This window comes from Oreochromis aureus, linkage group 9, assembly GCF_013358895.1.
Source record: "Oreochromis aureus strain Israel breed Guangdong linkage group 9, ZZ_aureus, whole genome shotgun sequence".
Classification (NCBI taxonomy): Eukaryota; Metazoa; Chordata; class Actinopteri; order Cichliformes; family Cichlidae; genus Oreochromis; species Oreochromis aureus.
In genome coordinates, this window is record NC_052950.1 from 5,525,081 (window position 1) to 5,643,243 (window position 118,163).

The window sequence follows — 118,163 nt, forward strand, 5'->3', positions numbered from 1 at the left end:
CACAAACGAAGGATAATCTTTCTCAAATATGAGTCCAAACGTAGGAGAAACGGTCTCTGAGTTGACCCTCTGGGCAGTACAACAGTTCATAAGAAGTTCAGGTTCGGATTCAATATTTACAGATTGTGAGCCTTTAGAGCCTGAGGCAAGAATCACAGAGTTTGCATCACTGCCTTCAGAGTAATGAGAACTAGCCTCAGAGTGAACAGAAAGAGTGTCTTTGTCACTCACCCCAGCCGGCTGCTCAGAAATCCCGGAATCCGGCTGAGGAGATGACCGGCGACGACGTGGACGGCGTCTCCTCCTTGATGAGGGAACGGAGGTGACGGGGAAAACCGGTGATGATGCGGGGGTGACAGTCTCCTCTTCATCCTCCGACCACATCGCTGCTAGGAAAGCAGCGGGAGAGTGACGGTCAGAGCTGAGAGGGGAAGGAGAAGGGCTCCGCGGCAGCGGCGTCGAAAAACCCTCTCGTTGTAGCAGCCGCTGTTGCGATACCGAGAGCCCCGTCTGCTGCTGCGATACCGTCACGGCGTGCTTTGTTCGCTGCTGCTGCGGCGGCTGCCTGGCGGAGATCTCCGTCTGCTGTCTCTGTGGTGTGGAATCCCGGAAACAGACGCTGTCTGCCAGCTCACGAGCTTGTAACGCCTCCTTGGCTTGGCTCAGTTCATCAATAAAGCCCTCATAGCAGGTGAGCTGGCGAAGAAAAGGGTTTCCCTCGATTATTGCCCTTATGGCATTAAGTCCGACGGAAATTGTCCGTGAGTCCGAGGCGAGGGTTATTCGTTTCACCAGACTCTGTACACGGAGAATGTCTTCCTCACGGGCGGAGCCTGCTGGGTCCATTTCGTGGTTGCGTCGTTCTGTCATGAGGTGGCTGTGTGCAGGCAGGAGAAGGACCCAAACGCAAAACTCACCACGCAAGAATTAAACTCAAAAGCTGCTTTATTGCAGAGTGGCACAAAAGGTCATACACAACTATACTGGGAGAAACTAAAGCTGAGGCACTGGGAAGACACGAGGGAATGCACACAACCTAGAGGGACGACGCAACACGGAACAAAGTGATACTCTGACATAAATACACAGAAGGTAATGAGGGAAGTGGGAACACACGGGAACACAGCTGAGGACAATCACTCATGACAGAGCGGGAGGACACGAAACTGAAAATACTGACACCAAGATGTGGACCTTAAACACAACACAGAGTACACAGAGATGAGCACAGAGAGAGGCGGAGAGAGAGGCAGAGAACAAGAATGAATACACGAGGGGATGAGGAGAACACAGAACACAAAGGATGGAAACACAGTACCAGAACAAACACCACAATATAAGCATGGACACAGGGGGAATCCAAGTACCAAACCATCCTAAGAACATAAAGAACAAAATATAAAACCACAGGAAAACTAAGAACACTGGGTCAAAATGACCCAGGACCATGACAAAACCGTGAAAAAAGCCACACAAAAAATGAATGATTGCTGGTGAGGGTTTCTATACATTAGTATGTATGAAGGGTATGTTGTGACTTACCTTCAAAATTACAGTGGTCCCTCATTATAACGTGGTTCACCTTTCACCTCGCTGTTTTGCGGATTTTTTAGTGCAAGTTTTCATGCTAATTTTTACGTCACATTGTGTCCTGCGTCCTGATCGCTGCAGACGATCTCCTCCGTGACGTCTCTCCTGTACAGTACAGAATCGCTGCATCTATTGCTAGCAGTGTGACTCTGAAGTGCAGTACTGGATGTCCACGATGTCAACGCATCAAAAAATAAGATTGGCTACTTGATTTCACCTATCGCTGGTTATTTTTAGAACATAACACCCGCAATAAACGAGGGACAGCTGAGAAATATAACATTTGAATCCCTTTTCTCTTTTGCTCTGAGGCGTGGGGGAAAAATATCGACAAGTCCATGAACATCATTTACAGATATATTGCGTAAATGCCCAAGACATCTATAGAAATGTAAATCGCTGCTTGATTCATTCATTTGCTTAACTTGTTTTGGACCGTAAACAAGGCGCGAATAGGACACCGGAAACAAAGCTCCACACAGGAGTTTTTGCACCGGAAGTAGCATATGCTAACGTGCACATAGTCAATACGCTGGAATTAAGAAAGCCTTAAAAGAGAGAGGAATTCGCTTCCAGACGCCTCTGACCAGAATCAGGATCCAGTGGGAGAGCGGCGTCAGGACATACGACAGCGGCCGGGCGGCGGCGGAGGAGCTAAGGAGGAGAGGAATACAGGTGGAGGTGCCGCAGCGGAGCGGGGAAAGCGCGATGCTGGAGGAGCGACTGCAAAAAGCATTAGGATGGCAGCGATCTAACACCGAGAACTTATAAGTGAGGATACAAACATTTGAATCCGGTGGAAATGATTGAACAGTAGAATTCAGAAACTAAAGGTTCATTACTTTGTTGCTTTTCAAGGCAAGGTAGACCAGAAAGTGGTAGGTTTTCTTTTTTGTCTATTTTTTTTTTTTTTTAGAAACCTAGGTTGGATCTCACAGGGGCCCCTAATCTGAAAGGGATATACCCCCCGAACCACAGGGACGCTGTGGGTAAGAAATACATATTTTCAGTTTCTCTTAAGTTTCTTGTTATCTTGTTCCAAGTTCTTAGAGTTAGTGTGGGATGCTATGATAGTGATAAGCCAAAAATAAAACAAAACTTAACAGTGAAAAGATGAGGAATATAACGCTGGTGTCAATGAATGTCAATGGGATGAATAACCCAATTAAAAGAAGTAAAGTGATACTTAAAATGAGAAAGCTTAATGCCAATGTAATATATCTACAGGAAACACATCTGTCACAGGAAGAGCATGATAAATTAAAGAAATTTGGGTACAGAAATTCTTACTATAGGGGGGCCAAGATGGCGGCGCTGTGAACGGTCTGTTACAGAACTCGCTCTGTCTTAAAATTCCTTTAAAAGCAGCAAAGCGAACTTTAAGGTGCACACTTCTAGCTGTATGTGATGGCAAAAAACCTGGGCTCAAATAAGAGAGCTCTTATCACTCCTACTTCCTCCCCGTCAAAACCTTCTGGTAAGAAAAGAGTGATGGAAACTGACACGGCAGAAAGCATGATTACGACGCTCAAGATGGCTATCGAAGAGCAAGGAGCTAACATCGAGAAAAGTATTAGCGACCTGAAGGTTACTATTAACTTTATCTCAGAAGATATCAGGGAGCTAAAAGGAAAAGTGTCTCGTACTGAAGTAAGGGTGGATAAAGCAGAAGAGAAAATTCAAACACTGGAAAACAAAGTGCTGGAGTTGTCTCGGTATAAACGAAGATGGAACCTGCGACTTCACTGGCTACCTGAAGAAGAAGGTGAAAACGTACATAGTAAGGTTATTGAAATCTGTCAAAACATGGATCCTGACCACCGTGATAAGTTCCCGGAGGTACTTGATTCAGTCCACAGGATCGGTCAACGACGTGAGTCCTCTTCTGTGCCACTGCATCGCGCCATAATCCTGCAATTTACCATGAGACACTTTCGAGACATCATCTGGAAGGCGGCGAAGCGATCTGACTACCTGAAGACAAGGAAGCTCCATTTCAAAGAAGATCTCTCTCCCGAGGACCGAGAGAGACGCAACCAGCTATGGCCACAGGTGGAGAAAGCACGTAAGGAAGGGAAAATTGCCTACTTCGTGGGAGCCCGTGCTTTCGTGAACAGAAAAGAAATTCACTGAAATCTCTTCCAGTCCTGTTGTGGATATACCTCAAGGTCTCGTTTCCCTATTGTTCTGAAGACTTATAGTATGCTGTTGCTGCTAAAATGTTTTGTGAAGCATTTTTTTAGACAGAGTAGTTCTGCTCTCTCTGAAGCTTACACACTCTTCTCAGGGTAAAAAGTTAATTTACTTTTCAAAATTTCATCTTTATCTTTTATTTCTTTTAATGCTCGAGGACTAAGAGACAATACCAAAAGGAAAGCTATGTTTTTATATGCTAAAAGTTTGAATACTGATTTTTGTTTCTTACAAGAATCCCATTCTGAACCTAAGGACGCTAACTTCTGGAAATCCCAATGGGGCGAAGATTTATGGATGTCTCATGGCACAAACCATTCAGCGGGAACTCTGATTTTAAAGCATAAATTTAATGGAAAAATTATATCTTCAGAAACCGATCCAAAAGGACATTTTATTTTGCTGGTTGTTTTTTTTAATGATCAGACCCTCTTACTGGGTAACATTTACGGCTATAATAACAAACAGGAGAATATTGACCTAATACTTGTTGTGAATGAAAAAATTGAGTCTTTAATAAGTAAATTTGCTAATCTTAAGATTTTATTAGGAGGAGACTGGAACTATTCACTCAATAACATGATAGATAGATGGCCAAGTAAAAGTCAGGAAAGTAGTAATTATATGTTGGATTTTATGAATGAAAGAGACCTAATCGATATCTGGAGACTCAAAAATCCAACAATTAAGGAATTTTCGTGGAAAAATAGATCTGGCTCATCACAGTCTCGTATTGATTATTGGCTAATTTCTGATCCTTTATCCGAATATGTTTCTACATCAAAAATGTTGCCAACACCCTTGACAGATCATAAAACTATTTTTTTGGAGATATGTTTGTATGCCAGTAAACCGTCTAAAAGAGTGAATTCATATTGGAAATTAAATAATTCTCTTCTACTAAATGTTTCTTTGGTAAAGGAAATTAAAACAAAAATAGATGAGTATTGGAACAAGGCATGTGTTGAAAATGCTTTTTGTAAAAATTGGGAGCTTATGAAATTTGAATTGAGGTCCCTTTTAATGAAAAGGGGAGCTGAAATAGTTAAAAATAGAAAAAAAGAAGAGTCAGAAATAATTTCTGAAATTATCACTTTGTCTAGATCACCTGATAATTTATCTGAAGATAGACTAAACAGACTTCAAATTTTACAATTAAAATTAGATAATATATATATTTACAAGGCAAAAGGTGCCTTTGTGCGGTCAAGAAGGAAATGGCTTGAAGAGGGAGAACAAAACTCTAGCTATTTTTTCAAATTAGAAAAACATCATAATGCTCTTGCCAGCATGACTAAACTTTGTTCAGGTGGGGTCATCACACAAGACCCTCAAGTGATTTCCAAGACTTGTGAACTTTTCTATAAAAATTTATATAAATCTAATTTTTCTACAGAAGCCATGGAAAAATTCTATAATTCCTTAGGTAATATTAAGACAATTAGTGACAATAATAAAACTATGTGTGATGCCCCCATCACAATACTAGACATTGAAGGTGCTATTAATAAAATGAAACTTAATAAAAGTCCAGGGAATGACGGTTTGACATCTGAATTTTACAAATTATTTTCAAAGGACTTATCACGCTTTTTACATAAAGTATATATTGAAAGCATTGATAATGAAAAGTTCCCTCCTTCTTTGACTCAGGGGCTAATTACTTTGATTCCGAAACCTCAAAAAGACACCCTTTTGATAGAAAATTGGAGACCTATTTCACTGCTGAATAACGATTATAAAATAATTGCTATGTGTTTGGCTAAAAAGTTAAAATGTGCACTTAATGATATCATTGATGAAACACAGTCTGGTTTTATGACTGGCAGACACATAACTAACAACATAAGACTGGTAATTGATATTTTGGATCATTCAGATCTAATCACAGATAATAGTTTCATTCTTTTTTTGGATTTTTATAAAGCTTTCGACTCCATTGAACATGAATTCATGTTCAGAGCTCTTGGTACAACAAAAAGATTTGATATCAATCCAATTTCTGCGTATCTTTTCCTTCTTCCTATGCAGTTACTCTCTATTCATTTTAAAAACAGCAGTGTAGTGGGTCTCTCTGTTGCTGGCAGAACATTATCTATTACTCAACTAGCGGATGACACAACACTTTTTTTAAAGGATAAATATCAAGTTGATGAAGCTCTCAAAGTTGTCAATAATTTCTCAATAGCCTCTGGTCTTAAACTCAACATTCCAAAATGTGAACTTCTCCCTGTTAAATTCTGCACAGATACTATTATATCAGGTGTTCCTGTTAAAGATAAGGTTAAATATCTTGGTATTATCATTCAAAAAGACCAAGATGCCAGATTATCTGAAAATTTTGACCCTCTTATAACTGCAATACAACATAGATTTAATCTTTGGCTTCAAAGAGATTTATCCATTACTGGGAGATCCTTGGTAGCCAAAGTTGAAGGCCTCTCCAGACTTATTTATGCAGCTATGGCACTTGATGTTTCGAAAGAATTATGCACAAAAATTGATAAAATATTATTTAACTTTATTTGGAAAAAGAGAATACATTATATTAAAAAAAATGTAATGATAAACAAGTTGTGTTCTGGTGGCCTAAATTCTTTAGATTTCACTTCCTTAAATGCGTCTTTTAAAATCAAATCCCAATTCAATTTGGAATTTTATTACCAACCATATCTTTAACTCACTTGGAGGAATGCACTTTCTGCTAAGATGTAATTACAATATCTCTAAATTACCGATTAAACTCTCCAACTTTCATAGTCAACTTTTATCATCTTGGTTAATGATATACTCTCACAACTTTTCTCCCCATAAATATCTTATTTGGAACAATCAGGATATTAAATTTAAGAACAAATCATTATATTTTCAAAAATGGGTTGATAGAAATATTTTACTTGTGAGTCAATTACTGAATGATAATGGTCAATTATTTTCTTATAAGGAATTTTTGTCTGTTTATGATTTTCCTGTCACTCCAAGAGAATATGTTGTAGTTTTTGATGCAATACCAGATGGGGTGAGAAGGTTATTGGTGTCTGCTCCTAAAGGTAAAAATTGTATTATTCCAGAACTAAATCCTGCTAGCATATACATCGGTAACATCTGTCCTTTATTGAGTGATAAAGCCACAAATCAATGTATTAGACAAATTATTCAAAGAGATATTGTTTCCAAACCTGCAGCTGTATTTTACTGGAACAATATTTACAATGATATAGACTGGAAAAACACTTGGATTCTATCAAGGAAATTTATTATTACTAATAAGATAAGAGAAGTTGATCCACAGATGTTATCCGGTAAAGACATATCTGGTTAAATTTAAAAAAAATATTGATACTCTTTGTACTTTTTGCAGCAATGCAGAGGAAACAATATGTCATTTATTTTGGGAATGCACTTATACACATGTATTTTGGATTGATCTAAATAATTTTATACACACCAAAATTGATCCCTCATGTAGACTGAAGTTTCAACATATTCTATTTGGCCTCTCACATACCGATAAAATAATTCCAGGGAAAAAATATATTATTAATCTTTTGATTATTTTTGCCAAATTTCACATACACTGTACAAAATTTTCTCAACAGCGTCCAAACATATTTGCTTTTAAAGCCCTGTTTTCCAATTATCTGGAGAATCTTAAGAACAGTACTAACTCCAAAGCGTGTAAAACACAAGAGCTGTGTCGAATGTATAGTTTCACTTGACTTACATGTTGTTTATTTATACCTTGAGCACAAATTATTTTATTTTATTTTTATTTATTTATTTATTTTCTTTCAGTTACTTTGTTTATCTGTTTTCTCTTAAAGTATACCTTTTTGTTTACGTACTTGTATTTGTATACATAACTTGTTCAAGATACTGCAAGCTGTGGAATTTTTTTATACCCTTTCTATATCCTACATCACTATGTATACTTGTTCTTCATTTGTCCAAAAAAAAAAAAAAAAAAAAAAAAAAAAATTCTTACTATAGTAGTTGCAAGAAAAGTCGTAAAAGGGGGGTAGCAATACTTATTAAAAATTCAGTTAATTTTGAATGTTCTAAAGAAATTCGGGACAGTGAGGGGAGATACATTATTGTAAGAGGTAAACTAGAAGGGGAGGCGGTGACACTAATCAATCTCTATATTCCCCCTGAGAGCAACCAACAAAATGTGAAGACTCTACTTACTACAGTCATGTCAGAATCTGAAGGGACAGTGCTGTGTGCAGGAGACTTTAATGTGGTATTCGATCATAGAATTGATACAGCAAGCACAAATAGAAGCAAAAACAGCCTGGCGAGAATGGTTAATACCTTTATGAAAGAGCAGGGAATGGTAGATGTATGGAGGGAACATCACCCGCTGGATAAGGAGTATACACACTACTCAAAGACTCACAACACTTACTCAAGAATTCACTATGTTTAATGAACAGATGGGATCTACACAGAGTGACTGAATGCACAATTGGAGTAGCAGATATTTCTGATCATTGTGCCATTCATTTAAAGCTAAATCTAAATAGTAGGTGTAGAAACACCTGTTGGAGGTTAAATCTGAGCTGTCTGAATAAAAAAGAAACAAAAGACCAAATCAAGAAAGATATAAAGCAATACATAGAGGAAAATTCCACAGAAGAAATTAGCCCAACTGTGTTTTGGGATGCATTCAAAGCTGTACTCAGAGGGAAGCTTATTGCCATAAATTCAAAACAACACCAAATGAGGAAGGCCCTGTACCTAAGCCAGGTGGAGGAATTGAAAAACACAGAAATATTATACCGAACAACTCGGAATGTTCAGCTCCAAGACAGAATCAAAACACTAAAAAAGGAAATTGACAATATATTGACTGAAGAAGTGGAAAAAAAACTTAGATTTTTGAAACAGGATTATTATGAGAACGGCCCAAAGGCAGCTAGACTGTTAGCACGGGATCTTAGACAGCAGCAAGCTGCTAATACAGTTCACAAGATTAGGGACCCATCTACAAATAACTTGCAGTATAGCCAGGAAGCAATAGAAGAAACATTTAGGAAATATTACGAAAACTTGTATAAACAACCATGTTCCTCAAATAAACACGAAAAAACTGCTTTTCTTAACTCCCTAGACTTACCACGTATTGGTACGCAGCAAAACAGCAAACTAACTGCCCCCATCAGTCATGAAGAAATATCTAGAGGAATTTCAAGACTTAAACCTAATAAATCACCGGGGGGCGATGGGTTTCACTCAGAGTGGTACAAGAACTTTAAGGAGGAGTTGATACCAATGCTTCAATCATCATTCAATCATACCCTTGCGGAGGGTGTAACCCTTCCCTCATGGAGAGAGGCGATTATCTCAGCAATCCCTAAATAGGGAAAAGACACCGAATATTGTAACAATTACAGACCCATATCGGTACTTAATGTGGACTACAAAATATACACATCTATAATTGCTAAGCGATATGGAGCAATTATGACAGATTTAATTAATGAAGACCAAACTGGCTTTATCTCAGGACGTAGAACTCAAGATAGTATAAGAAGGACCCTCCAGATAGTTAATTCGATACAAACAAAAAAGGGCAGTGCGGCCCTAGTAAGCCTGGATGCAGAGAAGGCTTTCGACAGTGTAGATTGGAACTTCCCATATGCCGTGCTTGAAAGGTTTGGCTTTAATGACGGTGCTGTGATGTGCATCAAATCTATTTACCAATCTCCTACGGCTCAAATTAGAATCAATGGTAGCCTAACGGAACAAATCTCTCTCGAGAGGGGTACCCGCCAGGGTTGTTGCCTCTCACCTCTTCTCTTCGCTCTATATATTGAACCCCTGGCACAGGCCATCCGACAAAGTGAGGAAGTGAGAGGAATAAATATTAAAGGGGAAGACCGCATCATCAGCTTATTTGCAGATGATATCATACTCTACCTAGAAAATCCAAACCAAACTTTAATTCCGATGTTTAATGTAATTAATATCTTTGCTGAACATTCGGGGTACAAAATTAATGTGACCAAAACTCAGATACTGGCTTTCAACTATTTGCCATCCGAAGAGGTTAAAAATAAGTTTAAACTGAACTGGACTGCAAAAAAAATGAAATACCTCGGTGTAACTGTGACTAAACAATTGAGTGACCTTTTTAAAACAAATTATGATGGACTGACCACTCAGATTAAACACGATCTAAACCGATGGTCATCTCTTACACTAGACTTTAGTGCAAGAATCACAACAATAAAAATGAGTATCCTCCCACGGCTATTGTACCTTTTCCAATCTTTGCCAGTTAAGATCCCAGTGGAAAAATTCAAGGACTGGGATAGGCTCATTTCTAGATTTGTAAAAAGGCCTAGAATAAATTACACAACATTACAACTATCTAGGAAGCAAGGTGGTGTGGGACTCCCTAATCTAAAAGATTATTACCATGCGGCCCAAACCAGACCAGCGATAAAGTGGTGTGATCAGAACTTTAATGCTAAATGGAAAGATATTGAAATAAAAGTACAGGATGTCCCAGTTCAGACTTTTCTTGGAAATGAGCAACTTAAGAAAACTTCACAGCATTTCCTTGATCCTATAACATCCCACACTCTAGAGATATGGTTTGGCCTAGTTAAACAAAGTAAGTTGGAAAGGGAGGTTAAGATGTTAAACTGGGCTGCCTATGATGTTAGTGTTATACCAAGTGCTCATGACTCAGGATTCAGGAAGTGGGAACAAAAAGCAATAACAGCGATTTGTACAATAATGAAAGATGGCCATTCGATGAGTTTCCAAGATTTAAAAGATCGGTATAGTCTAGAGAAAACCGATTTTTACCAGTACCTGCAACTCAGAGATTACTTTTCAAAGGAAGTACGAAGTTCGCGTACGTCTTATGGCATGCTGGATTGCGTAATTAAATCATACAGGGGCCTCCAATTCAAGGAAATTTCTGTACTATATAAAAACCTAAGAGAGAACACGGCAACATCAACTGAATACATAAAAAAGAAATGGGAGCAGGAAATAAAAACTGATATCTCAACTGAGGAATGGTTAGATATGTGTGAAACCCAGAACACAACGACTAACTCAAGATGCTGGAGAGAATTTGGATGGAAACATCTTACTCGATTCTTTATTACACCAAAAATCAAAAGTAAGCAGACTCAAGACAGTTTGCCATGCTGGAGAAGATGTGGTAACATGGAAGCACATCATACGCACGTGTTTTGGGAGTGCCTGAAACTGCATAATTTTTGGAAGAACGTGACTCTTGTAATAGGCAATATCTTGGGCTATCAATTACCACACAATTTTAAAACTGTATATATTGGGAATATTAGAGAGTATGTTATGTACGACGACTTGTATTTGACAAAAATCCTATTGATAGCTGCAAAGAAAGCTATAACAAGAAACCGGTACAAACTGGATCCACCTTCAAAAGACTGGTTAAATGTTGTTGGAGAAATCTATGCAATGGAAAAAATGACTTACATTCTCAGATTAAAGGAAGATATTTTCGTTACTAAGTGGGAGAAGTGGACATTATATGGCACCAAGGAAAATTAATGAACTAACAAAACATTTAAGGTCTATAACTTTGTATATCCATATATGCATGCATGTATAAAAGTATGTATATAAGATGGAGTATGTATGCTGCGGAGTAAAGGCAGGTATGCATATGGTAGTTGATTAGAATTGGCACCCACACCTTTTGTTTGCTTTAGTTCTGTTTGTTTTGACTGTGTGCTTGTATGGTTATTTCTCCTGTAATGTAATACATGTCTGTTGTTTAAACTGTGACAAAACTATCACTAAAAACTACAGTGTCAAAAAAAAATACATGTAATCCTGATTCATGTTTATATAGAAATGTGTCAGAGCACATAGTTAGATCCTCAGAGCAGGATTCCAGCAGACGTATTACACAAAGTGACCTTAAGTAACTAAAAGTAACTTTAGAATTCAATTACATTTGAAATGAGGTAGCCAGATATTTGACATGGTTTTGGGACTGCATTGTGAACAATACAAAATGTCAATAAGCAGTAACCATTGTTTCAATAGGAGATTATAAATGAGGTGATGTCAATCAGCACTGTTCTGTCCTTAAGCTTCTACATGATCTGGAATAGAACAGGCATAACTATGCTGGAAGTGACCCTGTGATTTGTGCACAAGCTCCACTGATCGCAGTACATGTCTCAGGATGTCCTGTGGCACAGTCTCTATCTTTATTATGTCCCTCAGGAGACTCATGCAGTGATTTAATGTGGTGTCCCAGTTGACAGCATCCACTCAGCTCTAAGTCACTTTCCTTTTTCCAAACTGATCCCATTTTGAGCAAGCTGCTCAGCTTGCTTGGCAGTGATGTACTGTGTCAACTCTAATGGAACATGCTGGCTCATCCAGCAGACTTTCCATACTGCAGTCCAGCACTGCGCTGTATGAGACACAATTTTGAATCAAAACTGAATGTTTAATATGGCTTCCTGTCTGTAGAAGCAGACTCTGTTGTTTATATAAAGGTGTGCAATTCTCTGGTAACAGATAATTGTGTTTTAAAATGAAGCCTGATTAAACTAGAGCAGAAGCAGAGTAAGAAACCATTAGTAACAATTAAAGGTTGAACTAACGGCTAAAAAGTCAGGCGAACAGAGGTTGACCTGAATGTGACAGTTTTAACGTCCAAGTCAATCAACAAAACAGGCTACAGAACATATACAATGGCAAGTAATAAACTAGGGATGTAAACAAAACAGCAAACAATAGAAGAAGGATAGAAGCAAATGACATGAGGGAACACATGTAACTAACAGTAACTTCCAGACCATGGCTAGCTGCTCACAAAAATCCACAGCTTCCATGAATAATGCTTTTAAACAGATCCAACTAACTGTGGAGGAACTGAAGAAGTAGTAAACAGGGATGGAAGTCAAGATGAAAAACAGGTGGAGGACCCAAGAGCAAAGAGCATGTAATACACAGTTAAAAACACTTAAAAGAACTGAGGGCTATAACAAACACTGGCAAGTTAGCACAATGACACTGGAACATCTGCCACTGTGATTATCTACCACTAGACGGACATTGCTACAGAATAACCAATCTGCTTGATGAACTGTTCTTGTTCATCAAGATGAGGGTCAGGAATGTTAGCTAATGGCACCAGCACAAGAGCGAATGTTGTAAGTACTGTGTGAGGAAGTAGAAACATACCCCTACATTCACTTGAATTTCACACCTAACCTGGTGTCTAATGTTCTGTTGCCTAGCGCTTTAACAGTGACACTGTTCATGTCTATAAAACTGATGTAAAATTATTTCCTGGCAACAGAAAAAGAAAAAAAAAATGGAATTAAGGTGTTTGTAAGAATCTACTTATTGCAGATGTTCATCAGGGGAAACACAAAGACTTTAGATACTACTGGAAAACTTTGGACCCTTCTACTCTCCCCGCAGAGGTTCAAGAAATTGTCCAGGAATGGTGGCACTAGTTTTTGGACAATTGATTTGTCAGTAGGCAGTGATTTCATACCTATAGATCTGTAGATCTATCACATGGCAGTTTACACCTGTGATAAATAAACCAACTTTGTAGTACAGAAACCAAAGTTACCTGGATAAGACAGTACAGGCCTCAGGACAGGAGCTCAGTTCATCAGTCACATTAAAGTGGGACGATTAGCCTGCCTGACCAGGCAAGATTGCTAACTTTGGTTAGATTCTAATCATCCATCCATCCATCCATCCATTCGCTTCCGCTTATCCTTTAGATTCTAATCAATTAACAAAAAGCTGAGACTAAGGCGATTAATCTGGCTGCTGTCTATTTGCCAGCTCCTTAACATTTACTGTTTTATAAGCACTTACTTTAAATACAGTGGATAGCCCAGTGAAACTTCTCTGTATGACCTTGTAGGGATCAATGGCCTCATGTCGAGACGCATGTAATTTGATCCTTTGTGTCATTTGGTGCTTCAGCTCCTCCTGTTGTGTGGATTTGTGGTGCTGAAATGAAAAGAGCATTTTTTTTGGCTTGAGTTGAATGTTCGCTTCGGTGGCCTCAGAATCTCATCTCTGCTTTTTGCGGATGATGTGGTTCTGTTGGCTTCATCAGGTGAAGGCCTCCAGCTCGCACTGGAACGGTTCGCAGCTGAGTGTGAAGCAGCGGGAATGAGGATCAGCACCTCCAAATCTGAGGCCATGGTTCTCAGCCGGAAAAGGGTGGAGTGCCCACTCCGGGTGGGGGATGAGTTCCTGCCCCAAGTGGAGGAGTTCAAGTATCTCGGGGTCTTGTTCACGAGTGATGGGAGAAGGGAGCCGGAGATCGACAGACGGATTGGTGCTGCGGCTGCAGTGATGCGGACGCTGCACCGGTCCGTCGTGGTGAAGAGGGAGCTGAGTGTAAAAGCGAAGCTCTCAATTTACCGGTCAATCTACGTCCCTACCCTCACCTATGGCCACGAGCTGTGGGTAGTGACCGAAAGAACGAGATCGCGGATACAAGCGGCAGAAATGAGCTTCCTCCGAAGGGTGGCTGGCCTCTCCCTTAGAGATAGGGTGAGAAGTTCGGCCATCCGGGAGGGGCTCAGAGTAGAGCCGCTGCTCCTCCACATCGAAAGGAGCCAGTTGAGGTGGTTCGGGCATCTGACAAGGATGCCTCCTGGGCGCCTCCTGGGTGAGGTGTTCCGGGCATGTCCCACCGGGAGGAGGCTCGGGGCAGACCCAGGACACGCTGGAGAGATTATATCTCTCGGCTGGCCTGGGAACGCATTTGGTGTTCCCCGGATAAGCTGGAGGAGGTGGCTGGGGAGAGGGAGGTCTGGGCTTCTCTGCTTAGGCTGCTGCCCCCGCGACCCGGCCTCGGATAAAGCGGATGAAGATGGATGGATGGATGGATGGATGGAGTTGAATGTTGTTGTGATTTGGAGCTGTATAAGTAAAATAGAATAGAATTGCCTTTTGCGAGACTTAACCTTTCTTTCTGTACACTGTCCATCAGAGATGAACCCAACCATGGTGGTGTTATTGGTAGACTTGACGATGACGTTGGTTGGGTGGGTTGGTTTACAGTCATAAGTGTACAGGGTGTACAGTAGGGGGCTGAGAACGCCTCCCTGCGGGGATCTGGTGCTGAGTGAGAGTGGGGGAGTAAGATGGGGGCTGACTGAGTGAGGCCGGTTGGTTAGGAAGTCTTTGATCCAGGAGCAGGTGGCAGGGGGATCTGAAGGTGGTCCAGTTTGGTGGTGAGGATGTCTGGGTTTACAGTGTTTAACACTGAGCTGTAGTCCACGAAGAGCATCCACATTTAGCTCTTCCTGTTCTCCAGATGGCTCAGCGCTCTATGAAGGGTGATGGTGATGGCATCTTCCGTGGACCGATTTGCTCTGTGAGCAAACTGAGGTCCATGGGGTCAAGGGAGGGGGGTGGACAGTCTGTGAGAGTTGGGGGGACTCTGGCCTAGGTAGTTGATGAAATGTAGAAGGCAGCTGTGAGCTCAGCCTAAATCTTTAACATATAACTCTAAAAGATGTTGACAGACAAGGAGGGCTGAATTATGTGAAATTTAGAGTCAAGGATTTGTGGGATTCTTATTTAAAAATACATGAACCGCAGCCCCCGTGGCGCTGATAAGTATAAGCCTATGAGAATGGATGGATGAATGACCCAGAGCAACTTTACTCTCTACCCTAAAATACAGTACATTCAATATATACAGTACTCTATATATACCTCGAGGGCGTTGTTTCCCTTTGAATCTGGTTTCTATGAGCTATTGCTGCTGTGATAAAACATGTAATTATTTACATGATACCCACATTACCCCACATCCACCTCCCGTCCATCCTGTGCAATCCCACTGGCACCTTTCCTCTGCCTGTGCCTGCTGTTGTAAATGATTCACTTGTTCTCCATTTAATCCTCCTCATTTATCTCTCTGCACACAGATTTCCACAGCCAACTCTTTTTTTTCCTGGTTTTCATTTTCCTGCATTTGCCACTTCATTTTATCCCATGCAATCAGATCCTCTTTTTACATTGTTCTGCTCTCATTTCTTCAGTGAATATGTTTTTCCTTCTGTCCTTCCCACAAAAGAGCTATCAGGGACACACAAGAACACAGTCAGTGAAACAGATCGGAAAAACAGCAGCCAACATGATCAGAACTTTAGTCATTGTCTGAGACACTGGCAAGGGTAGCAGAGTAAAGCAGATAGAATGTAATGTAGCAGCCACAACACACACACACAAACACACACACACACACACTAATCCAATCAAACTTTAGTGTCACCCCTTCAGGTTTCATTTCATCATGTCCAACTGTACTTGCAGGAAAAAGGAAGTTCAAGCCTGGAGCTTCCAATCACATAAACAGACATGGATATACAGAGACTTGGCTAAGATATTAAGAGAAGGAAAACCCAAATGTAAAATCTGCTGCTGAGAGAGAAGAGGAAGAATAAGTGTATATGGATGGTACTTTACAAGAACACAGCACCAAGCAAAAACTACTGTTCCTACATCGTATCCTGTAGTCTCAGAACGCAAATGACCTTGTAAATAAATGTTAAACAGTAAATTAAAAAGTAAAATGTTTATTTGTGCTATTTAAACAGTGAAATTAACTTTTTTTGTAGTTAATAGTTTTATTATTTCTCATTTTAATTTAACTCAAAAGTAATTGGATGAACTTACATAAGGACTGGTTTTAATACTTGTATGAAAATCTTTTGGCGTCGAGGACTGGCTAACGTGTAGATTCCAAGGACATCAGCAAGTGTTATTTCCTTTCTTGAGATATTCTGCCAGGCCTTAACTGCCGCATGCTCCAAAGAAACAAACCCTTGTTAGTGTTTTTCTTTGCTGCTAGTTTTGACTTCAGTGACGTAAAAGCATGCTGTGGTTGTTAAGATCATGTGAATGGCTTAAAGGCCATTAAAGAGAGCATTTCTTTGCTAATATATACCTAAAAAAGCCTGCCCTTTTCTGGATGCTCCAAAACTGATCAGAAATGCAAAGTTTGCAAATGAAATCCAGCAAACCAAAGCAAAGTCTAATTTACCCTTCCTCCTCTTGAGCATAAATAGTGGTTTCTCATATGTTGTAAAGCCTCTGTGTTTCATGAAAGCATCACTTGATTATACAGGGTGGGCCATTTATATGGATACACCGTAATAAAATGGGAATGGTTGGTGATATTAAAGTCCTGTTTGTGGCACATTAGTATATGTGAGGGGGCAAACTCCTCAAGATGGGTGGTGACCATGGTGGCCATTTAGAAGTCGGCCATCTTGGATACACCTTTTGTTTTTTCAATAGGAAGAGGGCCATGTGACACATCAAACTTATTGGTAATGTCACAAGAAAAACAATGGTGTGCTTGGTTTCAACGTAACTTTATTCTTTCATGAGTTATTTGCAAGTTTCTCTTTGTTCACAGCCATTGACATGTCGAAGAGGTTAACACGTGAGGAACAGATCGAAATTGTGTTGATATCTGCTGAACGCAGTAACCGGGTCATTGCAGCAGATTTCAATGCAAGACACCCTACGAGACCACCCATCTCCCATGCTACAGTTAGCAAACTGCTTGCTAAGTTTCGTGAAACTGGTTCAGTGTTGGATTTGCCAAAATATGGACGCAAGAAAAACTGTCACTAATGAAGAAACATCAGCGGCTGTCCTAGCGTCATTCAGCAAGAGCCCACAGCGTAGCACTCGCCACATGTCACTGGAGAGTGGCATTAGTCGAACATCCCTTCGGCGGATATTAGCTACTCACAAATAGCACCCTTACAAACTCCAGCTACTGCAGCATCTCAACGAGGATGACCCAGATCGGTGCACAGAATTTGCAGAATGGGCAAAACAAAAATTGGAACAGGACCCTCATTTCACGCAGAAGATTTTGTTCAGTGATGAGGCAAACTTTTATGTGAATGGTGAAGTTAACAAACAAAACCACCGCTGTTGGTCTGACACTAACCCACATTGGATGGATCCCTCCAAGACTGTTGGAACAACAAAAGTGATGGTTTGGTGTGGTATATGGGGTACAACGATAGTGGGTCCATTCTTCATCAATGGAAACCTCAAGGCCACTGGATATTTGAAATTGCTACATGATGATGTGTTTCCCTCTTTATGCACTGAAGCTGGCACGTTCCCTGAGTTTTTCCAGCAAGATGGTGCACCACCACATTATGGGTGCCAGGTCCGAGCATTCCTAGATGAACAGTTTCCTGGAAAGTGGATTGGTCATCATGGGCCAGTTGAATGGCCCCCAAGGTCTCCCGATCTGACCCTCTTAGACTTTTATCTTTGGGTTCATCTGAAGGCAATTGTCTATGGTGTGAAGACATGAGATGTGCAGCACCTGAAACTACAGATACCTGCAGTGTTGCTATCAGTGTGTGAAGAGTGGGAGAAGAGGGTTGCATTGACAATCCAACACAATGGGCAGCACATTGAACACATTTTTTTTTTCTGCCTGTCCCGTTTGGATCTTTAGCCATCAGAATTGTTGTCTGAAAGCCAAAAAAGATGCCTCGCAGATTTACTTCACCAAGTCATCATGGCCTTGTCGTATTGGTCCATTTGATTGGCCTTTATTATAATTATGTATTTATTTTATTTTCAGTTGTTACAGACGGGACAGACATGACTGAGGGATAGGACAGGGAGAAAGAAAGAATGAAAGAAAGAGAGGGAGAGAAAGACAAAATAGAGGGGAGAGAGAAAAAAAAGAAAAGCAAACACCTGTCGAGAGAAGAAAAAAAAAATTACATTTCGTCGAAATAGTACCTGTAGGGACAGTAGATGCTACTTTTAATGACAGGTTTAGTTGCTGTGTATATCACCAGAATCTTCTTTTGATGTTGTTACGACCCGACTCAAAAGCCGCAACATAAAAAAGGAGATGAATACCAGAGTGTAGGCGAGAAGAGGTTTTGCTACATGCATCATTTTAGTTCAGCTGGGTGTCTTTCCTTTTGTTATATTTCTTTAAGAGTTCAAAATGTGTTGATTACATAAATATAATTTAATTTTCTCTGTAGCACTTCATGGATTTCATAAGCAGCACACCTTAGTTGTTCACACAAAGCATAAAGATAAAAAACAATATATACAGTGTTATCTTCATTTTAGATGTCAAAAAGTATTTGCGGCTCCCAGTGTTTTCTTTTGCATGGAAACTGGGTCCAAATGGCTCTTTGGGTGTAAAAGGTTGCAGACCCCTGGTATAGGAAATTAGGCATTTAGCTTTACACAGTGGAGTCTTAGGAATTCAATTTTAAACAACATATTAATGAGTTTGTAGACTAATCTGACACTAAAGAAGAAACATTTCGACCACTTACAGATGAAGAAAACAATGTTGATTAGCTCATAACTGCAGTATAAAGACACTTGAGACCATCAGTGGAGAAGTACTTACTGGAACAAATGGGTTCCATGACGGCTGCACGTCTCAGCTTCCAGAACAGAAGTGCTGCTAATGCACTGATGCCTGAGTCCACGCTTCAAAGAGTCAGAGTTGTTATTCTGGCATGAGCAAGGCCAAAAGCATATAAAGACAAAATGTTTCTACTCACTAGTATATAAAGAGTTATCAGAGCTGCAGTTTCTTTATACTTCATCATGACCATCATGAAGTAAACATTAGAAATACTCTGAGAATAAACTATGGAAATAGGCTTCAAACTCTCCACCCCCATCTGCCTCTGGATCAAGGACTTCCTGACAAACAGACCTCAGTCTGTCAGACTCAGCCCCCACCTGTCCAGCACCATCACACTCAGCACCGGGTCTCCACAAGGATGTGTTCTGAGTCCCCTCCTGTTTACGCTCTACACATCCGACTGCTCCCCTACCCATCTCTCAAACACCATCATAAAGTTTGCGGATGACACCACTGTGGTTGGACTCATCTCAAGGGGGGATGAGTCGGACTACAGAGATGAGGTCAACAGACTGACTGAGTGGTGTTCAGTTAACAACCTCCAACTGAACACCACAAAAACTAAAGAACTCATCTTGGACTTTAGGAAGGGAAGAGCAGACCCGGCCCCACTTTACATTCACGGGAACTGTGTGGAGAGGTGCACTCCATGAGGTTTCTGGGCGTGCAGATCTCTGATGATCTCTCCTGGACTGCAAATACCACGGCGGTGGTAAAAAGGCCCAGCAGCGTCTCCACTTTCTGAGAGTGCTCAGGAGGAACAACCTGGAGGAGAGGCTGCTGGTGACATTCTACAGAGCCACCATAGAGAGCATCCTAACGTACGGCATAACAACATGGTATGCAGGGTGCTCAGCTGCAGACAGGAAAGCACTGCAGAGGGTCATCAACACAGCCCAGAAGATCACTGGCTGCTCTCTGCCCAGCCTGGAGGTCATTGCAAACTCTCGGTACCTCAGCAGAGCTGGCAATATCATCAAGGACCATTCTCACCCCAGCAATCAACTGTTTGAACTATTACCGTCAGGCCGACGATACAGGTCACATAAAACCAGAACAAACAGATTCAGGGATAGCTTCTTTCCCAGAGCTATCACCATTGCAAATAAGCACAAAAACAATTGAACCTGCTTAGCCATACCATACTGTCACTGTCATTATATTATGCTGCTATTCATACTGTCATACTGTCATTATATTAATGCTGCTATCCTGTAAATATCATACTTACTTTTGTTTGAGTACTTATGTTTGTTTTATTGTACCTTTTATATCTTACTATTTTTTATTTATTATATTTATTATTGCATTTTGCACCAAGGGAGTGGCACTCCAATTTCGTTGTACCCTGTACAATGACAATAAAGGCTATTCTATTCTATTCTATTCTAACAACCTTGTTTTTTGGGTGTTTTTGGAGCTCCTTGCATCAGAGCCTCAGCTGCAAATAATCCTATATTAAAGAATGAGGAGGCTGAAGTTAGTCCGAATACTGTCTGAAGCATCAAACAGTAAATGTAGAATAACGTACATCAGCTACAACATTAAGACCACTAACAGATGAGATGAAGAACACTGATTATCTCGTCATAATGCAGGTTTTTTGGGGGGAATCCTTGGTTCCTACCATTCATTTTAACATTTGCAACCCACCTTAGCATTAGACTGAGACCATTCTCATTGCAATGACAGGCCCTAGGTACACAATGCACTTTCCACACTGCAATAACTGCTTATCAATTGCTTGAGGGACTCAACAAAGAGCATCTGCCTCATCTTCAAAACACCCAGATCCCGATGAAGTATATCTTCAGAAGAAGGCTGATCCATGGATGCCCCATTCCACAGCATCCAAATGATAAAGCCCCAGTGCCAGACACCTCTGTGATCACCCAGAGGTCCTATGTCCATTACCCAATAAGGTAAAACCTCAGGACAATATTAAGCTGGTGGTTTTAATGTGCCTGTTGATGCCCATTACTTCCCCACCATAATAATTTCAAGGAGTGTTAACCTTAAATGAAGATGCGGACATAAGACAGGATTTACAACAACTCTGAAATGCAGGTGAATACAGAGACAAGGAAAAGAGGTCTTTGTATTGACATTTGAATAAAATGTATAAATCCAGAAGGGAAGTCCCATCATGGTTTTTTTTGTTGTTGTTGTTGTTTTGTTTTTTGAAACCAACTAACAGGTTTGTGCCAGTACTAATTTAAGCATTTCACGTTTTTGGTGCCAGAAATTCTGAAGCTCGTCTGAAAGAGCTTTAAACTGCACTCAGTACTGTTATTATCTTCGTAAGAGTGAATAAAAAGTTTTGGAGGATTTGGACAGTTCCAAGCTCTGAAGCACTGTATAAGAAGCTTGGACAGTCATCAGAACCCCAAAAGAGAAAGATGGGAGACAGGGAATTGGATTCTATCAAATAAATAAAGTACAAATAACACTGAGGAAGAAAAATAAACCCCAAATTAGGCACGCTAAGCTACCAGGAAATGTTTTAATTCATCATAAAACTTCAATAAAAAACAGACGATCCAACTGGCAGATGAGTAAAGGAAGAGTTACACGGTTGTGATTCATGAGCCTTACTGTATGTGCAGAGTTTCTTTTAATGATTATCTGCTGAAGAGGGAGCACTTTAACCCTCCCACATATTTGCAGAAATTTGAACTCTAACAATCACGTCTCCAGCATTTATTTGAGATAAGTTGTTTTTAGTAACCTGGGGAGAACTTAAAATAGCATACAAGTAGAAACACATTAATACCACCGTTAGTTCATTTCATTCATTAGTTTATTATAACAATATCAAAATGTAATCATAGTTTCTTAGTATAGTCGTTGTGGAACCATAAAGATGATTGTATTGCTTACTTCCAATAACTATAATATTTAATTACAAATGCAAAAGCTGAGAGTGATTCTTATTAATATCCTCAGACAGACGGGTCTGCATTAAGTGCAGAGTACTTGGCACTTTCAAAACTTGAGGATTTCTGCCAAGATACTAGTAATGGTGAGTTGCCATGACAATGGCTAACGTCATTTCAATAGGAAAAAGAGCTTTACATTATAGCTCAGAATCTGAAAAGCTAATGTGACATTCATCTGTAGTGTATTTTTACCTGATCTCTTTGTGTCTGTTGGTGTTCTGCTCATACCCTTCATTCTGCAGGCACTCCAGTTACTTTACTTTGCCTCATGCTATATTTGAATAGCAGATATAAAAAACCAACACGTTTTCACAGTTATCTTGAATCATGAGGATTGATGTGCTGGCACTGACTCTGGTCTGGTCTGTTCAAGGGTTGCCAGATACGTGTAAGTTTTAGGTGTATGGATTAGGGCAGTTTGAGTGCGAGCAAAGAATTGGCACATTTAAGCAAAAAAACGTTGCTGGTTTAGATTCAGCACTCAGGCAACGCCTGAGATTCAGCAAAAGGCAACACAATTCACATTGCCTGTTAGTGCTTTAAATGCTGATTGCTGTAAATGATTACCTGTGTTACATATCACACATCCAACAAAACACACTTACTAAAGAAATTGTTCTCTCCTCTGTTGTTTCTCCAGAGGTTTAACTTTGTGTCCCTACCCACTGATGTCCTGGAGATTGAGGTAAAGGATAAGTTTGCCAAGAGCAGGCCAATCATCAAGCGTTTCCTGGGGAAGCTCTCAGTCCCCGTCCAGAGACTGCTGGAAAAACATGCCATTGGGTAAAACACATTCATGAGGATTTTCCCTGTTTAAATAAATGCAGCAGGACTGTCATCAGCTCAGGGGTCTGCCTGGTTCAATGATTCAAACTGTAGAGCTGTAGAAGTTCTCCTACATAAACTGGCCCACACAGGCTGTCCGTAAGATGAATGATGTGGGTGGTTATAGCTGCTTTAAAAGCCATGTAACAGTCTGATTTTAGCTACTATGCTATTTTTACTTTTGATTTTTTTTATTGTATGTTTTTATCGAGTTTCTCCCTTCTCTCTCATTTACATACCCTTTCTAACTGTCATCTGTCTCTGTGCATGTGTTGTCCCCAGGGATCGAGTAGTAAGTTATTCCTTAGGCCGCAGGTTGCCTACAGATCATGTCTGTGGCCAGCTGCAGTTCCGCTTTGAGCTGACCTCCTCCATTCACCCAGGTACACCAGGCTTAATGCTATGTAGTAGTAGTATGGACAGTTTACCTTGAATTAGTAGCTGTAGATTATGTAAGAGACTGAAAAGGACTTGAATATGCTGCAAGTCCTTTTCAATACATTTTATAATATAAGATTTTCAACTGCTACTAATGTAATGGCAACCATTGTACCCAGTTGCTGCCTTCAAATGGAACTTATACAGACGGTTAATGTTAAAGTAACATCCATCAAATGTTCAGCTCAGGCGGTTGTTGGCTAACTAAATGATTGTTTAACCCTACTGTAGCAACCTTGGCAACTTTTGTACTATGTGTGGTGACTCTTTAGTTACTTTAAAAAACATTAAGCATAATAATCGATCAGGGAAGCTGGACACTTTGGGAAAGAAAAAAGCACAAGACACTCTATTGCTTCAAACTTTCTGTGCAAGCAATGATTTTACATGCAAGTATAGAACAGTAATTATCTTTAACGTATGTATGTGTTTAGTTTTTTGAACCCACTGAAAAAAATCAACTCTCCCTCCTTTCAAGGGAATGGCACTTATCGTGTCGTTGCCGTTACTGTAGAGTGAGCTGTGTTAGTTCCATAAACTGACTGTTAAAGAGAATAGCTCACATCATGTTACCCACTGCCTTTTTTAGTCTTTTGACCACTACATTTGGAGAAGGTTGAGTGCTAAATTAAAGTTAATGATAGCAAGCTTGGTTAACATACTGCATCCATGGACGTCCACACACCATATGGCTGAATCACACAGACACGCATCTGCTAATTAGTGCTAAATAACAAATATTAGATTTTCATTCACCTGAGCAGATGCACACAGGTCATGTAGGAGCTGTACCGGGCAGTCGGTCATGTTATTTGTGAGATGATTTAGTAAAAAATACTGCAAAAGGCACCAGCAGCTCAAAGTTCAGTCTCTAATTAGCAGGTAAATCTTTGCTCTGTATCAGAGGCCACACATCTAATATTTCTCTGAAAAATTAGTGATTTCACTTAAGTCACTGCACACCGGAACTGAAGACAAAGCCCAGTTTGAAGGCAGCAACTTGAAAACGAAACTTATGAAACAGTGATGAAAGCGTGCACCTTTCTTTCGTTCTTAGATGATGAGGAGGTTTCCTTAGTCATAGAGGCGGCCTGTCCTGAGGGTGGACACGCAGTAGATGTCAACCATGCTGCTGATGCTCCCGATGATGACACACTGAGTGTGGGCCCCGACATGCCTGATCTTCCCTTGGATGCTCCTCCTGACCCTGAGACCTTACCTGAAGCAGCCTCCGCACCCAAAGAGGTACAGCCTGCTGAGAAGGAGCAGGCTGAGGCAACATCACAGGAGGAGCAAGGAAGTGTGGAAGAGGAGACCACAGTGAGAGAAGAACCCTTGGCTCCTGAGCCTCAGGTGGAGCAGGCGGAGGGAGAATCTGCTGAGCAGCAGCAGGAGGGAGGAGTGGAGGGGCAGCAGGAGAAAGGAGAGGTGGAGCAGGGAGAGGGGACTGCAGCACAAGCTGAGGAGGAGGTTACAGCAGAAGGAAAAGAAGCTGTGGATGAAGCACAGTCAGAGCCACACTCTGACTGTGCCGTAGCAGAAATGACTCACGATGAGGCCACTGCTGTGGAGGCTCCCCCCGAGGAAAACACTGCATCCCAGGAGGCTCCTGTAGACCCAGCTGAAGAGGCCCCACAGGAGGCTGGCGAGGGAGGGGAAAGAAGCTGTGCCCCCTGTTCCTGCCAGTCTCTCTTGTCGAACTACAACTCCAATGCTCATTCACGCCGTAAAACCCGCCCCTGCTCCCTCCCGGTGTCAGAGCTGGAGACGGTGATTGCCTCGGCCTGTGGCGAGCCTGAGACGCCACGATCCCACTACATCCGGATTCACCACCTCCTTCACAGCCTACCCTCAGCCCAGCACAGACCACCAAGCCAGGAGGAAGAGCAAAGCGGGGAAGGAGAGAATACAGACAGCACTCTGGAGACAAATGCCACATCACCAACACTTAAAACCTCCAAAGAGCAGGAGGGGCAGGAGGATGATGAAGAAGAGGATACATCACAGTCACCCTCTCAGGTAGGGCCAGTAATGGGCTGGTTAGAATAGACACTAGCTAACAAACAGAAGATGTTGTGGAGTCATTCTTACTATGTGGTGTATGCAATAGAGCTTCTGATGCTGCAGTTCACCCAAGAAGTTTTGGCAATATACCTGTTTAGCATATATAGCATGTAAGCTAGCTTTTCTTGATCTTCTGTGCTCATACTGTCTGTTTAGTTTAGTTTTCGAGGTGTGTTAGCTATAAACCAAAATGATCCAAATTAAAATAAAAAAATTCTTGAATTATTTTACATTACGTGTAATCAACAAAGAATATAGGAAAGTTTAAAAAATTAAAAATAAAACTGTTTAACAATGTGATAATTATATTGTTTTTGATGTAGATGTCTAGAACTGCTTAATTAATAGTCAGATTGTTCATGTACTGTTTTTATCAACAGTTGTAATTTTCTTAAAACAATTACAATGACTCAAAAAATGTCTGTATAATTTTAGTTTTGTCAAAAGAAGATTAATATTTCCATCTGCGGTCATTTTGTTTTGATAGGACGTCTCTCTTCTGGTTCTGCCGGAGGTTTCTTCCTGTTAAAAGGGAGTTTTTCCTTTCCACTGTTGCCAAAGTGCTTGCTCATAGGGGGTCATGTGATTGTTAGGTTTTTCTCTGTATGTATTATTGTAGGGTCTACCTTAAAATATAAAGCGCCTTGAGGCGACTGTTGTTGTGATTTGGCGCTGTATAAATAAAATTGAATTGAATTGTTCAAACTGAATTTGAATAGTGTGCCGTTTATGAGACAGTGAATTGCCCGTTGGCATTGAGATCAGCTGATGTGCTGGGATTGCTCACACGATGCATGAGTAGATCTATTTTAGAAAGCTGTGGCAACATAAATCCTGTTCTCATTCTGCACTTTAACATACTGAAGGGCTAACCCACTCATTCACTCTGATTCACCTCTGCTGAACACTAATATGTAATGTGTCTTTAAACTCCTGCAGGTTCTGGGGTGTCCGGGCCCCTGCTGTCGGCGCTCCCTGCCCCGCAGCCTCTCCATTGAGCGCCTCTCTGAGCTGAATCAACTTCTGGAAGGTGAAGGGTTTGGAGGAGGCCACCCAGCAGTCAGGAGGATCTCTCCCTCCTGTCCAGAAAGTGAGGAGGGGGATTCCAGCAATGGAGGAGGAAGGAGGGCTGGCGGCAGCGCCCACAGAGCTCCAGGTGAAAGCGAGTGCGAGTTTTGTGACACCTCCTGCTATAGCACCTCGTGCTACAGCACCTCCTGTTACAGCACATCATGCTACAGCAACTCAGGCTATGAGGGGAGGGGGCGCTTTTGCAGCCACACCCGCCTGTCTTCAGTGGAGAGTAACCGGCTCTCCAGCAGCACCGTGTTCTCCTCCCAAGAAGAGGAAGATGAGGAGAGCGCCTTTGAGTCAGTACCTGAGGGCAATCATGGCCCTGACAGACAGGAGCAAGGCGGGGCAGAGAGGAGGACGGGGAGATGGAAGGAGACCAGGAGCGGAGAGCAGGGGGATCCAGCTGTGGCGGGGCCCAGTGATCAGAACAGCATCGGTGAGATTGTCTCAGAATAATTCTATCACTGCCAGCTTTCAAATTAGACTAGAACACTAAGCAAGCAACATATTCAGCTTTGCAGGAAGTTACCTTACCTACCATAAATAAAGTGAAGCTTTTCCCCCATAGCCTACTATGTTGGCCTGAGGGCATTAGGGGCAAATTAACTTTCTTTTTTGTTTTTTGGCCATTTCTAGAATGAAATTGAACCCACAATGATTAATTTCCGAGACACTCAACTAGATGTTTTTTTCTTCTCCTTCTTTAATCAGCACGATGACTTTTAGCTGTTCCAACACTGGTGTGTGAGTCCCTCCCAGGGCTCCAAAACAGCTCTGACATATGGGGAAGTGGAACTCCAGGGGATGTCCTGTTGAGTGTGTGGAATGATGGAGAGAATCATTTGAGATCTGTGAGTGTTGAGATGGGTCTCTGTGGATTGTGCTTGCTCAGGCTTGTGTGCAGAGGTTCAATCAGCTCAGCAGCTTAGAGTTAGCGGTGTCATGTCCATGAAGCATTGTTCTTCTGGGGGTCATGGCTCTCATTGGGGGGAGTTGTTTTATTGGAGGGGTGCCTCAGTGTTCAAGTGAAGCCCAAATGAATACACGTTCCTGTTCAATATTCGTTTTAGCCAATTTAATGTAACTTTTACCTACCAGGTTTTCACAGAATGTTCCTCTTTACCTTCTGGAAGATTCAGGTTCTGCTTGTTAATGGCCCTCACTTTACTTTCTCGGATGAAAAGAAAATTCTTTAAAAAAACAGCTGAATTGACAAATTATTTAAGTATAAGCTGGTAAACTTATATATTTAAGTATAAACTGACTGACCTTGTTTGACTGGATTTTTTTTACTATGTTTGTAATTTTTGTATAATTGTATTTTTTTCATGAAGTTGCCTATAGACAGTGAAAGGTGGATACACACACAGTTTTGCAGAACCCTGTAAGACTTCCTTTTACTAAAATGTAGAATGTTTTCAAACCCTCTGCAGGGTTTGGTAGCTGTATAGTTTTCTTCTTTCTGCTGTCACGATTATATTCTTGCACACAAAAATTGTTTTTTTTCTCCCCCATTTTGGATTTTAATGCTCTCGGCTTGAATCTGCTTTTATCACTTCTCTGATATTTAATTTGGTTGTGTGATTATGGGAAACCTTTAAGTGTGTTTGGGCCAGTAATTGGTTATTTATTCAATTTTGAGAGCTTGATGAAACCATGAGTTTCTCCATCCAGATCTGATACTGAACACAAATCCAAATAATTTCTTTGAACTGTGGGTGCTGTGTCGGGCGTGTGTGAGTGATCTACAAAAACATAAATGGAAAGATTTTGTGTGGGGGTGTTCAGCCTCTGCTAGCATGACGGAAACTTAGCAGAAGACCAAATAAACAAGAAAGTGAATGAGTAGTGCTGTGACGAGAGTGGAGTTTCCTCGGTTGCCTCTATTAGAGTGAGTGTAACTAGCTAATCATAAGGTTTGATCCCTAGCTCCTTCGGTCTGCATGCCAAAATGTCCTCGGGCAGGTTAGGATAGAGCATTCATTGGTATGAATGTGTGTGAGTGTGTGACTGGATGAATGAGGCATGTGGTATTTGTGATTTGAGTGCTTAATTTGAGCAGACAAGCAATATTTAAACATAAGTGCATTTGCCATTTATTCTTGGACCAAGTTGTGGAGTTTGCGTTGGCCTTGTGGATGTTGGACTGCTTACCTGTTATAACAGATGGTTTGTTACCCCGAACCATCTGGACAGTTGTCCTTGGTAACTCTTTGGAAAAGGACAGGCAGGTGAGTAAATGAACCATGTGTCATTCACAGGCTCTTACTTTCTATCACACTTTTAGAATAACCACATCCACAACAAACATGCCCCTGCGCATACACAGCAGCTATCTGTGGGTGAACTGTGGGGCTGTGTGGGCAAAGCAAACCCACGGGCATCCCGTTTTGGCCCCAGTTGGAGGCAGTGCAGCTTCAAAAAGCACGTGGACCCCTTGTAAGCTATCTCATGTGGCTCCCACAGCAGTTTTACCCTTTTGGATTCCTGCGAGGGAATCCTCTGTGGTTTAGCCCATGCAGGGCCAATGGTAGTTTTACCTGCAAGCTCCCCATCCTGGATTGTTGGGTCATTGAACCATAGGACCATATAAAAGATTGAAGTAGCCACTGTAGTATCCCCTGGTAGTTTGTGATGCCATGTTATTGTAAGGCCATGTTGATATTTTGAAACTGGATGTGATGGAGAGGAACACTGCAAGCCTATACAGGGGTTAAAATGGAATGTGGCAGGTGGGGGGAACACTAATATCCAGTGTAGCAGTACAGAATGGGGGAAAAACAACAACTTTGAAATAAGACAAAAAAAACCTGCATTGTAAGCTCCAGCAAATTTATTTTCCTTACATATGGGGATAAGCTGAACTGTGCTGCTGCTGCTCTTAGGTTTACTGGTCTTTGTGGATTTGTGGAGTGTTGTGGAAATGACACAGTCTTCACTAGTGGGGATAGTTACAAAGCCTTCTTCGTTCTGAATTAGCGATACATGGTTTTATTGAACATTTGAAGATAAAAAAACAGAAACTCTTGTAGAGGACATAAAGTCAGAGATAGAAACGACAAGGAGCAGGTGCATCTAGTACAGGTAGAGCTGCCGCAAAAAGCCACAGAGCTCAGCAGCCAGCGCAACAAATTCTGGATCCTTGGTTTTTAGTTAGCAGTTAGCATTAGCAGCACATGTTGCGTCCGATGTGAAAGTACCTTTATGCTGCGCACTGTGACTCACAGCAATGGTCCCGGGTCAGCCCTGACTTGGTGTTAAACTAATCCTAAAGTAATAATGGTATTTCTAACCACTGACATACCACAATTTTATCCGTTCAACAGCTACTTAAAGTTAGGGGACCTAGCTTCTATCTGATATTTATATAGAGATCCTCCAGCTTCAAACCCTATTACCCTTCAAGGACCTGCAGTTCAAAAAAAGCACCCCTCCGACAGCCAAACCCATCTGTTCTCTGATTGGATACTTAAATTTGTGATTGACATGACATTGACCAATCAGATGAAAGGAAGAAAAATAGGGTCAAAATTTGTACTTGTAACTTGAAGCTTGAGTGCAGAGTTTCACACATATTTTTTGGCTAAGTCCACACACAAATCTTTTTTACGCACACACAAATTCTTTTTACACATACAAATCCTGATTTACAAGTACAAAATATTTATGACCACAATTTGAGCCCCTATCCTTGGCACACTTTAACTTCTGGGATATACAGCCTCTGTACCTTTAACTCCCAAGCATATTGTGTTCCAAACTGCACAAAAAGTTTGTGTTTTGTGGTATTTGTTGAGATTTTTGAAGCAATTATAAACATTACTTCATATGAGCTCACTCACTTCTGTAATGCTACTCACCTCTGTGGTGAATTTCCATGATTAAAACTACCAGCATGAACATCAGCAGGAAGAAATGCCAGACCTCTGTCTTTATTGAACTGCTCGATTTGATTACTCATTAATTGAAGGTGCCAGAATGTTGTTTCGGATTGTTCTGGGTTACTTTAACTCGTGTGCTTTTGGAACTTTAGACTAGCTTCACTATTAAAATCTGCTTTTCCACTATAGAAACCTTATAGCCTATAACTGGAGCTTTCTATAATCTCAGCCTATGAGAACCTTTATGGCAAAGGTGATTGGTCCAGCTTTGCCTTCCAACTATATTTTACAAGAGGTAATGATAGACATTGGCCATCTCCACCCTAAAGCCCAAGGACTTAAGCCTTAAATCATCTCACCTCTCTTTTTTTATGTATATATATTAGTGCTGTCAGCGTTAATCTCGTTAAAGTGATGTTGACGCTATAACTGCATTAACGCAGCAAATCTCACTTAACGAGTTACCGCAGATCTCCCTCTGCGTGGGGCTGGACGAGCTAACCGCGCTAACGCGTTGACGCCTTGCAGTTATGGTGTTAGGGCTATGAAATGGTATGAACAGGATTGGGATGGTGGGTTGAGAATTATGGCTCGATGGTACCTAGTTTGTAGAGCTGGGCGATATGACCCAAAATTCATATCTCGATATTTTTTAGCTGGATGGCGATATAAGATATATATCTCGATATTTTTTTAAAGCCATAAAGTAAGAACAAAAAAAAAAAAAAAAAAAAAAGAACAAAAAGAGAGTTCTTAGTCAAAGCTGTGTCCCAGATGTCACACAGGCACTTTTATTAGCATACAGCATAGATGTACATGAAAAAAAACTACTCAAAAATAAATTATGAGCATTTATTAAATAATGATGCTCTATAAATAAAAGAAAACTATGTTGTTTTGTGCATAACAAAGAGCTCACAATTGTGCAGTCAAAATGTAAACTAAAAGACGCTGAGCATAATAACATAGACAGATTTCACAGCTGCTCTGTTCCCAACTTCTACTGCGTGACTGACGGCCTGGAGTTTGAAATCCGCTTCGTAACCATGTCTCTGAACAGGTGCCATTTATGATCCTTATACACACACAATACGGTAATATTACGTTGAAGCACAGTAGGTATTACTCCGCGAGGCTCCTCGGTAGCCGTAATGCTCCGACAATCCATCAAGCGGTGCAGCTCCGTAGCTTACCAAAGTCAAACTAAAACATTTTTTGACAGATTGCTGAGCGCTGTGTATCACATAAAATCGGTTCGCGGTCATCAAGCACAACCAGAATTCATACAAAAGGCGCACAGTCAACTTTTGAGAAAATGAAAGGATTTCAGGCCGTGCATGGCGTTAGCGTGGCTAACTCGTTAGCGTGGTTAGCTCGTTAACACGTTGACGCCGTCCAGCCCCACGCACGGGGCGATGCACAGCAACTCATTAACGGAGATTTGCCGTGTCCATCTTGTCGCTGCCTGCAGGTGAAGCGATGGGGGAGGAGGGGGAGTTGTGTTCAGTGAAGGAGAGGCGAGGTCGAGTAACGTTGCGTAAAGACAAAAGTGGACGAAAGAGAGGCAAACTTGCGGCTCCGCAACTATAATTATAACGTAACATAGACTATATCGATATAAAGGATATTGTCACATCTTGTATCTCGTATAAAAATATATCGATATTTTTAAAAAACTCGATATATCGCCCAGCTCTGCTAGTTTGGTATTCCATTTGTAACAAAAATGCTTCTAATTTCCAATAACATAATCAGTACTACATACTTATTATCATGCAATGTTGTTACTTTGGCTGGTGAGCATATATAAATATTAACAATATTTTCTTTTTTTTAACTTTACTAGTTCTTTTAAATGTTTTTTAATCACAGTGATGCAGTTCTACATATTATGGCCTTCGTCACAGTCCTACCACAACAGTGATGTTTCTGTCTTTTGCAATGTATGTACAGCCTGTGTGTACTCATGTTAAAGACATTTGATGCCTGCTGCATCAGTGCTTCTGCCTAGGTGATAAATGTTTCTTTTTTAGTGGAAGGAAAGCTTCCTCATTAATGTGATATCATTTTATGGATTACATTTCACTCAGGCTGACTCCAGCTAATCCTATCACAATCCCATCTCAAAGCATGCTATGTCTGTTTGCACTTTGCATTAACACACATTTTCCTTCATCCGGACCACATACTCAGTCACCATTTTACCATTTTACTAGCTGATGGAAAAGCTGTTAGAGACTATTTCAAAATAGTCTGCAAGTAACAGTAACTGTATATACATGCAAACGGAGACAGCGTTTATTGTTGTTGGGGCAATTAGCAGAAAGACTAACTTCTAGCTCTTGTTATTGGTGCTGGTGGTAGAGTAGTTCAAAAAGAGATTAAAGGAATGTGGTTGGCAGATGGGCATGATTTGTTTATGTGTCTGCAGGGCATGAAAAATGTTCCAAGAAATATTTTCATTTTTTAGATACTCTTGTCTACCAATTTCATTATAAATAAAAATTATTTAGATTATAATCTCAGAAGTTGGCATAAACGCAACATGAATGGTAATTTGGGACACTGATGTCTTGGAACTTTTTCTAGGGTGTAATGACTGTACGGCATACACCTTTAATGACTTTAAAAAAGAAAAATTGGGTATGAAAGTTTACATTTATTTAGGATTTTCTTCAGTCCACACAAGGCCAATGGTTAACACAAAGGCTCAAATATGTAGACACACTCAAATCTTTTAATAAGTGTGGCTGAAGGTTCTAAAATGTCTTTTAACTAGACCTCCTAGATCTCCTTAGTGACAGACTACAGTTGGTAGTCTCTCTTTGCCAGCAAACGGATTTATTTGACAGCATTTACTGACCAATACTCATAACATTTGAAAATTTGTGCTCAGTTCATGCCAGCCAAGAAACCAATTTAAATAAACAGTACCAATTCCGCCAAGACGAATGGTCAAATATCCAGTGAGAATTATGCCAGGAGCTTGTTTTGACATGCAACTTTTACAGATTTATTTACACCCAATTCTTGCGTTGCTAAAGACCTATGCTGTACAATCATTCCACCTTCCTATTATTAAAACCCAAAATTAGCATGACATTCATGCTCATCGGTATAAGCACCTTTATGACCCCAACTGTATATTAAGCTAATGTAAAACTTGCAAGATAAAGACAAGTATCAGGTTCTCAAATTTAACAACAGGAAATGTTCTGATTCGAAAACAAAATGAATTTGTTATTAAAATTGTTGAGAATAAATATTCTTTTTTAACCTTTCATTGGTAAATTGACACATTGGTATTTCAGCTCTCACTGATTTTTCTTTAACCTTATTGATTTGATAAACAGTTACAGTAACATTAGCCAAATATATGCTAACATTACGTGTCATTAACTCTATGACCTCTGCTTTATGAAACATTGGGCATGTCTGTCTACAGCCTCAGTGTTCACATATCTAACAACGCATGGGGATTCCACATCTATGTGTGCAAAGTCCAGTTTATTCCTAGTCTTATAGTTGGTACAGAATATCCTTGGCACTATGGTAATTCACCCCGTGCTGTTTCTCTAATGTCCTGTAGGCTCAGGCTTCTCCCCTCCTGTTGGCCATCTTCCAGTCCTGCGACCCAGCCATGACCTAAACCATTTTCCTGCTGCCACTGACCAAGCCTTACCTCCAAGTAAGAACCAACAGCTCCCAGTCTTACTCTGGAGTCTCATGCTAACACTCTGAGTGTTTGTGCTGTGTGTGCATGCCGCCACATTTATTTGCTTTCCAAATACATTCCTTCTCCTCTGTGTTTCTTATCATTGTCTAGTCTCTCCTTACGTACTCATCGAGCTTTGAACGTACAGCTTCATACTGCTCTCTGCTTCATGGTACATGGTTGGAGATTTACTCTGAGTATTATTGTTGGATGGCTCACTGGTCTTATACTGATAGGCTGTCAGAAAGCCTAAACTCAACCGAGCCATTACATCATCACTGAGAGTCCCCAATCACTGTTTCCCCTGCATGCACTTTGTTAACCCGTGGCTCAGGGGATTGGGAAGCTCATCTGTAACCGGAAGGTTGCTGGTTCGATCCCCCTGCTCTCTCTGTCCTGGTTGTTGTGTCCTTGGGCAAGACACTTTACCCTACCGCCTACTGGTGTTGGCCAGAGGGGCCGATGGCGCGATATGGCAGCCTCGTTTCTGTCAGTCTGCCCCAGGGCAGCTGTGGCTACAACTGTAGCTTGCCTCCACCACTGTGTGAATGAATAGTGGAATTGTAAAGCGCTTTGGGTCCCTAGAAAAGCACTATATAAATGCAATCCATTATTATTAACCCATTTTTCTCACACAGTACTGTAAAAGTACTGTATTTGTAAAAGAGAAACTGCTGCTGAGTTTTTTCCACTTGTAATGTTTTTCTGCTTGCAGCATCACAAAACTTTTTTGTTTCATTCATCCATCCATTCTGCTTGGTCTGATAAATATCCCTAAAACCAGAGAAAAGCAGTATGTAAATAAGGAGTGAACTGAAAGTCTACATAAAGATGTGAGGAGTAATTAGTAATAAGGATGTTTTGGTTTTCCTGAGGACTATAATAATGCCAAATTTGCAATTTGCGCCACTGGTTGTTGGTTTTTTTTTTGTTTTTTTCATTCAGTGTTATATCAGTAACACTGTTCTTCCCAGACACATAGAAACGTCCAGTGCTGTAGACTCTTTTCCTTTCATATCTTGGTTTTGGACCACAGTCGACTTCTAATCAGTTGTCATAAAGTCCTGCTCATCTGTGCACAGAGCTCACAGAATCTTTTATCTTTGAAAATCAGACATGACAGTGAGTTAAAAGTATTTTATTTTGTAATTCATAAGCCGCACTCTAGTCTCAAAAGTAATTCCTTCTTGATGTTTAGTATGTAGAGTCAAGAAGCTTTCTGCAGACAGGCTGGATGTAGTGGTCTTACAACACATATAGTCAAGTACTATGTTTATAATACATCTTTTCTTTTGAAGAGAACAGGTGAGTGACCTTATTAGATCACTAAAATCTGATCCAGACCACCTAGAGCCCAGAATAGAACAGGACTGTTAAACTAGATTAGAGATACTAACTCCCTAAACACAGTCAGGACAGCTAATAAAGGCTGCTCAAGAGTGTTTGTGCTCGTGGTCAGGCAGAGCAGTCATGAAAAACAACACGGGGGTTTTTTGTCCTTTGGGAGCAGTCTTCATCTTCCTCCTACTCCCAAAGCAGTTAGACAGAGCTGAGGAAAGCTGCAGTGGTACTAGTCCGACACGTTCACATTATCGCTATTAAAGGGCTAAACGAATCCCGGATGTGGCACTACAAGACTCTGATACTGCTGTCTATAGCTACATTTAACAACAAGCAGCAACCTCCAGGCCAGAAAAATGAAGCAAACCTAGAACTGCCCAAAGATGCAGTTCCTGTAATTGCCACTTAATGTTGGCTTCAAAGGCAAGTGAGTCCACATAAACCTCAATGTTAAAATGCCCACTTTTAAAGGAAAAATAAACATGGTTCTTACAAAATACGAAAATCTGCCATCTCATCATCTGTCATTCGTCATGTCAGAAAGGACCTCACACCATCACACCTTACTCATCTTGGGCATGACTGTCAAGGCAGTAACAGGGTTTGACTTATTTCTTTGAATGGTTCTTTTGTTTGATTATTTTATATTTATGGTACCAGCAGGTAGTTTTCTTGGGATTGAAAGCCTTACCTTTCCTCCTCCAAACAAACCTCTGGCAACTATGGATAAACAACTCAACATTTGCCTCATCCATCCATCCATCCATCCATCTTCTTCCGCTTATATGGGGCCGGGTTGCGGGGGCAGCAGCCTAAGGAGAGAAACCCGGACCTCCCTTTCCCTAGCCACCTCCTCCAGCGTGTCGGGTCAAACACCAAGGTGTTCCCAGGCCAGCCGAGAGATATAATCTCTCCAGCGTGTCCTGGGTCTGCCCAGGGGCCTCCTCCTGGTGAGACATGCCCGGAACACGCACCCAGGAGGCACCCAGGAGGCACCCAGGAGGCATCCTTGTCAGATGCCCGAACCACCTCAACTGGCTCCATTCGATGTAATGGAGAGGCGGCTCTACTCTGAGCCCCTCCTGTATGGCTGAACTTCTCACAAGGGAGCTGCGAGCCACCCTTTGGAGGAAGCTCATTTCTGCCGAATCTGCAATCTCGTTCTTTCACTCATTACTCACAGCTCGTGACCATAGGTGAGGGTAGGGATGTAGATTGACCAGTAAATTGAGAGCTTCGCTTTTACACTCAGCTGTCTCTTCACCACAACAGACCGGTGCAGCGTCCGCATCACTGCAGCCGCAGCATCAATCCGTCTGTTGATCTCCCGCTCCCTTCTCCAGTCACTCGGGAACAAGACCCTGAGATACTTTGAATCTCATCATAGATTAAAAATTTCTATGATTTTCCTTTGTCTATGTGGTCAGCTGGAGGTTTTATTCCAGTTGTCGGTGTGCTGTATTTGGATGTAAGGTTTCTTTGTTGGACGGCATTATCTTCGTCAATAATGATGTAAAACTTTGTTTACATGACACTGATTGTTCAGGCAGCTTTCGTTCCTGTGTCATGGCAGTTTCCTGGTTGTTTCTGACCGTTTGAACCAACCTCATCATATGTGAGACAATTTGGTTCTCCGAAGTTGCTGCACCTCCCAGTAACTTGTATACCTGTTAACTCGGATGATTTTGGAATATGCAGTTCTTAAAATTTCTTTGAGGGACACTGCTGGCTTGTTTAAATCTCCAGCACTCAATCTCAGAACTGCACAGAGCTTCTGGTGTGTTTTATTTTACTGTGTGCTTGTCAGTCCTACGAGGGCCCTCAAACACACCTTTTAGCTGTTATAGAGTAGAAGGTACCAGCTGCTGTCAATTATGGTCACAAACATGGTAATTGTTGCTAACTAATGATTACGTTTTATGACCTTGGCTTTGATAATGCCATTCTGGAACCTTCATTTTGACCCAGTGTTTATCTCAAAATATCAACAATAAATTTGTCTTTGTGTAACAAATTCTAAAGAATTTGCTTTGTACAATTATTGAGCTTTGAAACAAGAGCAGGTCACACTAACAATTAAAAGCCCAATTAGCAGCCAAAGTTTGGCATCCATGAATGAATGTAAATTTTAAACTGTGACTGTAGTTTATTAAACTAAACCTGCAAAGATAAGTAAACATGCCAGCTGGATTTCTGTTACTTCTTTGTTTTTTTTGTCTCTAGAAGACATTTCCAATCTGGTTGCCTAGGTAACACTCTGACATATTTATCACCATATCATATGTCAATCAACAGTATCCTTTGCTCTCTCTGGCAATCACTTCAATCGCTTGTGTTGAAATTCAGCCCGAGATCTGCCCTCTTTGTGTTGCCAGCAGTTATTTTGCCTGTCGTTGCTTGAAGTCACAGAATGTCATTGGCTTTCTATGGTGCCTGGTCGCCACGTCACTGTGAATTGCTTCATGTGTGGACACTCCGTTAGAACTGTACTGTCACCAATAACTTTATGTAATAATCTGCCCTCTGTCACCACAGACTGGGAAGCTCGGATTGACAGCCATGGCAGAGTTTTCTACGTGGACCATGTCAACCGGACCACAACCTGGCAGAGGCCGAGCCAAGCTACCAAATGTAACCACGGCATACCTCGCTCAGGGTCCACACATCAGATGGAGCAGCTCAACAGAAGGTCAGAATAGGAACACACAGAGAAAACTCCAAGTGTAAGACTGCAGCAGTCATCTCAAGACCAGTCAAAATAAGAGAAATTTCTTAACTGCAGTGATTTATATTTGGTGGTATTGCTCTAGTACCTCCACCTGCTTTGCAGTAAGCAGTAAGAATACCTCATGGAACTGAAATGGCATTAATGACAGTGTACATCTTATTTATTAAGTTAGCATGGATGGAGGATCTGGAGTCCAGGCAGCTTGCAAAGAGGCTTGCAGATGCACATTTAGTGTATGAAGAGAAAAGGGAGGGAAGTGGATAAGTTGAGTCATCAGCTGGTGTGGGCTAGCATAGAGATCAGTGAATCTGGGTTTCAGTTTATAATGGACCTTCGTCCTGCCAGTAACTATGTTTGCTTTTCTTCCATAAAACATGGAAGGATTATGATTGAAATATGGAAGAGAAAGGAGACTTTGTATCTTCTGAATGAAATGTACTATATAGTTTAGCAATTAGATTAATACATTCCTTAATCAATTGGATTTTTAGTCTTTATCCATGTCATCGTTCATAAACATAGTTTATAAAATTTTTGACAGAAGTAAATGTGTTTTTCTGTGTCAGATCTTTGTTTCGTAACTAAATTAGTCAGATGTGTCTAAACTATTTGTAATAAAGATATAGTAATGTACAAATTTGAAGTGGAAATATAGTGTAGCTGAAACTATCTATGTAAAGTACAAATTGCAACCAAACCACCAGTTTGAACAGAAAGGTGAGGTAGCAGTCAGTAGTCGAGTATAGGCTGAGACAGTAAGATAAACTAATGTGGAGTCAGGGTGACATCTGGTGTCTGGAAAAGGGATTGAAAACATGAAGTAGTAAATATGATGTGACATGAGACAGAAATATGTACTTTTGAAAGGTTCTCAGATTCCTGGCTGCCGTTTGTTATGCAGGTACCAGAACATACAGAGGACTATGGCCACAGAAGAGAGTGGAGGGAGTCAGAGGACTGAGCGGAGCAGCAGTACTGAAACTGATCCTGACTCCACTCAGACAGGTACAGCACTGAGCCCCCTCATACTTTACACTCACACGACCTGCGCCTTTTCATACAAGCTTCAGTACAGATCAAAGGAAAGTGTCCTGATGTGTGCTGGATTATGTTGTGTAATTTTGAAGGTCCTGCCAAAGTGTTATTTCAGGTTCTGTTTAAAGCAATGCTTTAAATGTTGTGGAGTGATGCTATCTGTATGCATTGGCACAGAGCACATGACATCACAGTCAAAAATCATGTTGTGTTAGCAACAGTTTGAAAATACTACCTATTCAGCTTGTCTTCCATCTCCATCTGACACACTAGCAATTTAACATTAAATATAATGTTAAATTGCTGTAAACCCACTAATATTTTACATGAACATTGACATGGTTTATAATTTGCTCCTGTATAGTTGGGATGCTGAAATTACCTGATTGTCTTAAATGATGAAAAGAAAATTCTGTAGCAGTTGCACTTAAATGTACATTAAACGGCATGGATTGAAACAATTATAAATAAACGGTTATAAATAGTAAAAATGTCTTATAATTTCATTATATAAGCTTTCTAATTGGCCTGTTGCCTGTTTGCAGGCCCCGCCTCCCCTGTCAATCAACAGAAGATCAGCCATCTCCTCCAGTCTCCTGCTGTCAAGTTCATCACACACCCAGAATTTTTTACTGTGTTGCACAGCAACTATGTGAGTATAAAACACACACACAAAGATACATACAAGCACATACTATATGTTTATTGAACCAGGAGCCCTTTGTTGGGCTGATACGGACATCTTGCTGTATCACACGTGTTCCTGCAGTTTATCATAATACTGTTATTTTTCAGGTTGAAATACTGTTGTATTTATTAAGTAATATAATGGGTTCATACTTTTTTGTGACCATCATTTGTGACCATAGGCAGCGTACCGGATGTTCACCAGCAGCAGCTGTGTAAAGCACATGATCCTGAAGGTGCGCCGTGATGCCAGAAACTTTGAGCGCTACCAACATAACAGGGACCTTGTGGTCTTCCTCAACAAGTTTGCAGATAGTCAGCTGGAGCTGCCAAGGGGTTGGGAAATCAAAACAGACCCCCAGGGCAAGGTAGGACAACTCGCACACATAAGTGCCCTTTCAGCAAATGTCAGTGCCTGATAGTCAGCAAGTCCTTGTGCACTGAAATGTTAGTGAAGCGATATGTCATGGAGCTGAGAAGGACCTTCATAAGTACTGTCTGTTTCCACCACATGGTATTTCTGTGAATTTTTTTACGATATAGCACAGAGGATGAAATTTAACAGCTGTTATACTTACATGGTTATATAATGAATCCCAACAGTTCTAGGGTGTTCTTTTCACTTTCAGTAAATATATTAAACACATTATGGCTGTTTTTATGATAATCAATGATTATTATTGATCCATTTATTATTGCCAAATAAGAAATGTACACTTTCTAAATATTTCAATAGTTGAAAATTCGATGTAGACACTTAATTTGAGAAAACTCTTGGTCCTGGTCAAAGTTGACCTGGACCGCAGGCATGAAGTCTGAACAGTATGTAAGGGCTAATGGGAATTTCTGTGTATTTGGACAGAAACTGGTTTGCAGTTTTCAGACTGCATATAACTGCCAGCATGATCCCATATAAATTCAATATAGTATATATAGCTTTGAAGACATCAGCTGACTGAGTGATCGCCGACCTGGTCCTCTTCTTTGATACAACTATTTGATAAGACAAGATCACATGTCCATTGCACACATTCCCTTATGTGATTACACTGAACCAGCTCAGTGCTCTCCAGATTACCTTTGTGAATTTAATGCAAATTATCAAGTTTTATTTATTTATTTTTTGCTACTGCTGCCATCCAGAGTTGGAACCTCTAATTTTGAATGATTAACAAAATGTTCTTTAGCAAGCAAGCGTCTGCTCTTCTATGAAAATGTTACTGTGAAATGTATTTGGAGGTTGTGACACTTTGCATCTAACGGTCTGTGATAAATTTGAGTGAGGCATGCTAGCAGCACGTTAGGCTGTAACTAAGCAGAGTTCAGGAAAAGAATATGAGTGTGTTTTCTGTTTTTGGGACTGTGACCTGCAAATCAATCAACATGTTTGCTTCAGTCCTTTTTTGTCTGTCTCTTAGTCTTTCTTTGTAGATCACAACAGCCGAGCCACGACCTTCATCGACCCTCGGATACCTCTGCAGAATGGCCGGCTGCCTGGCCACCTCGCCCACAAACAGCACCTGCAGAGACTACGCAGCTACAGCGCTGGGGAGGTACTCTAACCCATCTGCATCTGTCGGTTTAGAAATACTCAGAAAGTTACTTTTAAATCACATGCAGTTGCCTTCTTGAAAACAACTCTGCACACGTGGTGTGTGAGAAGTTTGTAAAGGTTACACCCTTCTAAAGTCACTAGAGCTAAGACAGTGTAGAGAGGACCTTCTGCACTTTCACTGTTTCATGTAATAAATGGTCGGAGAAAGTGAAGTAAGACTAGACTTTTTTTTTTTAATTAAAACTTTTATTAGGATCTAGAAATGTACATAATACGAAATGGTACAACTGTACGGGAATTAGAGTTAACAAAGTAATGCTAACAGAAACCTGAGCAGCTTATCATTTAAGGAGTGGAAATATCACTAATGTTTATTGGCTTACTTTAAATTTGCCCTCAGTGGTGATACAGTCAGTCCAAAATTCCCAACAGTTTCTAAACGTGTCCTTTTCCTGTTGTTAAAGTAAATGTCAGCTTCTCCATCTCATGAATATTATGAATGATGTTGATCCATTCCTCAACTGAAGAAAACTCTTAACCACCATTTTCTTGTGGGAGCTCACTTACTTGCCGTCATTGAATGAGTCTGGTATCAAACCAAAAGATAGAGTTGTGGCGGAGCATGGTCGTGAGACAGGGCTCACAGGCGGCCAGCTCATCCACCATTTGGGCCAGCTCCTCACCTGGCTAGCCTGGTCGCCTCCTGGGGTTCGGCACCATGTGGCGCAGATGACGGACCACACTTTTCGCTTTTTAGCATCTTTATTTAGTCATTCTGCACACGGTTGCAGTCCACAATCAGGTTTTCAGCTCAGCTGCCGAACACATCAACAACAACCAGATTGAACAGACACAGACTTTTAACCTGGCGAGGTGTGATTGCGGATGCCGCTCAGGTGCGTCCGCTTTCCCTGCAGCGTCACCGCAGACCTTGCCCCGCCACAAGCGTCTGAAAAGACAAAGGGATTATCTTAAATATTTTTCATGTCTGTTTTTAAATTAAAAAAGAATTGCTGGAGTAGTGGGCATGTACTGAAACATTTTATTCCACAAAAAGACGTCCAACGCTATGGTTATTTAAATAACTTGTGTTAATAACTGTGTTCTGAAGAATCCCCGTCAAGCTCCTCCATCCAAACTGCCTCCATGACAGAGTGGGTGGGCTTTTCCACCGTTTAGTGAATTTTCCTCATGTTTCCAGTCATAAGAAGAAATTCACCTCCTTTTCCAGTTTTTCCTTTATATATCTTTTTTCCCCATGTAAGTTTTGTCATTAACCCCTGGGACTGTTTTATCAGCTATGACCTTCAGAACACCTGACTTGACCTTATCTAATTTGTAAAAACCTATTAAAGTCTTCATTTTTTACGGCACGTTCTTTTAAGTCTTCAAAGCTTCTTAAAGTCAGTCTGTTAAGGACATCACGATATTTTACCATACCAATGTCCTTTAGTTTTTACTGAAGGACTAGCAATCTGTTTTGTTGGGAATAAAGTTTGAATAAGAAATCATTAAGTAGTGCACTGTATCAATGCTCTGCTTATAACTATTAGTGTTCCTTGTTTTGGTTTTCTCTGACCACATCAAACCAAATTTTAAGTGGGGTCTCCATCCATGGATTAGTGCTGAAGTGTTTGGCCAAGGCACTGTTTCTCAGGGAAATCAGGGCAGAACAGCAGCACGTCGCAGCAGAGTACTGAGACAAACTGAGACTTTAAATACAGCCAAAAACATGAAATACTAAGTCAAAGACTCAGGACCGTGACACATTCCTAAACAGGAATTTAATCTTTGAAGTCAAAGGTTCAGAATTCATTGATACAGTATTATTGAGATTTGGATGCACATTCACCTCAAAATACTTTAATACAGTTTATTTTCAATTTGTCTGTGACAAATTTAAATTTGGACTGTAATAAAATGGTAATTAACATATGTGCATATTTAACTTAAAAACCAGAAACTTTTTCACATATAAAACTGGGAAAAACATATTTTGGTACACTTAATATATCAGTATAACAACCGCGTGGGTACCCCTGTCAAGAGTGCAGGAGCAGAAACATGGATGACAAACCGCCAGTGTTGGGTAAGTTACTTTAAATTAGTAACTTAGTTACATTACTAGTTACTTCTCTAAAAAAGTAACTCAGTTACTTCAAGTTACTTGTTACTTTCAAAGTAACTAGTTACTAGGGAAAGTAACTTTGGTTTTACTCAGAATTCTCTTGTTAATGTGTTGCTTCCGTAACTGGATACCCAGCAAGATTGCTAGTCTTCTAGCTTGCTTACTTGCCACAAGTGCACTGTGCCACCTACCAATAGAAAGGAAAAATAATGTGCACATTTCCACGAGAGAAATCACGCCTGGACCGTCGTTGACCGCCGCCATGATTCTAGCCTGCTTTTTACATCCAACACAAAAACTGCAGTCGTGGTGCTTTTGATTGTACTCAGAACTTGGAAATTCTGCCTTCTGAATAGGAAGATGTAGGTAACACCAGACTGCAGATGAGCTGCATACAGAGCTGGACTGGGACAAAAAAAATCGTCCCGGGCATTTTGACTAGAGACCGCCCACCATTATAGGAAAAATCATAAAGCCTTTGAATGAAAATAAACACTGTTGTGACAGTGATGTACACTGTTCTGATGGTATATATGTATCAATCTATCAATTGTTTGTTGTAAGACTCAGATAATTATTTTTTTTTTAAAGCGAGACATTTTAAATGAGAATAATAAAGAAAAGTATTTCCTTGTCCCCCCCTTTCTCTGTTAATGCCCTACCTGCCCCCCTGGCAACACTTTGCTAGATCCACCCCTGCACAGTTACCAGCTGTCAGCTACCTAGAAAAGGATCCTGGTGTTATTTGTCTCTCAGAAACAGTTCATAACTTCCCTTCAACTCATTCATGTCACCTAAAAGGTAAACCTGTTTCTCCATCACCTGTTCAGCTCTGATGATTCAGTAAGGACATCTCCTGGTTTCATCTGCATGTTTCCCTCTCACCAGATAACCAAACCGATATCATGACCAGCAGCTTTACAGCTGTGGCTCCAGCAAACATCAGCTGATACTAGAAATTAATATTAAATAAATTCTAACAACAGCTGATCAAGCTTAAACGTGCTGCTGTTGTTTAACGCGACATCCGCTGGTTTCCTCTTTCTGGCGCAAAGTGGGCGATAAATAAACAAGAGAGAAAAGCCGATCAGCTGATCATTGATCAGTTTCATGATTGAAGTAGAAACAGGAGAGGAGAGAATGAGAGAAGAAGAGGCAGCTGTGCAGCTTCAGCTTCATGTCTTTTTCATTGTAGCTGAAGTCCGGGACAAACTGTGTTCCTTTTCACCTCAGTACGAAACGCGTAATATTTTCTCTGAATACGAGACGATTCTGTTTTTTAGGGGACGGTTGGCAACTCTAATAATTAACCGTATGAACAAAATAAAGTTCAACATCAGTAACATAGCACCCACCCAGCTGTATAGAAACTCCGTCATGCTAGCTAGCACGCAGTACGAAAATGTCAGCATACCGAAAATAAACTCCACCTAAACTTGGTTTATATCTGACCCAGATAGACTGCAGGTCATAACTTCTTACCTGAAGTTCAGTTCACCTGACACGCGGACCGGCGGCCGCTTCGGGTCTCTCCTCTTGCCTCCCTTTTCCTTCATCCACCTGCTGGCTTCCACCACTTGCTAATGTTATTGAATCTGTGGAAGCTCCGCGATATCCACCACACGGAGTAACGAGTAACGAGCCTATCTAAATCCTAGTAACGAGTAACGCGTTCCTGGTTTTGGCATAATAACTAGTTACCGTGCTCGTTACCACAATAATAACGTAGTTACTGTAACGCGTTACTTAATAACGCGTTAGTCCCAACACTGCAAACCACTGCAGCAAAAAAGGTCAATTAAGGTTTTTTTTCTCACGGTTAGCCACACTGCTTAAGTTCAGTGTAGGATATATATCCTCCCTTCTTCCCTTGTCTAGTCTAATCAGGAGATAAATAAAAAATGTCCATGACTAAAGTTTTCATTATTTTTGGACAGCAGTCTTGTGTTGTTTTTGTTTCAGGCCTCTGATGTGTCCAGGAGTCGAGGGGCTTCTCTGATGGGCAGACCAGGAAACAGCTTGGTAGCTGCTATACGAAGTCAGCATTATGCTGACTCACAGCAGCTGAGTGCTCCATGTAAGCCCTGTCACCTTAATTTCATGTTGTTTTAAGCCCATCACCGGTACGTTGTTTGTATTTTTACGGATGAGTCGTTTTATTGTCTGACTGCTTCTCTCACCAGCTTATAATGACAAGATAGTGGCATTTCTTCGACAGCCAAACATATTTGACTTGTTACAGGAGCGACAGCCCAGCCTGACTAGGAACCATGCACTGAGGTACGCTTTTTCCCACTTCTCATGTAAAACACCCACCTGATGCCAACGTCGTTCACAATCATGTTAGGGTTTGTTTTATACGATTAAAAGACAAGTAGAGGCAGTGATAACTTTGAACCAGAGAAAGCTTAAAATTAGTAGATAACCAGCACACTGTATTGGTCTCTCTGTCTTGGTGTTTCTAACGATGCTTCATAAGTCCCTCTGCCTGACTGATGACTGCTGCTGAGATGTTGGAGGTAGCAGGCCTCTGCAAAGTAAGGCGTAGGAAGCATCACGCTGTCTCTCAGCAGGAGGAGCAGAAAGACTGGTTGTACCTAAGGGAGGGATGAGATGTCTTTAAAGAGACAAATTACAAACCAATTAGTTTCCCTCTTGATTGTTCAGGGAGAAGATCCACTACGTCAGGACTGAAGGAAATCAGGGAGTGGAGAAGCTGTCGTGTGATGCTGACCTGGTCATCCTGTTAAGGTGAAGAACTTTGGTGGATTCAGCTTCAAACCCAGTGTCTACTTTCCCACCACTAATCAAAGTTTTGCTTCTGTGCTCTGTTTCTCGCAGTTTATTTGAAGAGGAAATCATGTCTTGTGTTCCACCTCACCCCATCCATCACAACCTCAGCTTCTCTCCTCGCTGTTCCCCCGCCTCGTCGCCACAGAACTCTCCCGGTAGGACTTGTTACCGTTCCTTTAACGATGCTCCATTCTTTATAATGAGTTCCTCTTTCAAATTCTCACTAATTAATTCCTAGCTGCAACTTTTACAGTGGTTCTGTCACAATTATGCTAGCATGCGCTATTGTCGTTGTTTTGTTTTGTTTTAATATATTTTTTTGAAATTTATTTCATTTCTAATTTATAACCCCCAAAAAAGTGAGAAAAAGAAGTACAGGTGATGGGCTTTTACTTACACAGAAGGTGAAATTTGAAAGAGGGTGGAGGGTGGAAGAAGAGGAAACAAGAATTAAGACAGCTGTTCTTTCCCTCTGTACTAACTAGAGAGGGATAAAGCTGATCAGCCATACCATGAAGCTGTGGGAAAGAGTTGTTGAAGCTAAGTTAAGAAGAGGGGTGATGATGAGTGAGCAGCAGTATGGCTTCATGCTGAGAAAGAGCTCCACAGATTTAAAGTTTGCTTTGACAGTGTTGATGATGAAATATAGTTACGGATGTCAAGAGAGCTCCTTAGGGCAACTGTTGTTGTGATTTGGCGCTGTATAAATAAAACTGAATTGAGATAAAGAGAGAAACTGAGGTGCTGCATGAAGAAGTAAGGAGTGACAGAGAAGTATGTAACATGAGGACAACAATGACATGTGAGGTAGGAGGGACAGATGGGTTCAAGGTGGGGGTAGTATTATATCAGGGAGCGACTCTGAGCTTCTTTTTGTTTGCAGTGGTGATAGAAAAGGTTAACAAATGAGGCTAGGTGTAAATCTCTATGGACTATGATGTTTGCAGATGAGACTGTGATCTGGAGTGAGAGTAGGGCACAGGTGGAGGTATGCACCGAAGACAAGTTGCAAGTCAGCAGAGGACTGAATATGTGTGTATATGAGAGGGACAGGTGAAAAGGTGAAGGTGCAAAGGGCAGAGGTGTCTGGGGTGATTTGTGACAGAAGGATAGCAGCAAAGTTGAAAAGCAAGATTTCCAAGATGATAGTGAGAGCTGCTGTGTTATATGGTGTGGTTTAGTGACACTAAGCTGGAGGTGACTGCACAAGTTGTGCGGTTTGGAGACACCATCAAAGAAGCAAGCCTGGGATGCTTTAGACATGTGCAGAGGAGGGATAGTAGATATATATAGTACAAAACATTGAATGTTGTTCAATGTGGAGCTGTGAGGCAGGAGGAAAAGAGGAAGAACACAGATAAGATTCATGAATGCAGTGGTTAGTGTAACAGAGAAGGGTGCTGGGGATATGGTGAGATGGCGCCCCCTAAAGGAAGCAGCTGAAAGAAAAAGAAGCACTTGACATTATAGTCACTGTGACATATAACATGTAACCATGAAACTACCTATTTATTTCCCTACATTGGTATGATCTGTGATATGCTACTGGTTAAGCATTCCAGCCTAGAAATGGAGAAACAGGATGAATGTGGCATTCACCAATAACAGGTGACCATAATACAGTAGACTGTATATAAAAGATGGACATAACCACTGTGACGTTATTGCTTTTAGACTCATTTGAAGCCTCGACATTAATCTTTGTTTATCAGAACTTTTTCTTTTTCTTTCTTTCACTTTTTTTGGGATAAGAAGTAGGAGTGCTAAGTTGTTAGCTAATGCTAGCAGACATGCATGCACGCTAAGTGGTGTTAAGTAAAAATTCTAATTAAAGAGTAGAATTTCATTCAACAAAACTGAATTCTTGGACTGTATCACACAGCAGGAGGTGTTTGCTGTTGGATATTTTAGTGGATGTGTGCTTGTGTGTACCTGCTGTTTGAAGCAACCATGTGTGCAAAAAACACAAAAAAGCTGGTCACATATGCAGGTGATGAAATCTGGAGCCCATCACAGTGCACACAATAGACACTCACACACAGTGACAACTCATAATAGACACGCTGTATGACAGAACCTGCTGTGCTATGCGATGCTGCTCTAATCTTATCTTAATGAGCTCCAGCAGACTTCTAACAGGCCTCAACAGTGTTTTTGTGAGTGTCTTTTGGGGTGTGCATGTTCTTGATGGGAGATTCTATAAAAGGAAACTAGGTCACAGCAGGGAAGCCTGGTCTGTAAATGTGTTTCATTCATTAGTTGTGCTATTGTCTTTGTTGAAACACGACCTGGAAAGCCAGTAATATAACGCTGAACCGTTTCATATCACTCATTCACTGTTAGAACTATCCGTCGCTGCCTACTCTTACTTCTTACTGACCCTTGAAACATGTTTGATCCTTTAATGGAGATCATTGCTACTGTAAAGTCATGACACTGTTGAAGAACTGTGTCTGCTCTGTTGATTAGGATCGTTTTGCATGCTGTAAAGGATTTTTTTGCTATCATTTGATAACTTTAGCACCAAGATTGGAGTAGGAGGGAAATTAATGTGGAGTGACATGAAGGAAAAGGCCTCGACTGTCACAGATGAGAGCAACTAATGTGCAGACAACAGGAGCCGGCAGATGGGTAGAAAAACAAGGAACTATAATTAGCCTCACAGTTAATTAAACACCACGTCACACTGTGACAGGAAGAGCCAATGAACTTACTTACACTAAATTATTTTTAAAAAATGTGAGTCAGCAGAAGAAAATGAGGGAGAGTCATATATGGACTAAATAATAAAGAACAAAGAGAACAGGTAAATTCAGTCAGATACTAATGCAGGCATGAAAAGAACAAAAGGAGGTGAGCACAGAAACGATCCTTCAGAACAAGACAGGAAGTAAAACGAGAACCGATTAGGAATAAACTCACACAGGCAAAGAGAAGAAGAGTGAAAAATCTGGGAAACCATAAATGCCAGGTGTTAGCCAGTGGCCACCAGGAGAGTAATACCCAAAACCTCAGCAAGAAAAACGTGTGCTTAATTTTTCTGTGTTACAAGTAAGACCAGGTGAATAGCATATGTTATCACACAGTGTGTACAAGATCAGGAACAAGTGTGGGTTGGTTTTTTTTTGCAAATCTCAGGCTGGATGATATCTAATAGAGCTGACTGTTTACTGGGCTGCAGTTATTACTGTAAAGTAGATTCTAGTGATTGACAGCTTGATAAGACTAGTGACTGCTTTTTCTTAGCAGTGAGATATGAAATAAAGTCAATAGGCCCGTGACAGCTTGGCCACCTGCCTAGGTTGTACCCTGCCTCCCACTTTGAACAAAACAAACTTGGTAGAATAACTTCCCAACTTATGCAAGAAGCACATATTTTCAGTGTGACAAATGCAGAAGAACTGGGTGGCAGAACAGTGGTGGCTGTAGCTCAGGAGGAAGAGCTGGTAATCTACTAATTGAATGGCTGATGGTTTAGATTTCGGTCTGCTCCAGTCTGTGTGCCAGATATCCTCGGGCAAGATATTAACCCCAAGTTGCTGTCCATCTGGGAGACCTACATCCACTGGAGTATGAATGTGAGTGAGTGTTAAATAGAAAACACTTACATAGAAAAAGTGTTTGTATGCAGAAACCAGTTCATTTCATTCAAGTCAATTTTATTTGGGATTCCTTTGAAAAAGGTTTTGCCTCAGAGGGTTTCATAATCTGTTGTTAGACTGGTGGACTAGATGGTGATTCCCTTCACATAACTGGCTGAGTGTACATGTAACTGCAGTTTTACTGACTGGCAGAGTATTGCAACTTGTGTTCTGTGTGCAGGCTTGCAGAGGGCCAGGGCTCCAGCTCCTTACCGCAGAGACTTTGAAGCCAAACTGCGAAACTTCTACAGGAAATTAGAGGCCAAAGGATACGCCCAGGGGCCAGGAAAGATCAAGTGAGTTTTTCCTTCTCACTGTTGCCAAGTGCTTGCTCATAGGGGGCCCTTTGATTGTTGGGGTTTTCCATCTATTATTGGGGTTCTTTACCTCGAGGTTTGAGACCCTTGAGGCAACTTTTGGCATTATATGAATAAAACTGAATCGAAGTAAGACCCAAATGGAGCAACTCATTTTATCATGGCAGAGTGTGATGCCCATTAGACATAATATGTATGAGACATGGTCTTAGCTATAAAGGAGAGTGGTGAAGTCCTCTTTTTTTAAATGTGTTTTTCAGTAATCAAACAGAGCGCCCCTTTAGAAATGATACTCATGTTGTATGAATGTGTCAGCATTGCTTAAACAGTGGTGAGGGTTTTTTATGTGTTCAGTAATCAAATAGTCAGTTTAAACATAATTACTTTTTCAAGACCACCTGAAGTCATATTTTTTATTGTTTTGTTGTGTAGATAGGGTGGATTGGGGTATATCGGTGCGTTTCAGTTGTTCTGCTTGTTGTAGGTTGCTCATCAGGAGAGAACATCTACTGGAAGGAACCTTCAACCAAGTGATGGCATATTCACGCAAAGAGCTGCAGAGGAATAAACTCTATGTCACGTTCCTTGGGGAGGAGGGGTAAGACAAATAACAGGTGACTGTGGATGTACCACACTGCAGTGCCTACAATACTGCTGTCACACGCTTTAGAAGCCTCAAACTGTGTGAGAAAGAAGCTGAGTGGTGTAAATACTAACTGAACAGCGGACGTATGCTCACCCATGCCAACTACACACATACAACTACAATGCACCACTAGATGAATCCACTGAACACTAGAATGCATAATGCGGCCATACTATATGTGCTGTCATCCAGAAACATGACCACAAAGTGTACCAAGCACATGCTCCACAAGCTCACACTGTGACTGCACGCACCACAGTTAGAATCTTCCTCAGTGCAGAAAATGAGTTTTCATGCATGAAGGTAGAGGCCCTGTGTGATGGCGGTATTAAGAGCCAGCGGTACATGCTCAGTGACCTCTCAGTTTCTGGCAGCTTAGCTCTGGCAGCACTGGGGTCTTCGGAAATGCTTACATTCACTCCTGTACTCAGGTGCAGCACAAATCCGATCAATACTCGTATTACCATTTAGTTCACAGTCGACTACTTAAACACCGTTTAGTAGTCCAGAATTAGCCTGTATTGTCAGTTGAAGTTGCATCTTCTCTCTTCAGGTTAGATTACAGCGGTCCTTCCAGAGAGTTCTTCTTCCTCTTGTCTCAGGAGCTATTCAATCCATACTACGGCCTGTTTGAATACTCAGCCAATGACACCTACACCGTGCAGATCAGCCCCATGTCAGCGTTTGTTGAGAACCATCTGGAATGGTAAGCTGTGTGATGCATACTCACGTGCTTCTCTCACCCTAACCGGTCGTGGCAGATGGCCCCGCCCCTCCCTGAGCCTGGTTCTGCCGGAGGTTTCTGCTTGTTAAAAGGGAGTTTTTCCTTCCCACTGTCACCAAAGTGCTTGCTCATAGGCAGTCATATGATTGGTTGGTTTTTCTCTGTATGTATTATTTTAGGGTCTACCTTATAATATAAAGCACCTTGAGGCGACTGTTGTTGTTATTTGGTGCTGTATAAATAAAACTGAATTGAATAGAAAAATAATAAAAAGCCTCCTTTATAAATATATTCAGACTACAGATGAGTGTTGTGACTTGGAACACACAATTAATTCCATAACCTTTCAGTTCCTTACACATTTTACAATGTGAATAAACAAGCATGAAATGAAATATGTGGAAAGCTGTCACTGACATGAGACAGAAAGTTCCTAAAGCATGCTTCAGAAACAGTTGTCTGTCCACAACAGAAGCATTTAAAAGTGCAGTGGCAAGTGGGCTGTCTTCTGTCATAATGAAGAGAATAAGAAAGTCTCAGTCCAAGACATGACTACCCTCGGCTCACTGCTATATGTTACCTAAGGACACTATTTTTCAGTATTTCCCTCACATGTGATGCAGGATTTCTCCTAACATAAACTTTAGGAGAAGCATTCATTCTTTTGTGTTCCTGTCGTTCCCTGTGGTCGTTCAATAGTGAACGCCTTCCATAGTTGTCTTGTTTAACGTGCACTTTTTTATGAAAACACAGGCATCATCAGCATCTTTCTATTTGCTTATCCTTGCTCTGAGCGTCGTGCATGATAATCAGGATGCTGAGACAAAAAATAAGCGTCATGCACATGGGAATAAAAGTAGGAGGAACCATACAAATATATTCAAGGCCTGGTGTTTTGGACATTACTCTAAATCTGGTGAGGGTTGCAGAAATCACTTTGTTCTCAAATACTTAGGTACTGTCCAATTAGCAAAGGTTGTCTTTGTGCCCCTAAGAGACTTCAGCTTCCTTGAAATTGTGATCAGTTAAGTACAACAGTGAAAGAAAGTTGGTGTCAGCCAACTTAAAATCACTAATTAAGCTAAGCTCTGCACTGTTGGTGAAAACCCATCAGGCAAAGGGAGAACCTGCAGACTCCATATAGAAAGGTCCCAGGTGATCATGAGATTACAATCTAGACCCTTCTTTCCATAATGTGACAGTACACCACTAAACCAGTGGGCCACCCAGGTTTGTTTGTGTGATTCTGAAGCAAATGTTGGGTTTGTGTGTCTCCAGGTTCCGTTTCAGTGGTCGCATTCTGGGCCTGGCTCTGATCCATCAGTATCTGCTGGATGCTTTCTTTACCAGACCCTTCTACAAGGCCCTGCTCAGACTGTCAGTACACACACGTACACACCTGCAGCATTGTTCATGTGTTTTCACAGGTTTATATTCAGTTGAAACAGTTACAGCTAATGTCTGTTAGTGAGGAACAAGTGAAGCGTGGCAGTCGTGTGTCAGGATATATCTGTACCTTTGACTTTTGCGTCTGTCTCAGGGCGACGGACCTGTCTGATCTGGAGTATCTGGATGAGGAGTTTCATCAGTCTCTACAGTGGATGAAAGACAATGACATCACCGACATCCTCGACCTAACCTTCACTGTCAACGAGGAGGTGTTTGGCCAGGTCAGTGTGTGTGTGTGTGTGTGTCCATCTGAGTGTGTCACTGACCCACCACCAGTCGTGGCAGATGGATGAACACTTTTTAATCAGAGCATCAAGTCAATTAAACTTTCCCATTGAAATGTGATTTGTTTTACATTTTTTTGAGCAGTGAAGTTTAACACCCGCTCACTTCCTTTTTGTTTTTCACCTGTCACTGACGTTCCACACTGCTGTTATTTACCTCTTTACTCTAATAACTGTGATGCCAGGTAACGGAGCGTGAGCTAAAGTCCGGTGGCGCCAACCTCCAAGTAACCGAGAAGAACAAGAAGGATTATATAGAGCGAATGGCCAAGTGGAGGGTGGAGAGAGGAGTGGTGCAACAGACGGAGGCGCTGGTCAGAGGCTTCTACGAGGTAAACAACACACAGTTTACTTCCTAGTGCCTGCAACCTCAAAGCATCATAATACACACATGGATATAAATGTTAGCACAAAGAACTGAACCTTTTGTTTCTTCCTTTCCAGGTGGTGGACTCCAGGCTCGTGTCGGTATTCGATGCGCGGGAGCTGGAGCTGGTCATTGCTGGGACGGTGGAGATTGACCTCGGTGACTGGAGAAACAACACCGAGTATAGAGGAGGTGTGTTAGACAAAGAAATTAGAAAGAAATATTGACTCTTTGATATTTGCATATTTGCAGCTCTTTATTTTTGTTTTTTAGCACTACTACCTTTACGCTGGTGCTCTTCCCAAAATAATCCCTTTTAAGGATTATTATGAGTTTGTCTTCTGTCTGAATCGAGATGGTTTAGCTCCAGTCTTCACATTAGATTAGCTCACATTAAGCCAACTTTCTGCAGAATGGATGCTCCTCGTAAACAAAATACTTGAATAGCAGGGGCCCGTTCTTCGTACCTCGCTAAGTAAGTTAGCCGGATTTGAATGTTGACGATTTCGCGTGATCTTGGATCGTTCGGTTCTCCAAGCTCATCTGGGACTTGCTGTCATAGCAACAGATCCGAAGCGTAAACCTGCTCGGGAGCAGGTTTACTTTATGTAAACAGGATTAGATCGCTGGCCTCTCAGGTATGTCCGCTGCAGTTATATGAAAGCAAGAGCGATATTTCGCCACTGTTTTACCATAAATAAATATTATCAATGTAACTAAAGATAATGCAGCATTTGATTCTTTTATTGATTTCATACAGATACATACAGGTCATTTCCGAAAAAAAGGAAATGTACTATTAATCATTCTATTACATGTAGTAGATCATGTCAGATGTAATTCATATTTTAGAGTAGTAATAGTAAATTACTACGTGCAATCAAGATGACAGACCACGGCTAAAAAGCGAAGGTGGATTTGGGAAGTCTGTCGCAGCCATGTCCTGTCCGTTTGTATGCTGCGAGCAAGGAAGGTGCAAGATTGATAAGGAGAGTTTACAGAATTTAGCGTATATTGCGGGATAGACGGGATCCTTTAGCTCGGCGTGACGGTGTGCTCATAGAGATATCGATTCTCCGTGAGGGTATTATTTACTTTCTCTCTCTCTCTCTCTCTCTCTCTCTCTCTCTCTACATATATATATATATATATTTATATATATATATATGTATATACTACTGTACTGTATATACTTACTCCCGACTTACTGTGCATGCTTCAGTCACCCCTTGCATGGGAACAGGTAAAAGTGATGGAGTGTTATGTCAAACTACACAAAAAAAAACCCACAATGTCAATAAATGTCACAGTACAAAAGGGGTGTGACGAGGGGTGCAGGACCACCACCTGTCTTTATTTGCTCTGCCCTTTTCTTGGTTGCTGTTATAAACAAACAAACAGATTTTTCAGGGTCTCTTGTCATAGACTAAAAGCAATATAAGTGATAAATATTACCATTCTGTGGAATATTTTTATATTTCACTTTACTTTTTCCCATGTTCTAGTGGGTCCTGTTGTGGCTCTAATGTGAAAGAGGATATGATGTAATATAATATAATGTGGAATAAAATAATATCACATGATATAATGTAATATCATGGATCACTTACGAGTTTAATTTGTCAGCAACTTTCTGCCAGCCCTCTCTCCTTGCTTTTGCAGCCTTTGCAGTGTTCCCCTGCGTTTTAATTAAACTCTGAAACTCCTGATATCCCTCAATCAAGAGTTCTTGGTCTGCTGCCGTGAAATACTGTGCGCACTCCTTCGACATCTTCGCCGACCAATCACAGGGTTGCCGATCAATGTTTCTACTATCGATGCGTAGCCCCTTTTAAGCCACTCAGTGATCTCAGATTACTTCATCCAGCTATACTAATCGTCAACAACAGGTGTGTTCGGAGAACCGGATTAGCGAGCTCAAAGTTAGCGCGATGATTTGATCTTGGATGTGTCATTTGATCTTGGATGTAGTAAGCGAGGTACGAAGAACAGGCCCCAGGTGTGTAGGATTTCTGTGCTTTCACAGTGAGCACACAAATGAGTATATTAGCTGTACAACTGTAGAAAATCCTGTGTGAAACCGAATTTTTAGAGCAGTTTGAAGCCTGACATTTTGTCATATACTCAGTTGAAACTTGGACTAAGTTAAATATGGGTTGCCACTAATTTAACTGCAAATGAATAAAAGAAAATGGCATAGTAAAATGCATTGTGTGTTTTGTGTTGGTCAATGTGTGTAACCTTAGTTACATGTGATGTCGCACACGCTAGGTTACCATGACGGCCACATAGTGATGCGCTGGTTTTGGGCTGCAGTGGAGCGCTTCAACAATGAGCAACGCCTCCGTCTGCTGCAGTTCGTCACAGGGACATCCAGCGTTCCCTACGAAGGCTTTGCTGCCTTGCGAGGTTCGAATGGCCTCCGGCGCTTCTGCATTGAGAAGTGGGGCAAAGTGACATCGCTACCCAGGTATCTAGTCCTCTTCTGCACTCCTAACTGTTCTTTGCAATCAGTAAGGAACATAATTCAAGTAGAGTGAGCTCATCCTGGCCACCAGGAACAACACAGCACAGTTTTCTACATAGCCTGCAGTATTTTGTGTGTATTTTTAAAACAAGCAATCAGGAGGATGGCACTTCAGCACCAGAATGTAGATTTATCAGCTGGTAGAAATAGTTCCCAAATGATGGAACTCGTAGCTCTGTAAGAAAATTACTAAAAACCTATTTAGCTTTAAATCTGAACCTTTATGACAATCCACCTGACTATACCTGTTCTACCATGAACAGAATCAGTGACAAAGGGGAATCCTGGCAGAGTCCAACACCCACCAGAAATCCACAAAAGTCCAAAAAACACACGTAGACAGATTGTACGAACCCCCACGTACTCTCAATTGTCCTCAAGAGGATTAAGAGCTGATCTGTTGTTCCACGACCAGGATAAGGAACTGCGTTGTTCCTCTTGAATCTGAGGTTCTACTAACAGACAGACACATTTCTCCAATACGCTGGCATAGACCCCGTGGGAGGCAGAGGACTGTGATTCCTCCTATAGTTAGAGCACAACCTCCAGTGTGCCAATCCAGAGGCAGCAGCCCCACCAGGCTCCCTCACCTTCAGTGTCCACCATGTGGTTGTGGGAAGAACACCGCCACAGGTAGCAACAACTTTGCAGCCACAGCTCCTTGCAGCCAGTCCCCTTCTAAATACAATCACAGCTCTTTCAGAGGTGAGAACTGCAGATCTCAGCACACCCTCACTATACATTTAGGTACACCAGGTCTGTCCAGCATCTTCCCCCGCCACCTGATCCAAGTCACCACCAGGCAGGGATCAGTTTACAGCTCAGCACCTCTTTAGAGACATGCGGCCACAGATCTCATAAGGCCTGTGATCTAAGCTGTCCTGGTGCCATGCGCACTTATGAACACATTTATGCATGAAAATAAAGTATGTTGTACTTCACTCCATAGGTTCTCTACAGTAAAATGATTTCATTACTACTGATCTTTTCAGTACAGAGCTGTAATCATACTTTCCTTGCGGACAGGGTTTGTTTGTTTTCTTTCATATCAACTGAGAGTTGTAATACTGAAGTTGAAGCTGGAATCAGCTCAGTCATAGGTTTTAGGAGAAAAGCTGAAATACCATCAGGCACGCAGGCCTTCTTGGTATTCAGCTTTTTAAAAACTATATTCAAAGCATCAGCGCAATCTCCAAAATCAAAACAATTTTTAAAACTGTTAAGAAAATCAGCTTTTTACAGTTCATGTATGACATGCAGTATTTCTGACTTCTTTTCTTGAGAAGTCTTCTCTGATTCGTCAGTGCTTTTTTGCTTTGCTCGTGCTTTTTTGTAATTTTCCTTTGACGTCTTTTTAAACTGCTCTCAGCTCCATTTCCCATTCTTTTGGAAAGCTTATTCTAATGTATTGTTTTAATTCGGGAGTTGTGCTGGTTGTTGTTTGGATATAGTTGGATAGTAATATTTTTGACACACAGTGTCAGCACACAAGTGAATATACCCTGTAAACGCCTCTACCATGTCATCATCTTGTTGAAAGACATCCCAGTCTGTAGATGGAAAACAGTCATTTAACTCCTTCATGTAATTATCATGCCAGAGCCTGACCATCTCTGACGTTTACTACGTTTCAATGCAGATCTGTGAGTGGGGGATGAGCTAGATGGTGCGAATTACAAAGAGGTGGTTACATCTCAACACAGTGTGCATCTTTTATATTACCGTAACATTTGTCCAGTGTCTTGTTTTTTTCATTATGAACATATTGCTGATCCAATATTGGCCGGGAACACATGTAAATGACATGTTTTTAATTGATGTCAGTATCTGTAAATACTGATTGCCTTTCATGATTTTGGGAGTAATAACGACACCTGAGATCATGAAGGTTGTTCCCTTGACATCAAAACTGCAACACTAAAACTGTCTGCCATCTCAAAGTACCTGGACTTTGATTGGCTGCAGCAGCGTATTATTTTATTGAAGCACTGTATACAGGATATACAGTTCAAATGTGTTGACATTGATCAGCAGAGAGGCTGTTTGGCTATCCCACTTCTGCAGTGCAGCTAGATGAGAAATTGTTCTCCGACCTTGGAGTCAGATGTTAATTTGATAAACAAGCAGTGCTCAGCAGAAAGTATGCAAGAGTCAGGTTTTACTCCAAAGGAGGGAAAAGGTGCCAGTGTTTGACACTTGCCTGGAGCGCTCTCACCATTTTGTTGTTCAGCTAATAATAGGAAGTGTGGAAATGGCGTGTATGGGACTGTGTCCAGCCTTTTTCAGACGTGGGATACTTCAAATTGACAGCCTCCTCATTTTTTCAAAATCACTTCCGACATAGGTCACCTTAGTAGTATTTGCACTGAAAGGACACAGGAACTTTCTTTCAAGGAACTAAAAGATTCCTCTGCACCATTAGTTGTCAGTCTTTCTACTACATCTAAGTAGCTTTAACTATTAGACAGTCAATCTTGTCATGTAAAAAAGTGTTTTTACGTGTTATTTTTGTGTGCAGCTACACATCTCACTTCTCCAGACGAGTTAATATATCAGTCAACAGGGCCGTCATTGGCTTATTGTTACATTAATCTGGGCATTCCAACTTTGAGTAATCCAGTAGGTGGCAGTAATGTAGAAGATATTCTTCAAAACAGTCCTGTTTTTAAATCAGCTGTGTAACTCTAAAAGACTCATATCTTGTATGTTGCTATCAATGTTCATGGTACTGCCTGCACTGCGCTGATAATTCAGTTCAGTTCTACTGAATTTATATGGCATCAAAACACAAGAAGAGTTGCCTCAAGGCACTTTATATATATAAGTATTACTAGGGCTGATCTTTTAGGACTGCCTCATCCATCTTTTATAGAAAACTGATCAGACATGAAGCTGACACATTCAGATTTCAGATTCAGACATTTAAATATTTTAACATTAACTGTTTGTTCTGTAATTGGCCAATCCCGGCTAGCCAGAGATTTTTACTATGCAGATAGCGCCACATCTCTGTGGGACTTTGATGTAGAAAAAATGTGTCAGCCATGTCAGGTGAACCTGACATGTAAGCTCTTGACTGCAGTAACCACATTCTGCATGGGTTTATGGATTTTAACCTGCAAGGAAAACGGGCTGCTGCTAGCATCGCTAACAAAGCTAGTCTGCTAGCTAACACCTGTATGTGAGTGCAGTGTTATGCACAATGCAAAGTGCCACACCAATATTTAATCTGAACAGTTTCAAATAACTCCTTTATTCACACATAATATTTGTTCATCATCTTGTCTAATAAAGTGAGTTTAATTTAGAGGCTGTTGGGACCAGCCCAGCTGAAAAGGAGGCTCATGAGCATGCTCGTCTACTTGTCTACCTCTTATATAGTCTGGCTCTCAGTTCTATTTATGGAATGTAATTTTTAAAGTGGATAAAAGACAAGCTCCATTCTGTTTAAAATGTCCGTCTCTTTCTCTCTCTCATTTCTCAGGGCTCACACCTGCTTTAACCGCCTCGACCTGCCTCCCTACCCTTCATACACCATGCTGTATGAGAAACTGCTCATCGCTGTGGAAGAAACCAGCACATTTGGTCTGGAGTGAGACGGACAAATCAAACACTGCACGCCTCTGTGTCCAACACTGGCTGCGCCAAAATGTGAAAGGAGCGCAGCCTAACCTTAAAGATCCCGGAATTGTACTGGAAATATTTCTGATCATTTTGGATATACAGTATGTTTGTCACTGTTATGGTTCTGTGCGTCAGAGTCTGTCACTTAGTTATGAGGATCTTTACGATTGCACGCAACACTCACGGCGTCACAGCACTTATTTTTCTATAAATCATTAGAAAATAAGAAACAATTACAAAGGCTTTTTTATAATTAATATTGATTAGTTTATGTGTACCTGAAGAATGAGTATGTCAAATCGAATCAAGACCTTTTGTTGCATGTACCACAATTCCTCCGACAATGAAAATGCTTTGGCTAATAGAAGCAAAAGCAAAGTATTTATACTCAGTACAGTAACAAGTGAAAAGTAATGTACACAAATAAGAACAATATTAGTAAGACAATAACACTGAAAACAGTAATTTTCCATATGACAACAACAGCAATGTGCTTGGGGACATGCTGGAATTTATCTTTAATAGACAGAAAATATTAAAATAATTTAATAACCATCAAAACCTAGTTTAGAAAGAAAATCGGAAAGAGAAATGAAAGTAATGGGTTAAAACCATTAATAGAATTAAATACTATTAGTTACTCTAAAAAATGTTACAGTCATTGCAAACTTTGATTCAGAAATCTTTTTTTTAAATCAAAAGATGTATGCAAAGATTGTTACACAAATCCTCAGGTGGTTTCCTGCTGTAGACTGTAGAATGTCTAATGCAAGTTTAAATTAAAAAGAAAAAAAAAACCTCAATCAGTTTAATACAAAGTTTAGTAGCCCTGAAGCCAAAGGAACAATTGTCTGGGTTTTTTGTTGTTGTTTTTTTTAAAGTGGAGATACTACAAATACCAATATGTATCTGTCTGGACTGCAGCAGCCCAAAAGGAACTTGCCTGAGGACTTAAGAACAGAACTGCAACACAATGGAAAATAAGAAATTAAGGCAAATATATGAAGAGCTGCAGACAATTAAGAGAGAAAGACTGACTATCACTGAACTCAAAAAAATCCCAACAGGTAAAGAAAACTGCACTGAAGACAAGGTGAATAACACATGCTCAGAAACTCAGAAACTACTGAACATCTGGAAATGAAATGATACATTAATGTCAATAATGGGCAAGCCACAAAGCAGTGAAGTTTCTGTTTCAAGCAATGTGACGTGTAGTCTGGTACACTGGAAATGAGGAAATATACATTAACAGCATCCAGGTAAAGGTTGTACTCACATAAAAAGACAGGGCCCTCTCTGCAATTAAAGACTCCGCAGTACTAACATGCTTCTGATACTCATCCTGGAAGGGTTGCATCTGGGCCCACAGCTTCCGGTACTGTGCCTCCCTTTAAAGTGATGACAACAACTGGACACAGAGATTCCTCAGTCCTGTCTGACTGGACACTGATGTTGCATACAGCTCAGTGATGAGGCAATGATGTCAAGTATTGCGAATGCAAAAGTAGCCATCAATTCCAGCACAAGGGCTTCTGGGATTCCTTTTGTGGAGACTAAGGGCGATTATGTCAAACCTAGCAAACGTGAGCGCCATGACTCGTGACACTTCATGACAGAATTTATACTTGGACGCTCTCCAGATGGGTAAGGAGGACTTAAAGTGGGATTCTGCTTTCAGCCTGTGGTCTGGCTGTTTGAATGAGAGGTTCTCACACTCTTGTTCGAGTCTTCCACAAACGAACTTGTCATTTCTGACCATGCACCATTGGTGTTGCTCTTTGTATGGAGCCGGTACTCCAGTATGTAACTCTTTACTGTCTCAAACACAGTGACCAGTGCAAGAGCAGCATGTGGAATCTCCAATGGCCTCAGACCAATGTAACAGATCCCTGAACTGATGTGGCCCTACTGGTACAAAGGTGCGATGTGTAAAGGGACAAACCAGTGTAACATATGCAATAGCTGAGACCTTTACTCCAATCTGTTCCACAGTCTGCCATATTGTTTTAGACACTGACTGACTGCAGTGCACCCTTGACATCTCCAGCCCCTTGCCTGCGTCTCTAGCTGAGTGATAAAGCTGTGCCTCAGTTACTTGCTGCCTCATACATGCCCTGTGGGGGTAGTACTGACAAAAGGAAAGTCATTTGCCTTGTTTTATTTTAAGTCAGGTTAATTGATAATAGTCACTGATTATTGTATTCACAATGGATGTAGCTTTGCGGGCAGATAACTAGCCTGATATAAGCAATGCCAAATATTAACGGAACCAGGAGGCATTAAAGCTGGCTGGAAATCTGACACATTTTAGCCGGATTTGACAGATACACTTGTAGCTACCCTCCCCAAGCTGTAGGCTTTTGTCAGCCTAACTGTTGAATAAGCTGTAAGGCTAACAGAGAACTAATGGCTTACACATCAAAGTGTGTTTCACCATTTCAAGTACAGCTGCAATGTTCATAAAACTTGACAAAAGTTGGCAAAAATGCTTTCTTGTGGAGTTGCGTATCTTTGTCGCAGGCTAGGCACAAGTCTCCAACCTTGCTGTCAGCGGTCAAGGCACCAGGTTTCTGAATGTTTCTGAAACTCATGACTGAAATCATGACATACACAATATTGTAGTCCATTTACATCTCACCCTAACTTTTTTAAAACTTTATTAATACCCAGTTAAAGCAGACTACTCCAATAACAGAAGAGTTCAGATAACGAATGAACTGGAAACACTTCTGAATAATGGAGTGTAGTTTTTGTTCATGATCCAGTTCTGATTAAGTGACTAGGCCTGTCAGGGCTCTAGACTAACTTTTTGCCACAGTTGCACCGGTGGCAATGCGGTTGAAAAATTTGAGTGCGCCTAACTTAGGTGCACCGGCACAAAAGTTAGGCGCACTCAAATTTTTCAACCGCGTCACTTAACACCTCAGTTTTACATGTGCACTTTCTTTGGGGGGGGAATTGCAGTCCATACAGACAATATTCATTTCTAAATTATTAACTAACAATCTTGTGCTTAAAGTGCTTTGTCAATATTGTAGAAAATGTTAAACTTAATCATCATCTTGGCTCCTCTGACGACCTGTTTGCTGCTGCCTGCTGCTGAAAGGCAGTGGGGAGAGGGGACACTTGGGCAGTGCATTTATTGCAGCATATAATGTGTTTTCTGGATACACTGTGCTTTTTTAGCATTCAAAGATTGATGGCACCGTGTCAGAGCTGGCTCTGAATTTCAGACGGATCAGGCCTTAACTTAACAAAAAAGTTATCAATAGTTCTTTTCATCTTTTCTTATTACCCACAGCTACATCCACTTCTGTCAGGCCTAGGCTGCTCACTAGGGCTGGGTATCATCACTGATTTCTATAATCCATTCGATTTCGGTTCTTAAAGTCCTGATTCGATTCAATTTTGACTCAGACAGTCAGAAATTTTATCATTCTGATCATTTATCAGCACTGATACATGTGAGACTTCATCAGAATTGTGAACATCACAGCAGATGCCTTTGTGTCAAAGTAACTGAGAATAAAACACAGAAAAACATGAAGGAGATTTTCCTGGTCTGGCGTTTTATAGCAGATAACCTTAAAAATATTCTGCAATTTTGCATAATTTTAAGAAGTTTAAATTTCTTCAATATTGAACAGCAGAAATTAGGCTTTCTTGTCCGAGGTCATTTAAGTGAAAAAAAGAAAAAGACAGCGGCTGACAGCGCTGTAAACAACGGTAGACTGGTGGGTAATAAGCGAATGAATAATGCAGAAAACAGAGATTTGAGACGGGAAACTGATCTTGAAGTACAGAGAGAGAGAGAGCTGTGCATGAAGTGTGATTTCTATTGTGGTGGAAGCAAAACAGCAAAAGTCAGAGGGAATTCATGACGACGTCGATCAAATGTGAAGCGCAGTTTGCTGCTTCTTTTGCTGCTGGCTCAGTGAATTTTGGTTGGAGAGACAAAACCTGCAGCTCAGAATCAGCGCAAAAAAGACGGAAACACAGCGCGGACCCGACGCATCAGAATCGCTGAGCTCCGACAGCGTGTCCGTGTTCGGGCCGTCAGATGAGAAAGACGAGAAAGACAAAGCTGATTCTGATGTGTCGGGTCTGTGTTTACGTCTTTGTGTGGAATCCGTGTGCCTGCTCTCATTTGCTGTTTGGTGGTTGTTGAAATAGTTTTGTGAGCTTTAATATGAGAATCTGGCGTTTCTGGCAAAACACATTTATATTTAAAAGTCGATTCAAGATTTAATGAATCGATGTCGCTTTATTCAAGCTACTCACCTCCCTCTTCCAACTGCACTTTCAACTGGACCACGGCCAATCAGAGAGGCCCTGCCCTGACTATCTCTGATTGGTTTAGTCCACGATAGGGGCGTAATGTGTGTCTGTTGTTGACCACACAGAGAGTTGCAGAGATTTCTTTTTTTCTGTTACCCGAACACGATTTTTTTTAGTCGCACCATTGAAAAATTGGTTGCACTCTAGAGCCCTGCCTGTGGTAAAAGGAATGTGTGTCACTGATTTTTATTATTGCTCCCCTCTAAAGACAATTCAAGTTTTGAACCAAACTGTGCTTTTAAAGAATTGTTATTTACATAATAAATGCTAGGTGTTTGCAGGGAAGACAACTGTGTGCAATGAGAAGGATGATATCTCTTGTTCTGCTTCTAAGTGTTGGGATTAATTGTTCAGGTTTTTGTGAATCTATAGTTGATAATCTACTGAAGCCAGTTGCACCAGCTGTTCACAAATTCAAACTTAGCCCCGTGTTTGCTAAGTGGCACTTTATGCAAGATGAAACTACAACTGGTTGCACCACAATGACAGTTTGTGCACAGAGATTAGTTGTTATTAAATATTTATACCACTAACCACCATGTGTAACTGGCATACAGCTATTTGAACAAAGCAACAAAACCAACAGCATTAAAAAAAAAAGCTAATATGAAAGTGTTTAAATTCACTTCCTACTACCTGGCAGGCATTTTGGGAATTCTCCTGGGAGTTATTTGGAATCATCCAAGGCTAGGCACCGTTTAAAATGATTGGGTAAAGAGCTGTGAATGCAAAAAAAGTTTAAAAAGTCAACCTGACAACCTTGCCCCAAAATAAGGTTTAAAAGCCATTATTTTTATTTTAAGCATAGAAGGTACGCAACAGTTTTCAAAGCACAAACATAATACTAATACTTGGCAGATTTAGGGCTGGCTATGGCTCAAGAAGTAGAGCGGGTCATCTAGCAGTTAGAAGTTCGATCCTGTGCTCCTCCGGTCTGCATGTGGAAGTGAAGATACTGAACCCCGAGTTGTCCCTGATGCATCCGTGTGAGCATGTCGATAAATGTTAGCTAAAAAGTAATGCCTGTTCCTATGTGAGCAGGTAGGTTTGGATAGCTTTCTTACCTTAACAAATCAAATCATCATTTAAAGAGTGCAACTTGTATTTACTCAGGCTATCTTTGTCTAACATTTGCTTGATGATCTGGAACCTGTTGTGTGACAAATATGCAAAAATAAATAAATGAGAAGGCAGCACATACTTAAATTGCATGGATACAGAGAAAATGGAGCAACAGACTGTTTAGGAATACAGTCCCTATTAGTCCACCTGAACGCCTTATATGAATTCCCCAAATAACTGGACAAACTAAAATAATTTCAAACATAAGGATTGTTTTTAACTCATGAACACAGGCATCCAATATTGATTTTGACCTTGTCCCTTGCAAACAGAGATTTCTCTAGGTGCTCAGAATCTTTTGATGATATTGTGTACTGTTGATGAGGAGATATTGAGTGTCTTCATAATTTTACGCTGAGGAACGCTGGTCTTAAACTGTTCCACAGTTTGTAAATGTGCTTTTTGTTTGCAGATTGGTGAACCTCTGCCTATCTTCACTTCTCAGAATATTTTTTTAAATTGTACACAGTGTCCGTGTAAAGACATTAAGTCATCACTTACTTGCGGCTTTTGACAATGGTACGGCTACCTCCGTGAGAGTGTTCTTGACTTGACTTTAAGTTTTTCTTAACCAAGAAAATATTTCTGTCATTATCCACTGGATTTTTTTTTACCTAAATCTGTCATTGTTCAAAACCAGTTTACCTAACTAAATGAAGAGTTGGTCCAACTCAGTCCAGCCGGTTTCCAAAAAGCTTTAGGTGGATAGCCACCAGAGGGTGGTGGTAAAGCATACATAAAAATATATTCAATCACATTGTCAGTTTAGTCAGATTTGCAGTGTAAGCAGCAGAAGTTGGTTTATGTCTAGACTGGGTTTATGGGTAGAGGTACAGAGCATCAAACTTTGACATAGGAAATAAGAATTTCTGTTTAATGTTTGTGTTTAGGGTTAATAAAATGCAATCTTTCGTTACTTAATTGCCTAATCCCTACCCTAACCCAATGACAATCTTTCCCTAACCTGGCCCGCACTGGTTCTGCCGTGTGCAGATGTAGGTATTTAAAGCAAGACTTTTTTTTTTTCTTTCATTGTTACCACTCTACATTGTCATGCTGTGCTTCTCTATCTTCCACCCAAAGCATGCTGGGATAAAATCCACCTTCTGGTCCAGAGTAGGATTGATGTGTGTGTCAATTGTCCACATCTTATAGTGTGAAAGATTTTCACCACAGCGGAACTTTTCACCGTCATGAACCATCAGCAACTCAAGTAGAGGTGTGTGAGATGAGTTGGCTGAAATCACTTGCCAGGCAGCACATTTGGGGCTAATTTGGGCTATTGGGTCACTGACAGCCTATCTAGGGTTAGAGTTAGGGTTTGGTTAACACGTGCCCCTTTTTGTACAGTTTGTGCTTGCTTAGAACACCCAGAATGATTGTAATGCCAAAAATATGTGACTTCATTGAAAACGTGTCATCTGCTAGTGTCTGACGTTTTGCCTATTTAGCATGCAGCTCAAACAAAACCCAAGCCTAACCCTAACCCCGGAAGTGTCACCAGTGACTTGGTGGAAGAGTTTAAGGCTCAGCTGTGGTGCCGGCAAATGTTGTGTGAACCAGATACGGCCCAGATATCACAGAATGCTGAACTTGTACCCAAACTCACCCTAGGGTCAACACTCTGTGGTTACTCACAAATCAACTACATGTCAAAGTTTGACACATAGCAAAGATCCCTTACGTCAGCAGCCTATCAAATTTTAGGCTTCTTTATTCCCAACATGGTGTGATGTTTGAAAAGCTGACTATATCTCCAGAATTTCACTTTTTTTTATTTTCATTTAAAATACAGCACTGTCATGAATTCGCTTGCCTATAGAGGGAAAAAAAGTGCAGTGATAGGTTCCACTAAAGAGGAATCCACAGAACTTTTGCTTGACACTTAGCCGGTAGAACAAATTTGAGATTTTTGGAGATTACCCACGCTTCTGTGAGTCAGATCGATTATTACTCCAGTTATTGTTTGGTGTTGCGACATCTTGTCCACACACCCCAACACACACAAGGACAAGGCTGTGATTTTGTTGCTCTCCTCATCCTTTTTCTACAATCGTTTGTACTCTTATTTATACCGTATTGTATTTATAAGCAAGGGGAAGTCCTGAAACTTTCCTTGAATGTTTTCTTTCTATTTTATTTTGTAATCATGTAATTAGGAGGATCAGTGGAAGATTTTGCCTTCGATTTTGAAGCCTTTGTGTTCTTATGTGTGTCTTTTCTATTCTACAATAAGCTGGCTGATTTTTTGGTTTTCTGCGGGGAAACTGTGATGTCTGTTCCCATTTGGCTCCTCCTTTTCTGTTCACCACTTTTGCTGGTGGCATTATTGAGGTTAATGTCAGAATCAGAAGACTTTATTTATCCCCAAGGGGCAAGCTGTGGCTCACTCTTTTAGAAATGTCAGAGCCACATGTATCCAGGAAGTACTCTATTCTTTGGGCAGTTAATGACAGTTAAGAGATTTTTGTATGTGCTTTGGTGAACATGTAAAGAGATCTTACCGATTTGTTGTTTTTGTTGGGTTGATATGATGAATGCATACATCATAACACTGATATTTATTGTGGGAAAGGAGTGATTACAAATGTTCCAGTAACACTTATCTGTAAATGTGCTGATAGAAGCTATACAAGTTTAAACAGAACAAGAAAAGTAAATGATGGACTGTCTACTGAAAGGGAAGGTGGTGGAAAATTGTTGCTGCTGTTTTGTTTGTTTGTGTGTGTGTGTGTGTGTGTGTGTGTGTGTGTGTGTGTGTGTGTGTGTGTGTGTGTGTGTGTGCGTGCTTGAATTAATCAAAAGTAGACAGGAGAAGACCAGGTGGTGACACTAAAACATAGATATTTTCTTTTGTTTCCAGTTTCATGTGTGTGTACTATACATGTATGTACATAATGTTAAAGGGTACAGTTCATATTTGACTGAGAACAGGTTTCTAAATACTCAGGCTGTTCTATTGCCCCACCTTACCATATGGATCTTAATAAAATGGTCACTTTGTTACTGCTGTGTATATTCATTGTACAGACAAAGGGGTGAAAAATGAAAAGGTTCATTGTTGATCTTCGATATAAGTTTTTTTCTTTTTTATAAGTCTTATATTAAATATTAAGTACAGCTAGTCCTCAAATTCATGTGTGCCCTGAATACAGGTAAGAAGGTATTGGATATGAGACAGGCCTAAAACCCACCTGGAAGTTCCCCACTCTACATAAAAACTGGACTGGTTGTTATAAAGTACTTTTCTACTTGAATACTCAAAGCATTTTATACAACATAAACAGTTTTCTATATCTAAGTGCTTTCTTTATAACCTTCACACACATTCACACTCTGATGAGTGTATCATTAAGTATCTTAGCCAAGGACACTCAGGGATCAGTCAAGGATCAAACCGCCAACCATCCGCTCTGCCTCCTGAGCCTGCCTCTGTAGAGGCCTTGTTTCTCTTTCTAATCTTCGTCTCTTTCTACTTGTTTTGTTTCTCTGTGTCGTTAATTGCATGCCTTTGCGGCCGCTTTATTTCTCTTTTGTTACGTTAGCTTTTCTGTTGCTTTTGTTCTTTGTAGTTTACATATCGTTGTGTTGCTATTTAAGAGACTTACAGTACTATCGATATTTATTATTAAAAGCAATAGAAATGTATACATTCGTATGCAATTTCTTTAATATTAAAAGGGACGTGAAAACTGGTCCCGCTACATATTTTACGTTTAATTTTTAATTCGCCGATGGCCACAGAAGTCTCTCTCTCTCTCCCTCGCGCTCTCTCGCTCTCTGTAACCCATTCCGATTGGCAGGCACACCTGTCAATCAACACGTGCTACCATGGTTGCAGAAAACGCAGCACCGGTTCAGCTTCTAAGTGAGGAGCAAGTTGAGGGACTGACAGGCAGGACGCTGAGTGTGGAGTGATCAAAATGAGCTCTCCAGCTGTGTTTTTAATACAATGTTAGACTAAGCTAATGATTTGAAGCTTGGCCTAGAAGAAGTGACATTATTCTGTCGCCCGAATGTTTGGGGTTTGGTTTGGTTTCTGTTGTCGTTCGGAGAATAGTAAGCGGCGTCATTTAATGTAATTGTGCTGACTGTTGTGTTTGCCAACTGACCGGTCCAATTAATCGACGCCATGATCCCCGAATGCCCGCGTGCCGGGGACTCGAGAAGCAGAAGCCGCCTTCATCACAACCACGTAGCTGGACCGAGCCAGAGCCGCAGTGTCAGGGGCTTGTTGTCCGAAATCAAAACCGCCATCCACAACGAACCTTTCACCGACCACTACACTGTGATTCCCGGGAGAGAGCTCGGAAGGTAAGAACATGGCATACTTAAATGTAAATTTAGCTGAGTTTATGTTTAATTTCGTAGTGTTTCTTGTCTGACTCAGCTTAGACTTATTAGCAGAAATAGTTCTGTTTTTATTTGGCACGACTGCTCGAGCTTTGGGACTGTTCCCATACGAGTGGTGGAAGAAGTAATGTAAAAGCACCAATGTCGTGAAATAGGCCTTTACACCTCTGATTTTTGTATTGAAAATGTCATGTAAGTGGAAAAAAAATGCAAGTAATCCCACGACAATGTGCTCAAAGCAGTCTGTCGGGTCTGAACCAGACTTTCTGAACTGGTCTGGTCGCCCAGCCAACTCGGGCTGGATGGGGGGCTATTGGCCCAAGTCAGAAAATAATGCTCACACTCACACACCCTGCACTATTACAGTGTCTGCCTCACACGTGCTGGTCACCGCGAAGCACTAAACCAGTGTCGAGTTGCATTAACTTACTTATTGTTTACGTTTTTAATTACTAGGCTGTATGAACTCATGTAACTCAAGGCTGAGGTAATATATCAGTAGAATTCAGTTGAGAGAGCAGTCTGTGTTATATATTACATGTTGATAACTCGTGCATTCTCCTAATATGAAAACGATGGAGGATCGACGCTACTGAGTACTTCTGTCACGAATTGATCTGCTGATTATAATTATAATCAATGTTGATTGGTTTTCTAAAATAAACATCTGAGCTCAAATGAACATCAAAAATTAACTAACAAATTAGTAAAATAATTGCAAGGAAAAGTAGCTTATTGGAACTGTAAGATCGTTTCTGTGTCTTAATTTTGTAAATTAATTAATTAAAATTGTCACATGAATGTAGTGGAGTCACACATGATTGGAATATTGGGTTAGGGTTATCCCGTTACAGGCCCTAGGGATGGTGCCACAATAATAGAAATTAAATCCCTGCAAATAACTGGTAATGTTCGGGAGCAGTGAATACACAGTATACTTAGTTCACCATAAAGCATGGTATTCTTTTGATTATAGTGGACAAATTCATCTCTTATGGATACTGAAATGAAGGAAGGTAAATGCACGTTATTATCATCACTTAAGTATACAACTTAAGCAACTTTCATATGTTCTCTTACATCCAATAACACTGAGGTAAGTGGCTTTGCACTCTTTGGTACTTAATTATGCTTAAAGTGGATGTGAAACAATTCATGTATAAAGACTGATTTAGATCATGGAGCCTTGCTCTCAAAAACAGCCATGGATGTAACTCTGTCTGTGAAGTTGGATTTAAGAAATAAGTGCTAAAAAAATGTGTAGCACCATCTTCTCTCAGTAGAGAACGTGACACCATTGGTTGGTTGTGGTTAATAGCCAGAATAAACTAATGTAAGTCTAGCTAGTAGCTGAACCGTCTAAGGAGTTTGGAAAGAAAAGCGTCTGCACCTCTTTAAATTTCCTTAAAGATGTTTCACCTCTCAGCCGAGAAGCTTCTTCTTCTTCTTTCTAGGAGCAATTGGTGGCGAGTCCCAGATTTTAAGCCCTATGGGAGTGTCCCCAAGAGGGTCATGGACCCCCTATTGATCCTCTACCTAATCACACGAGGTAGAGGATCAATAAGGGAACTTAAAGAAGTCCAGACGCTTTTCTTTCCAAGCTTCTTGACTGACTGAGAACCTTCACAGGTATAGTAACAGAACCAATAACTCAGGGGGGAAAACAGGGGGACTTGGAATAAAAATCAGTTTAAGGGGTCACTTTTGTGCTGCCCCTGCCTGCAACAATGAGTTTTTGTGTTAAACCGAGGATGTACCGTCCACTTTCACTGTCTGTCTCCTGTCTCAGCTGCACTGAAACGGGAAAATCCAGCTGTTAGCTCTAATGTTCAGGTTTGTAAAGCACTGTTTAAATGACAACAGAGTGGGGGAGAGCCTGTTTGAGTCATCAGACTAAAGAGAAGCTGGAGTCTCACACTCTGTTTTTCCACGCCAAGCTGGGTGTACCGAGCCCCACAATCAGCTGGCAAAGCAGATGCTTGAAAAATGCAATCAGCACTGTTTTATGCAATAAAATATTCTCTTTTCTCAAACACAACAACACAGTAAACATCACAGTAAACAATAAAAGATGGACACTTTCTCTGTTTGAGAAGGTAATCCGCATGTTTTGCAGAGGATGGAGAATAGTTTGTCCTCTGACCTTCTTTCCGCCACAGCTTCACATATGTCCAGTTTGCATTTTTGACCATTTGTGCACCTTAAGTAAATATGTAGAACTGATGTCATTTATCAGTACAATATCACTAAAATAAGAAACATCTTGACTTGGAGTAATGCTGAAACTATAATTCTGCATTTATTACTTTAAGGTTGGACTATTGTGATTCGTTATTATCAGGCCGCTTTAAAAGCTCTCTGACAAGCCTCGAGTTGCTCAAGAGTGCTGCAGCAAGAGTCCTGAGAGGGACTGGAAAGAGAGAGCATATTTCTCCCATATTGGCTTCTCTTCATTGGCTTCCTGTCGAATCCAGAATTGAATCAAACTTTTTCTTCTTACATACAAAATCTTGAGTAATCAGGCCCCGTAATATCTTAAAGACCTCATAGTACCTTATCATGTTAACAGAGGACTTTGCTCTGAGACTGCAGGCTTGCTTGTTTAAAGTAGAATGGGAGGCAGAGCCTTCAGCTTCTGGGCGCTCAGCAGTGGAACTAGCTCCCAGTTTGGATTCGGGAGACAGAAACCCGCTTTAGTTTTCTTTTTAATAAAGCTTATAGTTAGGGCTGGATCATGTAACCCTGAAATAGATGCACTGAGAATTTCTTGTTTGCTCATCTCTTCTCACTCTCTCTGTGTTTATACATTACTGCTGCATTTGTTCATTGGTTATTATTACATTCTCTCTCTCACCTTCTCTCCCCTAGTTTGGATTTTGTCCTGTCCTGACCAGTGGAAAGTTTTTCCTTCCCACTGTCAACAATTGTATGCTCATAATTGTTCATGTGATGTTAGGTTTCTCTCTAATAGTTTTACAATACAAAGCGCTTTGAGGCGTTGTTGTGAATTTGCACTATATAAATAAAATGTAGGTGAATTGAATTCATAGAATTAGAGAGTAGAGGGTAATAGACCATCATACAGCTAGACGTCTTTTTGCTACCTTTCTGACTGGTTGCTGGTGTACTGCTTCTCAGTGTCATCCAGCCACTTGCTAGAGTCTCTTGTAGTAATGCAAGTTATAATTTTAATCCAACTCTATGATTTTGGATAACAGCTATATAGCAGTGAGATCCTGTTCTGCCAAAGAATAGAATAGCCCTTTATTGTCATTGTACATGTACAACAAAATTGTGGGTGCTCCACACCAACTGCGCTTTGACAAAATATAAATAGTAAACAGAAGAAATGTATACAAAAACAAGGGAAAAGCACATATTGGAGAACAAAATAGTTGCAAAGTGGTTGCAAACCTGCAGCAGGTGCAGAACTGGTTCTGCTTCAAAAAGTTCCATAAAGCTGCGCAGCAGAACAAGGACTATTGTCACTGGCTGCACTTCATCCATAGGATGACAACCTTATTAAAGCTTATTAATGTTATGTTTTGTTAGAAAGTGTAAATGGTATTGTCTGTGTAGGTTGTCAGTCACCCAGGTCATGGTAATCTAAGGAGCTTGGAAAGAAAAGTGATTGTAGTTTAATACATTTCTTGAAGACGTTTCATCTCTCATCTGAGAAGCTTTTCAGATGAAGCTCAGCTTTTCCTACATGTCTTTAGATGTAAATGCTATTATTGATTACTGGATAACCTTCCTTTTGCTAGTGCACACAGCACATTTGTCTTTTATACTTCATACTATATACTTACATACATAGTCTGTGGTTAAAATGAGACACCAAGTCTGTTGGCCAGTTTTGCCAACATCTTTTTGTGTGTAGTTAATGTGCAAGTGATCACTGAAATTGCAGTAATGGTTCTCTCTCCATTCATTTAGATAGGTTCTTGTACCTGAAATAACTGCCTAGAGATGTTACCAAGATAGCTGCTGAGTGGCAAGTTCTAGAATGACTTTGATTATAGCACTCTTATACAGTTACAATCTTAGCTACACAACAAAGGCTGTTTATGTCTGTATGTCACAGACCTGACATTGTGACTGAGATTAGCTGCAACAGAACAGAACAACATGAAAGCTTACATTAATCTGCAGAACCACTCTGGCCTACAGCACTGTAGAAGATCAGCTGACAAAAGGTCATGTGTCCAAGTTTATGTTCACCAAGGCACTGCTCAGTGGTTTGATGTAAATGCAGACATGTGGGCATACTAAAAACCATTGATTGGGGAGATGGAGAGAGGTAGAGAGCAAGGCACAGCTATATAAACTGAACACCGGAACCAAACAGCTGAGATAGTATCCAAGAATAATAGAGAAGTCAAAATAGGAATCAAAAGCTTAGCTCACAATAACCAAAAGTCTAGAGCATTAGCACACTGAAGCTACATGTTTTGATTTGGCAGATTTTTACACCAGATTACTTTCCTGACGCAACCCCTCAGGGATTTGTGGCTCCTTCTGGAATCGAACCAGGGATCTATCACTTGTTAGGTGGATTTGTAAACCACGTAAATAAGTAAAGATATACATTTTCATAACAGACAACATACAGCAATAACTTGGTTAGGTTCTGTTAATCAGTGTAATAACAGATGAAGGTGTTGTTGTTCTGTAGCCATACAAGTTGTGTTTATTCCGTAGCTGACTCTTAGGCTACTCTCTGCATGAGCCTTCTGAACTTAGTGGTGGAATTTCATTCATGAGGCTTTTTTGGATTAAAGGCTCAGCTGTAAACTTGGCTTTGTTTGCCCATGCATTCCTCTGTGGAGTTGTGTTTTGTTGACTGTGAACATGATCAAATGTGTCAAAGAGTTTAAGTTGCCTCTGCAATTACATTTTCTGAATATGGAATACATTTTTTGACTTCCACACCTAATTACTCAGTCCTCCTTTGTTTTTTGCTTTTGTTCTTTTAGTGTTTTGTTTTGTTTTGTTTTTTTAAATTGGGGGGTTTCATGACATTTCATTATTGGACTTGGTTTATTGGACTTGGTTTACCTCAAGTTCCAATATGGGCTTACAAATGTATGTTTTGAAACTCCACACTAACCTCAGTTTGTTCACGCAAGATGTCCAGACATTTGCCACCTTCATAAGTCGAATAAGGGGAAGCGTACAACACACACTGAGGATATTTGATTCTTCTAGCATGAAAGGTTTCATTTTGTAATTAAGTAGTTAACAGAAAATATAGAGATATATGTCAAATAAAGGTCAGCACTTCGCTGCTGTCTCTCAAAATGTAAATAAAATCTTTTTGTGTCTCCCAGTTTTCCTTTAACCATTAATTACATGTCATGTACACTTTACATCACTTTGTATCCATGCAAACCTTTAGTTTTAAAAATGAAAATGAGTGACTTGGTGTTGGTATGTAATTTTTCAAGACGTGCCTGAAGTTTGAAAGCTTGCTATTAATTAATTAGTGCATTTTTAATATGGCTTTCAGACCCTCATTAACGATCTACTTTTCACATGTTGGGGTGGAAGTAGGATGACGATGGGGACTTTAAGGTATTGCTTTTATGCGGTGGGAGTCCCAGATGGCTCACAGCCAAGCTCCTTTTGTAACTTGTACTATGGCAAAGCTCTGAATTACCTATGGTTAAGACCCAAAGCTTTTTCCTTGATGGGTTTTAGTGACAGAGGGATTCTCACTTAGCCCATATGGTCCTGGAAAGAGCATTACACCAGTGACTGTGCTTTGGTCAGCCAAGAGAGACCAAAACATAAATTTTAGGCTGTTAGGTTGATTTACCTGTCAAGCAGAAAGCAAGCGACTTCAGCGTCACTGTTAAAACCCTTCTTTTTCTGCATCATCTTCTCTGAAAGGCTGCTGAACCAACATTTACTCTGTCTCGCCTCTTTCCTTGTGTTTTCACTTCTTTGGTGAAGAGGAACCCCATCAAATAAGAAGTAAAAAAAAATAAGAAGTATGACCCTTCATAACTTGAGTCTAAAGGTATAGGCATGAATTTAAATTTGCCTCCATGGCACACAAACATGTACGAGTTCCCTTCCGCTCTGCCTTTGTCTTACTATGTTGTCATTCTCTAGCCACATACAGAAAATGAAATTAGGTGAAACGGTGATGTCCATCTCAATCACTGTATTCAAGATTGATGGGGAAACATGGCAGCTTCCACAAATCCGGTGCCCGTTCATATATATTTTTAATAGGTTAATTCCAAGTTTATGAGAGTGAGTCAGTGTCTTGGAAGAGAGAATTACACACAAATCAATGTATATTTATGACTGCAATATTCTAAAAGTCAAAGCCAGAATCTTAAAGTGGACCCTGAAGTTAATGGGGAGCCAGTGTAACAGGTGTGATATTAGCAGCAGTATGACAAGTGAATACTTAGAAGATTTAACGTTGTAGAACGAGAAGATGAAGTCTTGTGGTAGCGTTCTATGCGAAACCTCTTTGAACGTTTGCTCAGACAAGTGAATTACAGTAATTCAAATGTGATTAAATAATTCAGGGTGTGATAGCATGTAACTCAATTTGGCAATATTTCTTAATTGATAAAAGCAAGATTGAACCAGAGATTTTTATGTTAGCATCCAACGTGAAAACTGAGTCAAATAGTCGTCCCAAGGTTCTTGATAAAAGCAAGTGGCAAGGGGACCCACAGCTCACATTACCTTATACATAAACATGTTTGGGGGGACAAAAAGGGACGTGTGTTTTCTCTTTACTGTAGCTTGAAACATTTCGGGACCTAAAAGCAATACTGTTGTCGCTAGAAGCTTTCAGCTCATCATTGGCATGAATGTCATGGCTATTTTGGGCTTTCAATCATTTCTTTAAACTGTTCTTTTTCCAGGGTGGGCTGATTATATAGCATACATGCTTAATAACTTTAAGAAACAACAATTGGTTCACAAGTTTGAATCCACACATTGTGGTTAAAATTTTGCACTCACTTAAATATTTGAATGTGGTGCTGAAGATTCTATAGGGTCTTTTCACTTGACAAGGTCAAGGCTTAATCATTTGTTAGAGATCCTGATTGAGTTTCTTTGCCAACCCAAAAAGTTATTTGTCTGAAAACACACTTATTGTTGTCATGTTTTTTCAGCTTTAGGATCAGTCAATAAATCAACATTACCAGTTTGCATCCAACCCTAGTCCAAATGGATAGTCACTGATGGTAGTGGGAGTGTTAGGCATTGAGCTAGTGGGTTCGCTGGAGCCTATCCCAGTTGTCTTAGGGCAAGAGGCAGAGTACACCCTGGACAGGTCACCAGTCTAATGCATAGAGACAGACAATCATTAACACCTTTGGGAAATTTAGAATAACCAGTTAACCTAAACCCACTAATTGCATGTCTTTGGATTGTGGGAGGACATGCAAATTCCCCCAAGCTAATGGTGGAATTGAACTCACGACCTTCTTGCTGTGAGGCAATCGTGCTTGACACCTGTCCCACCTTCTACCCGAAAATCTTTTTCATTAAATGAATCTAGGGCACCCTTTCACAGGGCACAGCTATGACAATGCAACCAGAACACTGCTGCACTCCAACTACTGATGGCTAATAGTTGTTAGAAAACCTACATTACCTACACATTTTTGATGACTAGAGCTTGAACTTCAGCGGGTGATTTTAACAATGTCTACATGCCTAAATTTATTACTTTGCTGCCATGTGATTGGCTGGTAAGATATCTGCGAGCAGCTGGATAGGATGGTGGCTGCAAATTCCCTGTTATAGGATAGCACCTCAGAAATCCACCTGTTATATCTAAAGACTATTTCATTAATTGTGACCATTTCATCACTTCTGGCTTGGTGCATGTGTGTGCACATATACATGGACATGCACACATGCACAAAAGCCATCTCTTTCAGGGTGTAGCCTATGAATGAGGCTGCTGGCTTTGGAAATGTGCTGACTCTGCTTTAGAAAAGGCTGTGGTGGCCCAGTATGGTTTCTGAAAGGCAGGCCTAGACTCCCAAACTAAACGGCGTCTCTCTGCTTTTTTCAGGCAAGAACACTGCTAGAACATGACACACTGCTCCCAGAGGTCTTTTAAGGGTGGCTGCTTAAAGCAATCCCAGTATAAACCTTTATTAATTAATATGCATCGCCAACAACTTTCCAGTACACTACTTTCTGATACCAATAACTGATCAATTCTCCATCCTCCCTCTCTCATTCCCTAATACTTGTTATTTTAAATATAAATCTTTTTTTTTTTTTTTTTTTTTTTGCATGTTTATGCAAAAAGTTATTTGGCTGAGAGCTGGTGCTCAAACTAACACGATTGAAGTTAGTAAATCTTCAGCTTTCTAGTACACGGTCAATCAGTTGCAGTATTGTCTGTTTCCTGTTCACTGCAATATTCATGTGCACAGCTGAATAGATGAAAGGTTTACAAAATAAAAAGGAAATGCCAGAACCGCTTAGTGTGGTGGACAGAAAAAGCTGAGTAGAGCTCTGAGGAAGTTTCCCGTTCACTGTAACAGGAAGGCATTGAATTGCTTTCTAATATAAATCTTTGAAAGTGCTTAATGAAAGGACATGTGAAGTAGGAGACTGTATGCTAAAGGAGTTAGTTTCTTAAAATATCTTAGTGACTTATATTATGAGACCAACTTCAAGTTGAACACAATGTTATCTCAAGAGAACAGGCATAAAATAATATGGGCTGGTGTTCATATATTGCCTTTCTAGCCTCACTGACCACTGAAAGCATTTTTGACTACAAGCCACATTTAACCACACATTTATGCAGTGCTTGATTCTAATTTTGTGCACTTCATGTCTGTCATGTATGGCCAATTTAGAATCACCAAGTAACCTAACATTATCCTGGTAGTATGGTAGTAATTCTTAGATTGCAAAGTTACGTGTAATAAAGTCTCTCTGATTCTGACATGCAGGATGTCCCCCCCCCAAAAAATCACATCGTAGAACTAATATGCTAATGCAAAACTCTATATTTTTATTTTTGAATTCTGTTAGAGTAACTTTGAATGATTCAAATCAAATTCAAATTGTATCTATTATTGTAGGGTCTACCTTACAATATAAAGCGCCTTGAGGCAACTGTTGTTGTGATTTGGCGCTGTATAAATAAAATTGAATTGAATTCAAATTCCAATATAATCCTCACTCATGTTTTACTGGCCCCTTATTTCAATCCCTCTCTGTTTAAGCCAGTTTTCTTCTGATTGAAGAGATTACACTAAAGATTTGAAGAGCTAATGGATGGGGCTAATGTGGGATTACTTGTACATACACTACCGGTCAAAAGTTTTAGGACACCCCAATTTTTCCAGTTATTTATTGCAATTCAAGTCGTTCAAGTTCAGTCAATATCTTGAAGCGGTACAAATTTAAGTGGTGAACTGCCAGAGGTTAAAAAAAAAAAAGGTAAGGTTACCCAAAACTGAAAAATAATGTACATTTCAGAATTATACAAAAAGGCCTTTTTACAGAGAACACAACATGGGTTAACAGTTTAAAGCTGTTCTGGAGCAGTGGAGGTTGATCAGGTTGATCAAGCCTTGAAAGCTGACGCTACTAATTCCTACAGGTGTTCCAACTTTTCTGGATTACTTACAACCAGAGATGGGCAGTAACGCGATACTTGTAACGCGTTACTGTAATCTGATTACTTTTTTCAAGTAACGAGTAATGTAAGGGATTACTATTGCAAAAACGGTAATTAGATTACCGTCACTTTCACGTAGGTGAAAGTTTCACGCTGCGTTACTGCGTTACTAAAACCGTGATTTTTTGCGAGAACGTCTCATGACAGTGACGTAAGCGAGTGCGACGTTCGTGACAACAGCTGTCTGCAGATCAACAATGGATAATATATCGAGTGCGGGAGAGAGCATGAGCGTGCAGCGTTTAAAGCGTGGAAGTACTGACCTTACTTTGAGTTTGATCCCATAAAAAGTGACAAAAACATTAGTGTCCACTGTTCACTGCGTGGGAAGAAAACTTCTTTTTAAACCCCTAAACTTCCAAGCATGCACCGAGTGCGCTACGACGTAATGTGAAATTCACAGAGAAACTCGTGGATTCTTCCACTGACCGTTGCGGCACACCTGCACCAGGGTAAACCTCCGCCTAACCCACTCCTGCTTTATAGGTGAAAATAGAGCAACAGGACCGCTAGTCTTTGATTTTATTTATTTTCTGCTGTGTTTTACTTGCATCTATTTGAAAGAGTGAGTGTAAACAAAAAAAATATTTTATTTTATGTGCTGGAATGTGCAGAAAATAGGTTTAAATGTTAAACAAATTTCTTCCAGTCAGAGAATGTTGCATATAATTAAATTTTTGCTTGATGCATAAAGTTAAAAGATTAAAACTAATAAAACAAGTTTTAAAAAGAGACTTTTCCATTTGATTACATTTTGTATGATGAATTATGCAGAAAAAGTAGAATTGGGCTGAAAGTTCTATCGCTTTATTACCTATTCAGGTTGTAAATCGTGTTTTTAAAAGGTAACTAAGTAACTAAGTAATTACTTTTGAAAATAAGTAATCAGTAAAGTAACGGGATTACTTTTTTGGGGGAAGTAATCAGTAATTAGTTACTGATTACTTTTTTCAAGTAACTTGACCAACACTGCTTACAACCCCATGTCTGTGTAAAAGCAGTGTTTGAACACACTTTGGTGAGCATCAGTTGAACAGTATTGTACTGCAGAAAGTGTGTTGCTACAAAAAGGAGAAAAAAGCAATTAACAGTGGAAGAGAGACAGAGTATCATAACACTTAAAAATGTAGGTCTTTCCCAGAGAGAAATTGCAAAGTCAAGGTGTCAGTGAGCACAGTTTCCTTCACCATCAAAAGTCACTCAGAAACAAACTCTGGCTGGAAGAGGTCTGGCAGACCCAAAGCCACAACTGAATCAGAGGACAAGTGTATGAGAGTTAACAGCTCGTGTGATAGGCAGTTTAATTCAATTCAATTCAATTCAATCTTTATTGGCAGACTTCATGTCCATAAAAACAAGACAGAAACACCCCCCCCACCCCCCCAATAATGGTCAGTGTAAGAAAGTCTCAGTTTCAACTGTGAAAAGAAGACTTTGAGCTGCAGGTTTGACAGGACGAGTTGCAGCAAGAAAGCCACTGCTAAGACGTCAGAATAAGATAGACGTCAGAATAAGATAAAGAGGCTTGCCTGGGCCATGAAACACCGACATTGGACTACTGAACACTGGAAGAAGGTATTATGGACTGATGAATCAAAGTTTGAACTCTTCGGTTCATCACGCAGGATCTTTGTACGCTATTGAGTAGGTGAAAGGATGGTTCCAGAGCTTTTGTCATCAACTGTCAAACATGGAGGAGGAACTGTGATGGTCTGGGGCTGTTTTGCTGGATCCAGGTTCGGTGACTTCTACAGACTGAGAGGCACCCTGAACCAAAACGGCTACCACAGCATTCTGCAGCACCATGCAATACCCTCTGATATGTGTGTAGTTGGTCAGGGGTTCATCCTACAGCAAGATAATGACCCAAAACATAAGTCCAAGCTATGTCAGGACTACCTCAGAAAAAAGAACAAGATGGTAAGCTTGAAAACATGGAGTGTACAGCACAGTCTCCAGATAATAAACCCCATCGAGCTGGTTTGGACAGAAGAGTGAAAGCAAAGCAACCTACAGGTGCCACATTTATGGGAACTTCTGCAACAGATATGGGAAGAACTTTATGAAGAATATTTGATTTCCATTGTAGAAAGAATGTAACGGGTGTGTTCAGCTGTTATACCTGCTACTTGGCTGGTGGCTACTTTGATGATTAAAAAGTTTAATTTTTTAAAAACTCCAATTGCTTAATTTTTACTATGCTTTCATTTCTGAGTGTAATGAGGCATTGAACTGCATGATTTTCAATAAAAAAATAGAAAAATTGGGGTGGTCTAAAACTTTTCACCGGTAGTGTATATTGATTTTATTTGATACATTATTTAATCGAATCGAATTGGGACCTTGTGAATCATAATCGAATCAGTTATAGAAATCGAAATCGATACCCAGCTCTATGGCGCCAGTGTGCGTGGCTCGCCATTTTCTCTACCCCTGCTGTTTGTTTGTGTTTGTGCTATTTTTTTTTTTTTTTTTTTTTTTTTTTTTTTTTGCTAGAGTCAACTCTCTTTTAATGTTTAATCGCCAAACTCTCCTGGACCTTCGACTCTTTGCCAGTGATCTTACCAATGCAGCTCATCCTGGACATAAGATGTTGCCCCCACTCCTATCTGGGATCCCAGCTCACCTTTGTTGCACCCTGGCCCCGTCTCGCAGCAAAAGCGCTTCAAGGACTGGATTTCCTTTGTGTAACTGAGATATGGTTAAGGGCTGGTGAGTCCAGCACTTTCACAGACTTTTTACCAAATGACTGCCGCTTTTTAAAACACTCCTCGAATATCGGGCAGATGAGGAGGAATAGCGGTTGTTTTCAAGAACCACTATAAATGTAAACCACTGTCCTTATCAGCATCACCTAGTAGATTTTTACCAAGGTTATTATCGTTAATGAAAACTAACGAAATAACGAAAACTTGAAGTGAAAAAACATTTTCGTTAACGGAAATAAAAATAAAAACAAAAAAAGGAAAACTAACTAAAACTGTAATGAGTGTTCACAAAACTAACTAAAATTAACTGAATTTATAGCAAAAATGTGTTTAGTTTTCGTTGATGTGTGCGTGTCATACAATAGTCAAGGGTGAAAATGAAGTTTAGTTTCCAGGTTTTTTTTCTTGCTGTGTCTCATTATGCCAGCAGGTGGCAGTACGTTAGTCGAGTCGTCTGTGTCGCTGCTCCGTCCACGCGCAGAATCATGTCAGGAAAAGTCTGGAGAAAGCGCCAGAGTCCAATTTGGGATTACTTTGAATATGACTGTGTTTTGGATAAAGCAAGTGTCTTGTAGTAAAAAAGAGACAAATTATGAGGGACATTTCTAAAGGGAAAAAAATCCCACAAACCTTACAGTGCACTTGAAAAGCTCACACAAGAAGGCTAACCTAGCCTAGCTTACCTGGAGAAGGTAAGGGAGCACGCCCAACCCTCATCCCCAGAAACAGAAGCTAACCCCATGCAAGGCAGCGTGATTGCATCCCGAGACAACAGGACTGGGATATCTACATAACTCTGTGAGTCAATTGCCTTAACACCCGGTGCTGCAGGAGTTAATAGTCTCATTGGGGCCAAGATATACATTTTATAGTTGCCTGGTATCAATGGTTGTTCATCTGCCTTTATTTATTTATTTAAAGAACCCATAGGTGGGAATGTGAGTTGTCTGTCTCTGCGTGTTAGCCCTGCGACAGACAGGCGACCTGTCCAGGGTGCAGGGTATGGTAGCTGGAATAGCAACATACCCAAGGATAAGCAGAAGAGAATGACTGATATGATGAAACTGGGATTTTGTTACACTTTATTGCAAACACAACTAAAACTATAACTGAAACTAATCAAAACTAAACTGAAACTAAGGATTTTCAAAAAAAATAAAAACTAAACTAAACTAGCAAACAATTGGTAAAAACTAATTAAAACTAATATAAAATTGAAAATCTGAAGTCAAAACGAAATAAAAATAAAAACTAATGAAAATTGCGAAACTATTAAAACCCTGATTTTTACTCAGTGTGTCTGAGCTGAGTTGCTCTCACATAGTGCTCTGTGCTGTGGTTTAGACTCCCCAAATACAATAAAGACTCCTTAACTGATTTTTCTGATCTGTTGGCTGAAATTATGCCAAAATACAATAATGTCCTTAATTGTTGGGGACTTCAATATTCATGTGTGCTATCCTGACAAGCCAATGGAAAAGGACTTTTTAATTCTTATTTATTTTTGTAATTTTGTTGAGTTCAATTATCTCTTTGCAGTCCTTGATAGATTTGGCTTTGGAGCGAAATTTACTTCGTGGATTAAATTACTCTATTCTCAACCATCTGCTACAATAAGAACTAACCTCCAATTGTCAAAACCTTTCAAACTCCACAGAGGCACACGCCAGGGATGTCCTCTCAGCCCCCTGCTTTTTGATCTGGCCATAGAACCCCTTGCCATTGCGTTCCGCAGTTGCAAAGAGGTACACGGCATTTGGAGAAACAATACAGAACACAAGGTCTCGCTCTATGCAGATGATCTCCTGCTTTTTATTTCTAAGCCCTTAGCCTCACTGCCATCTGCATTGAATCTGCTTAGTCAGTTTGGTCAGATTTCAGGGTATAAACTGAACCTTAATAAAAGTGAGCTCTTCCTGCTAAGTAGCAAAGCAAGTATGTTAGACTTCACCTGCTTGCCCTTCAGAATTGAAAGGAAAAAATTTACATATTTGGGAATCACAGTGACAAAAAAACATAAACCTTTTCACAGAAAATGTCAGTGCATTGCTGAACCAAGTGAAGCGGTCCCTCACCCACTGGACACCACTCTCTATGTCTCTGGTAGGACGTATCAATTCAATTAAAATGACCATTTTACCCAAATTTTTATACCTTTTTCAGGCCCTACCCATTTTCATTCCCAATATTTTTTTCAATGAGCTGGACTCTGTCATCTCATCTTATCTATGGCAGGGTAAACGCCCAAGGCTTAATAAGATGCATCTCCAAAAATCTAAAATTGAGGGTGGGTTTGCACTTCCCAACTTTCGTTTTTATTATTGGGCTGCTAACATGCGATGCTTGGTGTTTTGGTATTTTTACCACAATCGGAGTGGTTGTCCTGACTGGGTGACTATGGAATTGCATAGTGACAACAGTATATCCTTACCAGCTGCACTTTGTTCTCCACTCTCATCCTCTTCATTCAACTCCATTCCCAACCCTGTAGTGGTGCACTCATTAAAAATATGGGGCCAGTTTAGGAAATACTTTAAACTTTGTGACTTCTCCCTTCTCAGCCCCATTGCATCTAACCATCTCTTTAAACCTTCTGTCCAGGATGGTGGGTTTGCGGAGTGGCACAGGAGTGGAATAACTTGCTTTAAGGACCTATTCATAGCCAACAAACTAGCATCATTTGAACAACTTGCTAATAAATATAGTCTTCCACCATCACACTTTTTCAGATACTTGCAAGTCAGGCACTTTATTTGTTCCCAGACTTCAAGCTCAAGCCCTCCACCAGAGCCTACACTATTAGAAACTATCCTACAACTCAATCCAACCAATAGAGGGATGATTTCCTTGCTTTACAATAAAATGTTAAATTTGGCACATACCTCTTCATCCAAGCTCAAGACACTGTGGGAAGGAGACCTAAACGTGACAATCTCTGACAAAACATGGGCTTCTATACTTAGACATGTCAACACAACATCATTATGTGCCCGCCACTGTTTAATCCAGTTCAAAGTGGTGCATAGAGCCCATTTCTCAAAATCCAGATTATCCCGTATCTATCCTGAAATCACTCCATATTGTGACAGATGCAAAACTGCTGAAGCCTCGCTGGTCCACATGTACTGGTCTTGTCCCAATCTCATTCAGTTCTGGTCGGACGTTTTTCATACCCTGTCCAGGATTCTCAGTGTGACGCTGGCCCCTGGCCCCCTTCTCGCTCTGTTTGGCATCAGTGATAATGAGGTGCTTCTACCGGCCTCTAAAAAACAGGCACTATCATTCTGTTCCCTGTTGGCCAGGAGGGCAATCCTACTGAGGTGGCGGGACGCTGCCCCTCCCACTCACAAACAGTGGTTATATGACCTCATGGCCTGTCTAAAACTGGAAAAGATAAGACACTCACTTCAGAAATCCACTGGGAAATTTCAAAACATGTGGGGACCCTTGATGATTTTCAAAATCTATAAGAATTTTTCAGCAAATTCTCTTAAGTCAGGTGTGGAAATACAGTGTGCAGGTCTAGGGCAGTGACCTGGGTGGGAATGAATGGGATTATTTTGCAGGGATTATGTTACTTTGGGATACATCATACATATGTTTATATTTTTCTTTCTTTTTTCTCTTTCTTTCCCTTTTTTTTTCTTTCCTTTTATTTCACAGCTGAAGATACATTTCTGAGCTCATTTTACAGCCTAAATGTACTTCTTAACCTTAATGTACAGATCATCTGTAACCCTTCTTTTTTCTTTCTGTTTATATGTATAATATATATGTTGATGTTTGTGTATAAAAGGAAAACCTCTTAATAAAAAGACATTGCACAAAATTACAAAAATTTAAACAATCTGTGTCTGTGCCTACACAAAAATGTGGGCACACACTGAATCTTGTTTTATCTCACTGTTTACCTATTTCTAACTTTTCTAAGTTTCTGATCATAAGCATGTCTTGTTTATGGTTTCTCTTCCTTGTACCACAGTTAATCCTCCTGCTGTTGTGTTTTTAACCCTTCCATGGCTGGTCAGTTCTGTGTTGTTTTTAGTCAGAACCGCAGCCTTCTTGATTCCATATATATTGATTCAGAAGAGCTTAGCTCATGGTTTTGCTCAATCTGCCAAATCGTTTTGGGTTCTTTGCCCCCTTTATGCACCTATTTGTCAAGTTTTTCTCACCATAGCACCATTTGTACAATCCATTATAAATAGTAGTTTGTTCTCTGTTGTTGTACCTGTGTAAACGTGCAGTAATTCAGCCCCTACTTAAGAAACCTGCTCTTGATCCTGATATTATTGCCAATTACAGGCCTAGTTTGAAACTGCCTTTTATGTCAAAAATTCTTGAAAAGGTAGTGTACAAGCAATTAATGTCCTTTTTAGAAGAACATTGTATTTTAGAGGTTTTACAGTCTGGTTTTTAAGCTTTACACAGTACTGAATCTGCAGTTTTAAGAGTTTTTAATGATGTGTTTTTAGCAACTGACTCAGGTGAATGTCTTACTATTGTGCTTTTAGATTTAACTGCTGCTTTTATGCGGTGGATCATAAAATTCTAATTTCTCTTTTGGAGCAGTTGATGTGTCAGGAGTGCTGCATTTGGTAGAGTGAACTTTCTCTGGTGAGTTTGTATCCTCTGCTGCGTCTCTTCAATGTGGGGTCCCACAGGGTTCAATTTTAGGCCCCCTTCTTTTCTCCCTATATCTGCTTCCCCTTGGCTCTATTTTCAGGAAATGTGATTTCTTTCCATTGCTATGCCGATGACTCGGCTCCCTCTTAAAAAGATAAGTGGTTTCTCAGCAGACTCCCTGCTCAGATGTCTTGATGAAATAAAGGCCAGGATGGCTTTCAACTTTTTACATTTTAATTAGCAAAAAACAGAAGTGATGGTTTTTGGCGGCATCTCTGCGACCACTACTATGGATCTTTGTTCCTTGGTACAGTATGTTAAATCAATCATTACTAATCTGGGAGTTAAAATGGATGCAAATCTTAAACTTAAACCAGGTCAGAGCTGTTGTAAGATCTAGCTTTTTTCATTTGAGGCAGTTAGCCAAAATAAAGCCTGTTTTGTCAAGAGACAGTAATCAACGCCTTTGTTACATCTAGGCTGGATTACTGTAACGCACTTTATTGTTGGGTTAGCGACGCGTCCATTAGACGTCTGCAGGTTGTGCAAAATGCTGCAGCGTGTCATTTACCTGAGGACTTACACCCATTTTAATTTCACTCCACTGGCTACCTGTACTTTATAGGGTCCTTTTTAAAGTTCTTTTATTTGTTTTTAAATCTCTTAAAGGCCTGGCCCCTCTTACCTCTCTAAGCTAATACAGCCATATTCACCTGCCTGCTCCCACCAGTCAGCAGCTCCTTGAGGTGCCAAAAACCAAGCGTAAATTTAGAGGTGATTGTGATTTTGCTGTAGGTTTGGATCTGCCCTTGCACGTTAGGCAGACCTCTTCTCTTTCTGAATTTAAAGCTCTTCTTAAAACATGTATTTGCTGAAGCTTTTTACTTTTTTAAGAGGTTGACTCTATTTTTTTCTAATTCTCTGTTTTTAACATGTTTGATTTTATTTCCTGTCTATGCTATTTGTATATGTGCAGCATTTTATGAACCCTGGTTTTAGTTTAAAGTGCTTTATAAATAAACATGGTATGGTATGGTAATTAATCTGTAGCAAGTTTTTACCATGGCATCTCACTGGCAGAAAGCACAGTGCTGGAATCTGTAGCTCCCAGCAGCATCAACCTCATGACTCTCACATGCACCACCAGCTGAGAATGAAGCAGTTTGGTCCACTGCTTCAGGCACAGGGCTGTACAAGTCTTACACGTCTTCATCATTTTATTTTAATTTCACAGCTTCTCTTCTTGCTCTAAGCTAACTATAACTACCCCTACAGCACACAATTGAATAATACTGTTCTTTGTGAACATTTTGAAGAACCTTCAGTGTTTATTCTGTTCTTGCAATAATAGAAAATAGGAATGAATCTGGGAACAGATGATGTATCATCATCTATTCATCATTTTATCTTCATGACCTTACAGTACCATATCACCCCATTGGAGCACTTCGCTCTCACACTGCAGGCTTACTTGTTGTTCTTAGAGTATTTAAAAGTAGAATGGGAGGCAGAGCCTTCAGTTTTCAGGCCCCTCTTCTGTGGAACCAGCTTCCAGTTCGGATTCGGGAGACAGACACTATCTCTACTTTTAAGATTAGGCTTCAAACATTCCTTTTTGCTAAAGCATATAGTTGTGGCTGGATCAGGTGACCCTAAATCCTCCCTTAGTTATGCTGCAATAGGTGTAGGCTGTGGCCCATGATGCATTGAGTGTTTTTTCTTCAGTCACCTTTCTCACTCACTATTTGCACTGAATCTTTGAAATTAGTTTTTCTCTGTATGTATTATTGTAGGGTGTACCTTATGCCTACCTTGGCGCTGTGTAAATAAAATTGAATTGCATTATTTACCTATTTGGTTTTTTTTGTTTGTTTGTTTCTTTAATTGGTCAGTGCAATGAGCATGCAGTGTCAGTGTTATACGCGTGGGACTAATAAAGGTCATCTTATCTTACATTGTCATCTACAAGTGGCTGTTATGAATATAGTTCTGATGGTCATCCTTTCTTTCAGGGGAAAGTTTGCTGTGGTCAGAAAGTGTGTGGAGAAGTGCACGGGTCATGAGTACGCTGCCAAGATAATGAGGAAGAGACGGAAAGGGCAGGACTGCCGGATGGAGATCATCCATGAGATTGCAGTACTTGAACTGGCCAGCGCCTGTCCCCACGTGGTCAACCTCCACCAGGTCTACGAGATGGCTTCAGAGATGGTGCTAGTTCTGGAGTTGTGAGTGTCAGAAATTTAAGGTTGAAACCTTTCCTTTCATGTTGTTTAGAAACGGAGACCTACTGGGAAACACCAGCAGAGATACTGCAAAGGAACAGAATGGCAATTCAAAATTGCAAAAACTTAAAGGGGCAAAGACTGCTTTTTAAAAATTGTTTTTGATGCAAAGTTAGCAAACGTTTTAGGATAAATGCAATACATCCAGTTTTTATCCTGGTGAAATGAATTAATGATAATTCAGATAATGCTCCACAGTAATGGTGTAGTAAGTGCCCAGAAGCATTTCAGTGGGTTAGGGTTAGCCTAACCCTAACCCCTACACTTGCTTGACACCATATTAACCATAGACGGTTTATAAAGATTTATAATCTAAGTAAACTTGTAATCAGTGTTAAGTATATTAAGGTTACTGGCAGTTATTGTGGAGAATAAGTCTTATGAAAATTCTTTGTTTTTGCTATAAAGATCTCTTTCAGGGTCTTTTAAGCTTTTTTTAGTCTTAAAAATTACCACTTATTAAAAAAACTAGTGCTTCTCAAAATATTTTGAAAAAGTAAAATACATTTTAAATTATTTACATCAAAATGATAACTTCAGGAAATCCACTATCTCAAATTGTTAGAATATTTAAGATTACAATCTGGAAATATCCATAGTCTGAAAATAGATTTAGGTATGTTGTAGTACTATTTACACACTCCAAACTTGGCTGGACCTTCTTTACCATTAATTTCAGTATCGAAGCAGTGTGACATGTTTTTGTAGCAGCATTCATCTCATCTGTATTTTTGGGCCAGGGATTTCTCCTCTTCTACCTGACAGTGGCCCTTAGATTCTCTGTAGCGCTTAGGTCAGGACACAGTGAACCAACAATCATCCACACCAGCAGATTACATGACACCCCATATCACCACAGACTGCAGAAATGTCACAACGTGATTTCCAAATGAAATATATTTGCTTCCATGTGAAACGAGGACTTTGGGCTGATATTGTCTCTGATTCAAGAGTGACTTGATATTAGGAATGTGACAGTCGTAGCTCCTTTCCTCAAGATATCTGTATGTGGTGGCTTTCACCCCAGCCTCAGTCCACTCCTTGTGAAGCTGTCCCAAGTTCTTGAATCAACCTTTCTTGACGATCCTCTCAAGGCTGCAGTCATCCCTGTTCCTTGTGAGCCCTGTCCTAGAACAATTTTCCATGCATTTAAGTTTCCAATAATTTTCAGCAATGATAATGTGTCGTTAAGCACCTTGTGAAGTGTGTCACTGATCATCATTTCACATGATTGCAGTTACTTGTACTGAACTAAATTTATACTGTTTGGGTAGTAATTTCCTCAGACTCAAAATAAAATACTGTAACAATTAGAGAAAATGGATTTCCAATTTTTTAAAAGAAAGTTTAGTTTTTCAAGCTTTTTTTCCTTCATAAATATTTTTAGATGCACTAATATTTGTATATTTTGAATGATTACATTGCCATGGAATATTAGACTTATGGACTCAGTGTAACAAAAGTCTGTACATAGTGGGGTTAAACAGTGGTGTATTGGTGTGAATGAGAAACGTAGTGAGAGCTTTCTGGTCCTACAAAGTTTCAGGCCAAACTTTAATGCTTCAGCAAACACTAGCTATTCTAACAATGTGCTCTGCTTTTGTCTTATGTGTATACACACACACACACACACACACACACACACACACACACACACACACACACACACACACACACACACACACACACACGTGCCATTTGCATTGTAGGATATGGATTTGGTTTCCTCTGTCCTCTGGTGAGAAGGACAGACAGCAGTAATACAGACAAACTAAAGGACAGCTCAGTTTGACCAGTGTGGCATTATTATACATAAATGGGATACTGTAATTTGGGCTGCAGTAGCTGCATGAGTTGTTGATCTCATCTGACTGGTCACGTTTGGGTATGCTTGACCTGGTTCTAACTGTGTGCGTGCGTGCGTGCGTGCGTGCGTGCGTGCGTGTGTCAGTTCAGACATGCCAGGCTTCCAATCTCTTAGTCTATCCTTGTCTCTATCCCTGGAAATGCCATATTGGATTTCGCCTGCATGCCGAACCATAGTGAATCCCACTTCCCCCTCCCCCATCCCAACACGCACGCATGCACGCATGCACGCACGCACGCACGCACGCATGCACGCATGCACGCATGCATACTCACAGACACACAGAATGTGTGTTTAAACAGTTGAGCACAAACTGCTAGATTAGATGGTATTGACACATTCTGGATCAGCTGTCATGTGTACACAGAACCTCTGACAGTGCTGAGGATTGTACCAGTATTTTCACTGCACAGACAGAGTGGTACATGCCAATTATCCCAATTGTTAGGAAGTCCAATTGAGTCTTAAAGCTTTTAGAATAATTAGGAATCCCACATATGAGGTCACCTCTTATGTATTATGCAGTTTTGGAGTAGTTTATGTTGTTCTGCCATTTTTCTTCTCTTGTGTAGTTCTTTTAACCAAATGTGGCATTTCTTGAAACCAACTATACTTTGTTGGGAAAGTTTAGTCTGCTCAGCCTTCCCAAAAAGGACAAGAATCCACTGCTCTGATGACAAGGAGAGAAGGGTTGAAACTGAAGACTGATTCCTCCCTTGGTCTTGCACTGAGCTACTATATCATAGTATTTATATGATGAAGTAGGTACGTGGTACACATGCACGTGTCCTGTGGCTAAAAAGGATAAAATTATAAACAACAGTTGACGAGAACACATTTAATATTTAAGCGACACATTAATATTAGACTTTGTTATTTATTGAGGATAATGGTCTATTAATAAATGTCAAAGTATGCATACAATTAGGATTACCAGTTAATTTGAAGGTGAAATCTGATTGATGAAATCCGATGCAGGTTTTGATTTAAAGTGGTGTTCCCCTGTTATGTTTTTCTCCACAAATATTTAATGCACGTCAGCATGGTTTTACAGCCAGCAGTATTTTTTTTGTCCAAGCCTTACAATGTTTGCATCATGTGTTTGACATCTAAGCAGTAATGACAAATTTCTGACCAAAACTCGTAGCATTTAATGCATTTTTTGGTGCCTAATTTGTCAATAGCTGAAGAAATGTCATGTCATGTCCACAGCTTGGGCCTCATATTTCACTCTGTCTGTGAGAGATGAGTGTATGTTCTGCCAGTGTTTCACAGATTATAGTGTTTTACAGGATTATGTGCTGTCAGCAGCACATGCCATACAGTGCAATCTGTCCAGTTAAGAAGATCCCATAAATTTGTTTTTTTTAAGTGCTCTAGTAAGCCCACCTCAGTCTGTAATCCCAGTCCCAGCCATTGCTCATATAAAGGCTAATCACAGAATTAACTGCCGTCCTGAATGTGGACACATCTCTCACACACACACACACCAAACCATACTGCACTTTGACTGGTGTTATATGAAATTTACAGTAGATGTATAAGTATAACGATATGAGAAATGTTGGTGTCTGCCAGCCTGTCTGTCTGTTTGTTCATTTATGTGTTTAGGAATGCAGTATTTCTATCTAGCTTATAATTAGTGTTGGATCAGGTGACCCTGATTCTGCTCTAGGCTCAGGCTGCCCTTGTTTTACTCTCATTTGTTTATATGCCGTGATTGCATGTTATTAACTTGTCTACACCCGCCTGTAGTTTGAGTTTTGTCCTGTTAGCTGTTCTTCATCTCTCTGCTTTGTCTTTTATTTCTTTTCACCCCTTGAAGTGGTAGTGGTGGCCAATGACAGCCCTGCTTGTTTCTGCTGGATTACTCTTCTCGTTAAAAGGAAGTTGTTCTTCCCCTTGCTTGTTTGCTCAAAGAAGATTGTAGAGTAGCATCCATATCTTCTATTTTAAATTTTTCATTTATCTTCTGTTGAATAGAACAGCTACTAAATTCATAATAAAACTACAGACAAGGAAATCTAGACCCATGTTACTGCTATTCAGTCTATGTACTGTCCCCCCATTCTTTTCGCTATCCTTTTTATATGGGAGGGCAATAGAGCAGAATGCTTCCATTCTTTCTGACATGGGATGTTGACAACACAGTCTTTCCTTTTTTTTTCTCCCCATCTTTTATTTGGCCAGCAGCTGACAGATATTTCGGGCAGTGGGGCAAATGGTGATGGAGGATTGAAGGATAGAGGGAGGAGGGGGCAAATTGTCTACGAATGAGGGTCATAGAAATCTATTCACGACATTGCAGAGGGTGGGGAGTGAGAGAGAAAAGGGGGGATAACACCGAGACATGAATAGTGTAAATGTGATAGAGAGAATCATTAACCAGAGAGAGGACAGTTACCCACAGAGAATGAATGAGAGCAATAAAGAGCTCCATGGGCTCACTGCTGGCTGAGCTCCAACTGGGAGTTCATTATGTATTGAGCCGCACGAGTGCACGTGATCAGTGCAAGTATGGCTCCTCGCCCAGTCGTACTGAAACAAATAAATACATACTGGTTTATAAACTGGTTTGATACTGTAAAGATCATATCCTCTAAGGATCATCATCATCATCATATTAAACTACTTTCACTGTGTCATACCCAAAAACAGTCAGCGGAAGGGTGGATCACAGATACATGATCACAAATATATTTAAAAAGAAGTGAATAGTTTCCCACAACCAGTGATCACTATATTTGTATTGAACAGTGGTCAAACAGGAAGAATTAGAGAGCTGGTGTACTGAGTAGAATAAATTACAGTGACTAAGCAAAGTAGGAGTCATGCAGGCGATCTACTAAAGTGAACAGCAGCACAATTTAGCAGGTTGCCAATGGCGCAAGTTGTCGAGCTACAACATGCACGCAGCTTGGTAGTTGTAATCTGACCAAAATATTATAAAATTTCTATGTGAACATGACAATCAATATGCATTAGATGAATGTTCATGGTGAGAAGTGATCACCCTGTGAGGCTCACTGATGTTTTTAACAGTTTTAGGTCAACAGTAGAACTCTGCGGCTTAAATTTGGTTTGGGTGTGAAGGGTTTGTGATGATGTGATATTTGATCATTTGTTGATATGTTGTTAAAGCTGGACAGTACAGACACTGATTAAACAAGTAACACCTTTTCTCATTATTTATGTCATGCTGCTGTAGGGTTGAGTGTATTTAGATCATTTCTTTTTGTAATGACTATTTAACTTAAATGTAAAAACACACAAGCCTTTGTCAAACTCAATGGGGTTTTATACAAGACATATATGTGTCAAAGGCTGAACAAAGCCTGTTGGAGGTTAATTAGTGATGTCAGGTCACAGACATGTAGGCAAATTATTGAGCTTCTATTTTCCACCAATAAATGGAGCCATTAGGATGTGGGGAACTCTGGGTTTCTGAACATGAGTATTTTATGAAGAGGGTCACTTTGCACCATTCATTTGCACTCGCTCTGACTTTATTGTTCCCCTTCTATCTGTCACGCACATTTGTTCGTACTGTCTCTCTAGGCATAGTTTTCTTCTACTAGTGCGGTCCTTGGGTGTAGTGGTTAGTACTGTTGCCTTATGGTAAGAAGGTCGTGAGTTAGACTCCACCATCTGGCCAGGGCCTTTCTGTGTGCAGCTTGCATGTTCTCCCTGCGTGTTCTGGCTTCCTCTCACAGTCCAAAAACATGCAGTTAGTGGGGTTAGATTAACTGATGAATCTAAAGTGTCCACAGGTGTGAATGTTAGTGTGAATGATTCTCTATTTCTGTGTTCGCTCCAGGTCTGACTGGCGACCTGTCCCGTATGTACCTTGCCTCTCACCCTTTAGTGACTCCCTTTTAGGCATACTCGTAAAACAAAATCCAGGACTTTCATGTCTTAAGTTAATGCATTCTGCAGATAACAAGCAGAGACCCTTCTTCCTTGTTCCTATGTTTTGCTCTGTGCATTTAGCCAGTCTGGTTTGTCTGAAGCAGGTGAGATTTTGTTTTCTTTTCCATTTCAACAAATCATCTGAAGTTGATGGTAACAGATGGCCAACCAAAGTTAAATTGATTCAGTCCCACAGAACTGTGCTGACATTAATTTAATTAATTACATTAGCAACTTATTAATCAAATTCAAACTGCCTTCCAGCCTCTGGGTCAACCTGACCTCTCACAGGGTCTACTGTAAGGCTGTCAGGCTTCAGGGCCAACAAGCAGGCAGCTAGCCAATCTGTGTTTGTTTGTTTGATATAGAGTGTGTGTGTGTGTGTGTGTGTGTGTGTGTGTGTGTGTGTGTGTGTGTGTGTGTGTGTGTGTGTGTGTGTGTGTGTGTGTGTGTGTGTGTGTGTGTGTGTGTGTGTGTGTGTGTGTGTGTGTCACTTGTTTAGTGAGACTTCTGTCTCTTAAGTTGATTAGGTTACTTCTGTTTAAGAAGCCGGGCCGCCTGATACGAAAGTCTTATCAGTATTTGCTGGACTAAGTCTCACAGTTTAACTCCTCAGATCTTGATTCCTCTGCATATTGAAGTTACACAGTAACTCTCACATGTGTGAGAGTTACTGTGTAACTTGTTTTGGGGGGGGGGGGGGGGTTGGAGATGGGGTCTCTATGAAGTAGGTATTTATTAAAATGAACATGTAATGCTACATGTATGAAGACTAATTTACAGCTACTCTAAATGTCTGTTCGATTTAACACTATCTGTGGAGCTGGATTTAAGAAATCAGTGTTTTTAGGACAAGTTTAGCACCATCTTGTGGCAGTGCAGAATATGACACCAGTGGGTTTGGTTGGTTGGTTGCTGCTTATTGACTTACATTATTTTATGTTAGCTAAGTGACAGAAATGAACTTACTGGAAAACAAGTCGGCCACTTCTCTACTGTCTTTCGCTGCAGCATTGAGTTTTTTGTTAAAAAACCAAGGATATACTGTTCACATTCACTCTCTGTCTCAAGTAGTAAGTTGTTTTTCGTTGCTGGCTAGTTGCACTGAAATGTAAAAATCCAGCTGATACCCATAACGTGAGTGTTTGTAGAGGACTTTATAAATGAGGACAGTGTGGAGGAGTGCCTGAGGTGCACAGGTGGTTCACTGGACCGACAAGATCGGGTCAGACATTTGTTTCCTTCTCAGGTCAGGTGGACAGACCGAGTGGTGTAATTAGCTGGTGTCAACAAGATGTGATGAGCGCTATTTTCTGCAGTAAAATCTAAACGGTTTACAACATAACAGGTTTCTATACCACAAACATAACGAAGTTTCTTACTTTAACATCTGTTAAAATCAGCATTATATACTATTTGATTCACACATTAATCAAGACCGTTCCATTACATTTCAATTTTGTATCTAACAGATCTGAGAGCAGAGGAAGAACGAGCTACGTGAAAGCGATTTGTCGTGTTGCAGAGCTGTATGACTGGACACACGTAAAATTTGACTAAGACCTTAAACAATGTCTAAATATATAGGCTGACTTGGCTTCAGTTCAGTTTTATTTACTTAACGCCAAAATACAACAGCAGTTGCCTTGAGGTGCTTTATTGTAAGGTAAATACCCCACAGGAATTCAGAGAAAACGCCAACAATCAAGCGACCCCCTTTGAGCAAGACTTTGGTGACTTTGGAAGAAGCTTTAGGCAGAACAAGGCTCAGGGAGGGGGCAGCCATCTGCTGTGACTGGGTGCGGGTGAGTGGAGGAAGACAGGAAAAGAAATTACACAAACCGTGGAAGAGAGCCAGATATTAATAATAAGTAATGATTAAATGCGCGGGGGGGGGGGTTTCTTTGCTTGTGTGCTGCTTGTGGCTCTCCTGTGGCGCTTCTACAATACAAATGTAATGAGGTCAACTGCAAAAATAGCTGTCGACAGGGCAGATTTACTAAAGCTATACACGAGAGGCACAGTGTCAGTTTTGCGACTCACATGTTTTGCATGGATGTGTATATTTTTTTTGCTGGTCTTAACCTCGTAGGACCGGGCGTCCACATATGTGGACATCACATTTTGGGTTGTCTAGACCACAATACTAAATTTTCCTGATATCCTCCTCAGAAACTACATCAAGTAAAAAGACAAATCTTTGTTTTCACATTCATCAGGTCCCAATCAGCCCAAATAGCAAAGAGAAATTAAAAATGCATGCCATGAAAGAGTCCTTCTTCTGCATGTTTAGAGCAGGTTTCTGTGTGGTAAGTAATGTTTTGTGTTCTTCTACTCATCGTACAGGTCAGCTGTTGAACACAGACTTCAGGTTTACAGGTTTGATTTTTAACAGTCTACTATATCTACTCTACACACATGCATCAGAGCAGCATTTGGGTTTCACTGCAGTAACTTGCCCAAGGATGGAGTAACTAGGGATCGAACCACCACCCTTCTAATTACTGCACCTCCTGAGCTACAGTGACTCTTATTGAAAATCATATTTTCTTCTTCAGCCTCTTGTTATTTATTTTATCTTCCATTTTGTTCTCATGCGAAAACGCCTGTAAAACCTTCCCTTACACTGCATTATTTTTCTTAGGACATCACTGGCTCCCTCGCTGTCCCCTGCATGTGTTCACTTTCGAGCCACTTACTTGCGCTGCTCTTGGCAGGTGATTATTGAAGTGAACTAAATGCATCTTTGTACATAAAGCGGAACACTGTTAGATCACTCAAAGAACTTTCCATTCTCATGGGCCCATGATGGGATGATACTGATACTAAATCCTGAGTTGCCCCTGATGCATGTGCGCGTGTGCGTGCGTGCGTGCGTGTGTGTGTGTTTCAGATAAAAGTGCTATGGTATAGCTAAATACACTGTATGCATGTTTGGTAAATTATACTTTTAGTAGAAAGTGTTACTCTTCTTGCATTGCCCTCCAGGGTCAAATGACCTGGATACACCTGCAATGTATTAAGTCACGGCGTATCAGACTTCTCACAGCAGAGCAGCAGTGTGGTGCTTGTTTTCTGTGCACCACACTGGATTCATATCTGTCTGATCCTCTGAGGAATGAGGTTTCTCTCAAACTTTTGAATGCACGTGCAGTTGTTGGTGCGTGGCCAACAGATTACCACTTTGAACATTCCCTCTGAGTCGGCCTAGTTATTAATCGTTAATTCTTCATTTCCGGTGCTCTTCTTTTTTTTTTTTCTGGCACTTTCTCCAGTAACACACTGCTTTCTGCACAAAGTGATTTATGAAGGCAGTGCAGTGATGTTTAAGCTGCATCACTGTCTTCATAAAACAGTGAGCTATTGGCCTTTGTCACTTAATAAGTGAAATCTGTTGGGTTTTGTGATTCAAACTGGGGCAGAAATAATTAAAATATATAATTAAATAATTAAAAATCTTATATCTGTCCTTGTGGTTGTGGAGCTGAAACGGATATTAGAGTTTCTCCACTGCGTGTCCATTATGTAGGCTCTGTGTTATCCATGTTTGATTCATAAACCAAAAAATGCGATACTCAATCAATACTAAGAATTACTTTTGGATTACACATTAATTTGCAACAGTATAAATATCAGCAGTGTCATCTTTACCTCCTCTAGTTGACGCACAACTTTAACAAGAATAAAGTATTAAACAGTTGATCACAATTATTAATCATGATTAATATCAGCCAACACACAGTTAACATTAGCTGTTTACATATTAGAAATTACCCAATAGCGACATTACCCAAGGCTAAGAGCTAGCAGCTATGGCTAATAAAATAATAATGTTCATGCAGGAGCTAGGAAGCACACTTTATCGGGACTGGCCATCTGTAGCTGTAATAAACTGTTAATGAAACAGGAAAACATCATTATTTGTGTCTACAAAGTCTCATGTTTCTTCTAAAGTTCCAGATTTAAGCTGAGAAAAGTCTACCAGCAACTAGATAGAATAAAATAGAATAGGGCTTTATTGTCATTTTAAATGAACAATGACGTTGTGGGTGCTCCACACCAACTGCGGGAATAAAATATAAATCATAAGACGGTAGGAATAAATAACAAACAGCAGAAATGTATATACAAACAAGGAGGTGTGGGATCTGATTGACCTGAGGCGCCGATCAGAGGGCAGCAGGTCAAACACCACCACCACCTTAAAACACTGTGATGGCCGCTTGAAATATATAGCAATGAAATATGCAGCCAGATCAGCAGAAGCACAGCACTACCTCAGACAACCTAAAAATGTTGTTTTGTTTTTTTTGTTTCTTTGTATTACATCAAAGAATCTTAAAACATCTGACAAATATGTATTTTTCCCCACACTACATGAAACAACAACAATAGTGTATCTGATGTTATTTTTTGTATAGATTTATCACATTTTTATTACCCATGGTGTGCCTGTCTGCTAAATTATTTTTTAATCTCAGTTTTTAGTATCACATCTTGAAATGGTCTGTAGCATAAACATTCATTCATTATGCAACCATTTTTTCCACGTAATCATTATGAAAAAGACCGTTAACTACATAAAAGACAAATGAAAAATATACAGAGAATCACCTTACAAAACCTAGAGGAATGCCTACTGAGTGTCAGACACCTGCCCGATCACCTACATCAGAGTTCTGTACAAAAGTGAGTTTTGCAACTTCTTAGTTCACCTTCTGTTATGCAAAGGAGCTGCTGTCAGTGAAATCCTGCAGTTGAAGTTAAAGGGAATTTCTCTGCATGGGATCGCTGTAGCTCAGAAGGTGCAGTAGGTCATCAACTAATTGGAAAGTTGGTGGTTTGATACCTGGCTGTTCCAGTCATGGTAACCCCAAGTTGCCCTCCGATGCATCTGTCAGAGTATCAACTAGGGCTGGGTATCGTCACTGATTTCTAGAATCGATTCGTTTCCGATTCACAAGGTCCCTAATCGATTCGATCCACGATTCGATTCAATTAAATTCAATTTGAATCTGGGAAATTTTGACAGTCAGAAATAGTATAATTCAGATCAGTACATTTACATATTTTTGTATCTATAAAAAGGAAGCTGACACACACAAGACTTTATCAAAGGTGTGAGGTCACAGCAGATGCCTTTGTGTCAAAGTAGCTGAAGATAAAACACAGAAAAACATGAAGGTGGTTTTCCTGGCCTGGGATTTTATAAAAATATTCTGCAGTACATCAAAAACGAAAGAAAACCATTAATCGACATATGAACATTACCTCTGACCTTACAGCGGTTTTATTAGAGACATGGCTAAGCGTTTTGCATTTTGCATAATTTTAAAAAGTTTAAATTTGTTCAGTATTGAACGGCAGAAATTAGGTTTTCTTTTCGGAAGTATGTAAAAGGAAAAAAAAAAAAACAGCAGCTGACAGCGCTGTAAACAACAGTAGACTTGTGCGTAACAAGCAAGCGAATAATGCAGAAAACAGATTTTTAGACGGGAAACTGTTCTTGAAGTACAGAGAGAGAGAGAGAGAGAGAGAGAGCTGTGCATGAAGTGTGATTTTATCGTGGTGGAAGCAAAACAGGAAAAGTCAGAGTGAATTCATGACGATGTTTATGTGAAGCGTAGTTTGGATCTTCTTTTGCTGCTGGTTCGGTCAATATTGTTTGGAGAGAGATAAAACTTAACAGCTTTAGAATCAGCGCAAAAAGGGCGTGAACACCTGCCGAAACATCAGAATCAGCGAGCTGTCGGCTTTCAGCCCCGACCGTGTCCGTGCAGTTGTGCCAAAAAGTGATTGTCTGCCAGAAAGTGATTGCCGTCCGCGGGAGCGCGCGCAGCCGCTTAAAGCTGCAGCGCGCGTCGGGTGAGAAAGGGGACATCTCACTGATTCTGAACCGCGGTCGCGCTGTGTGTTTACGTCCTTGTGCAGAATCCGTGTACCTGCTCTCACTTACTGTCTTAGCTGTTTGGTGGTTGTTGAAATTTTGTGAGGTTTCACCTGAGATTCTGGCGTTTCGGGCAAAATAAATTTATATTAAAAAATCGATTCAGGATTTTAATGAATCGATTTCACGTTATCCAAGCCAGAATCGATTTTAATCGATGAATCGATTATTAAAACCCACCCCTAGTATCAACGTGTGCAAATGTTGGATTGAAAGCACTTACTTACTAACCCTAACTGTACCCAGCAAGTGCCTTTTCTAACCATTTGCTGTGTGAATGAGGACAAGTTGCATAAGTGCTTTGAGTGCCCAGGTAGAGTAGAAAAGTGCTATTTATGAACCAGTCCGTTTACCATCTGCAGATACTGTTTATTGGCTTTGAAAGTGATGGTGCAGCTGCTTTGATGGGCTGAAACTTGAAATTCCGTCTGCTGTTGATTTCTGTAAATGGATGAGTCATCACCTACCCTGTCTGTATATTTGCAGATGGGCAGACAATGCTGATGGTGCTCCACTGGAAAGCACAAGTCTGGCTTCAAAGCACACTGTTTTCTTGTAAGATTTATTCATTCTTTCTTTAAGCTGATGCCATTTTGCTGTTGCACTCAGCATGGTGCCATGATGGAGGGAAAAGGGTAAAAAACAAAACTAGCTTCTGTACTGTTCTTGAGACAAAAACACATTTGGTATTGTTAAGATTCATTTTGAGGAGAGAGAGATGGTGGAGAGATCGGAATAACACACTGACCCAGTCAGTTGGAGTCAACGAATGATTTAATAACACATGTGGAGAGATGAATTCTGTGCGCAGACAGCATTGATCTCTATCTCCAAAACTTCAGAACACAGTTTTATACATCGGGGTATTAGAACGCCCCCTCTTGCGTAAATTACATGGATACGTCAACTCAAAACCACAAATGTTCTGTTTGACAACTTGTGACACAATTAAAAAGAACACTGGCTTCCATCTTCTCCCCGGTGGTTTCCCGCAAGCCAGCTCAGCTCTCGCCTCGTGCACCTGCTTCTTCATCAAACAGTCACGTACACCAACATAAAACTGCAACCCTAGCAAAACATGCTTAAACTTTCACCTACAAGTGAACCTCTCTAACTAAGTGTGTGTGTGTGTCTATGTGCTAACCACAATCGCACCCCATTTCACCTCGCCGACTAGCTCCTGGCCTCTCCCCAGACAGAGAGACAGAAGCCGCTCTCGTGTATGTAATAACCGAACCGAAACTATGTATGTGTACTCTACTGAATAAATGTTTTAATCAAGAACCTCTACTAAAAGCTTAATCAAAAGATATAAAAGTATAAAAGATAATAGCATCATCGAAACTGCTCCTCAGACTAACTTTCACTTAGACTCTAGTTTCGGTTTCACTTCCTGCAAAGCATGTAACTTCAAAAACATGTAACTTCCTGTCTTATTTTGGCACAGAGTTACTCTGCGTTAGGCCTTTTCTTTCACCATGCAGTCTGCATATAAACATTTAAGATTCTAGATTCAAAAGCATTTCGGGTTATAGATTCAACTCAACAGTTTAAAGTGGTTATAACTGCACCTGTAATAAAAGCTTAATTGGGTGCCAATATGTTTAAACATCTGAATGCAATATCAATATTAATTATTAATGCAATAATAATATGGACAATAACAGTAAAATTATTTATCTAACCCTACAGTATGTAACCACACCTCTAGATGTTTTCCCACCATCACCAAGCATGGACGGTGTATTTGTGCTTGTCTGTCTGTCTGTATGCATGTCTCAGTGTAAAAATAATACACAGTCGCTGATGGACCTAGCTACCTGGCTGATAAAATAAAGCACAAGTCCCTAAATACTTGTATGTCCATCTTTTATACTGTTTATTGTAAAAATGACAGAGAGACCACTGCCAGCACTCTTGTCACACACTTAGAGAGAAAGAGGTCAGGGCTGGCAACAATGTATCACAACCTTAGAAACAATGTTAATGGCATGAAATCTGTAGCAATCATGGAACAATAATAAATAGAAATCATATTTTTCAGTGTCATGAGCAGACCTTTTAAACTTGAAGCTTTATGATTATCTGGTGTTTTTAAAAAATGGTCCAGGGAAAGTAGACTGGTCTTGGAGACTGGAATCTGTTGGTCAGGTTGAAGTTTGGGAATTTTCAAATGAAAAACCAGAATCGCTCTTCTGGAAATGTTTGACTTAACCCTTCACACAGTTCCTGGATCTCAATGTGTGAATACTATGAATACTATTGAATACTATTGTGAATACAATGTGTAAATACGATATATGTTATACTGTAGCTGGGCTTCAGTAGTGCATCACACCTTGGTCACTGTTCAGAATGGGTTTCCTGTCAGGAACTGTGACATTTGGCTTTGATTAGGACTCAACAGTTCTAACCCCAGACGTTTCTTCCCAACGTGCAAACAAGAAACGCAGTCACACAAACCTCTTCCTTCTCCTCTCTGCCTTCCTCTGAGATAAAGCCTAATTCACCAGCACCCTGAGGGGACCCGTTGTCTATTTTTGACTGCCCTCACTTTATGTTTTGAACCAAGTTTATTGAGTTTACATCCAGTCAGAAGAAATTAAAGTTAGATGAAGAGGTTCAGTAAGTTTGATTGTTTGTATTTTGATTACAACCCTTTTTTATTTGTGTGCGACTGAATAAAATAACAAGTTATCACCAACAGTGTAAATGGCCCCATTCAAGCTGATAATTAGTTTGCTATATTTGGATTTGATGTGCTATTTCTGCCTCCACCTCCAACAAGTCAGAACACAGACAGGTCAGAAAGGGGGTTATTTCTGCTGTGCCTTGTGGGATTCACCATATAAAGCAATCACTTAGGACAAGCTTCATATTCATTTTGGTCAAATTATGGATGAAACAAGGATACAGTCTGTAGTTTGGGTTTCATGTGGGTGCTCCAGTTCCCTCCTACAGCCAACCCCAGAATTACACATGGAAGTGTTTGTTTCTCTCTGAGGGTCTGCAGGCCTGAATGGTGTATGATACTTTAACACTGACACATTACAGAGGGCCACTGAACAGATTTGCAACTGATCTGTCCCACGCCACGCGTCTTTGGTTGCAGTGCGGCCGGAGGAGAAATTTTCAATCAGTGTGTGTCAGACCGAGAGGATGAGGCCTTCAGTGAGGAAGACGTGAAGAGGCTCATGAGACAGATCCTGGAGGGAGTGGCCTTCCTCCACCAGAACAACGTAGTTCATCTTGACCTAAAGGTTTGTGGACACACTCGTGACTCTCCACCATCTCCTTTACTTTGTGTCATTTGTGTAGTTGATACATTTCCAATCTTGTAAACAAACCCCCGATACATTCTTTGTGTAAACATCACTATAACACAAAAAGTTTATATGGGCCTAACAGCAACTGAACTTATATCTCACATGAAGGCAGAGGGAAACATCTGTATTTTGAATGACATCTGCCCCAGTGAAATCAGTTTAAAGCACGAATTGAGTATTTCCTGTGTGAAAGTGATGGGCAACATTTGCACAGGCTAAGGTTTGCCTGGGTTATCCCACAACACTCCACCTACAGTTCAAACACATAATTATTAGGTAATTGGTATAACTGTGCATGTGATATAAAGTGCTTGAAGTGCTACTCAGTTATCACTCTGTAGTAGCTTTGAAGGTTAGCCAGTCGACTCCATGAAACACACACAAGTTAACACAGTTTAAAAAGCTGTCTAACGATAACACGTGCTGTCCTGTCAGCCTCAGAACATCCTGCTGATGAGCACTTCTCCTCTGGGTGACATTAAGATTGTGGACTTTGGTCTGTCCAGGATGGTCAGCAGCCACCAAGAACTCAGAGAGATTATGGGAACCCCGGAGTATGTTGGTGAGTTGTTGCTCAGCCTTGCTACTACCACCTTACAAGAATCGAACACGGGTGATTCTAAATAACAACTGTCTGTTCGTCTTTACAGCTCCTGAAATTCTGAATTATGAGCCAATAAGCACAGCAACAGACATGTGGTAAGGAAAGTCCTATAGTGGTATATTGAGATAAATTTCATGTAGAACAAAAGGTTTGTAAAAGATTCTGATGTTTTTTTGTGAAAATATATTTATGTATTTTAAGACTGCTGAAGATAAACACATTGCCTGAAAATCACCCATACTGCCAGTAGGGGGCAACAAAGTTAAAAGTTCTACTCAAATGAAGCCCATATTGGAAAGGAAGGTTTTTGAAAAGTCTCAAAAGACTTGAATCATACAAACACTGAGACACACACATCAATGTTTTATGAATGTCATCCATCAGTTTTTGCTGCTTATCTGCATGTAAGTGATATTGATGAACTGTTAACTAGGAGAGTACCAACAAAACTGAAGCCTTGATTCCAGATATGAACTTTGATTGTTCACCTTTCTTGCTTTGGTGGTTCTCTGTTGTCACAGAAACAGTATTCCTTGTTTTAAGTGAGTCACATTTGATCATACTCGAAACCTGAATATTTTGCTCTCTGTGTGTTTAGGAGTGTTGGTGTGCTGGCATATGTGATGCTCACAGGAATCTCTCCATTCCTCGGCGAAGACAAGCAGGAGACGTTTCTCAACATTTCCCAGCTCAGTGTGAGCTACAGTGATGAGGAGCTTCAGCAGCTGGACCCAGCTGCTCTGTCCTTCATCCAAATGCTGCTCCGCAAACACCCACAGTCAGTCACAGAAACAACACAGTTCACTCTAATGTGGCCTCAGAATGTGTTATCATTTTTGCCTTTGTGTATTTCTCTTATCTTTGGAGCTTAATTAACATTAAACTGGCTATGACCAGTTTAAGATGGCTGACTGCCACTGAAGCCGAGTATGACATGGATAACTGTTTCACGTGTGTGTCTGTGTTTGTATCCAGGGAGCGGGCCACAGCCGAGCACTGTCTCACACACCCATGGCTTCAGCCCACTGAGCCTCAGGACAACCAGACAGTGGAGGAGATCCTCTCTGTGAAGGAAGATCCCAGCTCCACCAGCAGCCCCGAACCTCCCACAAGTACAAGCTCAGCTGAGGAGGATGTAGAGGAAGTTCAGGGCCCGCTGACAGAGGAGCTGATAGTCATGGCAGCCTACACTCTGGGTCAGTGCCGTCAGTCCTCCGCCTCCACCGTGGAGGAGGCGGCCCTGACTGCTGAGCAGAAAGCCATTTCCAAACGCTTCAAGTTCGAGGAGCCCTTCAGTGCCCTGCAGGAGATCCCTGGAGAGTTCATCTACTGACCCATCACACGCACCAGCCATCTCACTGAGGAGAACTTAGTGCTGTCACATTAACACAAAAACCCTCTTAAATATATACTGTAAGTGTATAAACAGATACTGTTGCACAGTCAGTCTCTTATTTAAACTGTTGGAACTTTTTAAGAACCTGCAAAGCTAACTTCGCTTTACCCTCCTCCTCCTGAACACCTCCTAAAGTAACTACTGTAGCTTGATGTTGCATTTTATTTGGTTTGCTGTTGTAATAACTGACAGGGTGTAGCGGCAGCATGACACACTGTTTGCTCCCATTTGATACCAAAAGAGAGACCTCTGCCTCAGTGTGTTCGAGCAGAATTCACATTCTGGGAATGGGAGCTGTAAAAGTTGTCAAAGGCCAGCAGAGATACGTACATGCAGACCTGTACACAAACATTTCCAACACTGATTGAAACTGAACTTGGCCTAAGATGACAGTACACTGATCGCCAGGCCTGTTTTGTAGTTCTGGATCACAAACAGTGAGCATAAACAGGAGAGACTGTCATATGAGAAAAAGCTACAGAACGGCTTTTTTATTGTTATTTAATTAAGTGCAATTTAAAGAACTACTTGCATAATAAAGGAAAAATATAAAATGCTGGTGCTATGCTTCTAAATTATTTCTAAATGCAGCCATTATTGTTCCTGCTCTCTTATTAATATGACTAATAAAAGTCCTTGTACTCTTGCAGCTGGCTCTCTAAAAGTAATTCAGTGTAGTTTATATATCTGGATTCAAACAGAGTTTCCGTGTGAGCCATCAGACAAGAAGTGTCTGAAGACACGTGCAGTGTGAAAGTGCTGTGGTCCTTCCTCTGAGGCCCCCTGTGAGCCAATGGGGTTTGAGTACGACTCTGCAAGCTTGATTTATTTCACCTTAGCACTCAGATAAAGATTACTCAAACATATGATCTCTGGTTTCCATTATATTAATATTTAAAATTTTTAATTTGATGCCAGCAAAATATTTTTAAAAAGTTGGAGCACGCACAGTGACTGACAGGAAATGTGTTAACAGAGTGACTCGGACAGAGCCCCCCCACCCTCAGAGCAGCCTTGACTCATGACCTCAGGGTGGCTAAATAAAGCACACACATAAGTGATGTGCAGTTGCCAACAATGAAATCTCTGTTGGCATGTTTGCATTTCACCGAGCCTCATGTGTGTCTGTGCTTTGTATTTAGTGCCATGCTCAGAGAACGATGATCTCACTTCTTGCTGTTTTTTATGGTTTTTATTGTCAGCAGTAGTCGTATTTCTGTATAATGTTACAAATATTACTGAGATTTTTTTTTTTAATTCTCTGTTGGTGTAAAACAATATGATTTAAAGACCCACGTCACATAGAAAACCTTCCTTTTAGAAAACAGACTGGTCTCCTCAGGGTTCAGTCCTTCCTGAAGGGGACACAGATCATTTTCCAGCTTGGACATGGAGGCGATGAACACTCCACACTTCCACTGGGTCTGTCCTGTAAATGTAATGTTTGTGAAATTATAAGCTAAGCAGATTTGTACATGAATGTGCTGTGCTGTAAATAAACACTTCAAAAGTGCTGAAAGTTGTCTTATTTCTGATTTAACTAATAAGTGTTCTGTGGAGAGTGCTCTTTAGTTTTTGCACTGTATTTTAAAAGCTTGTGGAAATGCAAAGATCCAGATAAAATGCACTGTACTCCAAGTTGAATTCAATTTTATTTATACAGCGCCAAATCACAACAACAGTCGCCTCAAAGCGCTTTGTATTGTAACGTAACGTAGACCCTACAATAATACATACAGAGGAAAAACCGAACAATCATATGACCCAATATGAGCAAGCACTTTGGCGACAGTGGGAATGAAAAACTCCCTTTTAACAGGAAGAAACCTCCGGCAGAACCAGGGGGGGGGCATCTGCTGCGACTGGTTGGGGTGAGAGAAGGAAGACAGGGTCACTATGTGTTAACAGACCTCTCTGCACTGAATCATACTTGTTATTAATCTCTGGCTCTCTTCCACAGCATGTCTTTATCTGAAAAAGAAATACTCAATGCATCATGGGAATGCATTGAGTCAGAAGATAATCCAGCCAATAACGTAGATGAACTACTCCAGAGCACAGACTGTACTGCATATACAGGACAAAAGAGACAGCATTATACTCGCCCAGTTAGTAGTGGGTGTGTGGCCCACAACTGTAGTTGTGCCTGTCACGGGTCCACTTTCTATTGGCCAGATGTTTATTGTGTTGTGACACTGGAGCAGATGTCTGATTTGCAACGACTTTGTTTTTCAGCATAATGATCTCAAATAGTAAAAGCAGTAAAAGCATACTTTAAAACAGACACACAATGAAAGACAGCGAGTCATGGATAGGCCTCCCCACACCCCAGAATTCAACACTGTTTAAGCAGTGTGCTATTTGTCAGCAAAACACAGAAGTAATCATGTGTGTCATGAATTATGCGCAGTAATGATCAAATGTGTATAAACTGTTGAATGACTGTAGCCTTTTGTAAACAATCCTCCTACTTCTGCCATCATCTTCAAGCAGAATTCTCATTTTCATGTCTTGAGCTGGAGCATTACCTCCAACTGCCACAAGATGGAAGCAGCAGTCTCTATTTGACATCTTTAGGATGTGATAAGAATGTATAGCATCTAAAATGATGACCTTGCACGGTCCATATATTGTAGCAGATATGATTAAAAACATATTTTTACCTGTATAGTAATGATGATCTCATTTTAATTGTATATATTTTTATATTACCTTTTGACTACCAAATTTCATGACCATGGGTTTTGTTTATGGTGGAATTATCTTTATTTAAATCTGAAAATTCACTGACAGTTCCACATAATCTAAAACACTAAAATATGGATGCGTCACTTGCATTCCCCCTTAAACCTTTTTTTTGTCTGCTTCCTTTAGGGATCTAAATCATCTGCTGCCATCTCAGCCTATCCCCAGCATCCTCCTCTGTCACACCAACCCTCTGCGTGTCCTCCTTCACTACATTCATGAATCTTTTACATTCATGGTGTTCCTCTTTTGCTGCTGCCTGGCAGCTCCATACTCATCTTCACCATTCCTCATCTGCACATGTCCAAACCATCTCAGCCTTGCCTGCTCTGACACACTCCGACATATCTCTGATGTATTTGTTTCTAATCCCGTCCTATCACTCCCAGTGAAAATCTTAATACCTGCAGCTCAGCCTCACATGTTTCTGTCTGTGCTAGTGTCTCCAAGCCATACATCATAGCAGGTGTCACTACCATCATATAACCCTTTCTTTTCACTCTTTCTGCTATCCTTTTGTCACAAATCACCCCTCATCCCCACCCACTCCACCCTGAACTCTGCATAACATCCATCCTTCTTCAGCTTCCACATCTTCAGAGTTAATGGGTATAAATGTTGGTTTTATAGTGTCACCAGTTCAGCAGCTCTATATGGTGTCAGGCATGGAGCCGCTAATTAAAGCTGACACCAATTACCCTGTATCTCTCTCTCTCTCACACACACACACACACACACACACACACACACACACACACACACACACACACACACACACACACACACACACACACACACACACACACACACACAGAGTGTGTTCTCAGCTGGTCCCAGTCTTAGCAAGATGATGCTGAGCACTAGTCAGCTTCTGTCTCCTTACAACACTGCTGTTCGATAGTAAATAGTGACTGGACCAGGACTTAAATAGCACTTTTCTACTCTAATTGAGCACTCAAAGCACTTTTTGCTATAAGCCTCATCCACCCGGTTACACACAAATGTGCTTGTTCCCCCACCTAAGCACCTTGTTTAACACTCACAGACAAACATGCACCAGCAGGGCAACTCAGAGTTCTGCATCTTATCCAGTAACACTTTGACATGCATAGTGGAGTAGCTGGGGATCTAACCATCCATCTGTCTGATTAGTAGATGATCCACTCTACTGACTGAGCCACAGCCACACACAATGATACAGCATGGATCTTTAATGTACCACTCATTACTTTGATGCATGCGTTTGACTTAATGTTTGACTTACAGTAGAGTTTCTCTCTACGGGTTGTTTTCTTCATTTACATAAAGCACCGACTGATTTCTATTTGATAACTGTTTGCTTGAGCTTACATCCAGCAGGCTTCTCTTTTTTCACTCCTGCTGACAACTCTGGCAGAGAAAATCGGGACATCGTCTCATAGTGTGCGTTTCAGACTTTTAAGGACATCCATGGAAGCTTATGGCACTACCCTACATCTTGAAAAACATGCTAAAGGGACAGGCTTAGTTAGCAAGCGCACATACGTGAAGATGTGCAATTTACAGACAAATACATTTGCCACAAGCCATTGCGCTCCTAGTGCCAGTCCTAAGCCCTGTGACAAAGTGGCTAGGACTGAATTCATTTACCATTTGTCACTTGCATATATTGTTATTTTGTGTTCTGTTATCTTATAGTCAATCAGTGCCTTAATGTCAACACAACACATGTAACCCTGCCTCTGCATACTATCCCGGGTCTGTTTATGGTAGCATTGGTTATATTCATTACATCTGTGCAAATGTTCTTAAAGCTAAATGTCACTTCATCATTAGTTAATTTGAATCTTTCATTTGTTCATGTAGTTTGGTTATACTTACCATTGTGCAGGTCCTATATGTGAAACAGGTATATGGGAAGGGCGGCCCCAGTACTTCCTGTTTTTATAGGATATAATGTCATTGATCGTGTCAATTGGGAGCAACCAAATAAAGGGGTGTTTCTTTTGTGTAAAATTGTTTATTTCATTTAAAATAACTTCATGAGTCAGATTTTGTGAAGAGATTGACTTTTCAAACCGTTTAGCTGGGTGAATGAGTTTGTTAAGTGGAAGAAAGATTTTATTCCTGTTTCTTTGTCTAGACTGTGTTATTTAGTCTACCTTGTTTTCTCAATGGTAGAGGTTAATGAGGTTCAGATGTGAATGGGATTCTGTATAAAGCAGGTGAGATTTTGACTGCCAGGTTCTGATGTTTTGTGAAATAATTGTTGAAAGGCGACGCCAGAAAATAAAGAACACTTAAAAGAAACTTGAACAGTCTGCAGATGCAGTCTTCCTATCACTTTCCATGCTGCTTATGTTATGCTACCTCACAAGCCCAGATGAATGAGGAGGCTTGTATTAGAAAGAGCATTAATAATCTTTGCCAAACCAAATATGTAGATCATCAAGGTGAGATTTCCACACTGGGTTGTTCAAGGTCTGGGTTAACAATAACGGCAACTATGCTATTGTTGTGCAAAAACAAAGGAAAAGTTCAGTACTTGCTACTTAGTGCTAAGTAAGAGACTAATAATGTATTAGAACTTCATCCAAAGTCTGTACCTCAGAGCAGGTAATATTATTTATAAGATAATTCCATGAGAAATGCTACATAAGACACCAGATTCCTGACTCTCTTCCAACGCCTGCTCACAGTCGGCAGTGTCAAGTCAGCATTGTAGGAAAACTGATGGTGAACACACAAATGCATGTTTCTGTGGCAGTTCATCTGTGGTTCTAAATGGTTTGTAAATCTTCCTCAAAAGGGTCACAGTCCTTGTAAAAGTGCAGTAAAGGCCAGATGAAAAGGCTCAATTCTCTGGACACTATAAATGCGTCCTTTAGATGTCATTCTAAATTGAAAAGCAGCTAGTACCTAGAGTTATCAAATAAAAAGAGAACATAATGCTGCTTGGAGCAGTAGATGTGCCAAGATAATGTCTTGTGCTGGAAATCTTGCATGGCAAAAAAAATCTCAGTTGCTAAATGGCAATGATGTTACTGGATATTGGTGTTCTTTCTTATTGTTATATTTCTGTTCTGCTGCTATGTATAAAAATGCTGTGCTAATTTCATTAGTACACAGAAATCATTCAGACATCTACTCAAAGCGTTAAAGGCTCTTAACGTGTGCTAAACCGTGGAACCTGTCTGTCCAATCATTTGATTGTCTGGGACATATGATATAAAACAAAATAATTTTAAAAAAACAAGGTACAATTTTAAAAAAGTTCTTTTTTCTTTTGCTTACAAGTGACACTTTTATCAAACATAAGTCTCTCTGATAAGGCACGTAAAGTATATAGCATCTAAATAAAGGTAGTAAAAAGACAGTCGGGCTGTTATCAGCAGTTATTTATATTTCTCCTGACAGCAAAGAGTTACATTCCCCAAGACTGAAGCACATAAATCAAATAACAACGTGAAGGTTGTGACAAAGAGCCCAAATAATCTCAAGTGACAAAATCATCTTCAAGAGTGCAATCATCCGTAAACTCTCTACTGCTGCAACTGCCTGTCACGCCAGTCTCATAAATCACTTTCACAGCCAAATGGAGATTATGGAGATATATGTTTACTTTAGTATCACATAAATGCAGCGCTGTCTGTGTTTCATTTTATGCTTTTCTTTCCTTTCTCTCCCTCATTAGGCTTATACATTACCATTAGTTCTTTCTCTGCAGATCTCTGCTGTCTGAGCTGAATCTCATAATTCTTACATTCTCTCTCTCTCGCTCTCTCTGTCCTCCTCTATTTCCTCCTCTTTCTGTTTTGCATTTGTGCTCCTGTGGGATCCCTTATGGGGTTAACTATAACACTGGAGTGTTTACATCCTCTGATTCCCAGTAATTACTGCATCATGGTTCAGTCATCTAAATGCTGAACCATGAAATGCCGGAAATGAAAGACAGAAGCAGATAAATCAGTGAGGAGATATCTCTGTCTGTCTCTGATTGTTTTGGCCCCAGAACTGTTTTTCCTATTAGCACTACAGCCGATTCAACCCACATCAGAGGCTAACAAAACAGGGTTTCATCTTATCCAGGTAACTTTGAGGTTAGCCTTGGGTTTTCTGCATTACAAAAGTGGTTCGCTTCTTAACCAGGAATCTAACCTGCTCCAAAACACATTAAATTCACAGATTAGAGATGGACAGGTATGAATACTACTACTACTATACTATACTACTATACTACCACCTACTGTCCAGTCAATTCCCCAACTGGAAGACTCCCTGTAGAGGTCTTCAGTTCCTGGAAGTCCTGGAAGAAATAAATATAGATTCTTAGGGACAACTTTATTCCTTGATTTTTTTTTCTTTTCCTGTTGGCAGAAGAAGAGTCTGCAGTTGAGAGAATGAAGACTAAAACTGTCGGCAGCAAGTTGTGTTCCGTGTTTCCATTTAATATCAGCTGGAAGCTCCTGTGAATTTCTCCATCTTCTTTTACTCAGGAGCTCAGACACCCCTAAGAACTTTTACCACTGGAACATCGGTATCACTGGATCAGTATTCACCTTAGCTCCACTGCACACCAGACCCAGCTTGTCAACCTTTCCTGCAGCCTCCCAGCTTGTTACGTCTTGGCCCAGACGTTGAAACTGTGTTAAGATGTGAGTCACATGTGCAATGACTTCTATGTAGCCAAGAGAGATAAGATGAAAAGAGTTTTGCAGACGAATAAGCTGCCAACGTGGAGCAGTGTTCACCCTCTTTGGCCTATCAGAGTGCCTCCAGTATGAGACATAGTGTCAAAGCTTAGAAATACAGACCAACAGCAAAGGACAAAAACAAGTGCTGAGTCAAAATCAGAAATGGCAGCTCAAGCCACCAACACATTCAATTACTATTAAATCCCTAGGCCGCTAAGCTTAATCAGTCAGTCAGCAAGAAAAGAACATCCAAGACCTTCTACCCTGTTGTAACAAAGATGGTCACTACCTCAGTCAATGCACCAGCTTTAAGGTATTCAATAGGGATCAGATTGCCGAGTCACCAGGCAACCCAGTGCACACTGAAGAAGCCATGCAGTATCTACAAGGTCTATCACCTTCACATCTTACATGAGGAAAATTCATACAAATTCTAAAGGTCTCTAGAACATATCTGGACAACCCCACAGATTACAAATGAGTCCTCCTTAACCCTAGAACACTATCGCTATAAATAGTAACACAATCACTAATGCCGGGTGATTTTCACCCGATATAATATAACCAATAAAAAGTAATCAAATATATCAAAATATGACAACACATAACAAATTAGAGTGGTCTTCTTTTACTTTCAACTGTGCCATGTCTAACAAAATGAAAAAAAAAAACCCTCCTAAAACAAAATAATGACTCTGGAAAGCTGGTCTTTGGTCCACTCATTCCTGGGAAATTTGAGACTTCCCTGGTGAAGGCACAGGCTCCTCGACACGCAAACAGCTGCAGGAGAGAGAAATCATGTAAATGTATTTGCTCGGGTGTAAATCACCCGGCGATAGTGTTCTAGGGTTAAGATGCTCAGAGTCTTGCTCCACAACTAAAGTACACATCTATCAGCATGATGAGGTTTATCCTTACCATGCTCCTCTCCAGTGCTACACTGACACTTGGTATCTAAGGTGCAGATAAGAGCTTGGCCTTAAGAATGATCCGCCAAGATGTCCAAACTATTAGCAGTCCCTCTGTATCGTTCCAGATATCTCCTGCAGCCAAGCCTCATAAGACCTTCCAGACACTGTAGCTTTCACACTAAATTCCTTGGCCTGAATGACCATTCCTATCCTGCTGCCGTTCTGACAAAATATAAGCACCTCAAAGATCTTCCCTTACAGTCCTTGGAACAAATCCATCCTTTGTTGGTGCTGATCACAGCCACCTTATACAACCTATTGCACCAGTAATTCTTGAGCCACTAGCATGTCCGGTTGCCATGAAGATTCACATTGGATGGACCAACTCGGCTTCTCCATAACAGTGCCTGGCAGAGCTAGAACTAAAACAAAATTGTGGAAAAGTTATGGCAGCCTGATTTTTTACCTTCCTTATGTACTGTGAGAACAAGTAACTAGAACTAGAGATGATCACGAACCCATCAACCTTCTGGAGGCCAAGACGAGCAGGATAGAGGTCAATATTATCCTTCGCTATGCCACACCAGTACTGCACAAGGAGGGCTTTCTCTGCTTCCAGGCCCCTAAAGAATCTGTGCCTTGGAAACATGGAAACACATCTTGCAAAGTATCCTGATAACTCAAAAACCTGTTTTATTTGTTGTTATCTATCTTCCACCTGGTACTAATTCAGAGTTTCTATTGGATTTCTCAGACTTTTATGTGATTTTGTGCCCAGATCAGAAAAAATAATTATTGTCTGTGATTTTAACATCCATGTAGACACTGAAAATGACAGTCTCAACATTTACCAGCTACCTGAATTACTTGACTCCCTGGTATAACTCTAAAACGTGTACCTTAAAGTCATAAGCTGAAGAGGATATGGCATCTCACAAATCTAGTAGATCTGCATTTAATTTTTTTTTTACTGGAATAGTTTGTTGCTCTATAATAAAAAGCCCTCCATAAATCTGGTATATCTAACTATTAATCAGTGACTGAAAAAAATAAGAACAACCCTAGGTTTCTTTCTTTCTTTCTTTCTTATGCTCCTCTTGCAGCACCACAGGAACAGTGAAAGAGGTTTATCCTGTGGCTAGAGTAGCTCCTGGTGAAGCGTGGTGTGTATATCTCAAAAGATGACAATGTTGGAAGGCTACACCTAGAAGAAAGAGATTCAAGGCTGGACCAGGCAGTAACAACTGATTGTGGTTAAGACCTCCACACTGGAAGAAACAAAGCAAAATAATATTGATGGTTTGGGAGTCAAGGAGGCCATTTATATGAAAAGGGAAAGACTATCTCTGAATTGAGGAAGGGGCCTATGGACACATTTTTCATCATCTTACAGTGCTGTGATTGTAGCCATTCCCCAAATCTCTGTGAATGGTACTCATGATCAATTATTATTGATCAATTGTCTTTGATCAGTGGTTTTTGACCAATGGTCATGAGAATTTGCATACTGTTGATCACAAAACTGACCTCAGAGCCCTTTGTTCACCAATGGTGATAATTTCGGTCATTATGCAAATGTACTGTTTATAAGGTTGGGGAAACCTGCAGTCAGCTGAGACTGAGGAAGTCACTTGGATAAGTGAAAAAACGTTTCTCCCACTGAAAACGCTATGTCCAGATGAACAGAATCACCTATTTGAGATTTCATTTCCTGGATGATTGAGCATGCATTGAGACGTTTTGCAGATGTGGTCCACCCCTTCCGGTTGTACCACTCTCATAGAGTACCATTTTGAGACGCACCCTGGCATGATGGTGCATTCACACCTAGAACCAATTAAGTTAGATGGCTAATATGTATTTACATTTAAATGTGTTAATAATGTCTGTTTAAACACTTCATGTGATTATCTTCACGTTGACTTGAAATAAAATATCTCCCTCTGCTGGTACTGCAGATTGATGCAACTTACTGCAACTTGTGCATGTGCATCTATTTTATGTTCTGGAGAGGCAAAGCGTGAAATGGACATGATGGACCGGTGTGTCTATTACACACTTTGCAGTGATACTGGGTTGATATACATGATATGACCTCCAGTTTGCTCTGACGAATGCCACAAGCCTGAAATATTAGCATGTTTGTTGACATGGCTTAATAAATTTGTGTAATTGACATTTTTCAACTACTGTTTTGTCCTCATGCTAACTATTACCCTTTAGGACTCAGTGCTAGATTTTTTTCCCCCTACTTAGACAACACTTAAATGTAGTCAGTTATTGCATAAAAACCATGACATGCCTACCACCTTGGAATTTTTCTGCAGTAATCAAGCTTAATTTTCTTCTGTGGTCTTTCAAGCCTTTTAAGCCTTTTAAAATTGCTGAGCTGTATTCTTTCCTTTGCTGAATGTGCCAATTTCTGATTACTGATGTGTTCCTTCACTTGCTTTAACATCTCTTTGGACCTCATATTGAGATTTTGAGCAAAAAACTACCAAATACTCTAAAAAATCTGCCAAGCAATGCCACCCAGCACTACTCCCTAAACTACTCAGCCACACCTCTCCCCCCGCAGCTGAACAAAAAACACTCCAACTGTTACAGATCAAAACACACTTTTACATGGGAAATTTGGCAAAAATGGGAAAACACTCCTAAAAACTGGTTCTGTATACATTATAAACTGCAAATTTCATATCCAATGATATTATTTCTATTTGACCTCTATTATGATGTTGGATTTTTTGGTCTGTGATGTTTTTTTTTAATTTTAACTATGACCTGTAATAGTACTGTGACTTATAACTTGCACCAATGAAATGCTTGGAACTTTTGCATCTCTTCTGACGGCACCATTGTTTTGGTACAAAGAAGAAGAATAAACTATGCTAGTTATTTAATATTAAATGTATGATATCTCTATGTGAAATGTGAAATGACATTGTTGCGTTGTTCATACTTAAAGCTTCGAGTACCAAATAAATACCTCCACACTTACAAACTCCAAGAAGCTACAGACAGAGAGGAGAGGAATGGGAGACAAAGTAATAAAGGGTTCTGACAGTGATAAATCACTATTGCCTGACAAAAATGTGCAGAATACCTGCAGAATATGATGGATATCAGCAGCAACTATGAGACTGATGCAGCAGTAAACTCAAGCCAAAATTAACATGCACGTAAAAATCCAATTTAAATGACTTTCGTCAGATAAGTGCCACACAGTTACATTATTACACCCTTTTGTCTACAGACTACATCTTGACTGTGTCTGGTGGGAACAAAAGCATATTTCTCCCACTCTACTATGTGCATTAAGTCCAACTTTAAGAACTTAACATCAGCATGTTTTAGTGACTTGTCAATCACAAGGCAGCTGCACCTTCAATCATACATCATTTTACTGTCTGTTGTACTCTAAATTGGGCCATACTTTACTTACCAAAGTTTGTCGAGATTAAGGGAGCAGTGGAAGCAGTGGAATCATTTTCTTTGGGTTTTCTTTGGGTTTTCTCTACAACCACAGACGTTCCCGCTGGCCACTGGAGATGATGCAGGTAAAAGACACTTCTACATAGACTTAATTTTTTAAAATGAGAAGCATGCTTTTTCTTTATATAAAGACTATGGCTGTGCT

At 40.4% G+C, this 118,163-nt stretch overlaps 2 protein-coding genes across 2 annotated transcripts; both read left to right on the forward strand.

Annotated features, from left to right (window-relative positions):
* Positions 1-3,123: 3,123 nt before the first annotated feature.
* On the forward strand, positions 3,124-61,589 carry LOC116309329 (E3 ubiquitin-protein ligase HECW1-like). Its single transcript, XM_039617795.1, has 24 exons — positions 3,124-3,699; positions 22,823-22,965; positions 23,290-23,390; positions 24,503-25,464; positions 26,449-27,019; positions 34,054-34,152; positions 38,056-38,209; positions 39,150-39,253; positions 39,829-39,935; positions 40,153-40,338; positions 41,389-41,523; positions 45,616-45,730; positions 45,837-45,933; positions 46,321-46,404; positions 46,495-46,601; positions 50,269-50,383; positions 50,889-51,002; positions 51,604-51,756; positions 53,053-53,151; positions 53,315-53,444; positions 53,693-53,839; positions 53,952-54,066; positions 56,146-56,344; positions 59,886-61,589. Exons 1-24 carry the CDS (start codon positions 3,124-3,126, stop codon positions 59,995-59,997), a joined length of 4,725 nt encoding a protein of 1,574 aa, XP_039473729.1. The 3' UTR covers positions 59,998-61,589.
* A 7,733-nt stretch (positions 61,590-69,322) lies between these two features.
* Positions 69,323-107,707, forward strand: stk17a (serine/threonine kinase 17a). The gene is made up of 7 exons (XM_031725886.2): positions 69,323-69,802; positions 88,876-89,088; positions 103,981-104,128; positions 104,630-104,756; positions 104,845-104,893; positions 105,397-105,576; positions 105,774-107,707. Exons 1-7 carry the CDS (start codon positions 69,621-69,623, stop codon positions 106,129-106,131), a joined length of 1,257 nt encoding a protein of 418 aa, XP_031581746.1. The 5' UTR covers positions 69,323-69,620; the 3' UTR covers positions 106,132-107,707.
* The last annotated feature ends 10,456 nt before the right edge of the window (positions 107,708-118,163 follow it).

Bases quoted from the DNA above. Each gene is read 5' to 3' on its own strand.
- LOC116309329 (XM_039617795.1), top strand. From the start codon at position 3,124: ATGGCTATCGAAGAGCAAGGAGCTAACATCGAGAAAAGTATTAGCGAC. The intron at 40,339-41,388 runs GTAGGACAACTC...TCTGTCTCTTAG, and splicing joins AAACAGACCCCCAGGGCAAG to TCTTTCTTTGTAGATCACAA. The intron at 51,757-53,052 runs GTAAGCTGTGTG...GTGTGTCTCCAG, and splicing joins GTTGAGAACCATCTGGAATG to GTTCCGTTTCAGTGGTCGCA.
- stk17a (XM_031725886.2), top strand. From the start codon at position 69,621: ATGATCCCCGAATGCCCGCGTGCCGGGGACTCGAGAAGCAGAAGCCGC. The intron at 104,894-105,396 runs GTAAGGAAAGTC...CTGTGTGTTTAG, and splicing joins AGCACAGCAACAGACATGTG to GAGTGTTGGTGTGCTGGCAT. The intron at 105,577-105,773 runs GTCAGTCACAGA...GTTTGTATCCAG, and splicing joins CTGCTCCGCAAACACCCACA to GGAGCGGGCCACAGCCGAGC.